General features: G+C 40.2%; 2 protein-coding genes across 2 annotated transcripts; one reads left to right on the top strand and one right to left on the bottom strand.

Moving 5' to 3' along the window:
- Positions 1-32810: 32810 nt before the first annotated feature.
- Positions 32811-36539, bottom strand: SOX21 (SRY-box transcription factor 21). Its single transcript, XM_089680482.1, has one exon. It carries the CDS (start codon positions 34870-34872, stop codon positions 34054-34056), a length of 819 nt encoding a protein of 272 aa, XP_089536608.1. The 5' UTR covers positions 34873-36539; the 3' UTR covers positions 32811-34053.
- A 95-nt stretch (positions 36540-36634) lies between these two features.
- Positions 36635-93402, top strand: LOC149459939 (uncharacterized). Its single transcript, XM_089680481.1, has 2 exons — positions 36635-36754; positions 84685-93402. The coding sequence occupies exon 2, from the start codon at positions 91355-91357 to the stop codon at positions 92375-92377; it is 1023 nt and encodes a 340-aa protein (XP_089536607.1). The 5' UTR covers positions 36635-36754; positions 84685-91354; the 3' UTR covers positions 92378-93402.
- Positions 93403-144179: the final 50777 nt, after the last annotated feature.

The raw sequence follows: 144179 nt of genomic DNA on the forward strand, positions 1-144179 counted from the left end.
AATTGTAAACTGAAAGCAGCCAGAGGAAGAGCTTATTTTTTTTACTTATTAGTTCCCTAGATTTCTCTGGTTTAGACACAACGATGTGTGTTACAGTGATAGAATATTACAAATATCATTAAACCCACACCATTAAAAACTGTCATTACATGCTATATTACATGCTGTTCACATGCCTGACACTATGTAGACCTACCATTGCCATATCTACTGAGCATGCTCCAGTTTCAGTTCCCTTCTAAGCTATTCATTTCCTCCTTTTTCTTACCTATGCAACCCATGTAAAGTCGCACATGTGGGTGTGTGCACTCTATATAAATGATAGTCCACTTCCTCCCTCCTCCTTCATGCCCACTAAACAGCTAAACACATTGAAGGCAAGATATTACATGTTGATAATGGAGGAGTCATCTCCCTATATTTCTAATCACATACAAACAATAGATACAGGCTACAGGCTAGCTTGTACAGGCTAGAGGGGCATGCAACAGGCTGTGATTGGCAGAAACAAAAGGGCTCAAAGGTCTAGGACATTATCAACAGCACTTTATTAAAGGATAAAAGAGTATATACTCACAAGAGCAACAAGTAAAACAGCGCCGTACATGTATCAAGGAACCGAGAAGATCTTTCACACGATGGAACTCATAAGGTCTTAACAAACATTATATTACCAGCTAAGCTGAGTGTGACCTGCAGCAGTCGGTTTGGTTTCTCTAGAATCCTTTAGCTCTATGGTGTCTAGAGCTACTTTTATGTGTGATTAGCAGAACCTTCCCCTAGATAGCCCACACCAAGTTTTTGCACAAAAATAATAAAAATTTTACTTCAAATACATATTGGTATCATGATTTTAAACATTTATTTGATATTAATTATGCATTTATCCTTTGTAATTCGAAGGCTTTTTTTTTTTTGTTTAACATGTGACCTGCAGCAGAGGACTAGAAGCTTCTCTGGCCAATTTTTCCCTGCAGCTAGGCTGGGAGTGAGCTGTGTCACAGGACAGCTGTAAATTAATTATGAAAAAAAGTAATAGTTACATAGTTAGTCTGGCTGAAAAAGACAAAAGACCATCCAGTTCAATCATTAAAAAAAAAAGGTATAATCCTATACCCACAGTTGATCCAGAGGAAGGCAAAAAAACCCAGCACAGCATGATCCAACTTTCTCCTGCCCCGAGAGGCAATTGGATGTTCCTTGGATCAACTTTACCTATAAATGTTAGTGAAAAAAGGTACTTAGATTTTTTTTAAATTATAGTAAATACAGTGCCATCATCCATATACAGTACATACAGTGAAGTGATAATGTAAATTAAAGTGTGTGCACTTTAAAAATATGTTGAATTAATATAAAAGCTTACATTGCTGACCTCTCCATCAGAAAATACTTTTCGCTTGGCTGCGATAATGGTGCAATGGCCTTATATGTTGTTAAAAACAGTCTTATTATACAATGGAACAAAAATACTTGGAATGAAATGTTTTCATACAGTAATATGTGAGTTTTGGGAGACACCGCCTGTGACAAATGAGGATGTCAGACCCCTGCCCATTGTAAAAATTCATGACAAAGGACTGGCGAATCTCACACCGCACTGTCACTAGAGATTGTCACTGAATTAACTAAGCAATTAACTCTTTAAGCTACCACCACCCCCTTTTTACTCTTAGCAATAACAACTATGATTTTAGAATAAACGTCTGTACCACACACTGTTACCACAGACAGGTATATTCAGAGGAGTATACTAGAGTAGCATTCTTCAAGAGACAGGAATTCTTTTAGCTTGCATTAGTACATTTAGAGACAATTTCAACACTTTTCAAAATAGAGTTTATTATTGACAAGGTCAAAATGGTGCAAATAAAATATTTTCAAGAACAAAGATATTACAAAGTAACAAAGAGAACAGGCCACAGCAAGACAAAGGTATATACTTGCAAAGTCTTTAGTTTTTGCAGCGTTCAGTCAAGGGTGAGCAAGGTGTTATTGGCTCTCATAACCTGACAGATATTCCTTGGTTGATGGTACACGAGAGCTGTGAAAGTGTCCTGGTATTCCCCTTTTCTGTGGTATCAAAGGGATGTTGACAGAGACCATCTGACCAGTCATGTGAATTAAGGGGTGGTTACTGGGAGGTCACTTCCTTTATGTCCAGGTCCCAAATGCAGTTTTTTATGAGTATTCAAATTTCTGGATAACTACCAATTACAGTCTGCTAAAATGCATATTATTGTCCAGCATAAAATTAGCTTCAAATTGGATATAGATATGACAGGTCTCGGATAACTGTTTCTCTTAGGATGGGTGTGGAGGCCCAATCCACTCTGGTACCTCCTAGCATAGGGATGTTTGGGTTCAAAAAGCTGAGGGAGGTAAATATGTCTATATTCTCCTAGATTGTAAGCTCCAAGGAGCAGGGCCCTCAAACCCCTCATGTATCGCATTGTATTGTTATTGTACTGTCTCATGTATTGTCTCCCTTTGTAATGTACAGCGCTGAGCAAACTGTTGGCGCTTTATAAATACTGTATAATAATAATATTGTGGCTGCGCTGTCACTATTTTATGAGTCATGAAATATGCTGAAGTTTTACAGTCTTAGCTGATAACAAGTCTATCAGGGAGGTCTATTGGCCCTTCCCTTCAGCTGAGCTATTTACAACCGAATATCTGTTAGTTCTCTGGATTGCTCAAGCTTGCAAGGGTGACAGTTTTATTAGGGTTTCCCAGACTGGAACATGAATTGGGCTAATAGGCATGAGAGGACCTTTATCTGTCCTGGTCTGATAAGAAGACTCTGGCATCAGTTAACAGCTGTGTATTGTATAAACTGAAGGACTGGGGGGAGGGAAGGTCACTGCTATGCCTTCTTATGAGGAAATGGCATAGGAAACTTGTTACATGAACAAAATGGTTGTTACACATGTATTTTGGCAGATGTAGGGAGATGGGCAGACATTTATAACAACCTCTGTTCATTTTTTAGGTGAATGGGGATTGTTCTGCACGTGCTGAAGAGTATCACAGCCTGTGGTGTCAAGCCACATCTTCAAAGATCGCCTTATATCTTGTGTTATATTATTTACTAAGCCAAAGACAGACATAGATAGCTCAAATTTTCAGCCTTTCACCACACAAGGGAGGAAGAAAGAGAAATCCATAAATTCCCTCTCTACCTTCAACAGCCTGGATGGAGGATTCTCCACTGTATTCAGGCCACTGAAGCATCCACTGCATGTGAAGGGCACATCATCCCATACCCGCAAGTTCGGAGAAGAAGCTCTGTGGAACCTGGAGTAGGAAGCCATGAACAGGGTAGGGACTGTATGGAAGTGTTTGGACACAACTGTGGCATGTTTACTGAGAATGCATTAAAGTAAAAATAATGCTAAGCATTTAGGTGTCCGTTTATGACACAGAGAATAGCTGCGATTCAACAGATCTCAGCTATTCTCTGGTCATTCACAGTTTATGACACTCAGGAGATCATGTCAGCCCTTCTCTGGAGATCTGTGTTTTCCCTCCAGATTCTCCAGCCCAGAGCTGGAGAATCAGAGGGACCTCAAACTAATCAGAGATAATTTACCTCTGCTTAGTAAACTGATCTTTTACTGTAATCTCGCGAGATTATAGTAAAATCAGCCGTTTTCCAAAGTTTGTAGACCGTTCTCCAGCGTTTGGAGATCGTTCTCCCTTCGTTCGGAGAGCTGCTTCATAAACTGCATTCACAGGAGAACTGTGTTCTCCAAGAATGCTGGAGAACTGAGCAGCGATCTATTACCGCTGGTTCATAAATGGACACCAGCGTCCTACTTTAAGTTAACATACACTTTGCCGAGTGAACGTTTACTGAAAACCTTAAAAAAGTACATTTTTCATGGAAAACAGTCCTTGTCAGACTGTTGTTAGCCTTGATTTATTGCAGTAATAAAAAAAAACTGTGAGTGCCCTAGACTCTTTGAACTCTTTTGAAAAGAAGTGGTTTGTAAAGTGAACAGCTACTTCTTCTTACTAAGTTAACTGGAGTATATGAGTATGTACACAGCTAGTTGTTCACAGAGTTTCATTCTGTACTTTACATGCATCAAGCCTTCAGTAGACTGTGTATTCACAATAGAGAACCTGTGAAAGAAATATTGGTTTAAAATGTTTCACAAAAGGTGGAAACTTTCCATTGTCTGTTTCCAGGTAAGCTTATGCTGTTGTTCACATACTATGGAGGGATCACCTAACATGCAATTAGCTGTGAATGAACATTCCTAGAAGATGTGTCTGGTCTTCTTAAAAAATGACCCATGGGAATACCTCCTGTATACATGGTTTCCAGGTCAAATAGCAGGGTGTTCACTGTTCTTAGCTTCATATGGCATTTTTAGAAAAGTCGTTGCCTTACATAAACCATCTGTGAGAAGATTAACTCAAGGTAGCACTTTAAGGATGAAGCCACTCACAAAAATCTTCTGTTCATGTATTTTCTTGCAATAAAGTTCCAAAACACTCAAGGGTTATCCCTGTAGGGGTTTTCTGCATCTCTCATCCACACATTAATGCATCAACTTTGTGGCTTTCACTTAGAGTGTTGCAGCTTCAGGTCCTTGTATAATCCTCCATAGTTTACTCATGCTCACACGGTCCTGTATACATATGCACAAACTCTAGCTTCTCCCTGCTGTACTGACTCACACCTTGACTCCTGAACAGAGCCTCCTGCCTCTCAGTTGGATCCTTGAGCTACAGTCACTCCCAAGCTCACAGGGATTGTGAACAGCTGCACAATCACTGAGGGCTGGTTGCTCACAAAATGTGGACCTAGGACTGGAGACCTTATCCCTCCCAAGTCTCTGTGAAGCCTCTAAGCTCCAGGCCGAAACCAGGATTTACCAAGCTGCTTGTTTTTTCCTGTGATCCAGTCTTGCCTGCAAAAACCTTGATATAGCATCATACTGTCACACATCCTTTTACAATAGTTTCATTACATGAATAATATTTAGCAGTATAAAACTGCTAGATCACCATGGCAACATCTGTATTCATTCCCATACATTTTTATAACAGATCATTGTATTCGGTCGGTCCCGTTATCATGTGATTGCTGTGACCAATCACAACGATCACTTGACAGTTGTACACAAAGAATGACTTTCATTCATAGCTATTCATTGTGTATTTTTGTAATGATCTTTGTGATTGGTTACAGTGGTCAGATCGTACAATCAGGACCAATCACAGTGCATATGTACCATGTGATAGCTGAGGTCGATGGCAGATAATCACAATAATACTCAATGAATGGTTGTGAATGAATGGATGTCATTCATAAAAATGATTGCTTATAAAAGTGATTATCACTGTATAAGCAATTGTAGTGTAAGAAAAAAAAATCCTGATCACTTCCCCAGAGTAGTACAGTGTCACTATTGTTACACAGTTACAGTACTATATATACAAAAAAATAAAAACAAAATGTGAAAAAATGTAAAAAGAATTGAAAAAATGATTAACATTTTTTTTTTTTCTTTACACACTGTCACCAGTCAGTATCCCTGATCATTGCCACATCAGTCATATCACGCTGTAATATATTAATATTTTACAATTTTAATATATTAGAATATTAAAATTAAATACTTTCTTAATCTTTCCAAATATAGTAACTAAAAAACTTTAACACTCACCTCTAGCACAGGCCCATGGGCCACTCTGCGGTGCGATCTGACACAGCCGATGACAGATCACTGTGCCTCTGCTGGTACCATGTGATTGCTGTCACCAATTGTACACAATGCATGGCTTCCATTCATGCCATCCATTGTGTACTATTGTGTTGCTCGCTGTGATTGGTGACAGTAATCACATGGTACAGACAGGGCCAATTACAGCCCATCTGTGTCATGTGATTAGTTGGGGCCAATCAAAGCTAATCACAACAATACACACTGAATGAATCAATTTTGTTCAGTAAAAATGTTTGTTTATAACAGTGATGTTCACTGTTATAAGCAATTATAATGTGTAAGAAAAAATCCTGATCATCTCCCCAGAATAGTATAGTGTTACTATGGCAAAACTGTATTGCTCTGGTCACAGTAAGTAAAAAAAACCCAAAACATTTAATTAAAAAATATTTTATAAATTGCAAAATAATTATTAAAAATGTTTTTGGGTTTTTTTTTGCATACTGTCATCAGTAACTGATAACTGCCACACCAGTTATATGATGACGCTGTACTGCACTGGTGACAGTATGTAAAAAAAAAATAGTGGAAAAAAATGATTTCTTCATTTTCCAAAAAATTGTGACAAAAAATTACAAAAATTACAACTTCAAAAAAATATATATCAAAAGGAAACTCTATAACTGCGCTTTGAAAACCATTGGTGTTTTGTTAGCAAAACCTTAGCTATGAAAAAGTAGTAGATATATTTTATCTGTGTCAACATCCTAAATCTTTCCCTATTGATTATAATTTCATGATCCAGGAGATTTTACCATATGTGTGTTAACATTTAAGGGAAAACATAACCGGATGAGACATTTATTTTATATGCTTTAATTAAGCAATATAAAAATATGGAGCATCCATGTCTCCTGCTTTGTGTAGCTCGTATTGGGTAATTCCTTGAACGTTCAATTATTCATGCATGGCCAGGTATTATGGCTCAGCTTGATTACCCACTTTCTGCTAATCTGTATTGGATTTTCTGTTAATTTTCACAGTCTGCTTTCTTTGTTTTTAATAAAAAGATTCATTAGAAATGATAAATCTACCTTTTATGTACAAAAGATCAAGCAGTGTAAAAGTTTAAAGAAGGCTTCTGTTGATGTATTGTTTAATCCCATTCATGATCAGAGGCCACTAAAGCCAAGATACCCAGAACAAATTTAGAAGCATTAGCTATAGAGACAATAACTCTATAACTAATTGGTCCGCCTAAATGATTTTTGCATTTTTAAGTACAATGTATGGCTTTTATTTTGTACACTGTTTTAATAAATAATCTGAACATGTGTTTTTGTTAGAAGCTAAAACATGGACACAAATGTTTTTAAAAATGCATATTTTTATGACTTTGCTCATCATAATTTTAATTACATTTTAAACCTTTGAAATTAATTAAAGATGAATTCCAGGAATTTAGCTCTTTTGTAAAATGTGAAGATACGTTATTGGGGTTATTTACTAAAACCTGAGAGGGCAAAATCTGGAGCAGCTCTGCATAGAAACCAATCAGCTTCCAGGTTTTATTTTCAAAGCTTAATTGAACAAGCTGAAGTTAGAAGCTGATTGGCTATCATGCACAGCCGCACCAGATTTTGCACTCCAAAGTTTTAGCAAATAATCCCTTATGAGTTAAGTCCAAGGAGGTGCATGACACTTCCAGGACTTATCTCTATTATTTATATCTGAGAGGTTTATAGTATTCCTGGAAGACCGCTATAACTGTATTTCCGAGAGCCCAATGCTGATGCTTCTGATCCCTGCACTCCCAACAGTAGAGTTGCTGCCGCTGCTAAGCCCGCTCCTCCCCTCCTGTCTCTCCAGGAGAGCAATACACCCGTCAAATGTAAATAATAGAGATAAATCCAGGATATGTCATGCTCCTAGTTGTACTTAACTCATAGTGTGCCCTCACTTTTTACAAAGTGGCTGAATTCTTGGAATTCAACTTTTAATTCATTTTTATTTACACACTGTACTGTACTGTACTGTGATAGCTGCAGCCTGCCAGCTTCAGTTGTCACTGTGTCTCTATCTGTGCAAGGCACAAAAACAGCCAAAGCTGGGAGATCTGTTTGTAAACAACCTTATGTGGCTATCATAATTAGCTGTCATGATGATAAGTAGGAGTGAGCAAAAGTAGCTAATTCTGCGTCAGCAAAATTTGCCTATTTTTCTGTGAAATTTTGCCCACAGGTGTAATGCATTGGAGTCAATATGGAAGGCAAAATTATCATGGACCAAGTTGGTTTTAGCATTTTAAAAGTTGTTTAAGGGCTTTAAAAAACTTTAGAGCATTTTTTTCATTATGTGTTTTTGCTTTTTTGTTGTTCTTTTAGACAATGGGGGAAATAATCAACCCAAAACAGCAGCTTATTAAACAACTTGGCATTACATTGATGAAAAAATCTTTTTATGAATGGATTTCAAAAGTCATTGAAAACTTGAAAAGTCATTGGGAGGGTAAAATGGTACCAATTCACCATGTTATTTCTAGATGGCTTCTTCCAGGTTCACCATCATTGACAGTCTTGATGGCATATCTTGTATTTCTTTATTGTCCAGCCCATGATGATGTAACTCTTGGGTACGCGCATGAGAATTCATTAATCCCAGCACCCGGCACACAAATTAGTGTACACACAAAAAAGGATGTGAGCAAGAGGGTAAGAAGCCTTTATTTACATTAAAAATTACTTTTTGTACTAATTCAAATTTGGCAATCTTTTGTTAAACTCACAACTTCAAATAGCACACACAAACTACTACTAATTTCAAAACACCAATCAAACTAGACAAAATTTTGCGGTCATCCTGATCATTAGTGTAGACCAGCAGCAATTAGGAACAGTGCACTAAGAACATATAGCTGTTCACTCAAAAGTTCTAAAACAGTATGAAAATTTAAGTGGAAGGAAAGGTTTGTGCTTAAACAAGTAATGAAAGTCCATCGGTAAGTCTAAAATTTTAAAACTCCTTGTTTTTGTACCTTTTTTTACTTTATTGTGCACTGCTGTCATGTGACTGCAATCCCTCTTCTTTCACAGTGGAAGCTTGGCCGGTGGACGTGTCTCTTTCTGATTAGGAGCATCACTCTTGGTAGTGACCATTGAAGGGTGGGGCAGGAGGTGGGACTTGGCAGGGTGGAGGTGTGGCCAGGTTGGATGGGTGGAGTCAGGTGAGACATGGGTGGGGCTGGGAAGAATGTGGGCAGAGTCAGAAGGGGTTGTGCTGTGCTGCTAGCACAGACACCAACAATGCTTTCAAGAAACGCCTGTGTGCAGCAATATTCGGCTGCACAGGCACACTGCTGTTGGTGAAGCACATGAGAATTGCTGAATGCCTGGATTAGACTGTTGTTTGTAATCAGAAATTTAACAATTCCAACAATACAAACTATAAACGTTTTTAATATTATCCATAGAAATAAAGTTTTTTTTTTTATTATATTACATGGAGTTCCACCTTAATGTTAATCTAGAATGTGGGCATCTAAATGTTAAAGTAGGTCTGTCATGAGAGAAAAATGTGGGCTGACATTATTGACCTCCTAGTGATACAAATAAAAACCACATAGCATGATACAAAATTTTCTTTTGAGTCATCATTTTTATGAAAATGTTAATTCTTACATAATCTGGTGATTTTAGGTATACTGGACCATAGATAGCTAATTAACTTGGTGAGCTCAAACTGGATAATAGAAAAAGTATCTGATTTAAACCATAACAACCTAGTTAAAAGAAAATGTAATAAAACAGTAATATATATATAATCTATTTATTTTTAAACTAGATTTCTCTTTGCTCACATGACCTATGCCATTACATAGGACATAAGGAACAGTTTCTGTAAGTGATTACATGTGATCTCTGGCCAGCTGGAGAGTTGCTTAGTCTCTTGAGATTCGCTATCAGCTGATGTCAAGCCAAGGACTATCCTATAAAAATATGCTAACATCACCTTACCACAGCGGCAGATAAACAATGGCAGGCATCCTTCATCTCTATGAACCTTTTGTTGCCGTTTATTGTTAAACCATGGCTATGACAGGATTGAATTACAAGGACTGTTGAGTTTCAAGAACTGTGGCAGCTGATAAGAGATATGCCTTATTTGTTGTTATCAGTGGGTCACAATCTAGCACCAGAGAGTATATGCAAGCCCATTGACCATCAATATGTAAGTGGGATGCCACCAATTATAAACTGGGGGCAGTGACGGAGACAATAGAGTAAGATAGTAAATTGAGAAGCACTTTTATTTCTAAAGCACATCACTGGCAGTCTTGCTCTAAAGTTATATTGCAGTTTCTAACAGCCACAATTAAAAGTATATATATGAGTGCCTAGTGGCTATAGTGTACAGTATCTTTGCAGAATACCTTTTTACGTTATTTTTCCTTGTTGCAGTTGATGAGTTACCACTTTTGAATTCAACACAAGAGTGGAAGTTGAATTAATCATCTTCTTGTGCTTCACTAACCTCCTTCAAAGAAGTTTGGTTGCAGTGGTAATGCTGACTGGCAGCATCACTGTGACTATAAGGAAAGCAGTACTTGAGTGCAGAAGCATCATTAATAGGGCTTTGTAGATATAGAGCATCTAAACCTGAGCTCAACCACTATTCTATTCATGAGAAAAGCCCTCTATGACCCTGAACAGACAACCCTTAGTTGCAAGGTCCCAGTTCAAGTATACCATGTGCGTTCTATGTAGTTCCACTTTCTGAACCATTGTGCAATTTTTTTTCAGCTGGTTACCATATTACAAAATCCCCATGAAAACCAGATAACCTCTTTGATAGTGTTGCTATGTTTAAAGACTGGCAGTTGCTTACTGGATACCAAGGTCTTATGCAGTAATGAGTTCAAGGGCTGCAAGATAACCATTTTGCTGTGTTTAAAGCCTGGCAGTAGCTGACTCATACCCTTGGCTCACAATGTTACCTTTCAGTTATCTTTTAAGAATTTCATCTTCAGATTACTATCATTTTTATGCTGATAGCCATTTATTACCAAATTACATTACTGTATGTGTATTGGGTTTATCTGTACTTGAGTACAGAAGCATCATTAATAGGGCTTTGAAGATATGGAGCATCTGAACCTGAGCCCAACCACTCCTCCTCTATTCATGAGAATAGGCCTCTATGACCCTGAACAGACAACCCTTAGCTGCAAGGCCCCAATTCAAGTATACCATGTGCGTTCTATGTAGTTCCACTTATTGAACCATTGTGTCATTTGTTTTCAACTGGTTACCATATTACAAATGCCCCATGAAAACCAGATAACCACTTTGATGGTGTTGCTATGTTTAAAGACTGGCAGTTGCTTACTGGATACCAAGGTCTTATGCAGTAATGAGTTTAGGGACTGCCAGATAACCACTTTGATAGTGTTGCTATGTTTAAAGACTGGAAGTTGCTTACTGGATAACAAGGTCTTATGCAGTAAGGAGTCCAGGGACTGCCAGATAACCACTTTAATAGTGTTGCTTAGTTTAAAGCCTGGCAGTAGCTGACTCGTACCCTTGGCTCACAATGTTACCTTACAGTTATCTTTTAAGATTTCCATCTTCAGATTACTATTATTTTTATCTTGGTAGTCATTTATTACCAAATTACATTACTGTACGTTTGTTGGTTTTATCTGTACTTGAGTACAGGAACAATCTTTAATAGGGCTTTGTAGATATGGAGCATCTGAACCTGAGCCCAACCACTCCTCTATCCATGAGAATAGGCCATATGACCCTGACCAGACAACACTTAGTTGTAAGACCCCAATTCAAGTATACCATGTGTGTTCTACATAGCTATACTTTCTGGACTATTGTACAATGTTTTTCAGCTGGTTACAATATTGCAAATGCCCCATAAAAACCAGATAACCTCTTTGATAGTGTTGCTATGTTTAAAGGCTGGCAGTTGCTTAGTGGATACCAAGGTCTTATGCAATAAGGCGTTCAGAGACTGCCATCAGTATCTAATTTACAGCAAATATAGGCAATGAAACCTGTGTCTAGCTAATGGCCCATAGAAAATAGAATGTTTTTGTCATGGAGTGACTGCTCCTCTTCTGCCCCCCGTGCCTGTGTCTCCCCTGTGTCCCCTCACCCTCTTCTCATCCTGTCGCAGCCTTTGAAGTTAGGCTGCACAGGATGAGAAGTGGCACCTCTCCCCCCCCCCCCGCCTCTTGTCACCTCCTCACATCCTGACGCAGCCTTTGAAGAAAGGCTGTGCAGGATGGGGGGAAAGTGACCCCCCGCCGGTGGTTCCGGCGTGGTACCTCCGACCTGTCTCAGCGCCCCCCCGGTGGGCACAGCGCGGGCACGAGGCTTCCCATGCTCTGCGCCCACCATAGACAAAGGATGCTCTCCCAAAAGCGTGGCCAAAGTCAGGGGGCGTGCCTTGTTGCCCCAGCAACCTGACACTGGGCCGGCCGTTGCCGGGGCAACCAGGAAGCGTCCTGCTCTGGTAATAAGCTGAGGCCAGACCCCACATCCAGGACTCCCGCTGAGTTCCTGTAGGCCTGCTGGAAAGCTGATCATTGTTGGTCCCCTGCTCGAGAAGAGAATGGTTTTGTGGGGTCTGAGCTGAGGCCAGCCCCCACAGCCCAGATCAGGGGCGGACTGACCATTTGGAAACTCAGGCACTGCCTGAGGGCCCGGGGTCAGTAGGGGGCCCCATGAAATGCCCCTGGTACCTTTTTCATAGGCTTTTTTGAGTTTGGGCAAGGACACAGGGCCCCATGATCCCCTATTGCCCGGGGGCCCCATGAGTTGTCAGTCCGCCCCTGGCCCAGACCCCGCTGAGGGTCCCTATCTGCTGATCGCTGTGCCCCTGGGAGGCTGCCCTCTGCCTGCTGACTGCTGTGTCCCTAGAAGGGTGAGCACCATGAGGGTCCCTGTCTGCTGTTCGCTGTGTCCCTGGGAAGCTGCCCCCTGCCTGCTGACCGCTGTGTCCCTAGAAGGATGAGCACCTTGAGGGTCCCTGTCTGCTGATTGCTGCTGTCCCTGGAAAGCTGACCGCTGTGAGGGTCCATGTCCGCTGATTGCTGCTGTACCTGGAAAGCCGACTGCTGTGAGGGTCCCTGTCCACTGACCGCTGCTGTCCCTGGAAAGCTGACCACTGTGAGGGTCCCTGTCTACTGACTGCTGCTGTCCCAGAAACCGTGAGTGTTCCTGCACATTGTCTGCTGGTTGCTCCTGGAAACTACCTTCCGTGAGTGCCCCTACAAGCCGCATGCAGCAGAGTGTGGAACTGTCCCTATTGTGCACCCTATTGCCCTTGCCCGGACAGCCTTAGTGTGTGCCCATATAACCGCTGCCTGGACTGTCCGTGGACTTCCTCCCCCTTACTTTTCCCTGCCTGGACTGTCTGTGAGCCTGCTGTTGTCCCTAGAGAGCTGTGTGAGGGCTGTGCTGAGGTCAGATCCCACAGCCAAGATCCCGCTGAGTCCCCGTGAGTCTGCTGTTGCCCTAGAGAGCTGTGGGGGGGCTGTGCTGAGGTCAGACCCCACAGCTAAGACCCAGCTGAGTCCCCGTGAGCCTGCTGTTGTCCCTAGAGAGCTGTGTGAGGGTTGTGCTGAGGTCAGACCCCACAGCCAAGATCCCGCCAAGTCCCCGTGAGCCTGCTGTTGTCCCTAGAGATCTGTGTGGGGGCTGTGCTGAGGTCAGACCCCACAGCAAAGACCCCGCTGAGTCCCCGTGAGCCTGCTGTTGTCCCTAGAGAGCTGTGTGAGGGCTGTGCTGAGGTCAGAACCCACAGCCAAGATCCTGCTGAGTCCCCGTGAGCCTGCTGTTGTCCCTAGAGAGCTGTGTGAGGGCTGTGCTGAGGTCAGACCCCACAGCCAAGACCCCGCTGAGTCCCCGTGAGCCTGCTGTTGTCCCTAGAGAGCTGTGGAGGGGCTGTGCTGAGGTCAGACCCCACAGCCAAGACCCCGCTGACTCCCCGTGAGCCTGCTGTTGTCCCTGGAGAGCTGTGTGAGGGCTGTGCTGAGGTCAGACCCAACAGCCAAGACCCCGCTGAGTCCCTGTGAGCCTGCTGTTGTCCCTAGAGAGCTGTGTGAGGACTGTGCTGAGGTCAGACCCCACAGCCACAATCCCACTGAGCCCCCGTGAGCCTGCTGTTGTCCCTAGAGAGCTGTGTGAGGGCTGTGCTGAGATCAGACTCCACAGCCAGGGCCCCGCTGAGTCCCCGTGAGCTTGCTACCGTGAGTGTCCCTAGAAGCCATCTGCTGCTAAGTGTCTGCAAGCCGCTTACCATGAGTGCCCCTAGAAGCCGCCTGCTGCTGAGTGTCTTCAAGCCGCTTACCGTGAGTGTCCCTAGAAGCTGCCTGCTGCTGAGTGTCCGCAAGCCGCTTACCGTGAGTGTCCCTAGAAGTCGCATATTGTGGAGAGCCCTGGACTGCCCCTATTGTATGCCCAGATTACCCTTGCCTGAACTGTCCTTATTGTGTGCTCGGATTACCCTTGCCTGAACTGCCCCATTGCGTGCCCGGATTATAGCTACCTGGACTGCCCCCCTGAGTGCTTGGGCCATCGCTACCCAAAGCGCCCTATCGTGGGCCAGATTACAATTATTTGGGCTCCTCCCCTCTCTTCCCCTTTTTGGGTACCTGGACGCTACCTTCCTGTCCTGATTGAGTGCCTTTCATAGTTCAATAAAGCTTTGTGTGTTTACCATCTTCTTTGTGTGTTCTGTCCTGCCTACATTCCGTCACAGTTTTCAAAGGTAGCACCATGTGAATTAGATGTCAACCTGCACAATCTTAAAGCAGTATTAAACCCAAAAGCAAACATTTATTATACTGCAGCATACCAGTTCCTAGATGGGATGGCTGTATTAGTTTCCTTTTTGATGCTTTCTTTCTTCTATTTTCATTGTGATCAAGCCAGCAAATCTGCTGTTTTTCAGAAGCTCAAGCTCTGCACCAGAATGTATCAGTTTACACAAATGAGACATTTGCCACTGGCAGGGATGGTGAAAATGTGCTGCTTTTACCTATTTATGTAAAACCTTATCTTAAAAGGAAAAACATGTTGCTGTAACTGATTAAAAAGTGTGAGCTGGAGTTTGAGTTAAATTTGTTATTGCATTCAAATCTGCTCATATACTTACCATTACCCCCAAGACTGACAATGGTGCTGTCTGCTATGCCTCCTATGCTTATTCCTCCAGAATTGTGTCTCACTAATATATGAGGTGCGTTACTGGCCAGCTCACTATGGGAAACAGAGGGAAAATAGTCAAAGAAATTAAAACTGATGCAGCTAACACATCTAATGATTGATAAGCTGCAATATAATAAATTTGTGGTTTGGGGTTTAATACTGCTTTAACCCTTTGAGGACCAAGGGACGTATTTGTCCCATGTTTTTAATTGCCTGTATCATCTGATTAAGAACTTAAAATACTTTTTTTTTTTTTGTTTGAGTCAAAATATTAGTTCTTATCAACAAATGGATCTAGCTTTTTGCCAATTATTTCATGAAATGGCTTAGTTACAGCAACTGAAGTGTACGAACTTTAAAAACAAAAAATTGATTCTTTTGGCGTTCCGTAATCTTATGGTCCTCAAAGGGTTAAGTCTGCTAAAAATCATTAAGAGATTCCATGGAAGGGCAAAGCTGTAAAAGCATCACCTACTTGTATGTTCTTTCCCACAAATATTTGGAACTACTTGTAGAGAGCCACACTGTGCTGATTAACTACTGCCAAATAAAAAGTTTAACGGGAAGCTTTATGTGTTTTGGTCATTTTATTCACTTTTTTACAGTATACGTTTTTATATTTCTTTGTATCGTTTATTACTGTGTTCATAAAATTTGTTATTTTACAAATAAATGTGTTAATTGACACAGGATTGGCAGAGCATTATGGGTTTTATAAGGAGAGAGCATAACAGAACCTGATTGTTTTCAGATTGTCTCTCTCCAATAGAGTAATTCCCCAGATTCATACAGCCTCATTCTCCATCTAGTGGCTGCAAATGTAAAATGAAAGAATTTCTATGCACAATTTCATACTTACCTGCTTAAAAATGAACTTGAATATTGAATCGCCTGATATTTAGATTAGTCACTTCAAACTCTTAGTTCCTTGTCTGTGGGGTTTCATCATTGCATCCTCCCGCTGAAAGAACACCATTACCCTCATAGACATTGGAGTGTGCAGCCTATTGCATGAGGGTGTGCACCTCAAAGCTCAAACACACACACATATATATATATATATATATATATATATATATATATATTCTCTCTGACTTCTGCTCAGCTCACACATGACACACCAGAAAAATGTGGGCTGGGCACAATCTCAGAGACTGGGTGCATCCCCATCCTGCCTAGTCAAACTCAACTGCAGTACTAGTAGAAATCAAGGAGGAGTCAGGATCTCCCTTGGGGAGATTCCTGCAGTTTTCCATGAGAAGTAAGCAGGAGCACCCGAAACTGCTGCGGGAGATGGTAGGGGGAAGAGAGTCATTTCTATAATGTGCATGTCATCTAGGAATGTTGGCAACTATGGGTGATTAGGGTGTACCTAGGCACATCTGGCACACCCTGTGCGCACACCTATGCTCATAGTGCAGGTCACTATGAATCTAGTAGAGAATTCAGGAACCAAGGATACAACAAACAAGGTAGTAGACATATCTACTTCAGCTACTTTTAGATTTACCTACAATTATGCAGTGCAAGGGCCTGCCTTATTATAGAAAGACTCAGATGTCCTTTTATGAAACAGAGATCAGCCGCGATCCTAAGGATCGTTGCTGATCTCAGATCATTAGTGGTTTAGGAAACAGAGATGATCAGCGGAGAACATGTTCTCCACTGATCATCTCAGCACACAGATGGCCAGTATATGAAGGAATGATCTCAGCCCTTCACTTGCGATCTGTGTTCTCCCTCCAGATTCTCCAGCCCAGAGCTGGAGAATCGGGGAAACCGCAAACTAAGCAGAGATAATTTACCGCTGCTTAGTAAACAGTGTTTGACTGATCTCGCAAGATTATAGTAACAGCAGCCATTTTCCAGCATTCAAAGCATTTGTAGATCGCGTCTTTCTTCATTCAGAGAAGCGATCTACACCACTTCATAAAAAGGCATTCAGAGGAGAACTCTCTCCTCTGAGAATGCTGGAGAACTGAGCAGCAGTCATTTACCGCTGCATGATAAAAGGACACCTTAATGGATTGCTTAGGTCGGTTATCATATAACTGTGTTTTGGTAAAGCTAAAGGCTATTGCATAGAGGCAGTACAATCAGGCTGTAATGATTATGGGAGGTTCAGCAGAAAACTTTCAGTATTAGCTGAAACCACAGTTCAAACGTATTCATTTCTGTCATTCTACAACCAGAAAGTTGTGTTTACCGTATGGTTTTGCTGCTGTCCACACTCTGGCCAGTGTGTCAGAAAAATCCATATAGACGTCTATGGAAAAATATCCTGTGTCACAGCCAATGGACTTTCAACTACCAGATGAAAAGACCATGCTCATACCCTTGGCTCACTCATCTTACCATACAGTTATCCTTTAATAATTTCATTCTCAAATTACTATCATTTCTATGCTGGTAGCCATTTATTACCAAATTACACTACTGTGTGTTTTTTGGTTTTGATGGCTGGTCTTTATATTTGTCAAATATGTCTTTATCACAATAAAATGTATCACAATGTATTTAGCACTAAACACTGAATGCCAATTAATTCATTGTGAGCACTAACAAGAGATCTCATATTGATTTAACCTGAAAATCCACAAATAAAGAGTAAAAGACAAAAGAAAAATATTCAACAACAAATTTCTGTGAAGTATTCTGCTTCTGTCAATAAACACAAAAGAGTCAGGGACATCCTAGGGAAGAGTAAAGGTGTATTCACCCTAACATGAGTTTCATTGATGCGATTTTTTACACTTATTGCACTGCAATCATTTTTAAAAGAATTGTATTGACTTGACAGATAAAATGCAGGTCAGTGTACTCAAAATACAACATGTGGGTTGTGTGAAGGGGCCCTTTTGATAACAATGGGTTTTCTCTTGTCAATACATATGACCTGTGCTGGAAAATGTAGCAAAATGTATGTCAGTGCATCCAAACTGAACAAGCCATCACTTGTGTGCTCTAATTGATTCCAGTTTCATTATTTTGTTTTGTATAATTGTTTTTTTTTCAATCTACATATGTGATAATCTGGTATGATAACCTATAATTATTAAACCAGCATTTTCATTATACAGTTTATGAATCTTGTATCAATGTCAATTTCCAAGCACACAGCAAAATGCCTTGACATAAAGTGCCATGACACAGCTCTATACTAAACAATGAGATTTTAGCCTTTTTTGTGTGGGGTGAGCATATGGAAATATAATGTTAGGGTTGGTTGCATTTTATTAAACATTGCTCGTAAACTTTATTAGGCATGCCCAAACAAGCAATCATTTTTAATTTCAGGGGTAATACATCACATGTGGGGCAAGCTCATAGAACTAAAGAGCAACCAAAAAGGATGCAAAAATTAACATTTACTTCTAAGCTGCAGTTACCTAGTAATCAGCAGTGGAAAAAAACAGCATTTTTGTGCTATATAAAAAGCTTATGGGCCCTTCATATAATCATATCATATTGCTGTGTTCACGGTGAGAATTCCATTGTAATATTTTATTAATCTGGACACTAGCAGACTCAGTAAAAAAGCAGGCCACTTTACCTGCTGCTTGTCCAAGTGATGACAGATTCCTCTGCAAAGAAATTATCAACACTGGAATATGTTTTAGTACAATATTCAGAAAATATATTGAATGGTTTATGGAGTCTGCCATGTTTATCCCTAGCATGTTTAAGATCACTATTTATCATTAATATTCATTTTAAAATGTGTTATTATTTTACTAATCATATAAGTTGTAATATCAGTTAAGTTATACTGGTATTGCAATATAGCAATATACAGTATGTGCATGTCAGAAGATGTTTTCTACAAATTATATATATATATATATTTATGTGTGTGTGTGTATACATATATATATATATATGTGTGTGTGTGTATACATATGTATATATATATATATATATATATATATATATATATGTGTGTGTGTGTGTGTATACATATATATATATGTGTGTGCATGTGTATATATATATATATATATATATATATATATATATATATGTGTGTGTGTGTGTATACATATATATACATGTGTGTGCGTGTGTATATATATATATGTGTGTGTGTGTGCATATATATATATAGATATATATAGTATATATGCCAAGAGCAAACTTATTTGTTTTATATATATATATATATATATCTATCTATATCTATATATATATAACTATTTTTATATATATACATTTTATATATACATATATATATATCAAGATCTGACGTATTAGTCAATATTCCAAAAAAAAAAAAAATAGACTGTATTTTGTTACTCATATTTGCTGATAAAACGTAAGGCAAAGTGCAGTCTCAAAGAACAGGCCCTGGGAGCCTTTGATTGGTAGGATTACTATTCTACAAGCATCAATGTGTAAAAGCGGAGTGAATGTGACAAAGTGACAGGTCGGGCAGCAGTGACAGGCACCGGTGTGCGGGGTCACTGGGAGCCAAAAGTGACAAATCACCTGCTCTCCCTCCATTCATGTTGTCCATGTCACTGTAGTTAACAGCATTGCTGTCAGCAGATCACTGCGGAGAACGATTATCTGTGAGAGCTGCACAAATCCAATTGTAATCACTGCTTTCTTGACTGTCATTTTTCAGCACAAATATTGTTTCCAACACTGTACACGCTGAGACAAATACATTTTCTCAAGAAATGGCAGTTACTGAGATTAATGCAGAAGCTATGTAATAGACACCATCATCTATTATTATGAAGACATTTTATTCAGTGCCATTTTCACTTTTGTGTGTGTTTTATATACATAATTATTTGATTAATAAGATCTACAGACTTCTTCTGGACATAAAAGCAAGGATTTCTTTTTGCCAGAGATGCTGAGTTTAAATGCCTGTAAATTCCATATGCAGTGCCTCCTGTATGGATCACTAATCTCCACCACTATACAATTGAGTGATATATATATGTATATATATATAGGGTACTTACATAGCGCCATATATGTTTTACTTTCACATCAGTCCCTGCCCTAAGTACCTGTAATAATAAATAAATGTAATGCATATGTATTTTCTCTATCTGGACGGCTAATGTATGTAACAATGTACAGTTCTAAATATATATATATATATATATATATATATATATACATATATATATGTATACATACACACATATATATTATTTTTCTATCCGGACAGCTAACGTATATAAAAACGTACAGTATATATATATATAGATATATCTATATATATATATACACACACATTATTTTTCTATTTGGACAGCTAATGTATATAACAACGTACAGTATTATATATATATATATATATATATATATATATATATATATATAAAACACACATACACACACATGTATATTATTTTTCTCTCTCTATAGCTAATGTTTATAAGAAGGCATGTGCAGTATATATATATGTATATTATATGACAAGGGATATAGGTCTATACTGAAGCTACGACAGACCTTGCTTGTTGATAGCTGTTTCACTGCCAAGAAGGGGTTAAATATGTATTGTAAGTGCGATGTGTGCTTTGAAACCCCGTGCTTACATTACTGTGCATTTCCTGCTGCCACGGCAGGGGTCGCTGCAGCACGCTTACACCTGATGCCAGGTAGCAGGTCCAGCCTGTCTTCCCACATTAGCCTGTCCTGTCATTGATGTCTCCGGGGTGACTGCTAAATAAACAGCGACAAATTGAATTGATCCTTTCAAATTGGTAGATCGTTAAGTACTGCTGAGTTTCTTGTATCCTGCTGTAGCTGCTTTCCAACAGAAACACACAGGCTGTAGATGATAGATAGATAGATAGATAGATAGATAGATAGATAGATAGATAGATAGATAGATAGATAGATAGATAGATAGATAGATAGATAGATAGATAGATAGATAGATAGATAGATAGATAGATAGATAGATAGATAGATAGATAGATAGATAGATAGATAGATAGATATCGCAATGCAACAGTTGTCTTTTCTGGCAGAGCAGAGCGATGCCTTTAGTGTCCCTGTACTGAGGTGACAAGGGATCATCTTAGTGACATGTAACTGGAAGCTAGCCCATTACTTCTTGCAATTATATTCAGCATTGGATAACACCACCTAACTTTCCTCAAATATTAGACATCTGAAAAAATACAGTTGGTTGCAGGCAGTGTAAATTGGATTGATTTCACCTAAATGTTCTGAATGAAAAATCCAATAAGCACTGCTATAGAATACAGCCGTGTACTTTATAGTCTGCTCCCATTTATGTAAATGTACCCTATGCTTACCCTACACAAGAAAGGTTTGGAGTTGAAGTCATACCTTTTATTTGCTTGCTTAAAATTGTTAAAGATTTTTAAACTCTAAACATTCTGCATTAATCAATAGATAACACTTACAATTTCTCTAGCATTACCATAAACTGGAATACATTGGACTATATATGTACATTTATATTCAGTTTTTTTTTCAGTGAACCCCCATATTATATAGGATCAGAAAATGTTTTAATGTTGCCTTTGGTAAACAGTTTGATTTCAAGGTATATTGAAATTGTTTTTGTTGTTGTTGTTGTTATTATTATTATTATCATTATTAATTATTTTTTCTTCCTGTTAGATTGATAATAGCAAGAGGAGAGGATAACCCAAGAAGAAGCTGTTGGGGCGTCCACTTATTATTATTAATATTATTTGTAATATTATTATTGTTTGCTATTATTACTACTACTTTTTAATAGGATAAAAATCAGGACAGCCCCTTCCCTCTATAAAGAGAAGGCTGTTGGGGATAAGGACCATAGTTGTCCACATGTAAATTATTATTATTACTTTAATACGATTCTAAAAAATGTTTTTGTTATTATCGTTTTATTGTTATGAAGATATGCTCCCTTCTAGACAGAGGACGATGTTGAGGTGTAGGTCTATAGCTGTCCATGCGTTGAGTATAATTATTATTAATAATAATAATAATAATAATCATCATCATCAAATTAATAATTTTAAAGAAGGATAGCCTCTTCCTTCCCTATTGGGGTGTATAACTGTCCACGTGTGCTTAATAATATTATTAAAACCTGTTAATATGATGATAAGCAGTACAAGGGTTTTCCTGCCCTGTTGTGGTGTAGCTCCATAGCTGACCATGTGTAAACTACTGTTATGTTCATTTTTGTTATTACTTTTATCTGCTAGTATGAGGATAAGCAGGATAGCCCCTTTCTGTTGGGGTGTATAGCTGTCCAAGAGTAACTTACAAGTACTATTATTTTATTATTAATATTATTATTATTAGTAGTAGTATTATTATTATCAGAACACCCCCTTTACCTCTTTTAGGGTGTGTAGCTGTCCAACTATGAATTATTATTATTATTATTATTAGCTGTTAGGTTTTTATTCGCACTTGGCATTTCCGGAACGCGCAACAGAGCATACAGAAAAATTGGAGTTTTGCTGCGTATTTTGGTAAATATGGGTTGCCCTTATGGTGCATTATTGTTAATGGTATCCCAAGCATAGGTAGCAGGCGTATGTTTGCCAATCATTTTGTCATGTGGCAAATGCACCACTAACGTGTCAAAATGCGTGGTGAAAAAAATGCGCCATGCTCCAATCTTAAAAAGGTTTTGGAGCTTCTTTGGGGTGTTTTCCATGCGTATGGCAGTCCATTTAAGTGAATGGGCTACCCTATGCGTGATGAGTGGAAATGATCCGAAACGCGTGGAAAAAAACCACAAATGGGAATGCTAGTTCCCAATATGCTCAGGTGTGAACCCAGCCTGAATATGATGAGAAGCAGGATAGCCTTCCCTGTTGGGATGTATACCTACCCACCTGTAAATTATTATTATTATTGTTATATTATTGATGTTAGTATTAGCTGTTAACATGATGGGAAGCAGGATAGCCCTTCCTACCCTGTTGGGGTGTATAGCTGCCCACCTGAGTATTCCTATTATTATTATTATTTGTTAATATGATGAGAAGCAGGATAGCCCCTTCATTCCCTGTTGGGGTGTATATCTGCCCACCTGAGAATTGTTATTAATAGTTGCTAATATAATGATAAGCAGCATAGCCCCTTCCTTCCCTGTTGGGGTGTGTATCTGCCTACCTGATAATTATTATTATTAGTTGCTAATAAGATGATAAGCAGCATAGCCCCTTCCTTCCCTGTTGGGGTGTATATCTGCCCACCTGATAATTATTATTATTATTATTAGTTGTTAATATGATGATAAGCAGCATAGCCCCTTCCTTCCCTGTTGGGGTGTATAGCTGCCCACCTGAGAATTATTATTATTAGTTGTTAATATGATGAGAAGCAGGCTAGCCCCTTTCTTCCATGTTGGGGTGTATAGCTGCCCACCTATGTATTATTATTATTATTTGTTAATATGATTGGCAGCAGGATAGTCCCTTCATTCCCTGTTGGGGTGTATAGCTGCCCACCTGAGAATTGTTATTAATAGTTGCTAATATGATGATAAGCAGCATAGCCCCTTCCTTCCCTGTTGGGGTGTGTATCTGCCTACCTGATTATTATTATTATTATTATTATTAGTTGCTAATATGATAATAAGCAGCATAGCCCCTTCCTTCCCTGTTGGGGTGTATATCTGCCCACCTGATAATTATTATTATTATTTGTTAATATAATGATAAGCAGCATAGCCCCTTCCTTCCCTGTTGGGGTGTATAGCTGCCCACCTGAGAATTATTATTATTAGTTGTTAATATGATGAGAAGCAGGCTAGCCCTTTTCTTCCATGTTGGGGTGTATAGCTGCCCACCTATGTATTATTATTATTTGTTAATATGATTGGCAGCAGGATAGCCCCTTCATTCCCTGTTGGAGTGTATATCTGCCTACCTGATTATTATTATTATTATTAGTTGCTAATATGATAATAAGCAGCATAGCCCCTTCCTTTCCTGTTGGGGTGTATATCTGCCCACCTGATAATTATTATTATTATTATTTGTTAATATAATGATAAGCAGCATAGCCCCTTCCTTCCCTGTTGGGGTGTATAGCTGCCCACCTGAGAATTATTATTATTAGTTGTTAATATGATGAGAAGCAGGCTAGCCCCTTTCTTCCATGTTGGGGTGTGTATCTGCCTACCTGATTATTATTATTATTATTAGTTGCTAATATGATAATAAGCAGCATAGCCCCTTCCTTCCCTGTTGGGGTGTATATCTGCCCACCTGATAATTATTATTATTATTTGTTAATATAATGATAAGCAGCATAGCCCCTTCCTTCCCTGTTGGGGTGTATAGCTGCCCACCTGAGAATTATTATTATTAGTTGTTAATATGATGAGAAGCAGGCTAGCCCCTTTCTTCCATGTTGGGGTGTATAGCTGCCCACCTATGTATTATTATTATTTGTTAATATGATTGGCAGCAGGATAGTCCCTTCCTTCCCTGTTAGGGTGTAGAGCTGCCCACCTATCAATTATTATTATTATTATTATTATTAGTTGTTGTTGTTATAATGAGAAGCAGGTTAACCCCTTCCTTCCTCGTTGGAGTGTATAGCTTGTCACCTATAAATAATAATAATTATTATTAATATGATGAGAAGCAGGACATTCCCCTCCTTCCCTGTTGGGGTGTAGAACTGCCCACCTGTGAATTATTATTATTATTACTAGTTGTTGTTAATATGATGATCTTAATAAGAAGCAAGAAAACCCCTTCCTTCCTTATTGGAGTGTATAGCTGGCCACCTGAGAATAATAATAATACTTATTATTATTAATAATAATAATAATTGTTAATATGATGAGTAGCAGGATAGCCCCGTCCTTCCCTGTTCGGGTGTAGAACTGCCCACCTATGAATTATTATTATTATTAGTTGTTGTTAATATTAGAGGCAGGATAACCCCCTCCTTCCCTGTTCGGGTGTAGAACTGCCCACCTATGAATTATTATTATTATTAGTTGTTGTTAATATTAGAGGCAGGATAACCCCTTCCTTCCCTGTTAATAATAATACTTATGATTATTAATATTATTATAAATTGTTAGTATGGTGAGAAGCAGGATAGCACCCTCCTTCTCTGTTGGGGTGTATAGCTGTCCACAGGTGAATTATTATGATTATTGTAGTTGTTGTTGTTATTATTATTATATTTTGCAATGATGAGACGCAAGATAACCCCTTCCTTCCCTGTTGGGGTATATAGCTGCCCACGTGTGAATTATTATGATTATTGTTGTTATTATTATCTGTTGTTATGATGAGACGCAGAAGAACCCTTTCCCTCCCTGCTGCCCACGTGTGAACTGCGTCCCCCGTGACATTCCCACACATCTCCTGAGTGGGTGATTATTGTGCAGTAAAATTCTCAGGCTTAATTCCCTCCTTGTTTTCCCCCACATATACAGAAAAAGTCCTCCATGCCTCATTTGCATAACTTCATCTTTACCTTTTTCCCTTTTCAGTGCAAAAAAAAAAAAAAAAAAAGCCTATCCATTCAAAGGGCATTTAGTCCATTTCTTTTTTGGCCGGTAAAGCTATTCATCAATTGTTCTGCCTTGTAGATTGCATTCTAATGCTAATCTAGCGTGTTAAATATCTTTTTGTTCCCCTTTCAGCGTTTTGTCATTCAGTTTATCCAGTTTTGGTCACCCATTTTATTTATTTATGCGCCTGCTCCTATTCAGGGGCTCATGTATTTTTTATTATGTTGTTTCACTGTCATGCAGTGTCAACTTAGTCTATTCAATGGGGGCTACTTGAAGGCTGGAGGGACAAAGCGTGTACACATTGCACTGCTATTCAGTCTGGCCAGCTGGATCGGCTGAAAAAAAAGCTGCTGAAAAGAATCGTCTGACAATGGACACAGAAGAAGTGCACAATGCTAACAGTTTTCCAAATACCACTGATTGCTTTCCTTACAATGAGCAGAAAGCAGCCGCTTTTTCTTAGCTGCACTTCAACAAACAACACTCTCACAAAACCTCCCAAGCCCACTTTTTGTTCCTTGACAAAACCTCCTCGACAGTCTAAACGCTCCCACTGAATGACAAAAAAAAAGAAGCCCCTTTCAGCATCCCCCCCTTTTTTCCTGCCAGAAAGAGGAGAAAAGCCTAGGGGGGCACCCAGGGAAATTGTCAGGGAATTCATAATATCAGTCCTTTAAGAAAAGTGCCTAACCTTTGAGCTGTGCTGGGCTACAGGAGAAAGGCCAAGGGGGAGATTAGCAAAGTTTCTAAAGAGCCAGACACTCCTGGGAAATGTATGGGATTGTGAAAATGACACAGCGACAAATACATCCTTCTGTGTTTGGAAATTATATCTACATCGCACTAGTGCCCTGTTCAGTATTTGTATGGGGGGGGTAAAAATAAACTTTTTACATTGACACAATCTAAAAGTCACCAGCTGTGGTTGGTTCAGCAGCTTTTAGTGATCAATCAGCAATCATACTAAGGAGACTGACTATTCTCATGGTCAATCAGTAACCATAAAATGATTAATAACTAAAAAGCCTGAAGATTCTAGTGATAAGTCAGTAATCATGTTACCAATAAAAATGGAAGATGCTATCTTGTTGCTATGGGACACGAAACTTTGTACAGCATTCTTGGTCTTTATGTAGAAAGCTTATTGTCAGATAATCATTGATAAAAAAAATATACAAAACACCATCTATCACCAGCTGTGGTTGGTTCAGCAACTTTTAGTGATAAATCAGTAAGCATAGTAAGGAGACTGAATATTCTCATGATCAATCAGTAATCATAAAATGATTAATAATTAAAGAGATTGAAAATTCTAGTGATCAGTCAGTAATCATGTTACTATTAAAAATGGAAGATGCTATCTGGTTGCTATGGGACATTAAACTTTGTACAGCATCCCTGGTCCTCACACATAAGGCTTATTGTCAGATAATCATTGATTTAAAAAAAAAAATACAAAACACCATCTATCACCAGCTCCGATCAGTTCAGCAACATTTATTGATCAATCAGCAATAAGGGTACTGAAGATTCTAATGATCAATCAGTACCTAAAAAGTCACCAGCTCTGATCAGTTCAGCAGCTTTTAGTGATCAGTCAGCAATCATACTAAGGATACTGAGCATTCTAGTGATCAATCAGTAATCATAATTTGATTAATGACTAAGGAGATTGAAGATTCTAGTGATCAACCAGAAATCATGTTACCATGAAGATTCTAGTGATCAGTCAGTAATCATGTCACCAGTAATAATGGAGGATGCTATCCTATAGAGATTGAAGATTCTAGTGATCAATCAGCAATCATACTAAAGCGATTGAAGATTCTAGTGATCAGTCAGTAATCATGTTACTATTAAAAATGAAAGATGCTCTCTGGTTGCTATGGGACACTAAACTTTGTACAGCATCCCTGGTCCTCACACATAAGGCTGATTGTCAAATAATCATTGATTAAAAAAAATACAAAACACCATCTATCACCAGCTCTGATCAGTTCAGCAGCTTTTAGTGATCAATCAGCAGTCATACTGAGGAAGAGATTGAAGATTCTAATGGTCAAATAGAAATCATGTTACCATGAAGATTCTAGGGATCAGTCAGTAATCATGTCACCAGTAATAATGGAGGATGCTATCTGGTTGCCATGGGACATTAAACTTTGTACAGCATCCCTGGTCCTCATACAGAAGTCTGATTGCCAAATAATCATTCATAAAAAATATGACATCTAAAAGCACCAGTGCTGATAGGTTCTGCAGCTTTTAGTGATCATTCAGCTATCAGATTATGATTAATAACTAAGAAGATTGAAGATTCTACTGATCAGTCAGAAATCATGTTACCATTAATAATTGAAGATGCGATCTGGTTGCTATGGGAAACTAAACCTTGTACAGCATATGTGGTCCTCACACAGAAGGCTGTTAGGCAAATATTCATTGATACAAAAAAATACAGGACACCATCTACAAATAACCAGCTCTGATACGTTCAGCAGCTTTTAGTGATCAATCAGTTATCAAAATCTGATTAATAACTAAGGCGTTTGAAGACTCTAGTGATCAATCAGAAATAATGTTACCATTAGTAATGGAAGATGCTATCTGGTTGACATGGGACACCAAACTTTGTACAGCACCCCTGGTCCTCACATATACATCTGACTGCCAAATAATCATTCATAAAAAAAAATACAAAACACCATCTAACATTTACCAGCTCTGACAGGTTTAGCAACCTGATAATCAGCATTCATACTTTTGTCTCTGATGCTAGTGATCAATCAGAAATTATGTTATGAATAATAACTAAGGTGATCTGGTTGCTGTGTGATACTGAACTTTATGATCATCACCCATCCTTCCGACATAGGTATGACTGCCTGATAGTCAGTCATTTCTAAAGAAAATACACAAAGACACCATAAAAGTCACTGGCTGGACATTACAGGTTACTTATTTAACACAGAACTTTGTGATAGGTTGAGCAATTTTTAGTGATCGATCAGTGATCAACTGTACTATATCTCCGCTAAGCTGATAGGGGATGCTATCTGGTTGTTGTGGGATACTGAACTATGTACATCATCCGTGATCCTCACCCATCCTGACATAAGTCTGATATCCAAATAATTATTCATTGAAAGAAAAAAAACACGACACCATTTAAAAGTTATCAACTCTGATAACTCCAGCAGCTTATAGTGATCAATCAGCAATTATTTTATGAATAATATGGTTGCTGTGGGATACTGAAGCTTGTACATCATTTGTGGTCCTCACTCATCCTTTCGACATAAATCGGACTGCCTAATATTAATTTCTAAAGAAAAAAATATACATTAGAACCATCTAAAAGTGACCAGTTGTGAAACTTCAGCAGCCTTAAGTGATCGATCAGCAATTCTGTTATGGAAGTTGCTATTTAATTGCTGGGGGATACTAAACTTTGTACAATATCCGTGGTCCTCACTCTGACATAAATCTGATTGCCAACCCGTAAAATAATACACAATGACACCATAAATCACTGGCTGGACATAACAGGTTACTTAGTTAACAGAGAACTTTGTGATAAGCTCAGCACTTTATAGTGATCGATTAGCAAGGTTCTGATTGCTCTAAAGCTGATGGAAGATGCTATCCGGTTGCTATGGGGAACTAAACTGTTGTGGTCCTCACACATTCTTATTAAATACATCGAATTACCAGATAATCATTCATGTCTAACAATGAAATGGAATAAAATACAATGAGCTTTACACAATGGCACCACCTAAAAGTCACCAGCCTGATATAACAGGTTACTTTCTGATAAGTTCAGCTACCAGAAAGGATCATTTACCAAAAAAGTTCTCATGGACCTAAGCTGATGGAAGATACTATCTGGTTGCTATGGAATATTAGACTGTTGTGGTCCTCATACATCTTTATTAAATAAACCAAATTGCCAGATAATCATTCATTTCTAATAATACAATAAGCTTTACACAACGGCACAATCTAAAAGTCACCAGCCTGACATAATAGATTACTTGCTGATTCAGGTTCAGATGCCTGTAGAGATCATTCACCAAACTTGAAGGAAGTTCTGATGGATCTAAGCTCATGGGAGATGCTATTTGGTTGCTATGGGATACTGAACTTTGTACATCATCCATGGTCCTCACACATCCTTATTATACACCTCAGATTGCCAAATAATCATTTATTTCTTAAAAACAAAACAAAAGAAAACGAACTGACCAGATGGACACAGTAGGTTTGTGATAAGATCAGCAGTCTAAGATTAATTAGCAATCAAATCTAATGATCGATTTAAGGTGATGGAGGTTCTGATGGATCTAAGCTCATGGGAGATGCTATGGGATACTAAACTTTGTACAGCATCTGTGGTCCTCACTCATCCTGATTGACAAGTATTCATTTCCAACCTAGTATCCTCCACAGAATTCCTGCTTACAAACGTTGTGATCGCTGACAGCCAGAATTGCTGTAAGAGGATCGTGCAGCCTGGCCATCCCTATGGATGTCATAGCATCGATCAAGGGCTGTACATGGGAATGTCACTGGATGCTTTCACATCCATCCAATGCCCTCTGATGACAGGTTTCCCCCAAATGACTGAATGCCTCGCTTTAAGTATCATTGTGCAATGAGTATTAAACTCGTGGATTACTATAGGTCCACATTCAATACAGGGCTGGGAGGAAAGATTTAAAAGCACTGTATTGTCCAGACAGCAGCAGGAAGTTTCTTGTTGAGAAATGAGGGGCTGGGACAAAAGGGAAAGGAAAGTCTTGAAAGGATTTAATTAACCGTGTCAGGGATAATTACCCCTGGACAGCCAAATTAGTTTTGCATAATCGCTCCCAAGCAGATGAATATTGCAAGCTCCAAGCACGATAGATTTAGGGGATCGTTTTAATTATTACAAGATCTGTGCATGCCATGATATCACAATCTACAATCCAGCTTTTTTTCACAGCAGCATGGTGTTATACTGTCCTTTATGCAGTTTAATATACTATTTTTTTTATAAAATACTTTAGATTAATGACTTACTGATCACCCCAAAGTGTATGAAGAATTCTGTATCTGCACCTAAAATTAACTAAGATTTCCCTAACATTACTCTATGGTTTTCACTGTCACAGATATATAATTTATTTTAATATAAATAGTTTATGAAAGACTTATAATTATTGTTAAACTCTTCTCACCTGCCCCTGCACCGAAACAGCACCTAAAAGCTACTCTGTGACGTTTTACTGTCCTTTTTTTAGTTTTATATTATTTTTAATAAAATAGTGTAGGTTTATTGATCACCCCAAAATGTGTGTACAACTTCTGCCACCTGCACCCAACATTAACTAAGATTTCCCTGAAATGACTGTGTTTTACCTTTTTACTTTTTGATGTAGATATAATTTTTAATAAAATACTAATAACTTAGATAAAATAATTATTAAGTACCCCAAAGTTATGGTAAACATTATCTCACCTGCATTCAAAACCAACTAGGATCACCCTAAAATTATGTTATTGTACTGTCTTTTTTTATATAGATATAATGTTTAATAAATACTTTAGATAACAGAATTATTAATCACCCTAAGAGTATGGTAAATGTTGTCTCACCTGCATCTAAAACCAACTAGGATCTCTCTAAAATTATGCTATTTTACTGTCCTTTGTTATATAGCTATCATTTTTAATAAATACTTTAGATAAAAGAATTATTAATCACCCTAAGAGTATGGTAAAAGTTTTCTCACCTGTATCCAGAATCAACTATCATCTCCCTAAAATTATATTTTACTGTCCTTTTTTTATATAGATGTTATATTTAATAAATACTTTAGATAACAGAATTATTAATCACCTCGAGTATGGTAAAAGCTGTCTCACCTGCATCCAAAATCAACTAGGATCTCCCTATAATGATGCTGTTTTTCTGTCCTTTTTTATATAGATATAATTTTTAATAAATACTTCAGATAAAATAATTATTAATCACCCTAAGAGTATGGTAAACGTTTTCTCACCTGCATCCAAAATCAACTAGGATCTCCCTAAAATTATGTTATTTTACTGCCCTTTTTTTATATAGATATCATTTTTATTAAATAGATACTTTAGATAAAATAATCACCCAAAAATTATGGCAAAAGTTTTCTCACATGCTTCCAAATTCAACTAAGATTTCCTATAAAATGACCGACCCCATGGTATTTTACTGTCATTTTTTAAAATTCTGGTATTTATTAGGAAAATACTTTAGAAGACTTATTGAGCACTCCAAAATGTATGTTAAACTCTTCTCACCTGCACCTGCAGCCAAAATGAACTAAGATTTCCCTGAAATTACTTTATGGTGTTTCACTGTCCTTTTTTTATATACTGTATATATTGTTTATAATTTAATACTTTAGAAGACATAGTGATCACCCCAAAATGTATGTAAATGATGGTGTTTTACTATCCTAATTTGTTTAATGAAATACCTTAGCTGAAATGCTTATTAATTATTCCACAATTCTAAAACTCTTTAACTACACACAAAATGACCCCCCCCCCCATTTAATGATTTGCAATCTTTGATCAATCAGAAACTGTTATTCAGTCTGGAAAGTATTTCAAGGGATTATTAGAGCAAAATGACATCCCAGATATTTTACTGTAATCAGATCTTGACACATTTATGAAGAAATGTTGCAGCAAGGATCTGTTTGTGTTTTTTCTTTGGGGGGGGCTCTGTAGAGGAATGCACATTATCAATGTACAATTGCTCTATCAGCTGCTTTTCTTTTTGCATGTCGATCGTGTATTGAAGGGCACGATCCATCTGCATTGTGCCAGATTGAGGTTCCTTTGAAGAAATGACAAGGGTTTTATTGGGAAGCTCTTCTAACAAGATAAAGTACCCAAGCAACTTTCCCCTCTTAATGTTACTGGACACCTTCACAATAGTCTGCGAGGCTCAGTCTTCTCAATGGGCTCTGTTCTGCTCAATCATGAATGCCCTTTTTTTTTTCAGGAAAAGATAATACAACGACTTGTTTTTTTATCTTCTTTCCTATTCACGATTAAAAATGTGATAAATCAGGTTTTTGGCCCTGGATAACAATGACTTGATTTAGATTTCCTGGTAAATCCATTCAACAAGGAAACAAAGGCAGCCTTTGGGGGATAAGTTACACTTCACCTGGACCAAGCACGTAAGGGCAATTCAGATAAAAATCTTGTTAGTATACTCAACAAGAAATAGAAGATTTTTTTTCTCCTTTTTAGCTATAATGGGCTTTATTTCAGGTCTTTGTTCGGGGCTGAACAGAGGACTAAGGATCTCTTAGTCATTCAATATTATTAAAGCAGTGCCTGATACAGACAAAACGACACATCAAAAAATTGAATTGTTAAAACCATTTTGTTTCTTTATCTTTACGTTGTAGTACAGAAAGCCAAAAAAATAAAAACTAAAAATTACATGTTAGCCAGCTTCATTCACAAATATTAGTCCAAATGTACACATTACAAAAAAGAACCCAAGAACTCAACAATGATTGGATGGGACGCAGTTTGATGCGTTAAATGTAGACCATTAAAGGAAACATAAATTGGGACTTTAGAGGTACCCCCATGAACAGCACGTGTGATTTATGGGGTGCCTTTAAAGTTCTAATAGAAATGAGAAAGTCTTTTTTTAATTCTTTGTTTAAGGGATGTTGGTACCACTAGGATAATTTATTATTTGAGATCCATACTTGTTACCATTTAAAGGAAAAAAAAAGTTCTGATGACAATTGCAAGTTTGGATCATTTTAGGAAGGGGTGGGGCAAATTTTTCCTTGCAAACAGTTTATATTTTCCTAAACAATAAATATACATTTAACAGCTGCAATAGCTTGAAAGGAATTCTTTTTTTTTTAATCATTGTCAATTTTTTTTCTTGCTATCGATAGACTTGGGGTAAGTGAGCAGCAAGTTTTCACTGTCTTCTTCAATGTACATAGTTACAATCAGACAGACCCTGTACCCTGCTTTGCCTTCCATTGGGACAGGTTGCAGTATGCATGGTGGTCATCAGACCAAAGTAACCACATTTCCTGGATGCTATGGAAAGATCAGGTCGTGATTAGTAGCAGGCTATAGTTCTTGAGTGTGGTCACCCCTGGACATCTTCCATCACCATGGAGAAGAGTGTTGGAAGGACCACTAAGTACACCAGTGTCCATCATTAGTGCATGCAGGATACAGGTAGATCAGTCCATCCATGTCCTATATAATGTATCCACCTTACAAGTGCAGAAAGAGACACATCTCTGAAATGTTCCTTGTTTGACCTTCTCCTGGCCACCAGTTCAGTAGAAGAGGGACTTGCACAGCCTTTGTGGGTTCCTACAAGTTCCTCCACACTGAGGGACCTTGATATAATCAGTGTTCTCAACACAACATGACCTGTGCAATGGACAGCAGTGGCATGACAACTAAATATCACATACTTCCATACTTTAAATGTATTTCACAGCATCAAATGACAAAATGTGACAACAAGTAGGGGCATCCTGCCCTAGGGATATGTCCCTGTGTCCAATATGAAGTTACAGCCTGCTTCTGCGGTGACAGAGCCCTTGTAAGGGCTGCCATGGTGTCATAAGGCGGCAGCATAAGCTGTGGCGGGGTAAGGGTCCAACTGGGGTTTGCCCATGCCAGGGAACAGGATGTATGCTAGGGGTGGCTGCAGTCCAGGACTGGGCCAGCCTGTGCAGTTACATGGGATCATATAGCCAGGATTCCCGGGGGATGGGTGGGAATGAGTGTGCCCCCCGCTGGCAGCTGCTGCCGCTGCTGCAGCCGCTGCCACACCGGAGAAAGCTCCTCCGCTGGACTGGGGGTATCCCAGAGAAGAGGCGTAGGGGAGGGTGGAAGTGCTGGATGTGATCTCTGCCATCTTGGAGCTCAGATCAAACAGGGAATATGGACTGGAGGCGCTACCGGCTGCAGCAGCTGCCGCTGCCGCTGCTGCAGCAGCCGCGGAGGGGGGGAAGAAGACCCTGGCTGCTGCTGCGGCTGCCGCGGCTGCTGCTTTCTCCGGATTGGCCAGCAGAGAGTCAGTCAGCACCCCGGCCCCGTGTAGGGTGGCGGCCTTCAGCCCCTCGTGTTCCGCGGCCAGGCTATAAGGCATGGGGAAGGCGAACTTGTCCTTCTTTAGCAGGGTCTTGGGCTTCCTCCGGGGCCGGTATTTGTAGTCCGGATGCTCCTTCATGTGCATAGCCCGTAGTCTCTTGGCTTCATCTATGAACGGTCTCTTTTCCGACTCGGTCAGCAACTTCCACTCGGCACCCAGGCGCTTGCTGATCTCCGAGTTGTGCATTTTGGGGTTCTCCTGGGCCATCTTTCTCCTCTGGGCTCTGGACCACACCATAAAGGCGTTCATGGGTCTCTTCACATGGTCCACCGGCTTAGACATCTCCAACTGACTGGTCTCCAGCAAGTCCGACAAGGGCGCTCTCCAAACTGGGCTCTGTGTAGGCTCAGCGTGGCATTCCTTGGGGGGTTCCAGGAAGATCTCAGCAGGTCCTTCCAGGGAGATCTCAGTGGGAACTGGTAGGCTGGTTGCAATCACTGACTGGGTCGGGATGTTCCAAGGAGCTCTCAGCAGGTTCTTTTCAAAAGGATATCAGCAGGAGTTTGGAAGTTCCAGGGAGATCTCAGTAGGGGTTGGAAAGTTTCAGGGAGCTGTCAATAAGATAGTCCAAGGAAATCACAACGAGAAATGGTAGACTGGTTGCAATCACCTGCTGGGTCGGGATGTTCCAGGAAGATCTTAGCAGGTGTTTCCAGGGAGATCTTAGTGGGAATACGTAGACTGGTTGCAATCACCTGCTAGGTCAGGATGTTTGAGGGAGTTCTCAGAAGGTTGTTCCAGGGAGATCCTAGTGGGAATAATTAGGCTGGTTGCAATCACCTGCTAGGTCAAGATGTTCCAGGGAGCTCTCAGCAGATTGTTTCAGGGAGATCTCAGAAGGTTGTTCCAGGGAAATCTCAGCAGGTTGTTTCAGGGAGATCTCAGAAGGTTGTTCCAGAGAGATCTCAAAATATTGTTTCAGGGAGATCTCAAAATATTGTTCCAGGGAGATCTCAGCAGGTTGTTTCAGGGAGATCTCAGAAGGTTGATCCAGGGAGATCTTAGTGGGAATAAGTAGGCTGGTTGCAGTCACCTGCTAAGTCAGGATGTTCCAGGGAGCTCTCAGTAGGTTGCTCCCAGGAGATCGCAGTAGGGGGGTCGGGATGATCCAGGGAGATCTCAGTGAGAACAGTTAGACTGGTTGCAATCACCTGCTGGTTCCAGGGGAAATTTAGCTGAATGCACTAGGGATATGTCAGTGAGAATAGGTGGTCTGGTTGGAATGTTCCAAGGAGGTATCAGCTGGGTGGTCCAGGAAGATCTCAGAGAGAACAGATAGTCTGGATACAATCACCGATTAGGAGATCTTAGTGGGAATGGGTAGTCTGGTTGGTTGCAATCACTGGTTGTGTCCGGGTGATCCAGGGAGATCTCATATAAAGTTGATAGTCAGGATGCAATCACTGGTTGGGTCGAGGTGATCCAGGAGATCTCAGAAGGGCGATCCAGGAGATCTCAGTAAGAACAGGTAGTCTGGATGCAATCACTAGCTGGGTGGAGGTGATCCAGGGAGATTTCGGCGAGAACAGGTAGTCTGTGTACAATCAGTGGCTGTGCACTGGGAAAGTTAGCAGTGTCCCACATGAGCAGCACTGACAGTGTGTAGAAGAGGTCTCAGTGAGTGAGTGACACTGGCTGCTGGGCTGTCCTCTGCTCCCTCCTGCACACTCAGCAGTCAATCACACACAGGCGGAACAACAAGTGAAATCAATCCCCGGAGTCCTCCCGGTCTATGGAGTCGGCGATGTCACCATCCAGTGGTCCGGGACACCAGGCAGCCTGTCCCCTGTCCTCCACACACAGGACATGCTCCACACCGAGGAGATGGGGTGGGAATGGGTTCGGATGTCAGCGCCAGGTGCACAGCCTACGACTTAGCCAAGTTTCTGGCTCCTGTCCTCCTCTCAGTGACTGAGGAAAGCGAGGAAGGAATAGTTTTTTTTTTTTTGGTAAGTGAAGCTGGGCGGGAGAGCAGGCGGGTGTGAGCGGAGATGCAGGTGGGAGGGGCAGCAGGGAAAGCTTCTTCTCTCCGTGTAGTCTCAGCGAGACTTCCAGACCCCGCACCTGGGACGGCTCACCTGCCACTCACGGGGTCAGAGCCAGCCGGAGGTCACGTGTCCTGCGGACAGGCGCTGATCGCCTCATCTTGTAGCAGCTTTCAGAGGTGACTACTCCTGGGTTCCACTTAGATCAGAGCGCACTACAGCACCGGAACCTGTCAACTGCTAGTGACATATGAAGAAATATATGGATATATAGCGCAAACCTAGGCACCTGCTGGGGGCATCTTTCTTTGTTGTAAAGTCTTCCATTATGTATACAGTATTTGTCCATACACATAGAGATCTGTGATCCATCTAGGTTAATGGTGGCCGTACACCTAGAGATCTGTGATCGATCTAGGTTAATGGTGGCCGTACACATAGAGATCTGTGATCCATCTAGGTCAGGCATGTCCAAAGTCCGGCCCGCGGGCCATTTACGGCCCGAGGGTCGGTTTAATACGGCCCTCCATGTCAGTGTGTCAGTGTGTCTTATGGAGCGAATATGGAGCGGCCGGTCCGGTATTTCCACCGCGGCCGTGTCAGAATACCGGGCCGGCCGCTCAGCTCTGCAGCGGGACCTTACCTGTTCCTCTATCCAGCGGCGTGCTGTCTTCCCGGCTTCTGTAGTGTGGGCGCTGGGCATGACAGCCGGGTGCCAAGTGCGCATGCGCAAGAAGCGGTGCTTTTTGTGAATGGTAAGGCGGTACCTGGGACACATGACAGATCCCAGAAGCCGCCGGACTAATAACAAAGCGCAAGTGCTTCTCGCTCATGTGCACTGGGCACCCGGCTGTCATGCCGAGCGCCATTACAGAAGCCGGGAAGACAGCGCGCGGCTGGATCGAGGAACAGGTAAGATCAAAGAACAACTGCGGAAGTAAGAGCGGGTACCTGTCAAATTCAGGTACCCGCTCCCCACCTCCCCAAAGGTCAGCAGTCATCTGTACTGTCCGCAGTCTCTGGTCATCCCTGTGCTGTCCGCAGTCTCTGGTCATCCCTGTGCTGTCCGCAGTCTCTGGTCATCCCTGTGCTGTCCGCAGTCTCTGGTCATCCCTGTGCTGTCCGCAGTCTCTGGTCATCCCTGTGCTGTCCGCAGTCTCTGGTCATCCCTGTGCTGTCCGCAGTCTCTGGTCATCCCTGTGCTGTCCTCAGTCTCTGGTCATCCCTGTGCTGTCCTCAGTCTCTGGTCATCCCTGTGCTGTCCGCAGGCTCTGGTCATCCCTGTGCTGTCCGCAGTCTCTGGTCATCCCTGTGCTGTCCGCAGTCTCTGGTCATCCCTGTGCTGTCCGCAGTCTCTGGTCATCTCCTGTACTGTGTCTGCAGTCCATTAGTTCAGAATTTTTTTTTCCTGTTTTCTGCCTCTAAAACCTAGGTGCGTCTTATGGTCAGGTGCGTCTTATACGGTGAAAAATACGGTAACTTGGCATAAAATAATTTATTTGCATTTAATTGTAATGGTTCAAAGAATGTTTGGAAAAATGTTCGGCCCTCCACCATGTTCACTTCATCCAATCTGGCCCTCTTTGAAAAAAGTTTGGACACCCCTGATCTAGGTTAATGGTGGCCGTACACATAGAGATCTGTGATCCATCCAAGTTAATGGTGGTCGTACACATAGAGATCTGTGATCCATCTAGGTTAATAGTGGCCGTACACATAGAGATCTGTGATCCATCTAAGTTAATGGTGGTCGTACACATAGAGATCTGTGATCCATCCAAGTTAATGGTGGTCGTACACATAGAGATCTGTGATCTATCCAAGTTAATGGTGGTCGTACACATAGAGATCTGTGATCCATCTAAGTTAATGGTGGTCGTACACATAGAGATCTGTGATCTATCTAAGTTAATGGTGGTCGTACACATAGAGATCTGTGATCCATCTAAGTTAATGGTGGTCGTACACATAGAGATCTGTGATCCATCCAAGTTAATGGTGGCCGTACACATAGAGATCTGTGATCCATCCAAGTTAATGGTGGTCGTACACGTAGAGATCTGTGATCCATCCAAGTAAATGGTGGTCGGACACATATAGATCTGTGATCCATCCAAGTTAATGGTGGTCGGACACATATAGATCTGTGATCCATCCAAGTTAATGGTGGTCATACACATAGAGATCTGTGATCCATCCAAATTATGGTGGCTGTACACATATAGAACTGTGGTTCATTTACTCTAGGTCACTGGTGGCCATACACATAGAGATCTGTGTGATCCATCCAAGTAAATGGTGGCCGTACACATATAGATCTGTGATCCATCTAAGTTAATGGTAGCCATACACATATAGATCTGTGATCCATCCAAGTTAATGGTGGTCGGACACATATAGATCTGTGATCCATCCAAGTTAATGGTGGTCATACACATAGAGATCTGTGATCCATCCAAATTATGGTGGCTGTACACATATAGATCTGTGATCCATCTAAGTTAATAGTAGCCATACACATAGAGATCTGTGATCCATCTAAGTTAATGGTGGTCGTACACATAGAGATCTGTGATCTATCCAAGTTAATGGTGGTCATACACATAGAGATCTGTGATCCATCTAAGTTAATGGTGGCCGTACACATAGAGATCTGTGATCCATCCAAGTTAATGGTGGTCGGACACATATAGATCTGTGATCCATCCAAGTTAATGGTGGTCATACACATAGAGATCTGTGATCCATCCAAATTATGGTGGCTGTACACATATAGATCTGTGATTCATTTACTCTAGGTCACTGGTGGCCATACACATAGAGATCTGTGTGATCCATCCAAGTAAATGGTGGCCGTACACATATAGATCTGTGATCCATCCAAGTTAATGGTGGCCATATACATATAGATCTGTGATCCATCTAAGTTAATGGTAGCCATACACATATAGATCTGTGATCCATCTACTCTAGGTCATTGGTAGCCGTACAAATAGAGATCTGTGATCTATCTAAGTTAAGGGTGGCCATATACATAGAGATGATGGGACACTATTTCTCCCACTAATACCAATGATGGGGTACTATTCTCCCACTGACACCAATGATGAGGCTCTATTCCCCCATTGACACCAATGATGGAGAACTATTTGTTCCACTGGTGCCAAGATGGGGCACTGTTCCTCCCTCTGATACCAATGATGGCGTACTATTCTCCCACTGACACCAATGATGAGGCTCTATTCCCCCATTGACACCAATGATGGAGAACTATTTGTTCCACTGGTGCCAAGATGGGGCACTGTTCCTCCCTCTGATACCAATGATGGCGTACTATTCTCCCACTGACACCAATGATGAGGCTCTATTCCCCCATTGACACCAATGATGGAATACTATTCCCCCTACTGACGCTAATGAAGAGGCACTATCCCCACTGACACAGATGTTGGGGCACTATTCCACCCCCCCGACACCAATAATAGGGCACTGTTCCCCCCATTGACACCAACAATGGTGCACTATTCCCCCACTGACATTAATGATGAAGCATTATTCTCTCCACTGACACCAATGATGGGTCACTATTCCCCTATTGACATCAATGATGGGGCACTATCCCACCCACTGACAACAATGAAGAGGTACGTTTACTCCCACTGACACCAATGATGGGGCACTATTCCCCCACTGACATTGATGATGAGACACTATTCCTCCCACTGATACCAATGATAGGACGTTGATTACTTCTACTGACTCTGGGTCATTTTCTACTCCCACTGGTCACAGCCTGGCCTGAAGAACAGTAAATTGTCTGTTTGTTTAGAAAGATTGGTGACTCCTAATCTAGGTTACTGGTGGCTATACACATACATGATTGATCTAGGTACAAGCAATAGCAAGCAAGCGATCAGTCATCAATGAATATATTGAATGATGTAACACATTCACGGGACTGGGATTTAGCTCTGCAGTCCCTTCTGCAGCAGTTTTTTTCTTATTCCGGGTCACGATCCCATGCAATGTCCCTTTGTCTCCTTCAGTCAGCTGACCATGTTGTCCATGCGTATGCTCATCAGACTATGTTTTCCGGGAAAATTGTATATGCCATCATAACCTTTGATATTGTACTTCGTGGAATGCCAAATTGGCAACTTCAGTCACAGAGGCACCAGCTAAGCGGCACCAACAATTTGCCCTCTTTGAAGCTCAGTAAGCTCTGACATGACTCTGTATTACTAGCAGCACATGCAGTGAATGATAAAAGTGAGGCTTCCCACCCTTTAGCTAGGTGTCTCATCACACAGTGCAAGCAAAATAATGTTACATCACTTCTGCTATCAAATGTCATCACTTTCACACCTGCAAATCATGTAGTGTTTCCTTTTTTTTTTGTCTAACCCCTGTAATTTTTGCAATCAGTTGTCTACATCATACAAAATTGGCCATACACATAATGATCTGATCCAATGATTCTTCACACAATCAGATAATAAACACAATCAAATAATAAATGAATTATTTTGAAAAAAACATACTGGGGTTGATTTACTAAAACTGGAGAGTGCAAAATTTGGTGCAGCTCTTCACGGTAGCCAATCAGCTTCTAACTTCATCTTGTTTAAAAAATAAACCTGGAAGCTGATTGGTTTCTGTGCAGATTTGCACCAGATCTTGCACTCTCTAATTAAAATTGTACATCAACCCCCAAGTGACATCGATTAATTTCAAACAAAATTGATGGATTTAATCCAAATTATTCTGATTAGTTTGGACAGGGAAAAAATCAGATCATGGGAAAGCAAATAATTTAGTAGGATAGATAAATTGTTACTAAACCCACAACAGTAAAATCAGTCTGTATATGCAGTAAAGCATGCTTGTTATACTCACTGTAGAACCTAAGGGGCATTGTATAAAAAGGCCATTTGATCCTAACTTCTCTGCTCCTTCTCTTGTTGTAATGTCCACGTATTATCTGTTGATAAGACAGGCTGAAAACCATAGCCATTCTACACATGCTCAGTTTAGTGTGTATTGCTAGAGAGGTTTTTTTCCTTTCAATAAATTTTTATTGAAAATTTTTTCAAGTATACATTGTAACCACTGACATGTTTGCACACAGCTGCATGAGTTCAATAGCTTACCTTCTAAAGCAGTTGTACACGATATACAAAAACTGCAACCAAAACATAGCTTATGGTGTATTCTAGAGAGGTTTTTTTTCTTGGGAGAGTGCATGTGATCAGCACAGGGCCAATCAGCACTGTCTAGACAGAGGTCAGGGGTTCTGCATCGTCCTAGAGCAGAATTAAATCACCTCCTACAAGCTTTAGCTAGTGCTGGACTGGACACTGATAGAAGTCACAAAACTGCTTTAACTGCTGCTGAGAAAAGGTATTTAGCAGTTTATATTTACTAAAATAATTACATTTCCATGTTGTGTGTACTGTGGGAGACCAGATATAGTGAATGCAGGGGCCTGGGTTTAGTAAAACTTTAAATGTATGCTGTAATAAATGTTTTTTCTGTCTTCCATTGGCATTTTCAGTCAGATAGTAAATTTATTACTCCCGATTGTATATAAAATAGTTCCGCATATGGCCGCTATTTGAGCAATCAGAAACAATCAATAAAATTCTGCTACGGCCAATCTCCTAGAAATCAATCGAAAGGTCAATAAATTGATCGAGAGTCTCTGGGCCACAATTCTAATACAATTCAGTCATTTTTTGGTGGCCATACACCCTTCAATTTCTTGCAATCAATATCTTCCAATAGTCATAACCAATCTATAGTCCATGACTCATTTGATTGATATGCCTCATACAGGGAAGTGGATTTTTAATAATTGTTAAGGTATGATTGTAGCTTATAACCAGAAGTTATTGATCACATTTCTGTTTCCATCATGTAATCTCATAATTTGATTGATCAAAATAAGGTCATATGCATGAACAAAGTATCACAGTGCTGGCAATCAATGCAAATCAATTGATAATTTTGCTTTGCCAGATCAACTCAGTTTGATCGAATGTGATCTAAAGTGAGTCTAATGGCGGCCACACACATTTCAATTTTATTATCTGATCAATGTGAGATCTGATTAAAGCAATAGAAAACACAAACAATCGAATAGTCCTAACTTCCTCTCCGGATGATTTAGACTCAATTTAAATCTGATTCAGTTAAACTGCGTTAATCAACCAAGGTGGAAATTTATGGATCGTTTTGCATCAATCAGCAGCTCTGAGATACATTGTTCATGAATACGATTGTATTTCAATCGATCAGACTATGAGATGACATGGTAGAAACAGAGAAGCGATCACTAATTTATGATCATATCTTAGCTATTCATCAAAAGCCACTTCTCCGTGTGGTATGTTGATTGAAAGAGTTGTCAACTATAGATTGATTATTCCTATCGTCTGATCATTTTCAAAGCATGTATAGCCACTATAAATTGATTGGAAATGAAATCATGGCTCTTCAATTTGTTTAGTCATTTTGATCAAATTGCACATCAACCAGAGAAAAAAAGAGAAGCGTATATGGCTACTGTTGGTTGCATCGGATGATCGATTGAATGATCATATTGCTAAATATGTAGACTTTAGGCCCCATTCACACCTGAGCATTTTGTAGCGCGAAGCTCAAAGCTCCAAAATGCTCAGGGAGAAAAAAAATCTGCAAGGGCAGAAAACGCAGGTGGACCTTCTTCTATGAGGAATAGCTCACCACAGGAGCCAAAAGTAGTATATAGTGTAGTATTTTATTAAATTATGAATAAAAGACAATCCATGTGGAAACAAGTAAGAATGAAGGTAAAATGGAGTACCAAGATGGCTGCCGTTCCAACCTTTAGTAACAGCGGCGTGACGTCAGCAAGTGCGGCTCCACCCGACGTGTTTCGTGCGCATGCACGTCTTCAGGGGTACGCTCACTGAGCAGAGGCTTCATTGCTGTTACATGTACCCAGATGAGATGTGCTTACATGCTGTTTACCAGTAGATGTCTGGTGAGTGTACATCTGAAAGAAGTGGTGGACTCCCTATTAGATCACTTCACAATATTCCACCGTGATTGCCGCACTTATATCCTTACGGACAATTTATAGCTCTGATATTTTATGGATTTTATATATAATCACTTTTATGCTGCACTTTACTGTTTCACATTTATTAAATGATTTATTGAACATTTTTTATATTTGATTTTTATATGCTGCACTTGACTGTTCCGCTGATCAATTTTTTTTTTTTTTCCTTTGCTATATGTCAGATTGACTTTGCACTTTATTTTCACTATAATATTCACTTATTTTAGTACTGCACTTTCTATATATTTATCCATAAGGAGTTATTACCTATACCTTGGTGTTAGCTGCTTTATAGTTCCAGCGCTTGCCTTTGCTTGATATTTATAGAAAAAAAAATCTATATTACTCTATGGAGATGGTTCACATCTCCACTCCAAGTCGCCTGAAGCAGAACGCCTGAAGCTCAAAAACGTTTTGGAGCTACTTCTGCAGCTCCATTCGAGCAGATTGATGCATTTTTTACATGCTTTCATTCCCATAGACATACATGGAAATGCGCAAATCGCACATTTTTATATGCTTTAGCGCGGTTTGTCACTCAACCAAGGGCCTTTTTCTGTCATGGCAAAACATGGCAACAATTGATGACACAGATGAAATTTTTTTCTATTGGCTAATACAAAAATGCCAGAACTCAAAAAGTCCAAAAATGCCTGAACAAATCGTGCACAAAAAAAGCACAAAAACGCTACGCACAAATGTGAATGAGGCCTAAAAGGGGGTAAGAATTTGTAGAAGTGCATTTGAGTGGTGCTCCAGCTCTGATCTGACAGTATGGAGCTCTATTAACTTGCAGAGTTACCTTTATAAACTTGTCTAGGCAACACTTTGTATGCGATGCCCCAGAGGGACTCATCAGTCATGATAGGAATAGATCAAATATGAACGCGCTATTGGCAAGACCTGGCTGATGTTGAGCGGCGCTGATCACTTCATGAACCTGTGTATTGCTACTTGTCTTTTTATTATTCAGGAACACCAGGCCGCCTGCATGCTGGGTGGAGCTGAATGGAATGTTGCAGTGAAAATGTCTTTGTAAAGGTTTAATACACAACTTAAACACCTTTTTCTTCTCTACGTGAGAATGTTTTTTGTCTTTAGTGTATGTTTACATTTCCCTGCGATGCTTATCTTGCCCAGTTATTAGTACCTACACATTGTTCTCCTGCTGTATTTTCAAGCCATGAAAGCACAAACTATGTCACAAGTGTTTAAGTAACAAATTGACTTGACAGTCAGGACAGACTAGCTTGCCCTGTTTGTCGCTTGTCACTTTGAAGGTGGCGTGCTAGTGTGGTATGTGGAGGTGCGCTAACCCCTTCACTGCCAAGATGCTAGCTTTCCTGTGCGTAGATCAAATGGGAAATCTTTTGACAGTAGTTATCGAAAAAAAGGCAGATTATTTAACCACTTGCCCTCCTGAGGATTTACCCCTCCCTTCCTGACCAGACCATTTTTTGCGTTATGGCGCTGCGTTACTTTAACTGACAATTGCGCGGTCATGCATCACTGCACCCAAATGAAATGTATGTCCTTTTTTCCCACAAATAGAGCTTTCTATTTGATCGCCTATGCGTTTTTTATTTTTTGTGCTATAAACAAAAAAAGACCAACAATTTTGAAACACCCCCCCCCACACATTTTTGACTTTTTGCTATTAAACATGTCCAATAAAAAAATGGTGAAAATCAGATTTTGTCATAAATTTAGGCCAAAATGTATTCTGCTACATGTCTTTGCGAAAAATGTTTCCAATACATGTAAATTAATTGGTTTACATGAAAGTTTTAGCATTTACAAATGGCAGTATAGATACTGGATTTTTTTATTTTTATAAAATTTTACTAGTAATGTCGGCAATCAGCGACTTATAGTGGGACTGCGGCGGGCATTCTGAAACTAGTGGGAGCTTACTTGGTGTCACTGAGATCCCCAGTGACACCTCACGCACGCCCCCTACCCAGAAATGCAAAATCACGTATATATACATGATTTTGCGCACCCATGCCACCCTGTAGCAGGGTGTCTGCTATAGGGCAGTCGGGAAGCGGTTAACAGCACTTGTGTTAGTACAGCGATCAGTCACTCTTTGTTCAGCCCACTGATAGTGTGTACAGGGCATTACTCGTCATGCTTCATTGCAAATGGCTCTTCCTAAAGCCTTGAACACACAGGCCAAAAAATCAGCCCCTGTGTACAGCTGTCTGTTTTACAGAAATTGGTCTCAAATATATTTAAATTAAAGGAGATTTTTTTTCTTTGCCCAGATTTCTGCTTCGCCTCTCACACCTGTTACCTCCTATGGACCAGAGCAATTTTTACATTATTGCTATTGGTCTGTTTATTCAGTAATAACTTGTCATTACTTAAAGGGGAAGTTCTGCTTTAAGCCTTTGTCCCCCGCTCCCCATTAAGGATTGGCACCTTTGGGGAGCTGGTACTCAAATTTGATAGGTACCCACTCCCACTTTCGCTGCAATCACCTAGGCGATTGGAAGTGGAAGTTGTCCTCCCCCCTCCCTCCCCGTAGTCTTCTGGGACACGTGACAGGTCCCAGAAGACTACGGGGTCATTCACAAGCGCAGCGCTTCATGCGCATGCGTAGTGGGCACCCGGCTGTGAAGCCGCAAGCTGTCACAGCTGGGTACCCACATTGAAGATGCCAACGCCAGGGAGAGAAGACGGCCGGTGAAACCAGAGGTGATGAGGACACTGCTGGACCGAAGGACAGGTAAGTGGCTGTATTTTAAAAGTCAGCAGCTACAGTTTTTGTAGCTGCTGACTTTTATTGATTTATTTTTTTTCAGGTGGAACTTCGCTTTAAGATAATGCATGTATTGTTTAAGGATAAACAATGCTTTCTTTTCATGATATTACCTTGGAAAAATTATTTTTTAAATCAATCCTTAGACAATAAAACACAGCTAAATTAAACAAAGCACACTTTTCCTTTTTTTAATCAGTGTTAGTTTAAAAAAAAAATAGTGTTACTACACATTTTATTCTGTAATTTGTTCTGTTTAAAATGACACTAAAATTATGATTCAGGCACAAAGCACTGCAAATATATTTACAAATTAAATAAAGTGGTTTTTTTTCAATTTTGCACTTTTTTTCATTGGCAAAAATGTTAACAAACAGTAATATAAATGTTTAAATATTAATAGTATATTGCATAAAAACAAACAAACAAACAAAAAAAAAACAGCAGGAATGTAATAGCTGAAGGGAGAAGGAGAATAGAGAGTTAATTAGGGCTGATTAGAGTAAATTAGGGTTAATATGAACTTAAACAGAGGAACATTAAAAAAAAACAACACTTTTTTTTAAACACTTGCTTTAATTCACATAATTTGCAGATCTAAGTTCACACCTTTGTTTTGCAGATGAATGAACAGAAAGATATAAAAGTAACATTATGTAACATTGTATCTTTCTATGTTCACCCCTGAGCAAGTGTTATTTATAAACACTGATTTAGGCTGCTTTTTTGACAGCTGAACCTGCTCACACTTTCTCTGAGTATAAAGTAAATCTGTACTCCTGTCCTACATCCTGCTAATTCCTGTACACTACCCTGTCCTCTGCCCTGCTGCCCACTGTACACTGCCTTGCTGCCCCATCCTCTGCCCTGCTTCCCCATGTCCTCTGCCCTGCTGCCTCCTGTACACTGCCCTGCTGCCCCTGTCCTCTGCCCTGCTGCCCCCTGTACACTGCTTTGTTGTCTTTTGTCCTCTGTGCTGCTGACCCCTGTCTTCTGCCCTTCTGCCCCCTGTCCTCTGCCTTGCTGACCTTTGTACACTGCCCTGCTGAAACCCTGTACACTGCCCTGCTGCCCCCTGTCTTCTGCCTTACTAACCCTTGTACTCTGCCCTGCTGACTCCATTCCTTTGTCCTACTAACCCCATGTACACTGCTCTACAAACGAATAACCTGCACAATGCCCAACAAACTACTGACCCTATCACCTGCCCCACTGACCCCCTGTATACTGCACTGCTGACTTCCAATCTGCCCCCCTGAAAAGTTTAACTGCACCCCCACATCAGACAGGATAGATCCGGCCTTGATGATCACATACATTTTTTCACACTAATAAAGCTTTAATTTAGGGCTATGGGTATTTTTATTGTCTGCAATATAACAGAAATTAAGAGAAGTTTGAAATAACCCCTTTTTGTAAAATAAACACCCCAAGGAGATCTCATGTTTTCCACAACTTTTTGGAAGCGAAGAAATATATTGTTCATGAAGTGGTTAAATCATGGAGCTTGGTAAAGAAGCACCAGAGAGTTGGTGAAGGGGTTAGTATGTAGGTCATATACTGTGGGAAGATGGAAATTAGGGAGTTAAAGTTTTTAAGTCAGCAGCTACAAGTACTGTAGTTGCTGAGTTTTAAAAAATAGGTTCTTACCAGTGCTTGGGTGCCTAGCGCTGTCTTTCCACAGCCAGTTTTTCTTACAGTTGTGGGTTGCATGTTGAATACAAGAGCCAGCTCCTAAAGAACCATAGCCAGCTCCGCACTGCACATGTGAGAGCTTGCAGAGCACTTTGTAAAGGGTCTGCAGCCTCCTGGGATATGTGACGTGTCCCAGGAGGCAGTGGGAGGGGAGGTGGCAGGGCAATGCGAAAGTGGGAGTGGGTACTCACTCCCCCCACAAAAATCCATAACTCATCTACAGACTGGGGGGACGGAGCAATCCAACGCAACTTCACTTTTTGAGTGAAGTTTTAATTTAATGTGCAGATGTACAGGATAATGGACGGGAAGTACAGTAGTTAATATACAGGTCACATACAGAGACAGGATGGAACTGAGTTGTACAGGAGAGGAGGGCGATGAATGGGTGGACAGATCCCCCGCTGAGCAAAGTGGATAAAAATGGATTCAGCTCCATGTAAAAGGGGCCTTAACCACTTGCCATCCAGAGGATTTACCCTCCTTCCTGACCAGGCCATTTTTTGCAATAGGGCGCTGCGTTACATTAACTTACAATTGCGCAGTCATTCAATGCTGCACCCAAATGAAATTTATGTCCTTTTTTTCCTCATAAATGAAGCTTTTGGTGGTATTTGGTCGCCTGTGCGGTTTTTATTTTTTGTGCTATAAACAAAAAAAGATCATTTTAAGAAAAAACAATATTTTTGCTATTAAACATGTCCAGTAAAAAAATAAAAAAAAATCTAATTTCATCATAAATTTAGGCCAATATGTATTCTGTAAAATGTATTTTGGTTTACATGAAAGTTATGGCGGTACATATAGTGGAATTTCTTTTTTTTCTCTTTTAATACTAGTAATGGCAGCGAACAGTGCTAATAAAATGCACTGACACTGTACTAATGACACTGGGCAAGAAAGGGGTTAACATCTGGGGCGATCAAAGGGTTAACTGTGCTGTCTGTGTGTGTGTGTGTGCTATGCAGAGCAATATAAAGCAGTGTTCTGGAGCTGACAGGGTAGAGATCTGTATGGTTTACATACAGACCTATCCCCCGTCAGTAAAACTCGGCAGTCGCCAGGTGCCTGCTGGGAATCACCGGCTGGGACCCAGTGATTGACAGCTGAAGCCCTGTAGCAGTATTTAAGCAGTTAAAGAGACTCTTTCATAACAAGTGACACCTGGGGGAGAGGGGGGCTAATAACGTGCTGATAGTAGATATTAGTTGTAAGGCATACAGCCCAGTGGTTGGCAAAAGTTTGCATCCAGCTAAAAATATTAGTTTAATTTCTTTCAGGTATAAATTATGATGACAGAATCCCTTTAAATAAATTCTGCCTATGCCATGTAATCAATAGTGGAAAATAAGGGTTTTCAATGTCTTTTATTTAAATCTCTGAAACCTTTGCAAAAAATCCATAAAGACTCAGTAGAGTTGGAGCTGTGGACAACTGTTCTGGGCCTGGCCACTGCTGGCAGTATTGTGCCTTTGCCCAAAGTGAATTTAATATTAGATTGGAACGTTATTCTGCACACTGACAAACTTGGCAAAAACATATTACTTTATCTATTATCTACCTTTCGTGTGTCTGATGCTCCTTTATGAGTGATATACCACCCTTAAAAAATACTCTAGGCATTGTTTCTTTTAATGAATTTCCCTTCATTTACTTTGTAATTTAATATGGAAAAAATAAAATATATTTTACATAGGTTATATGAATAATAGATGCTTACTTTTTCAAGGCTGCACATAGACCTTCTATTATCAACAGGTAAGCAATCCACTTTAAGTAAGCAATCTTTGCTGCTTCATTATATGCTGTTTCTTTTCTTATGTGTTGCAGTATTGTTAGATATCTATCAAGGCCAGTGTTCTTTTTCTCTTCCCATCAATGAAATAGCAGGAGCATTCAAATCTTTACACGTTCTTAATAAGCAACCCTTGGGCTTTAAAATAAGCCTTTATTGACCTCTATAGCTAAGGGCACTGTGAAGCAATTAATCTTTAAAATGTTAGCTCACCTTTACAGAAAACATGTAAAAGTGAAATAAAACTGGCCACCCCTCGCCACTCTGGTCCCCCCTATACATACTTTCGAGGTTGGCAAGTTGTCAGCACTTATAGATAGTAAAAAATAAGTATAAAATACTATACCACGTGCTTCTAGGAGGATTAATGAATCAAATGTGCTGTCAGCCAGCTACTATATATCATAAAAAACTATAAATCAAACAAGGAGTAAATGCAAGTCACTCAAGCAACGCTATACAGCATAAAACCATGACCAAACAACAGAAAAAAAGGAAAAAAGCAAAAGTCCTCCACCCCTGGGTGATAAAATAACGCAAATGATGAATAAAGTGTCCTCATCCAAATGTGACTGTCCAACTTTCCATTTCTTACAATAAACCTGAAGGGTGGGGTGAGCCGCATTCCCTTGAGACTCCTCACAAGAATTCAGAAAGAGGAAATGTCAGGGATGTGACTATACGGCGATACGAAGTGATATCAGAGCTATGGCTGGAAGTGACGTTGGTCCTGGTGGATGGTTAAAGCACTGCTGGGGACATACAAGCCTTAAGCGTACCTGCACTGATTTATGGGTTTGTGATATGCATTTTATTTATGCATTTTTAAACAGGAATGAAGAAATAAAGGATTATGCTGTGTGGACTGTTTTGTTTTCTTTCTTGAGTTTGTAGCAATTAAAGCTGTCCAGTGCAAGATTATTGTCCATGGATGGAAGCATCGATTGGGATTGAGTTGCTTAAAATGATTTTGCCATTCATTTATATGAAAGGCTATTCCTTGTGGCGAGTGAGGTGTCTAAAGGAAATGCAGCTCACCAAGGGATGTTGTTCGTCCCTTGTAATAGCAATAAAGTTGATTTAAATATAAATAACATTTAAAAAATGTTAAAGCTCCCCCGCCCCCCCAATGCTTGATGGCAAACAAACTTGTCTGTCCCACTTGCATAGGTAAACAGCGATTGCACCACTATGCTATGAACATCAGATCGAGAGCAATAATTTTAGCACCAGACCTGTGTAAATCTAAAGTGATAATCTGTAAAGGCTTTCAAAACATCTCCTATGGATAATTTAATGTACCATAGTTTGTTGCCGTTCCTCCGGATTGCACAATTTTAAAGCTTGACATGTTTGGTATCTATTTACTCAGTGCAACATCATCTTTTATATTTTACCAAGAAATTGGTATTATATTGTGTTTCTGTGCACTAAAATTCATTAAAGTGTATTAAAAAAAAAAGTGACGAACATCTGCACAAATACTGCGTGGCATAAAAAGAAAAAAATGCTCGACCCACCATTTTGTTCTCTAGGACAGGGGTCTCCAAACTTTTTGAACAAAGTGCCAGTTTACTGGCCATCAGACTTTAGAGGGGCTGGACTGCGGCCATTTGGAGCTGAAATTTTCCTGGCATCAGTGGGAGTAAACAGTGCATCTGGGGTATTAGAAGGAGGAATAGTGCCCCATTGTTGGGGTCAATGGGAGAAATAATGCCCCATGGTTGATGTCTGTAGGAGAAAAAGTGCTCCATCTTGTTGTCAGTGGGAGAATTATTTCCCCATAGTTTGTGTCAGTAGAAGGAATAGTGCCCCTTTGTTGGTGTCAGTGGAAGGACTAGTGCCCCATAGTTGGTATCAGTGGGAGGTATAGTGCCCCATTGCTGGTGTCAGTAAGAGGAATAATACCCCATAGTTGGTGTCAGTGGAAGAAATAGTTCCCCATTGTTGGTATCAATGAGATGAATAGTGCCCCGTCATTGGTGTCAGTGGAAGGAATAGTGCCCCTTGCTGATGTCAGTAGCAGGAATTATGCCCCATTGTTGGTGTTAGTGGGAGGAATAGTTTCTTGTGTCAGGAAGTAAAAGGACCCAAGGGCCAGATAAAGACAAGCAAGGGGCCACATCCATCCTCTGGGCCACAGTTTGAAAACCACTGCTCTAGCGCCTCTGCTAAACAAAAAATATTATGTTTGGTGAGTCTAACTAATTTTCTAGCAAACAAATGTTTTTAAATGTGAGAAATGTCAGAATAGGCCTGGTCTTAAAGTGCTTAAAGATGATTTGTGTTACAGCACCTTTGGCTATAGAGGTAATTGAGGGGCTATTTTAAAGCCCATGTGCAGCTTAATAAGAATGTGTAAATATGTGAATGTCCACAAGTTTACTTTAAATGTCTGTCAATACATCAGTGCATGCTATTCCATTGATAAATTAGAGGTTGTTGGGAGGAGAAGAAGTATCCTGGCCTTGATAAACATCTGACAATACTGAAAGAAAAGAAATGGCATATAATAAAGCAGCAAAGATTGCTTACCTGTCATTAATAGAAGGTCTATGTGCAGCCTTGAAAACATAGGAATCTGTTATTCATTTAACCTATGTGACATGTTTGATTGTTTCCATATCAAATTCCAAAGTAAATGAATAGAAATTAATTAAAAGAAACAATGCCAAAGAATTTTTGTAAGGTGGATAAATCACTGATAAAGGAGCATCAGACATACAAAAGGTCAACAATAGATACATTTCACAATTAAGAAGCACTGAAATGGCTATCTTTCTCCACTTCATATGGCAGCAGAGACTTGACAGCCTTCCAAGCTTCTAATGTAATAAAGCCCAGGAGTGATAAGCTATTAGAAAGGACTTAAAGTCTCTGTTGTGATCTTTTAGGATGAATTATTCCACAGTAGCTATAGCTATAGAGATTAGAGATAGTTTTTTTTTTAAAGCACATTTACTCTTTGTCAAGAATATGGAAATTCTGAGTGTGTACATAGCCTGGCTGCAGGTCACCTTAACATTGATTGCATTTAGCAGGAAAAAAAGCTTTTCCATTTGAAATAGGGGACTAGCATTTCTCTAAAGAAATCACTTGTCATCTAGGTAAAGCAGACATTTAAACTGTCATCTACTGATATAGGAGTAGAAATCCAGCCAAAATAAAAGTAAAAAACCAATAGCCCATTTTAACATAATAGTAGTTTGTACTGCAATTCTCATTTTCAGTCCACCACTTGATGTCCTTAGTCTTCTGGGTTACATGACAGCTAGCATCATTAGTTTCCTCTAAACCCAGGTGGTCCTGGACACACCCCCAGCCTGTGACTTGGCAGTGAAGCAAAATATTGATGAGCTCATCTTTCTGTCACTCTTCTTTCTCCTATAAGCATGCTTCTTGTAGCACATGACGTACAATATAATTGGCTCCTTGTTCTGCTTCTTCACCTCCCACTCTGAACTCTGCTGTATAGAGCCTGCTGGAGGCGGATACCAAGTCAAATTCAGATGGTGCTAGGACAAGGGGTGGGTGGAAGGGGTGGCTGCCCTGGGCGAAATGGTTTGCTGTAGGGATGGGGGCTCCTTCTTTCTGTTACAAAGCTGACAGGAGCAGTGGCAGTGATTTTGACAAGCGAGTGACTGCTGGACATAGGATCCTCTAAGCTTGCACATCGTGAACCAGGGGAGGAACGGGGTGCAGTTTGGCTTCTTTGCTCTGGGCACTGGATGATCTTGTCCCGGCACTGAATTCAGACACTTACACTGCTCACCAGGGCTGCCGATAAGGGGGTAGCTCCGGGCTTCCTGTAGGGGGCCTGGGCCCCTCTCTTTGCTAGGGGGGCCCAGCCAGCCCACAGCTTATAATGTACTAGTAACAGGACTTTTTTTTAGCTGGAAACTTCTGCACTGGCCCCTTGCATTGCCACTCAGTACAGTCACTTATAAACACAGAAGTGACAGCGATCCCAGCGGCACACTCCAAGCTCTCCCTGCATATAGTTCAGAGGAGGGGGCTGGGTGGAATGAGGAGGGGGCAGGACAGGACTGTATTGAGTTGGGCACACAGCTCTAGGCTTATGCCCACAGCATCATCAGAAGCCTGTTCATGATCTCCTACTGTAAGTTGCAGTATATTATTTTCTGTGGAGGAGAGGAGCACTGTGTACTGAGATGGAGGAGAGGAGAGGTCTAGAAGAGGAGATAAGAGCCGTGGGGTGGGGCCAGGGGGTCGAGGGTGAGGTTAAAGGGGGCCCTGTCAGGTAGGCTGTACAGGGCCCCATGATTTCAAACAGCAGCCCTGCAGCTCACATTAAAAAATAAATGATTACAGAACTGCATTCATTTGTGTTTTTTTGTATATGCCTAGTGTTCAGCTTTAGCTCTGTTGGTAATAAAACAGATATACTGTACATTCATCAATAATATGTAATAAACGCAATCATACTTTCATGTATTAAGTTAGGTAATAGTGTTAGATGCTATTTAAAATAGTGTGATGGTTATAATATAGGTTAGATGGATTTAGCAGAATGATTTAGGTAATGCAAACTGCTAAATGATTTTAAAAGAGGAAATTACTATAAGCTCAATTCACAAATCTTAAATACCAGCTTAAAAATTCTGATTTACAAATTATGGTTACGTGGCTGAAAAGAAAGATCTTTGTTTGTGTAAAGCTTTATGAATTGAGGCTCATTTATCAAAATCTATCACATATGAATGACCATCTAAGCATTGTGCAGCAAATGGCATTGAAATCCATTTTAAGCAATCAGAGGTTTAGTCATGTTTGCTTTAAATGTATGGCTATATGCAGTAAGATGCAAGTAAGCAACTTTTAGTGACACTAGACATTTGGGTTTGGGGTTTTTCTGTACCCACAGAAAATCAAATTTTTTCTTTTATAACTTATGGCCACATCAACCATCACTAACTATTGACATTGTCATTGTAACACTAATCCTTTTCCTCACCCTAATGTTTACACTGAACTGAAATTAATTTTTTTATTCTCTAAAACTGAGAATTAAAGTATACATATACCCTCACCTTATAAAACAACTTATTCAGTTTTAAATAGAAATGAAACGCAAAACATTTATGTATGTATGTATATATATATATATATATATATATATATATATATATATATATATAGATAGATATCAATCACTACTAAGACCCTTAACTTTCCTCTGTTCTCAGCTGCATAAGGAGCTTAGAGAGCTGGGGAGGGGGGGAACAGTAACACATTGATCTTCCCAGTGGATGGCTGTCCAGGGAAGGGGGTGGATCAGGACAATCCTGATCATTGGATGAAAATTGACCACACTGTGCTCTCATGCCCAGTGTGTTCAGTTTTTCATACGAAAGCAGAGGATTTTACACAAACACAAAGAGAACAGAATACTTTTTCAAGTGCATGGTACAGTAGGCACATATCAGGAATATGAAATGTTGGGTTTACGTATTCTTTAAGCCTTTCTTCTAAATAAAATCCCCCAACAGCCAACTTACTCAAACTCTTTGGGCCAGTTCACACTACAAAAATGCATTCCGGATAAATTTTTGCTTACAGTTCACACCACACTCAGTTCAGCTGCAGTTTTGATGCAGTTTGCCATGTTCCGGTATGGTTTTGTGCAGAAAAAATGCAGCATGTTCTACTTTTCTTTCTGCACTGGGAACTGACTGCACTAGTGTGAACCAGGGTCATTGGAATACATGGAAAACACTGTGCATGCATTTTTGTTGCAGAAAAAAAGCACACTTAACTGCATCTAGTGTGACTAGCCCTTTGTGTTCCTCATTTTGTATAAATTGTATATAGCTACAGTGGATATAAAAAGTCTACACGCCCCTGTTAAAATGTCAGGTTTCTGTGATGTAAAAAAATTAGACAAAGATAAATCATTTCAGAACTTTTTCCACCTTTGTGACCTATAAACTGTACATCTCAATTGAAAAACAAACTGAAATCTTTTAGGAGGGGGGAAGCAAACTAAAAAAACTAAAATAATGTTGTTGCATATGTGTTCACACTCTCTTATAACTGGGAATGTAGGAATCACATTCAAAATCATGTTAAATAGGAGTCAGTACACAACTGCCATAATTTAAAGTGCCTCTGATTAACCCCAAAAAGTTCAGCTGTTCTAGTAGGTCTTTCCTGACATTTTCTTAGTTGCATCCTACAGCAAAAGCCATGGTCTGCAGAGATCTTCCAAAGCATCAGAGGGAGCTCATTGTTAAAAGGTATCAGTCAGGAGAAGGGTACAAAAGAATTTCCAAGGCATTAGATATACCATGGAACACAGTGAAGACAGTCATCATCAAGGGCAGAAAATATGGTGCAACAGTAACATTACCAAAAACTGGACATCCCTCTAAAATTGATGAAAAGATGAGAAAAAAACTGGCCTGGGAGGCAGCCAAGAGGCCTACAGCAACATTAAGGAGCTGCAGGAATATCTGACAAGTACTGGCTGTGTGGTACGTGACAACAATCTCCCATATTCTTTAGATGTCCGGGCTATGGGGTAGAGTGGCAAGACAGAAGCTTTTTCTGACGAAGAAAAACATCCAAGCCCGGCTAAATTTTGCAAAAAGTCTCATAAAAGCATGTGGGAAAATGTGTTCTGGTCTGATGAAACCAAGGTCGAACTTTTTGGCCATAATTCCAAAAGATGTATGGCGCAAAAACAACACTGCACATCACCAAAAGAACACCATACCCACAGTGAAGCATGGTGGTGGCAGCATCATGTTTTGGCGCTGTTTTTCTTCAGCTGGAACTGGGGACTTAGCCAAGGAAGAGGGAATTATGAACAGTTCCAAATACCAGTCAATATTGGCACAAAACCTTCAGGCTTCTGCTAAAAAGCTGAACATGAAAAGGAACTTCATCTTTCAGCATGACAACGACCCAAACCATCCATTCCAAATCAACAAAGGAATGGCTTCACCAGAAGAAGATTAAAGTTTTGGAATGGCCCAGGCAGAGCCCAGACGTGAATCTGATCAAAAATCTGTGGGGTGATCTGAAGAGGGCTGTGCACAGGACATGCCCTCGCAATCTGACAGATTTGGAGTGTTTTTGCAAGGAAGAGAGAGCAAATATTGCCAAGTCAAGATGTGCCATGCTGATAGACTCATACCAAAAAAGACTGAGTGCTGTAATCAAATAAAAAGGTTCTTCAACAAAATATTAGTTTAAGGGTGTGCACACTTATGCAACCATATTATTTTGTTTTTTTATTTTTACTTCCCTCCACCTAAAAGATTTCAGTTTGTTGTTCTACTGAGTTGTACAGTTTATAGGTTACATTAAGCCTATGTTCACACTGCTGTGGTGTGGCACATCGCATGTGATTCTCATAGGAACTGCAGGACCCTTTTTTGTCCGCACCAGAATCGTATCACATGGGTGTTCACACCCATGTGATCTGTTTCTGAACAACGCACCATGTTTTGCAAACTGATTTTGGGATGTCATTAACTTAAAATACACCCCCGCAGCAGTTGGTATGAATGGGGTGTAATTATGATGCGGTGCGGAAATCACACAGAAACCAGTGCGAATTCCACAGCACATCAGTGTGAACCCGGGCTCAAGGTGGAAAAAGTTCTGAAATGATTTATCTTTGTTTCATTTTTTTATATCACAGAAACCTGACATTTAACAGGGGTGTGTAGACGTTTTAGATCCACTGTAGCTGTTAGTTAGGCTTTCTGTTTGTTAGGTTTATTAGTCAGGCATTCTGTCACTGGGGGTTTGCCCCATTGGGGTCCCTGCAGGACTGAAAATTCTGCTGAGAAGTTGCAGTCAAGGAAAATTAGAGAGACAGAAGAATCAAGGTGTAATTTAGTTTACCTAATAAAGAGCTGCATTGGTCTTTTTGTGGACCTGTATTGAGCACTCTTTCCTTAATCCCCTGGTTTAAATGTTATGTACCAATACATCAACCTGACATGATGTCAGGTGATGAAACCCACAAGACTACCTGAAACCCTATGTTACCTCAGTGACTGTGTGATGAGAAAGCCTCTGTATTCCAAACTGCTGGAATCTATTGGCATGTTACAAAAAACTATTAGAGACCATTATCAAAGCACGAAATAATGGTAGCAAGTGCTGGCACATTACCATAGACTCTTGTGAACTGCTTGGTTACAATGGATGGCTAAGAGCTGCTGGCACATTACAAGAGATTTCTGAGAATGGCTGACATGCTACAAGAGACTTCTCAGGGTGACTTACATGCAACAAAAGACTTCTGAGAGTTGTGGGTATGGTAAATGAGACTTTGGAGGACTGTTGACATACTAAGGAGACCACTGTAGACATCTGATCCATTAGAAGAAGCCTCAGGGGATTAATGACATGCAATAAGAGACTACTTAAGGTTGCTATTTTGCTAAAAGGACTTGTTGAGAACTGCTGGCATGTCACCAGGAACTTCAGCTGATATGTACAATGGACATCTGCCACATTACAAGAAAATGCTTAGGACTACTGTCATCTTACTTACAATATTGTATATGAAAAAGTCCATCAAAGCTGTGATTCATCAGTGTGCAAATGAATAAGGAGTATTCCTGTGTATCCCCCATGGGGTTATTTGACCCAAGATGGCACTTCCTGCCAGGTATGCATAGGGATATATTACTCCACTCAGTGTCACTTACCAAAACACAACTACCTTAATTCTCATCATATATCATACAAAAAATAAGCCCTCCAAACTTGAACCACTTAGCAGCAATATTGAATCAAAACATGACTCAAATCATTTTGTTTCACTTGCTTGACACTTGCCCTACCTGGCACATGCCTCCACTGAAACAGTTTTGGGTTGGTTTGCCTTTTAATTCTCTATCAAGCAAAACATACCATTTTGTGGTCACTGGTTCAGACCACTTGTGGGTAATTAACTATCATAAGATAACTTTCCATAATAGTTGTATGCATTCTGCCAGCTGTGTAGGATGCTTTTATAAATTAGTGAATGAGAATAATGAGACACAATAGTAATGTTTTCCACTGGCATTTGTAGACACAAATACATACAAATCATTAGGGCCATTAAATAAGATCTTAAACTCTAATCAGGCAGCAATTTACGAGGAATCACAGCCTGAGTAGCGGTTACAGTTTGATAGCAATCTCCAGCTAATCATTGTATCTGGCTGAAAAGCTGACTCACTGGCTCAATAGACTTATCAACAAGCTGTATTTATAGATCCACACTGTGTTTTTATTGCTTTGTTTGTGCTGTAGAAGTGTTTCCATACTCTAACTTGGTAGCTGACATTTTCCTTTGTGCAGCCATCAGCCACCAATTCTCCATCACATTCAGCTGTCAAAAGTTGCCAGGCACCTATTACAGAGCGCCTTCCTATATTGTATGCATGGCTAGTATGTGTTTTGAGTGTTTATTATGCTTAACAGCACAATCTTTGTGTAAACTGTTAGTAAACAAGAAGAGCTTGTCTAAACTGACACTGATTATATAACTCATCACGTGGAATTCTAATGGCTTGGGTGCTTATTATATTCATGTGTTGAAATACAACAGCACTAAAATATGCATTGTTAACAAACTCAAACAATAAATAACTCTAGATTACATTAAAATAAAATCTTATTGTATGCATGGTGGAAATGGAAACTAAAGTATCTACAGGAGCAAAGATTATAATCACCAAGAATAATATCTAGGTATTTTTGTGCCCTCTCAACAGGCACCAGCTAGTTATAGTGGTACATTATTTGATAATATTTGGAGATGTTTGGCATAGTATAGATCATTACAATAGTATTGTTGTAACTGGATGATTGTATACTGTAGGTTCAGTGACTATTAGCCATTTTGGCCATACAGTGCTTGCACCAAGATTGCAGGTACGTGCTCTGATTCTTTTCAATTACATTGTACACTCACTGGCCACTTTATTAGGTTCAATTGCTTGGTAACACAAATTTCTAATCAGTCAATCACATGGCAACACAAATTGCTAATCAGCCAATCACATGGGAGCGACTCAATACATTTAAGGTCTTAAACTCTAATCAGGCAGCAATTTACGAGGAATCACATGGTAACACAAATTTCTAATCAGTCAATCACATGGCAACACAAATTGCTAATCAGCCAATCACATGGGAGCGACTCAATACATTTAAGGTCTTAAACTCTAATCAGGCAGCAATTTACGAGGAATCATATGGTAACACAAATTTCTAATCAGCCAATCACATGGCAGCAACTCAATACATTTAGGCATCTAGACGTGGTGAAGATGACTTGCTGAAGTTCAAACTGAGCATCAGAATGGGGAAGAAAGGGGATTTAAGTGACTTTGAACATGGCATGGTTGTTGGTGCCAGACAGACTAAGCTGAGTATTAAAAAAAACTGCTGATCTACTGGGATTTTCACGCACAGCCATCTCTAAGGCTTACAGAGAATGGTCATAAAAAGAGAAAATATCCAGTGAACGACAGTTGTGGGAACGAAAATGCTTTCTTGATGTCAGAGGTCAGAAGAGAATGGGCAGACTGGTTCAAGATGATGGAAAGGCAACAGTAACTCATGTCAATATGGACAAAAATCTCTAAAGAAATGTTTCCAACACCTTGTTGAATCTATGCCATGAAGAATTAAGGCAGTTCTAAATACAAAAGGGGGTCCAACCCAGTATTAGCAAGGTGTACACATGTAACAATGCAACATGAAAAAATGCACACCAGACTGAACCTTGCAAAAGGGTAGAGGCTGATATTCATCAATGCCCATTATCTCTTATACTACAAAAATAAATAAACCACCATCATTAATGCCGTTGTAGCATTCTCCCAGTTAGGTTTAGGATGCTAGATAAATTTAGCCAGTGGAGCAATGGTTGATTACTCCAGTCTGCTCAATATTTCACAGGCTGCTGGTCTCATTATTCTCCCCTGCATTCTAGAGGGTTCTAGAATCACAGTGGGAGGAAGGATAGGGAGGCAGCTTGAATATTTTTTGGGATCCAACTAATCCCTAGGGAGGTGTGTCCAGTAGGTGGCTGGAGAGCCTATGAATAGTTTGAGGCCTGGAGCAGTTTGTCTGAGGCCTGGGTGCAGGCCTAAAAGAAGAGTCCTCTGCCTAGAGACTGTGATGATCAATGTAGCCCCATGAGTGCCACCTGTCAGTGCCCATCAATGCCACCTGTCAGTGCACATCAATGCCACATATCAGTGCCTACCAGTGACCATCAATGCCACATATCAGTGTCCATCAGAGCTGCCTTTTAATGACAACTATCAGTGCCAGTCAGTGCTGCCTATCTGCCAGTCAGTGACGCCTATCAATGCCAGTTAGTGCCTTCTATCAGTGCCCATCAGTGCTGCCTATCAGTGCCATCAGTGCTGCCTAAGAGTTCCATTCAGTGCCACCTATCAGTGCAGCCTATCAGTGCCATATATGAGTGCTGCCTTTCAGTGCCCATCAGTGATGCCTGTCAATGCCTACCAGTGATGCCTGTCAATGCCCATCAGTGTCACCTACCAATGCTTCCTCATCAGTGCTACCTATCAGTGCCCATCAGTGCAACCTATCAGTGCCCATCACTGCAGCCCCATTAGCTCACATCAGTGAAGGAGAAAAATTACTTATTTACAAAATGTTATAACAGAAACTAAGAAAAAACTTTTATTTTCAGTCTTTTTTAGTTTGTTTAGCAAAAAAAAAACCCCAGTGGTAATTAAATACCACCAAAAGAAAGCTCTACATGTCTAAAAAAGGATAAAAATTTCATATGGGTACAGTGTTGCATGACTGCACAATTGTCATTCAAAGTGCGACAGCGCTGAAAGCTGAAAATTGGCCTGGGCAGAAAGGGGGTAGGCAAGTGGTTAAGTAAATAAACATGCAGTGATGACCCCAACCAATGATGCATTATCATTTTTTTGTGAAATCTCCAGATTTTATTCAAACATTAGGTTTTGACATATTTTGAACAAGTTTTTCCTGCTGTAAAATCTGTATTATTTTGGCAATATTAATACTTGCAATAATTAGCACGGAATTTTCAGGGAATTTGAACTTGAACTATATCTGGGCCAAATTAAAGAGGACTCTCATTCCTTCTCATGGATGACTCTTATTTTTTTAAAGAAAACAAAAGAGAGAGCCAAGCAAAATATAGCTCTTCCCTACATTGTTCATCCATTACTACATGTCTGCACTGTAAATGTATGTAAGCTCCACCTATTTCAGGTTTGTAAAAATGTAAAGATTCCATGTGTGTGTGTATGTGCATAAAACCCATAAAGGGCAATCTTCATGATTACCATTGCAATACTTGAGAAATATTCCAAGTCATTACTGTTAATTTGTTAAAGATTTGTGACAACTGACTTCATTAATCTTTAGGAATACTACCTATGTAAAACATAATATCTGAATTTTAGTGGGCCTTTTAAGTTTTAATAGATTTTAAACAGTTAAACCACAAGCTCTAAAATGATTAATAAAACTTTTCTAACATCAATAAGCTTGACTCCAGCCTTGCCCTTAGGAATGTTAATATATATTAGATTTTAAAGCGACAATTATTTATTTGATCATGAGCAGTGCTGTAAAATATTATTATGATGGATCATTTTTAAATTCAGAATTCAGTAAAAATTTACACTGCTTTTTCATTTACCTTCTGCTAATGTACATTGTTAAATTAATAGACTAAATTACCATACTGAATTATGGAAATGAGACTAGATGAATTTGGTTTCTTTGCTTTGAGTGTGGAGAGCCGGACACACTACCATAGTATTTTCACATTTAAAAATGCAGACCCCTTTGCTTCCATGTGAGTCTACATTAGCTCTTCAGATTAATTTGTACCACAGAAGCCCTAAAAAGGCACTAAAGTGATATTTATATATAATTTAAAGCTGAACTCCAAGATAGGAGCTTTGTTTGAAGACAAGAGTCATGTGTACTATTACTTGAATCTTGATGTCTTTGTGTATTTCTTCCAGATCTGTGCAGTAATACAGTGTGAAACTTTGCCTCTGTGCAGGAGCTTCCTGTAATAAAGGCCGGTCACCACTGCTCTCTCTCCTTTTGCAGGATGACTGATCTTGTCTCCCCCACTCCTCTACTTTTCTTCAGGAAGCTTGTAGTGGGTGGAGCCTGATTGGTCCCACCTACAGCTCTGCTTTCTGCACAGGCTATGTATATAGTTACATAGTCTGGCTGAAAAAAGACAAAAGTCAATGCAGTTCAACCATAAAAAAAGTTATAATCCTAAACCCACAGTTGATCCAGAGGAAGGCAAAAAAAATAGCAAAGCATGATCTAATTTGCTCTTGCACGGGAAAATATTCCTCCCTGATCCCACAAAAGGCAATCAGATATTCCCTGGATCAACTTTACCTATAAAATGGTTGGTAACCAGTTATATTCTGTGTATTCAAGAAATAATCCAGGCCTTTTTTAAAGCAATCCACTGAGCTGGCCAGAATCAACTCTTGAGGGAGTCTATTCCACATTTTCACAGCTCTTACTGTGAAGACACCTTTCTGTATTTGGAGATTTAATTTCTTTTCCTCCAGACGTGTAGAGTTCCCCCTTGTCCTCTGTGATGACCTCAAGGTGAATAACTCTACACTGAGTTCACTATATGAACCACTGATGTATTTATACACGTTGATCATATCCCCCTTAATCTTCTGAAGAGAGAATAAATTCAGTTCATATGTGCACACAGGAATGCGCGCATGCTCATTTCAATTAGCCATGCACCTATGCACATTTCTATTAGCGATGTGCGCATGCACAGATCTATGCACCAGTCACCTTGTAGGAATTCCTTTACAATGGGGCTATGCTGGAGTAGCCACCCAACACTTACCTACCACAGCGAATGTGAATAGCCCCTAACTGCTGTTGAAATTTGCTCACCCCACCCAATAAATAGACAGTATTCACAATTATACGTAAATGAGATCTTGTGCTTTCCCTGTAGTGTCTCCTAAACTTTGCATCAGTCTCCAGTATTTAGGCTCCATGGGATCATTGTACAAAAAATGCCAGTTTCCTTGGCAGGAAAAAAATGCTCATATAGAGCATTTTTGTACAATGTTCAGCCGTATTTAGGAGTGTTTAGCGTTTTTCTGCCAGAAAATTCCAATCAAAAATGCAAATCAGAAGGGTTTTTTTTTCCTGCCTCTAAACATTGAGCTTAAAATATGCCTCTGAAATGTCCTAAGGTGCATGGACACATAGGATAACATTGAGCTGCTTCTACAGGGAAAGCACAAAACCTCTGCAGAAGCAGAGTTTTTAGGCCAGTGTGCAGGGCTTCAATGATCTCATCTGCTTGAATGTAGCATATTGCGTAGTGCTTTCAATAATGCTCTTTCACAACTTCTCTGAAGCTTACATAAAATCTGTATAAGCAGTGTCCATCATGGTCTCATGGTATTTATTAGTGCAGCACATACAGATAATATTTTGACACAGAGAGTGATATTTCTTTCACATTTTTGACGTGCAGATAACATTTCATTAATCCTCTTGAAGCACATAACCTTTTAATATACAGCCCCCTGGGTATTTGGTCTAAACTGTTGGTTTCTGGTTACTTCCTGATTCGTTGTGTTTTTTTTTTTTGCTTCTTGTTCATATTTGCCCTCTGGCTTTAAAAGAAATGTAATGTAATTAAAGTGATTCTAAAGGCTTATTTTTTTTAAAGAAAAAATAACAAACATGTTACACTTACCTGCGGTGTGCAGTGGATTTGCACTGTTCTCAGGTCCCCCGCAGGCTCGCCTGGCTCCTCATTCCTGTCGGGTGCCCCCACAGCAAGCAGCTTGCTATGGGGGCACACGCCGCTCCATGTGTCCATTCACACATAGAGCTGCAGCTCGGCCCCGCCCCCTTTCTCTTCTCATTGTCTCACTGGCTGTGATTGACAGCAGTGGGAGCTAATGGCTCCCGCTTCTGTCTCAGCTAATGGGAGGAGGGAGACCCGGGATAGTCAAGACTCCAGTGCACATTGTTGGATCGAGAGGGGGTTTAGGTGAGTATTAGGGGGAGCTAGGGGAGCCTATGCACACAGAAGGTTTTTTACCTTCATGCATAGAATGGTTTTGCCAAAGCTTTTCATTCTGTCCAGTGCTTAATTGTAGTTCTGGGTGCTTCAAAAATCTCAATATAAGGTACATAGTCTTTGTTTAAAATGTTTTATAGTCACTTTGTACAAAATCACCTATATTGGGACCCTGCACCTCTGTGGGTCCCAATATGAACATCTCACCACAGGGTGTGGGACATAAAATGCGAATGTCCTCCCACCCAGCAGGGTCACTGTCTCCCACCACAGACTCTTCAGACTGGCCACCATCACTCAAGATTGTATCCTAATCTTAAGGGTTAAAGTGTGTGTTCTCTAAATGTACTCAACCACAGGGGATACCTGGTACAAATGTTCTCACAGCAGCCCAAGGCTGCATAACCAGGAGTGTTAAATGGCTTTAACTCCCAATGTAAGGTTCTTCAGATACAACAAGGTTACACTGGTTCTTTGTTTAAGCACTTCTCTCAGTGACAAGGACAACTGATTCACGTGAATAAAGAACAAGTTCACAAATACTGTTCCTAGCAGTTATTTTAGAGTAGGTGCATAACAACATAATGTGGCTCATACCTGAGTTGAATAAGTTCTTAGCAACAAAGGTCCATGAAACTTGGATTTCCCTGAGAATGGGCTCATTGGAGGGAGGAATTATGCAGACAATACGTCACAGCGGCAGGTCCTCAGAGCTCTATTTCCATCGGACCCTCTCTTTGGGACCAGCCTCTGCAGATAAATAAATCCCAGAAAGACAGAATATGACCCCTGTAATAATCAGAACACCACAATAATTAACATACGCAAAATGCGACATGCAGTAGACACCTGCTTAAAAATCCTTAGATGTGGTGGCTGCATTTGGGTGTTTTTTAGGCTTTTTTCTACCTGTTGATTTTGCTAGTTCTGTATTTTCAGTTCTACGGTATCTGTGAACAAGCAGCTTTATCACCTCAGGCTGCTCTCCTGATTTGGACTACAAACATCTCACTTTCTCCTCATCTTCATAATATGGGGGAGGTGTTCTGAACTTCCCAGAAAGAAGGTTGATTACATTGTTAGTGGTTGCAGTTCAATGCACCGAGAGTTACAAAAACACAGCATTTCTGGTATCAACAGGTACAGTATTTTCTGTACTTGCAAAACATGTACTTGCCAGCACCTCCAAGGACTGGTACTCTGCAATATATTACATTTTTGTTCTTCAGTTTAGATATGCCATATATTATTACCTATATGGGTTAAACTTGATGGACTTGTGTCGTTTTTCAACCTGACTGTAAATACGAATGTAGCACAAAATGATTACATCTGATTTTTAATAATGTATTGTTAAAATGTAATTTTCACTATAATCCCATGCTTTTTAGAGTATGGTTTTCTGATTTTTTAAAAACTTTTTTCCTGACAATTTTTCCTCTCCTGTCTGTTTACCATATTTTGACATTCGTTTGTTTTGTTACTTGGGCTAAAAAAGACTGATGCAGAAGTAATTCTAGTATCTTCTGTATTGTTTTGTTCTTATTCACAATTGTCAGACATTTTATTCTATCTCCAGCTTCTTTATTTCATTCTCCTTTGTCAAAATCTAAACTCATTTTTTTCAAACATCAAGCAATGATTCAAGGTCTTCAAGACTATAGCAGGGATGTGGCTATGCCTGAGTGTTTTTGTGTTCGTGAGCCACTTGAGCTGTACTTAAGTTATAAGAGGGATTCATTGTAGGCTTGCAGTACTCTGGAGTTCCATGTATTATTTTATCAGGTTGTCTTATTATACATTATTGTTATATCTTAGAAACTGATTGAGAAAGATCACCCTTTTATCCCATACAGATGTGCCCAGTGTAGAGTAGGCTTTAAGGAGAAAAAAAACACGGCATATTGTATATTAACATTCATCTCCTAATTGAAAAGCAATTATTATTCCACTATAATAGCAGTAACTGAATACAAAAGGAGAAAACAACTGGAAAAAATGTCATTGATGATGTGAGAAATGTCTGTGTTAGTGACTATTCTCATAGAATAGATGTGAATAAAGGGTATTGAAGAAATTATATTTCTGCCTAATAGTTTCCTCGTGTAAGAATCTTTCAAATCCATTAAGAGACATGTAATATGGCTTCCAACCTGTGATACAAAGGAGCATTATTAAAGCCTCTTTCTCCAATAAATGGAAGTAAAATGGTCTTTTGTAGTTCTTGGAAGTTCGTATTTAAACTTTTTTTAGAAAGTTTGTTTTTAACAAGAATGACACATTGGTGCTCATTTATGAATGGTATAGTTCCTGTGACTTGTTCATACAGAAGTCATTTGCTCTGATTCAGACTAACATAAATGATAAACATGTACAGCTCAGAATTCAAATATTGCTGCTATTATTAAGCTGCTCTGCTCAGATCATCTGAAAGGTCTTTGGTTTCCCTGTCCCTGTGAAACCTGTGTGTTGCAGCTGTGTAAGCTAAACTTAAGATCAAGCATTTAGGTGTCCATTTATGACACAGAGAGTAGCTGCGATTCAGAGGATCGCAGCTATTCTCTGGTGATTCACAGTTTATGACACTCAGGAGATCAGCGGAGAACATGTTCAGCCCTTCACTGGCGATCTGTGTTCTCCCTCCAGATTCTCCAGCCCAGAGTTGGAGAATCGGAGGAACTGCAAACTAAGCAGCGATAATTTACCTCTGCTTAGTAAACTAATCTTTTACTGTAATCTTGGGAGATTATAGTAAAAGCAGCTGTTTTCCAGCGTTTGTAGATCGTTCTCCCTTTGTTCAGAGAACTGATCTACACCGCTTCATAAAAGGCATTTGCAGGAGAACTGTGTTCTCCGATAATTCCGGAGAACTGAGCAGCGTTCATAAACGGACACCTTAGTTCATAATTTGCCCCATAGTTAGGCAATGATGCAAAAGGTAAACAGTTGCAACATATTATAGAATATTAGATGCGACAGCCACAGAAGATAATCTTGGAGAACTCAACACTCAAAGAAGAGATTTGTGGCTGGAGTTTTCTGTGTGATTTCTGGTTGTTCTTTACAATGCAGATATACAGTACACCAGCACTTTGGTTCAAAATTTATTAAAAGCAATCAGACATGTCAGATAAGAAAAAGATCTTCCTAGAATCTTACTGTTTGTAAATAGCATCAGTACTGCCCTTAATAAAAATCAATCTTTTAGCATCCTGCACTGGTAGTCCTCAATGAACACTACAGGCTAGAGCATGACAACTGGCTTTTCTATGGAAAAATTGGAAAACCTGCAACCAAAATAACCAAACAGAAGAAAGTGAACTGACGCATTGAGGCTTATTTACTGTAGAGTGTAAAATCGCTCTAACTTCTGCATAGAAACCAATCAGCTTCCATGTTTTTTTGCCAAAGCTTAACTGAGCAAGCTGACGTTAGAAGCTGATTGGTTTCTATGCAGAAGTGTGCCTGATTTTGCACTTTAGTAAATAAATCCCATTACTGTAATTGACTCATTTAAAGTTGCAAAATAGAAATAAAGTGGATAAACACATCTAAACTCTGGGAGTTGCAGAATACTGTCCACCTACTTAGGCAGAGCTGTCTTGAGTCTAATATGGTAGAAACAGTCAGTTCTATTTTGCTCAGTAGCATCTCTGCATGTGGTATTGAGCCCAGGGCATAGTATTCCCATTATACCACTCAGCATCTTAAAGATAGTGAAAAATCACTCTTCAATGTCTCAGGGAACTAGAATGAATGACTAGGTCTATTTATCTGACAGGCAAATAATGGCTTCATAATTACTATACTAACAAGAGATAAACAAGAACAATACCCCCACTTGTTTTGAGAACTGACAAACATTTTTATCACACAAATACAATAGATGGAAATCATTAACCACCAGTAAGGAGATGTTCTGACCACACCTGAGCAGACATTTGTTGATAGTGATGAAAGGCTTCATAATTGTCCATTTCCATATGGTTACTGAGCAGTATAGAGTGGCCACTATTTCTGCTTTACATCATGAATGTTTTCTTCAGTACAGTGCTTGAGTAGTCCCAAATTGTATCTTTTCCCCACTTATGTACAATATTCTTGAAACTTTTAACATGCCAAAGATTTCATAGTAACATATAAGGATTTGGGAATACTCCAATACCTAACATACACAAAGTAGCCACCTATGTTCTGAATATAGACTTATAAATAGTGGGATTGTCAAGCACTCCACGAGTGCCATGCAGATCCCAAAACCTCATAAAAAAGGGAATGAACTTAACTAAGCTTCAAATTAAAAACCTAACCAAAACACATGAAAAAAGAAAAGGGAATGGGGAAAAGAGGGAAAAAAGGGGGAGCAAAAGAAAAGTTTTTTTTCTTTTCCCCTTCCCTCCAATCTTCCCCCCATTCTCCACCGTGACCTAAAACCACCTTAAGACAAAAAGATGAAACTTTTTAGTATTACAAAATGTATTCATAGTAGCCCAGGTCACAACATGTTTATCCAGGCTATCATGCTCCACTGCTGATAAATATTCCAAATCCATAAGCGAATACATTTCCAGTATCCATTCATCCAAAGTATGATGATTTCCAATGTCTAGTGATTATTATTCTTGCTGCTGTCAAAAAATGTCAAAGTATGTCACATTTTGCAGTTCTAATTGGACTTGGCAATATGGACAATAAGGTAATCAGAGAAGTATTAAAGTTTAAAGTCCCTGTCACTACAATAGAATTGCAAAGGAGAGGCCCAAAACCTCTTAATCAGGGCGCATGCGGCCCATATATGAAGCAAAGTACCCTTTTGGCTCTCACACCACCAACATAAACTAGAGGGATATTGACAATGTAGAGTATCTGGACACCTGTACCATCATGACAGAATTTTATATTTCAATATTTCTAGTGAAAAATGTCATCAATACAGAATATTTGTTCCATATATAATGAAGGTACAGAGTAAACAAGAAACATATATGGCAAAAAATTTAAATGAACACATCCCATTTGTAGGGATAATGGAGCATCATACTGATATTGACAACAACTTTGTGGATAGAAAGTGTATCATGCCAGAATGTTAAAGTGTTTCTCTTGTGTTGTGCTGTTGTAATGCCTATGAAATGTGTTGGCCTTGGACCCTTTGTTTCTTGGGTAATTTTTACATTAATGCATTGCTTCCCAAATGCCAGGAGCATGAGAAATGATTGATGCCATTTCTCTAAGCTAAAGCAACAGAGTGACAAGATATTAGACTGCTTATAACAAGATAAAAACTTGTTTGTGGGATTGAACATGTTTATGACATCTAGTAATGTCACATTAAAGGATAAGAACCTGTTTAAATATGTCTACTTGCTTGAAAAGTTAGCAATCTTTAGGTTTAGGGTAGATGAGAAGATGTTCAGTGTAGATAAGAAGCTGATCTGAAGCAAAAGTGTGACTTTTAGATAAGGATGTTGATTCAATATGGTGGCTGGGCGTGACTGTTATCCTCCAGGAACATTTCTGCTAGCTCCTCCTAGAGTGGGTGTGGTGCCCGCCGACTTCAGGAAAGCTTCCAGGAAAATGGTTTAAAAGCCGGGAGTTTAAACAGGATTGATTGGGAGTCTCCTAGTGACAGGGGACACTCTGACGCTGGGACTCTTGCCAAGGCTATATGATCATTGCTTGGTTGCATTTATGGCTTCCCCGTGACCCTGAATCCCGCCTTCACATAACTTTGGTAATATATTAATGCTATGCTGTGACTGTCAAATAATGTGGCTATTTCATGCTGTAATGCTCACATTATTATTGGTGTGTGTTATTATGCAGATTGTGATGACTATAAGATATATCCTTCTGTGTGTCTTGTGATAATAAAAGTGGAGGTTTTGACAGAGCAAGAATATTGCAGTTAGATTCTGTTATTTCTTTGAGTGCTGGGTGAATGCTATGATATGCCAGGGCAGGTGTTCATTTGGTAGAGGGTCTTTCACATGCGTAGAATAATTAATGGTGTAAATGCTGGTTAAAAGTACCTGTGTGTGACTACCTGTCGATTGTGTGTGTGTGTACATGACTTGCTTTTAGTTATTGCACCCAGCATTACCATTACAGCTGCCTATAGAGCTTGTGAGACAGAATAAATGCTTTCTCCCAATCTTTCTCGCTAATTTGAGTTTTTTATTCTCTCACTTCCCACTTGACAGTATAGGCCAGAAGGTTTGGATGAGAAAGAAGGGACAAAATATTGCTTGCCTTGGGTCAAATCAATGAGTAATAAATCTTCAAATGAAGCAGGATGGGAAATAGGTTTTTGTTTGCAATTGAAGCAAGAAATGAATTCACTATTGCAAAAAAAAACTTACAGTTCCATGTACATCCAAGATAGAAACCATAGGATTGGGAAGGGAACTGTCAACTGACAGGATTAAAAGCAAGCAGCAGTCAATTTAGTCCAAGGACCTAGAGTATGATGATGTACCCCTATGGTAATAATGGATTATCAAACAGAGGCATCATAGAGCCAGTATAGGTGGAAATATGGAGACGCTCTACCAAGGTATCCCATAGGCCCAGTGTCTGTTTAGTAAGTACTGGGAGGGTACCTTTCTCTGAAAGGGGGGAATCCAGGGAAGAGCTTGTAGATCCAACGAGGATAACAATTGTTCGAGCTGAACCCACAGTTTTCCCTGGTGATAGTGGAACCAATCTAGAATCCTTTTTAGGACCGATACTTGATAGTACAAAACAGCATCTGAGGAATTCACGTCTCCTCCATTTTTAGGCAAAGAAAGCACTTTATGATTTAACCAGGGATATTTTGACCCCCATATGAAAGCTGTAAAGGCCCTCTGCATTTTACAGAAAAAATAGCCTGGGTTGTATACTGGAACCATTTGGAAAAGATATATAAATCTTCAAAATCTTTCATTTTCAATGTATTAATTCTCCCGAACCAGGAAAGAGCTTTCCTGTCATAAGATTTCTTACATGCCAAAAGATTGCGAAACACTAAATGATAATGCATCACCAATACCTAACCCATGTCTTTACTTGAACTAACATGGTGAATGGGTATGTTTACTTACCACTTGCAGGGAAAATGGTTAACCAACCAAGAAAGCAACAGGATACAGAAAAACATTAGATATATTATATATAGATATAACATTTGTTATATTTATGATAAAGAGTAACTCTAGTAAATAATTGTTAGTGAACATGTGGCACTTCCTATGTATATCAATCTCACTTATGCAACATAGAACTCAAATACATATATACATATATCATAGACATAAACAACAAAACGCCAACAATCTGTGAAACAAATATAGCTACATAGTTAGTCTGGCAGAAAAAAGACACAAGTCCATCTAGTTCAACCATAAAAAAAAAACAAAAAAAAAAACCTATACCCACAGTTGATCCAGAGGAAGGCAAAAAAAACTAGCAAAGCATAACAAACAATATTATCTAATAGAAAGTGTGAACAAAAAAACAAAATTATAGTTCCATTGCAATGTGTATAGTTCCACAAACGTATTTTCTATCTCCAACCAATATTTTCCTCCTCTCTGTGCACAATAGGGACAAAACTCCCCACCAGCATGCAAGTGGGTCCCACCACTGTTTCTCCAATGCTTTCACCTCAAGATATGGACCTTGTTGTTGTTACATCTAGATGGGTGTTTTATCCCCAGGAGGTATGGATATAATGCCGGCTACCTTCCTGTTTGTCCTTAGGGATGATCTTCTCCTTTTTTATTATATCAGATACACACCAGATATAATAAAAAAGGAGACGAACATCCTTAAAGCGGAGTTCCACCCAAAAGGGGAAGTTCCGCTTTAAAGATTGGTCCCCCGCTCCCCATTAAAGATTGAAACCTCTGGGGAGTGGGGAGGGGGGAATACGTACCCGAATTTGACAGGTACCCACTCCCACTTCCGCTGCAATCGCCTAGGTGATCGGAAACGGAAGTTGTCCTCCTACCCTCCCCGAAGTCTTCTGAGACATGTGATAGGTCCCAGAAGACGACGGGGCCATTCAGGACGTGTTGAGGCACTCGCGCATGCGCAGTGGGCGCTCAGCTGTGAAGCTGCAAGCTGTTACAGTCGGGTGCCCACACTGAAGATGCCGATGCCTGGAATGCAGGACGGCCAGTGAAACGGGCTGCCATGGGGGCAATACAGGATCGTGGGACAGGTGAGTGGCTGTTTTTTAAGAGTCAGCAGCTACAGTTTTTGTAGCTGATGACTTTTATTTTTTTTTACAGAGTGAGTGGATCTCTGCTTTAAGAACAAACAGGAAGGTAGCTAGCATTATATCTACACCCCCTGGGGGCTAAAACGCCCATCTAGACCTAACATGAATTCTACAGAACAGCATACTGTCATAAGTGTTAATAATTTCCTTGTGTAATGCAGCTACATAGTACAGCAGAAAGAAGTTGATGGATCACAAAAATATATGCATTAGTTATCGAGCTGAATTTGTCATTAAAACAAACAGTGCTGTAGAGTTAATGTCTAAATCTCCAAATTAACCCTTTTCCTTTAAAAGGAATGAAATACATTGATTTTCTAGGTATAATAGTCATTTTTATTTTTTAAACGTTAACATATTTTAAATATATCTTAGCTTTAGCCCTAGAACAGAAGATTGCCCAAGGGTGTTTTCTGCACAGCACCATAATGGATAGAAAGAGGAAACAATTAATTTATCTATTCGTCAGCTCACCCTAAAGTCTCACAGCCTTCACAAATGGAAATTTTTTTCATCTTTAAAACCAAACACTTCATTTTTGTAAAGACCTGGTGCGATTGGAAGATACATTTCAATTAATTCTTCTACCAATGCCCTATCTCTCCCTCATCAGAACCTTTTATAGTGTTAAAATTAACAATTGTGCAGTTGATGGCTGGATGAATCCACAAGGGAACTTGCAAAAGGCCTCAGATAACACAACATGTATAAATCATTCAGGAGAACAATTCATGAAAGAAAAGTTATCTGTGTTTTGGATGACATTGGAAGAACTAAATAGGAGTCAATTTGAAGAAGGGACATTCAACTTCATTGTCCATTCCTGCTTTTCTGTCTTTTTATTGTGTTGTAATATACATTTTCAAAATTAATTAACCATTAACTGCTAGATAAATGCTGTGCTGGCCATGATGATGAAAGATTACTTTGCAAGAACATTACTTTTTAAAAGGAGCTATTGCTAGATAAGGTGGCAACTGCACTTTAATAGGAAACAAAAGGAAGTGACAGACAAGCAAGTGTTTACCAAACTGAATAGAGGGCTTGAAGGTTTCCACTCTCTGATCGTTTACATGAGCACACTAATTCAAGACTAGAGTTCTGTTTCACCTTACCATATCTATAACGCCCTTAGAGATAGCTTTGGTGTAATTGCACAGCAGGAAACCTAACTCTATGCAAATCCAACCACTTCTCTGCATGAATTCTAATCATATGTGGTTATTGGTTACCTTTTTAGTGTTTGATACAAAGTATGGTTGATTGATAAAAAAAAAATTAAAAGGGTTGGCAGTTTCTTTTAACAGAAAAAAATTACCATGTATGCAGTTACACAAATACAATGCAAACACCAGCGCATGGTATATTTATCAAGGGTTACCTAACTGTAACCTGCTTTTAATATCGCAGTTAAAGAAGAACCTGGTAAAGGTCTGTTTAGATTCTCAGCTGCCTCCCTTCAAAATTCAAAGAGGACCTGCATGCCATCTGGCATGATAAGCTTCAAATTAAAAATTGAAAAAGCAAGATAAAAATATTCAGATGAACAGTGACTGTATGCAATCAGATGCAGCCACTGTTCAGGTATACAGACAGCCATGGGAACAGCGACTCAGGAGCTGACAGGGAAGCTGCCTCCATACAAGCTCTTTAGCACAGATGGAGATATCATACAGCTTACAAAGTCATGGAGCTATGGATGCCAGGGGGATGATATCACTGCTCTAACACAGGGGTCTCTGAATTATGGGACGTGGGTAACATTTGACAGACAAGATTTTTTACTAGCCTGCAGCAATTCTGATATGATAGGGGCTTTGGATGTGAAAAGGGGGCTCTGATGTGATGGGAAAGTTTCTGATGTGCAATGGGGCTCTTAGTGATGAGGGGCTTCTAATGTGTGGGGGGCTCTGATGTGATGAGAAGGCTTCTGATGTGAAAGGGGGACACTGATATGAAGGCAGCTTATGATGTGATTGAGGGGCTCAGATATGAATGGAGCACCCTGATGGAAGGGGAGAAAGGGTACTCTAATCTAATAGGGGAGGCTCTTGATGTGAAAGGGGAGCTCTGATGTCAGTATATTTCTTGGAGTGTGTTTATTCATACATTTAAATTTTAATCATTCATTTATAAAATTGATTTTTTCAAATATTTGTAAAATATACAATGTGCCCCTGGGACTCTAAAGATTGGAGATTCCTGCTCTAACATTATATTGGTAAATATATCAAAATGTGTGTCCCTCTCCAGCATTGAGGATCTTTTTTAGAGTGTGATATCTACTATAATTAATAGATTATATAGGTCCTTTTCTTACATTAGTGGGTAATGTTTCACAAATACTACCTAAAGGGGTAAAAAAATGGTTCGGCATGCAGCTTATCAGTCTATAAGCAGCAACATAGCAGTTCACCACAGGTGCTCAAAGCAATTTCCACAGCACTTAGTTAGCAAATGTAGTCCATTTAAAAAAAATAGGGATCTTAGTTGACTACTAATGACATACCACCACTTTTGCAAGTGTGATCCCTGTGACAATTGCGGCGTCAGACCCCAGCCCTTCTCACCAAATTCGTGACCGAAGGACTAGCCAATCTAAAACCGCACGTGCGTAACAACACCACGCCCAGCTGCACCCTGCACAAAGATTTTCCAGCTAATGGAACACAACCTGTGTGCCGGCAGCCTGGGAGCGATTGTTACTGGGTCAGGTTAATTACACAATTAACCCTTCACACTGCCACCACCTCCTTTTTGTACAGAGAAAGAGCAAACTCGGCAATATCAGCAATAACACTATGATGTTTGAATAATCGTTGGTATACCACTGTCACCGCAGGCAGAGATATACCGAAGTTTAAAACACACACACAGTAGCGCTCTTCAGAGACAGGGATTCTTAGTTTGCATTAAAGAGCTTTAGAAACAGTTCAACACTTTCAGAAAGTAAGATTTATTACTAAAAGGTCAAAAGGGTGCAATAAAAATATTTACAGAAAAAGATGTAGCCAATATATATATATAAATATACAGAAAACAATAGCACAGCAAAGAGATAACAGAAAGAAGTTTAGAGGGATAAAGTACTTGCCATTCACCTTGGGTTAAGCAGATCAGGTTTCAGAGCCAAAAGGGTCTTATCTCCCAAAGTTAGTTCCGATGTAAAAAGGGAGATTCTTCAACTTTACTCAACTCAGCTTAGCTTTACTTCAAGTACCACAGCCTTTATCTAGGAACTCAGCAGGGCGTCTCCCTGAAGCAGAGAACCAATGGCCTAATTTGGGGAGGGGGTTGTGTAGGCAGGGGGCTCAGGCTATGACCAAAGCCTTCACAAATTATACTATGGCTAATAACTTTTCCTAGGTACATATAATATTCTATCCACGAGTAGATTAATACCTAGAATCTTCTGCGGAACGTCTCCATATGAAATATGAGATACCTGCTTGGATGGTTAAAGAGATATAATTTTCTGCTCTCCTGTATATGCCAGCTAGGGGGTGTAATATACCAGGCCACTTGTCTTAAAGTGAGCCATCCGAATATGTGCTCCATGTTTGTGTAATTATTTCCTATTTGGAGATATAAAATTATATGGAAAACTGGGTTTTAAAATGTAAGTCTGTTTTACGACTCCCTGCCATGTCTTTTGAAGCTCCGTGAGGGCTAGGTTTATGGTCTTACAATATCCAAGATTGCGAGCTAACAGGCATCTAGGCACCAGCTCGGCTGGAGGTTTTATAGCCATGACGCCCTCCCAATGAGTTTGCTGCCTGTGATCTCTGCAACAAACAGACCACATGTCACTCAACAGAGAGGGAGGGGGATGTCAGAGAAATCTGATTTGGGAGAGAGAGATACAATATGGAGGGGTTTGGAGCAAAATGGATGACCGCGTCCATCTCTGTGTGCATGATTGCTACAATCCCTACTCCTATTAATAAGCAACATGGCACATACAGAAAATAACAAATTGAAACACTCATTTAGAGTAGGGCTAGAGGCAAATTCCATAGCTATTAGTGCTTAGTGTTATCAGCTTTTCTCCTTAAAACTGTGTAGTTTTATTTTAATTTTAACCACTTCCTGTTCAGCTAAAGTATATAAACAGCTGGACGGGAGCAGTGCCGATTAGGGTGGATGTACGCAGGGAGTGCCAAACACTGATCGCTGTACCCAGCACAGTCACAGGAATCACACAGTACAGGGCCATTCACAGCAACCTGTGCCATGTGATAGCTGAGGCCAATCACAGCTATCACAGTATTTCTCAATGACTGCAGGAATGCAGCTGGAGAGAGTGAAAAATGACTGCTTTTGCAGCCATCATGGCTGCAAAAGCAAGCACAGCATAAAAACAAATCCTAATCACCCCCCTCAGAGTAGTAGTGTCATTATGGAGACGCTGTACTGCTAGGGTGACAGCATGTAAAAATAAAACAAAAATGAGAAATGTTAAAAAAAAAATGTTCTTTTTAACTCACTATCACCAGTCATTGTCCAAACTCACTGCCATCCACTCAAATTTTCCCTTATCGCCGCCACACCAGTTACAGTGTCCATGATCACCATCACATCAGTTCCGGTGTTCGTGACCACTGCTACACCAGTCATGGTGTCCCTGATAACCGTCACACCAGTTACGGTGTCTGTGACCACCTTTACACCAGTTAACCTCACTTAAATATTTTACACCAATTTATCTCACTTAAATATTTCTGCCTAATTCTTTTTTTTCCATCTCCATGTCCCTTTAATTTCTACATCTCAAATCATAAAGTTCACTATAATATTTTTGAAACCTATTAGCAATATCAGAAGTAGCGTACACTATTTCAACTTTCCCATCTCTAACATTTTCTATGAAATTTTTAGATTTCTTACACTTTAACCTTCTCATTAAGTAATTTTCAGGTCTATTCCCTCACTGGTGTCTTTCCTTTGAGACCCCATTAAGTATCCTCCTTGATTCTTGTTCCATAAGATCTTTTAACTCATCTCTCTTAAAAATTCTCTTCTGATATACTTCCATTCCTGTCTTTTTTTTATGTAGCTGTTCCAGCTTATAAAGCTCTTCTGTCACCATCTTTATTTTTTTTTTGTTCCTTCTTTTTTTCTGTTCCTATGGATATCAATATTACCCTAATGTACAGTTGCAAGAAAAAGTATGTGAACCCCTTCGGGTTACGTGGAGTTTTGCATGAATTGGGCATAAAATGTGCTCTGAACGTCATCTAAGTCACAATAGAAGAACACAGTCTGCTGAACATAATAGTACACAAACATTCGATGTTGCCATGGTTTAATTGCACATAACATGTAAACATTCATAGTGCAGGGAGGAAAAAGTATGTGAGGCCCTAGCTTAATGACTTCTCCCAGAGCTAACCGGTTCTTTCCTCTGAGGATGTGCTTGGCACGTAACGCGTAAGGAGGAACCTGCGCACGCCTTGACGCCACGCCGTCGGAGCATTGGGGAGCTCCGGCGGCCACTACATCTGACAGGACGGTTAGTCTTGTTCCGCCTTCACTGCTAGCTTTCATGTTTATTTGCTAGCGGTGTGCATTTTCATATACTTACTCTGGATGCATCCTGTTTTATTTCATTAAATGCTTTTTATTATATCTTACCATGGGCTTTTCTTTTCATGAGGAGTATCTCCTCCTAGATGCCGCTGATATGAAGTGAAGGAGTGGTGGTATTCTTTGGTGGAGCTGTGACTGCTTCCTTGCTGTCTTGTGGAACGTGTGCTTCCTTGATCTGGGGATCTTCACTGATCCAGGGGATTACATCTACCTCTGTTCCCTGACTACATCTTCAACTCCATCTCTACCACAGTGCATACACCTCTGATCAGTGTGTATGGGCATTTGAAGTCGTCCTTCTTTTTTGAGACTTTTTTTGGCCTAGGGCCTTTCCCCTCCCTCCCCCCCCCCCCTCCCCCCTTTTTTGTGGACTTATTTTTATTGACTTTATGTGCGTTGATTTTTGATTTTTTGTTATTTTTCTAGCGCTGCACTTTTATTTACATGATAAGACAGACTGTCTACAAATGGAGAAAGTTTAGCACTGTTGCTACTCTCCCTAGGCGTGGTCGTCCTGTAAAAATGACTGCAAGAGCACAGCGCAGAATGCTGCATGAGGTAAAGAAGAATCCCAGAGTGTCAGCTACAGACCTATAGAAATCTCTGGCACATGCTAACATTTTTGTTGACACATCTACAATAAGGAAAACATTAAACAAGAATGGAGTACATGGGAGAACACCACGGAAGAAGCCATTGCTGTCCAAAAAGAATATTGCAGCACGTTTGAAGTTTGCAAAAGAGCACCTGGATGTTCCACAGCACTACTGACAAAATATACTGTGGACAGATGAAACCAAGATTGAGTTGTTTGGGAAGAACACACAACACTATGTGTGTAGAAAAAAAGGCACAGCACACCAACATCAAAACCTCATCCCCACTGTAAAACATGGCGGAGGGAGCATCATGGTTTGGGGCTGCTTTGCTGCCTCAGGGCCTGGACGGATTGTTGTCATTGATGGGAAAATGAATTCCAGAGTTTATCAAGACATTTCGCAGGAAAATGTACGACCATCTGTCCGCCAATTGAAGCTCCGCAGAGGATGGGTGATGCAACAGGACAATGACCCAAAGCATACAAGTAATCCAACAAAACAATGGCTGCAACAGCACAGAATACGCCTTCTGGAGTGGCCCAGTCAAAGTCCTGACCTCAACTTGATTGAAATGCTGTGGCATGACCTTAAGAGAGCGATTCACACCAGACATCCCAAGAATATTGCTACACTGAGTTTTGTGAAGAGGAGTGGTCCAAAATTACTCCAGATCATTGTGCAGGTCTGATCTGCAACTACAGGAAACGTTTGGTTGAGGTTATTGCTGCCAAAGGAAGGTCATCAGTTATTAAGTCCAAAGGTTCACATACTTTTTCCTCCCTGCACTGTGAATGTTTACATGTTATGTGCAATTAAACCATGGCAACATCTAATGTTTGTGTAGTATTATGTTCAGCAGACTATGTTCTTCTATTGTTGTGACGTTCAGAGCACATTTTATGCCCAATTCATGCAAAACTCCACGTAATCCCAAGGGGTTCACATACTTTTTCTTGCAACTGTATGCTTTATGTGCCTCCCAGACTGTTGCCACTGAAACCTCATTAGTCTCATTGAGCTTGAAAAATGGTTCAATTTCCAGCTTTAACCTTTTCTTTACTTTGGGGTCCTGTATGATCGTTTCATTTAATCTCCATATAGTTGTTTTATCCTGGCCTTCTGCTACTTGTAGTCTTATCATGACAGGAGCATTATCAGAAATGTTGGAACTAACCAATGACTCCAACTGTCTATGCTCTATCATTATATAGTCCAGTATTGAATACGAACCATGCACATGAGAGAAGAAGGTATAATCTCTTTCTCTTGGATGTTTCACTCTCCAAGCATCCACCAATTGATATTTATGTAATAACCTCTTCAATAATTTCAATTTCCTACCTGTGTACATGATGATGCATCCAACTGAGGATCCAAACACAGATTGAAATCTCCAGCCACGACCAGACTTCCCTTTTTAAATTCAGAGTTTCCTTAACACCCCATCTAAGAATATCACTGGCTTTTTGTTTGGGCAATAAATGTTAGATAGTGTATATTCCAATCCTTGTAATTTTCCCCTCAAAATTAGAAACCAACCTTCTGGATCTTCCAATCTACCTTCTAGGAAAAAATTGATGTTTTTTGAGAACCCAACTAATACTCCTTTTGGCCCCTTTAGCTGGTGAGTCAGCAGAATACCACACTGATAATACTTTGAATATAATTTAACATTTGTATCGTGGATTAAATGTGTTTCTTGCAGAAACACCACTTCGATAGAGTATTGATGGATTTCCCTGAGTATCTTATATCTTTTTATCAGGGAGTTCAGCCCTGTCACATTGTAGATCATAAACTTAATCACACAAATTTCTGCTATAGTTACATTAACCTACTGGCTTTCCTTCAGGAGAAAACAGATACAGACAGTTTAGGATATGGACGTTCTCCCTTCTCCAACTATAACATCCCCTTACCCACCCTCCCCTCCCCCTAATTATCTTACCCCTAAAACCCCCCCTATCCTACATATTGCCCTGGAATCTGTCGTGGGTTTTCCCCACTCGCTATTCCTATTTTAGGGTGAGACTCGAAACACACACGCCAACTCTGATCTTTAGTTCATACCATAAGTTATTTTGGAGTTTGGCCATGAGTTTGGCTTCCGGGCAACCTACCACATCAAAATTCCCCCCACCCCTCCCCCCCAGATCATACATTGGGGAGGAAAAGGGTTGAGGGCGGAGGAGACAAAAACAGATGGGGGAGAGCTGACTGGGAGGAATGAGGGGTGGGGCCAAGGTGGGGAGAGAGGAGGAAAAAAAAAAAAGGAACTCTTCCCGTCTCCCCTGTCTCCATCCCCGCCCCCTCGCCAATCAACCCCACCCTACTATCTCATCCCAGACACCCACTGCCACCCTTCCATCCTCTGCCCTCCACTCTTTGGAGATCTCTCTGACCACCCTTCAAGGTCTATTTTCTGCAAATCTAATTTTTCACAAAAGTCACTCAGATCTTCTGGGAAACTCAGCCTTGCAGATCTTCCATCTTTCCATCCAATCAGGCATGCTGGAAAGCCCCAGTTATATTGAACTTTTCTTTCTCTCATTCGATCTAACAACGGTTTCAACATCCTTCTTCTGGCTAAGATCTCTGGTGCAATATCAGCAAATACTGTATATCCAACTTTGTCTCCTCATATTTTATTTATGAAAGTATTACGTAGACTTTTCCAGATTTTTTCTCTGTCTATCACATCTCTGGGACTTTCCACCGACACTCCTTGTGGACGCCTGACCCTGTGCACTCTTTCAACTTTCAGGTGCTCAGTCACTGGTCTAATAATGGAATAAACACTCTCTTTATTTTATCACATAAGTCCTCTCCTTGTTCTTCTTCTGGCAGTCTCCAGATCCTTAAATTACTTCTTCTGTCATGGTTCTCTTGATCCTCTAATTTATATGAGAGCATTCTCTGATCTGTTCCCTTACGCAACTCCTCCACATGCTTCTCTAACTTATCAATTAATTGGGCTTGTGCTTCCATATTCTCTTCTGCCTCTTCCACTCACCATAGTATTTGACCTAAGTCGTTGTGTAGCCCCCCCATCTAATTTTTCATGGATAGCTCCAGTTTTGCAAACATTTCCGCTATCTCGTTCTTTGTGGGTAATTGTAACGAAATTCCTTGATGTTCCTTGGTACTTACTGCCAGTTCGCTGTTTGCAGTTATCGATTCATTAGTCTGTTTCTCCGGCTGAGCCCCAAATGACAGTTTAGGTTGATCTCCAACTAAGTTTCTACTTCCTTCTTTCTTTTTATCCCATATTCGTTTATCTGGGCTATTTTCCTGTGGATGAATGTATTTTTTAATTGTGCTAACATTTGCACTCTGTTGGGGTGTCTTCGATCCCCCCCCCCCTTTCGCTGATTTGCTCTTCATACCTCTTTCGTTCTTATTTATACTATTTTTTGTTTTTATACAATCTATGGCTCCAGCCAGGCGATTTTAGAAATAACGAGACATAGAACAGTTCTGCCTCTCACCGAGAACTCCCGATATGTATAATTTCCCTGCCCCCCCACTGTTCCAGGTTCACAGTTTTCACTGCCAGACCTTCCATATTAATAACTGTTTAAATATCTTGTGAGGCAGAGTAACTCACCATCCCCAACCATGCTCCAGGTATATAGGCAGCCTCTTATAACACTTTTATAACGCCTTATATTGCTCTCCTGGGTTCGAAAGGTCTCCAATCCTTATTCCTGTGGGGGGGACATTCCAATAGGTCTCAGTGAGAGGTTTCAGGGTCTCCAGTCCCCCGGTGATGATTACCTGGGAGTAGGGGGGAGACTCATCTCCTGTGCTCGACCCTCTGCTCATCCGCCGGGTCTTACTTTTTGGGACTCACCCAGGTGTCTAAGCGCAATCTCCCAGACCGCCTCCACCTTCCGAACTCTCCTGCTCACTGGTCCCGGTGTCTTTAGGGATAGAAATTCCCCTCTTACAGTTGCTGCAGCTACCTTTACACAGTCTGTTATACTCCAGATCCATCCAGACGGGCACCTCTCTCCTCAGTCCCGGTTCTGCAACTCAGCAGCTTTGCAGCTGTCACCTCCTCATCTCCAGCACTCGATCCCATCTGGGACCAGCTGGGATCATAAAGGGATCCAGGACAGCCTTCCCACTTCAGAGGGAACACGATAGTGGCAGCATACAGTCTGGGATCCGAGCTGCAATCTACTCCAGCGGCGCCATGTTCTGGCCCCTCACCCCATTCTGGCTTGTTTATTGACCACATTTCTGCTTGTTGCCCGGACCACTCCTTTGCCTGTTTGCTGATCATGTCTCTGCCTGTACCTTAAATGACCCATCTGCACATCCTACTATGTTCCTGTGAGACTCCAATCCCAGCAATCCAACTGCACTCCTGGGACCACAGGAACTATGTTTTTCAGCCTCCTGTACTTCCTGGCTAGTGAACATGGCATTCCTGGGGGGCAGCCAGTAGGTTTGCTTGGCTTATAGGAACTGGGGCTGCTATGAAAGATGCTATACTAAGATATATTTCCTAAAAACTTGTACAGAGGTGACCATTGCTGACCATTTGACACAATTGGTTGATTTATGTGATACACAAGATACAATGTTTGGTACATAATCAGTCCAGATGTTGAAAAAGTCTCACATATGTGGTAACATACTCAGGAGGACGCGGTAGTAGAGGAGTAGTGTTTGTTTGTGTTTTAGGGTATAATTCTAAGTATGCCTTTGCTGTGTGTGAGAAATATCTTATTAAATTGACACCTTTGTGTAAAAAAAAAAAACCTGTCCTGTCCCCAGAATACATTCCCTTCTGAGGACTTCAAGGTCAAGATTGACCTATGTAGTAGTTATGTTGTTTTGCATTTGATTGAGGTCATGTTTGTTCGCAGATTGGTTGTCCATTCTCTTGTGCAACCTACTGGCTAAACTTCAGAGCTATGTTGTTTAGTTAGGCCAGGATGTGATGTAGAGGTCATGGCTCCTCCCACAAGACAGGAAGTAAACCACCTCATAGGAGCCATGATTCTCTACATGAGAGAAGCACCAAACTGTATCTCTTTCCATCTGATGGCATCGGAGGTAATTGATGTCCATTTTTCCCTTCTGTAGGTAGCTAAGTTTGTACAGTAGAGGATCTTAGCTATATTGAGTGTCATTTGTTTGTGATGTTTATTGTATAGTGATTGTATGTTATCTTCTTTTTTATAGTTTTACCATTTATCTGCAACGTGCCAATAAAGTACAGACAAGTAAAACTCCGGCTAGTGCAAAGAAGGTTATCTGCTTGAATAGCTTCCCATAGACTCGGGAGTACGGGGAGCAAGTTCAGGACAGTAAAACTCCGGTTGGGCAGAGTGAGAAAAGGATTGGCTATACAGAAGAGCTACAGTCTGCAGAGAGCTGCAATCAACTTTACAGCCACTTCCATACAGCCAAGCAACACAGTGAGACTGCAGCCACATGCATACAGCTCCTACAAGTTGCTACACAGTTAAGCAGCCATGTCACGCAGCCACTCATCCTCACGCAAAATGAGATCACAAGTTTTCGGTTCCGGCAAGTCGTGTCAGCCAGTGACGCGGCCACCATCACCCGCGCAAAAGCCGAAGCAGCAAAAACACGGGCTGCCTTCATCACACAAGAATTGCAGTTGAAGTTAGAAAAGGCACACCTAGAAGTGAAGCTGGAGAAGCTCACTGCAGCTGCCACGGTTGAAGCAGAAACCCTAGAAGCAGCCATAAAACTCAGTAGTGAACGCAGCGAACGCAGCAATGTTCTTTGTCCCGATCAAGGAGAGCCAGATCCCTCGCAAGGCACTTCAGAGTACTTGGACCAACACTTCAGACCTGTGACATTCCCTTCCCACAGGAAACACAAACTGTCCTCAGGGAAACAAGCCAGACAATGCAAGTAACAACATAAAAACAACCAAATTCCTCAGTGCTGCAAGCGAGAGAACTCTCATCAGAAGGTAACAGATCAAGCCTACTTCTCTGCACACCATGACTCTCAACCTCCATACCAGTGTCAGAACAACCCTTCTACCCCAAACCGGTATGAGACAGGTCAACCCAATGTTGAACCTCTCAACAGGTACGATCGCACACCACACTCTCATTGCAGCAGTGAATTGCCATCATGCTCTAATGCCAACCAAGCTGTAATGTGCTCTAATGCCAACCAAGCTAGATGTGTCCCACACCGAGGAGATAGACCTCCTAGTCCAATGGCGTGGGAAAGACTCTGCTGAACACGCTAGTAGGATCAGGAACATTAACATAAAAAATCCAAAGACTGGGCTCAAAAAGACCTGGAGCAGATTAGAAGAGTGCTATGGCTCAACAGAGGCGATAGAGAACGTACTGTTTAAGAGGATTGATGACTTTCCCAGAATACCAAGCAAGAGCTATCATAAACTCAGAGAGCTAGCTGACTTGCTAGAGGAACTTCTATTTACCAAAGCTGAAGGAGACCTGCCAGGGCTCGCCGCCTTGGATGCAGCTAGAGGGATTAAACCCTTAGTTTTGAAGCTTCCTTATGACTTACAACAGAAGTGGGTAACATATGGTTCCAAGCATAAGAAAAGGTTCCAGCTACCATTCCCACCATTTGAAGTGTTTAAAGACTTTGTTTCAGAGCAAGCAAAGATCTTGAACGACCCCAGCTTTGACTTTACACTGCCACAAGCCACGCCTCATAGCCTCAAACAACACAGGATGCCGGTGACAGTACACAAGACTAACGTTTCTCCTACAGATCTTTCCAACAAGTCATCCAACTTCGCTCGCCCAGAGGACAAAGTCAGAGATCCTAGCAAGCAGTGTCCTCTACACAGGAAGCCACATCCTCTCCTGAAATACAGATCCTTCAGTGAGATGTCTCTAGAAGATCGCAAAGCTTTCCTAAGAGAGAACCACATCTGCTTCAAGTGCTGCTCATCCACATCACCCTTTTTCTGGAGACTGCAAGGTTAGTGTATCATGCACTGAGTGTGACAGCAAAAACCACAACTCAGCACTTCATCCTAGCCCTGCTCCTTGGTCCGTCCAGCCAGCTAGCGATACCAACGAGCACGGGGGGAGCAAAAAGTAATTGGTTCAAGCACCTCAGCAGTTTCCGAGGTATGCAAAGATCCTGCACTAGGCACCCTCCTACTTCCACAAACTGCTGCAACCCCCTCAACCTAATACCTGTCCCCCTGCTCCCCACAACCACCCCTCCATTCTCGTGTGCACTCCTAAACGCCCGATTGGTTTGCAACAAGCTCACCGCCATCCATGACCTCTTTATCTCCCCCTCCCTCAACCTCCTAGCGGTCACTGAAACCTGGATCCAAGCCACTGACTCTACCTCCCCTGTGGCACTCTCCTATGGAGGCCTCATCTGGACCCATTCACCCAGACCGAGTGGTCGTAGAGGTGGTGGGGTCGCCATGCTCTTGTCACCGCTGAGCACCTTCCAAGTCCTCCCAAACCCCCCCTCTATCCTTCTCCTTCTTTTAGGCCCACTGCATATGGCTATTCTCTCCTACCCCTCTGAGGATTGCAGTAATCTATTGGCCTCCTGGACCCGTATCCCGCTTCCTCGACGATTTCTCCGCCTGGCTACCCTTCTTTCTCTCCTCAGAGCTACCCACCACCATCCTTGGAGACTTCAACATCCCTATCAACGTCAATAACCCGGCTACATCCCAACTCCTCCACCTAATCTCTTCTTTTGCGCTCACACAGTGTACACAGTCCTCCACCCACGCCGACGGGAACACCCTGGACCTTGTTTTCTCTCATCTCTCCCACAACTTCACAAACACCCCTTTCCCTCTCTCTGACCACAACCTCATTACGTTCTCCATCTCCCCATCCTCAAACACCTCCCCCCCAAACATCAAACCATCACCAGCTGTAACCTCCGCAACCTGAACCCTGCCCCTCTCCACTTTGCAGCTGCCCGACTTTACGACCGTATCCTTCCACTGTCCTGCCCTGACCTGGCCACTACTGCTTATAACAACTCGCTGCCAGCCGCCCTAGACTCCTTAGCACCCCTAACCACACGTAGCATTAGACCCTGACTGCTTCAACCCTGGCAGAATGACCACACCAAAAATCTTAAACGACGCAGTCGTGCGCTGGAGCGATTATGGCACAAAGCCAGATCCCAACAAGCGTTCACCCTATGCAAATCTGCCTTCCTCACCTACACCTCCTCCCTCCATGCTGCCAAACAAGCCTACTTCATAACCCTCATCAATACCCTCTCCTCCAGTCCTCACCGGCTCTTCTCCACTTTTAACTCCCTACTCTCTCCCCCCCACCTCCACCCAGTACCTCACTCACTGCCCACGAGATTGCTAACCACTTCCAAAACAAGATCGACGCAATTCGTAGGGACATCGCCAATGCTCAGTCATCCATCCCACCTAGCCTCCCTCCCATGATAACCCCCACAACACTCCCCTCCTCTGACCTCACAACTGCCCAGACCCCCACCCCACCTAACATCCCGCACACTAAACACCCCCAACACTCCACTCCTTCGACCTTGCTACCACTGAAGAGGTCACTAAGGTCTTCGCCGAAGCCTGCCTCGCCACCTGCCCCCTTGATTCTGTCCCCACACAACCCCTACGGTCACCCTCCTCCTCCATTCTACGCTCCCTCACCCACATCTTCAATCTCTCCCTCTCTGCTGGCGCATTCCCCTCCCCCCTAAAGCACGCGCACATCACTCCCATACTCAAAAAACCCACGACCTTAATAACTTTAGACCCATCTCCCTGCTGCTATTTACATCCAAACTCCTTGAGCGCTTAGTCTATAATCGCCTAAGCTCCCACCTCAAAGACAACAACCTCCTTGATCCCCTACAGTCTGGCTTCTGTCCCCTACACTCCATGGAATCCGCCCTACTCAAACTCACCAACAACCTGCTAACTGCCAAAGCTAATGGCCACTACTCAGTCCTCCTACTCCTTGACCCCTCCACGGCTTTCGACACAGTTGACCATCCCCTCCTCCTTAAAAAACTATACTCCCTTGGCATCAGAGACTCCGCTCTCTCCTGGCTCTCCTCCTATCTATCCCAGCGCTCCTTCAGTGTTACCTATAACACTGCCACCTCCCCCTCTCTCCCCCTCTCTGTTGGGGTCCCCCAAGGCTCTGTACTCGGGCCCCTTCTCTTCTTCATTTACACCTCCTCCTTTGGTCAACTGATACACTTCCACGCCTTCAACTACCACCTCTATGCCGATGACACGCAAATCTACCTCTAGACCCCTCACCTCACCCCTTCAGTCTCCGCCCAAATCACCTGCCTACTGAACGACATATCAGACTGGATGTCACTCCACTTCCTCAAATTAAATCTTTCCAAAACCGAGCTCCTAGTTTTCCCCCCAGACTGTGCTTCCCCCCCATACTCTCCATCACGACCAATAACGCCACCATCAGTCTCACCCCGCAAGCCAAAGCCAAAGTTCTAGGCGTCACTCTAGACTCCAATCTGTCCTTCCAGCCCCATGTCCAATCGCTGGCAAATTCATGCAGGCTCCACCTCTACAACATCTCCAAAATACGTTCGTTCTTAACCCCAGACACTAATAAACAACTCATTCACTCCCTCATTATATCACGACTCGACTACCGTAACTCCCTCCTCTTTGGCTTACCTCATCACAGACTATCCCCGCTTCAGTCTATCCTGAACTCTGCGTCCAGACTCATCCATCTTACCAACCGCCACCCCCCTCTGTCATTCCCTCCACTGGCCCAACGCATAAAATTCAAACTACTAACATTGACGTACAAAGCTATTCATAATACTGTCCCAAACTACCTCATCGACCTGATATCCAAATACCACCCAACACGTACTCTTCGCTCCTCACAAGACCTCCTACTCTCTAGCTCCCTGGTCTCCTCCTCCCATGCCCGACTCCAGGACTTCTCCAGGTCTTCCACCATCCTCTGGAACTCACTACCCCAATCCATCAGACTGTCACCTACCCTCCTCACCTTTAGGCGCACCCTGAAAACCCATCTCTTCAGGGAAGCCTACACCACCCTCACCTAACGGCCGATCTCCTCCACTCCTCCAACCACTCCATCCCCCACAGCCATTTCCTCCTGTACCACTATACCTTCCCTCCTAGATTGTAAGCTCCAAGGAGCAGGGCCCTCGAACCCCTCGTGTATTGTATTGTTACTGTATTGTCTAATGTACTGTCTCCCACTATAATGTACAGCGCTGAGCAAACCTTTTGGTGCTATATAAATACTGTATAATAATAATAATCCTGCAGGTGGAAGGTCCTGTTCAAAAGTCTGTTTTGTTCAAGTGTATCCGAAGGGCCACAAAAACAAAGCTGTTAAGATGTATGCACTCCTAGACGATCAAAGTAACTCATCTCTAGCCAGATCTACATTCTTTGACACCTTTGGCATTACCGGTTCTAGCTTCCCCTACTCCCTAAAGACTTGTGCAGGTACTGTTGAGACGGCAGGGAGGAGAGCCACAGCTTTCTATATAGAATCCTTAGATGGTCAGACTTGCCTACCTTTACCCACTCTAATTGAGTGCAACCAGATTCCAGACAACAGAACAGAGATTCCTACATCAGATGCAGCAATTCACCAACCTCATCTGAAGCGCATAGCCCATTTCTTGCCAAAATATGATGAACAAGCTCAGGTGATACTGCTTCTAGGGAGAGACATCTTGCAGGTCCACAAAGTAAGAGAACAAATTGAGGGTCCCGACAACGCTTCTTTCGCACAGAGACTTGACCTTGGGTGGGTCATCGTAGGGAACGTTTGCCTGGGAAGTATGCGCAAGCCCCCCACGGTCAATAGCATGTTCACTAACATACTTGATAAAGGACGTCCTTCCCTTTTTCAACCGTGTCACAACAGCTTTGACATAAAGGAACTGCCAGGTAGTACTCACGTGCCCTGCTCCTCCGTAGACCCAGACAGAGATGACCATGCCTGTGATAATGACCCAGACCACCTAGGATGTACAGTCTTCCACAGGACAAAGGAAGACCAACAAGTAGCAATGTCTCTCGAAGATGGGCTCTTCCTGCAAATGATGGAGAAGGAGATAGCCAAGGGAGAGTCAAATAATTGGGTCGCACCGCTCCCGTTTAGACCCCATAGACAACGTCTGCCTAACAACAGGGAACAAGTCCTTGAGCATTTTGTTCTCCCTCAAAAGCAATTTTCTGAAAAAAAAAACAGAAATGAAGGACCACTTCGTTACTTTCATGGGCAATGTATTTGAAAACACCACACAGAGTTAGCTCCTGCTCTTAAAGACAACGAGGAGTGTTGTTCTTACCCATATTCGGGGTGTACCACCCCAAGAAACCAGGACAGATTAGAGTCGTGTTCAACTCTAGCTCTAAAGAAAAAGGAGTGTCATTAAATGATGTCCTTCTCTCAGGCCCAGACCTGAACAACAGACTCATAGGAGTACTCCTCCGTTTCTGCAAAGACTATGTTGCATTCATGGCGGACATCCAGCAGATGTTCCACTGTTTTCTGGTAAAAAAGGAACATAGGAATTTTTTTAGATTTTTCTGGTTCAGAGACAACGACCCTTCCAACGAGATTGTGGAATACCGCATGAAAATCCACATATTTGGGAATAGCCCTTCCCCTGCAGTGGCCATCTACGGACTCAGTCGTTCGGCTCATGAAGGTGAGTCAACTTACGGGTCGGATGTGAAACACTTAGTAGAACAGGACTTCTATGTAGATGACTGCCTAAGATCTCTACCTAGCAATGAAGCAGCTATCAGCCTCCTCAAGAGAACACAGGAGATCTAGCCTGTTCTAACTTGAGGCTCCACAAGATCGTTTGTAACAGCACAAACTTGATGGAGGCCTTCCCCTCTCAAGATCGCTCCAGTGAGCTCAAAGACTTAGACTTAGGTTCTGATTCTCTCCCAATGCAACGTAGCCTTGGACTGCTCTGGAATTTAAAATCAGACTCCTTCACCTTCCATGTTAGTCAAGAAAAGAAACCTGTTACTCGAAGAGGTGTTCTGTCAGCCGTAAGCGGTTTGTATGATCCTCTGGGATTTGCAGCTCCAGTTACCATTGAAGGTAAGGCACTTCTAAGAGACTTGACTCAAGAGACAGTGAAGTGGGATGACCCACTTTCCCCTGAAAAAAGAGATCAGTGGTCAGAGTGGAGAAATTCCTTAACAGCCTTGTCTAACCTCCAGGTTCCTCGCTCATATGCTCCTGTACCGAGTACAGAAGTCCAAAGCCAAAGACTATGTGTTTTTTGTGATGCTTCCGTCAAGGCAATTGCCGCGGTAGCTTACCTTAAGACAGGACAATACCATATAGGTTTTGTTATGGGAAAAGCGAAACTTGCCCCACTCCCAGAACACACAATACCTAGGCTAGAACTTTGTGCTGCAGTGTTAGCCATAGAGCTAGCTGACATGATAACTAGAGAGATGGGCCTAGAAATCAAAGACACTGAGTTCTACACAGATAGCAAAGTAGTCCTGGGGTACATCTACAACGAAACCAGATGCTTCTATGTCTATGTCAGCAACAGGGTGTCGAAGATTAGGAGATCCACACATCCAAAACAGTGGCACTTTGTATCAACCATCCACAATCCTGCAGACTTAGCAACCAGAGCCGTTCTAGCCAACCGTCTAAAGGATACAATGTGGTTCAAAGGCCCTGCATTTCTGTACAACTCAGAACACAGCACTTCTGTTTCTGAGGCCTTCTGCTTGATAGATGCAAACGAGAATGCAGAGGTCCGTCCACAAGTGTCTACATTAGTCACAGTGACTTCACTCCAGCAGCTCAGATCTCATTGTTTTAGGAGGTTTTCTACATGGAGATTAGAGCCATCGCTTGCTTATCACATATAGCTCATTCCTTTGAAAAAGAAACTGACTGCAAAGGCTGGCACCACTGTAAAAGTGCTTACACAGTGGCCAATCTAGAGCAAGCAAAACATCTGATCATCCGTACTGTTCAGCAAGAGACCTTTGTTAAGGAAATTGACTGTATTAATAGCAAAAAGTCAACCTCTAAAGTCAGTGCCCCACATGGAGTTTATTACAAAAGATCTCTTCAAACGTCAATGGAGACGGGTGCAATGCCTAGCTAACACCTTCTGGGACAGGTGGAAGAAACAGTACCTTCAAATTCTACAACCCAAAAAAAAAGTGGCAAGTTGCCAAACCTGACTTGAAACAAGGCAATGTGGTACGTGTTAAAGACTGCCAAACACCCAGGAATGACTCGCCCTTGGGACTTATCACCCAGACGTTCTTAAGCAAAGATGGATATGTTAGGAAGGTCGAAGTTAAGACTTCCAAACAAGGTGAAGTTAGACTGTTCCTCAGACCAATATCAGACCTGATTTTACTGGTGCCCAACGATGATGTCAGTGGCATTGGATAACGCCAGACGGGGAGTGTCCTGTCCCCAGAATACATTCCCTTCTGAGGACTTCAAGGTCAAGATTGACCTATGTAGTAGTGATGTTGTTTTGCATTTGATTGTGGTCATGTTTGTTCACAGATTTGTTGTCTGTTCTCTTGTGCCACCTACTGGCTAAACTTCAGAGCTATGTTGTTTAGTTAGGACAGGATGTGATGTAGAGGTCATCGCTCCTCCCACAAGACAGGAAGTAAACCACCTCATAGGAGCCATGATTCTCTACATGAGAGAAGCACCAAACTGTATCTCTTTCCATCTGATGGCATCGGAGGTAATTGATGTCCATTTTTCCCTTCTGTAGGTAGCTAAGATTGTACAGTAGAGGATCTTAGCTATACTGAGTGTCATTTGTTTGTGATGTTTATTGTATAGTGATTGTATGTTATCTTCTTGTTTATAGTTTTACCATTTATCTGCAATGTGCCAATAAAGTACAGACAAGTTAAAATCGTCTTTTTATTGTGTGCGCAGAGTAGGTTATCTGCTTGAATAGCTTCCCATAGACTCAGGGAGTACGGGGAGCGAGTTCAGGACAAAACCTATTTTCATTTTCTTTTTGCATTTTCCGAAACTTTAGTCTTCAAAGTCTTCAAAAGTCTCACCATGCAACTTAACCTCCCTGGAGATATTCCCGAGCATAGCTCGGGGTAAAGTTTCAGCACCAAAAGTGGTAACCCCGAGCTACACTCGGGATTACCCTGCAGCGTTGCTTCGGGATCCCTTCTGCACTTACCTTGTCCTTCGCTCCCGCGATCTCCCCCCTGCAGCGTCCCCGGTCATCTCCTCCGGCCGATGCCGGCATCTGTCGTCCGGGTTCCGTTCCCTGCGACGTCAGGACGTACAGGGACAGAACTGGCGGGAAATTTAAAAATATCAAAATGTGACATTCACTAAATACACTAAAATCACACAGTAAAACATTACTGTATCAAACCATTTCACATACATTTTGTCCCTAGTGCTTTGTCCTGTACCCTGCCTGCATTTATACTGTTCTTTCTGCCTGGAAACTGAGAAATGTCCATGGCGTCCAAAAAGCGTCCCTTTAGGTCAAAAGCGGTTTTAGACCAGCTAGAGAACAGCAATAGTAAATTAGAACTACTTGCAGAATTGAGTGATAATGATTCGTGGGGAAATTCATCATCAGACACTGAAAACAATTTTGTGACTTTGCTCACTGATGTTCGAACTTGGCGCTCTATTTAAAAGTTCAGTGTTTTTGGTTTGATTATATTATTGAATTAAATTTATTATTATTATATTATTTTTTATGATTATTAAATTATAATTTATGATATCGTGTTTCAAATTTTAACATACCCGGGATGTTTACTAGACTCTTGTTCGGACAGATTTCAGTGAGTTATTCCTAAAAATTACAGGCCTACAAGAAAAAAACGACATATTTCCATGAAAAAAAAGTACCGCTTGGAGCACAGAAATACTGACATAATCAGACCGCTAGGGAGGCTACAAATACCTTGGGATGTTTGCTTCCCAAAATGTGGTCATTTTATGGGTGTTTCCACTGTCCTGGGCTTCCAAAAAAGTGATAAATAGTCAGGAAAGTAGTAATTTATGCCCATAGAAAACCTGAAAGTTCTCCTTGGATTTTGGGACCCTCTTGGTGGCTAGGCTGTAAAAAAGTCTCATGCATATTGTATTGCTACACTCAGGAGGAGTAGCAGAATGTGTTTTGAGGTGTATTTCTAAGTACGCCTATGATGTATGTTAGAAATATCTTATTAATTGACAACATCTGTGTTTTAAAAGAATTTCATTTTCGTTCCTGCATTTTCCAGAAACGTGTGGTAAAAAATTGCATTTTCAAAAGATTCACTATGCCTTTCAAAAAATACCTTGGAGTGTTTATATTCCAAAATGGAGTAATTTTGTTAGTGTTTCCACTGCCATTGTGCTTCAGGCCTTAAAAAATTCAATAGGTATTCAGGAAATTAGATGCATAAATTATGCCCCTAGAATGCCTGAAGGTGCTTCTTGGATTTTGGACCTCTCTATGCATCTAGTTTGTACAAAAAAATCTTACATGTGTGGCATCCCCATACCCAGGAGGTATAACAGAATGTGTTTCAGGGTCTACACCCTGTTCCAGATTATTATGCAAATTCTATTTAAGTGTCACCAAGATTAAATATTTTGTTTTTCAGTTTAACTCATGGATGGCATTGTGTCTCAGGGCTCTTTTGATCACTGAAAACAATCTCGGACACCTGTGATAATTAGATTGGCAGGTGAGCCCAATTTAAGGAAAAACTACTAAAGGAGGGTGTTCCATTATTAGGCAGAGCACCATTTTCAAGCAATATGGGGGAGATAAAGGATCTCTCTGCTGCCAAAAAGAGTGAAATAGTTCAATGCCTTGGACGAGGTATGAAAACATTACATATTTCACGAACACTTAACCGTGATCATCGCACTATTAAGAGATTTGTGGCTGATTCAGAGCACAGACGGGTTCATGCAGATAAAGGCACATTGAGGAAGATTTCTGCCAGATCCATGCATCGGATCAAGAGAGCAGCTGCTAAAATACCATTACATAGCAGCAAACAGATATTTGAAGCTGCTGGTGCCTCTGGAGTCCCACGGACATCAAGGTGTAGAGTCCTCCAGAGTCTTGCAACTGTGCATAAACCTTCTATTCGGCCACCACTAACCAATGCTCACAAGCAGAAACGGCTGCATTGGGCAGATAAATACATGAAGACTAATTTTCAAACACTCCTGTTCACTGATGAGTGCCGTGCAACCCTGGATGGTCCAGATGGATGGAGTAGTGGATGGTTGGTGGATGGCCACCCTGTTCCAACAAGGCTGCAACGTCAGCAAGGCAGTGGTGGAGTCATGTTTTGGGCCAGAATCATGGGAACAGAGCTGGTCGGCCCCTTTAGGGTCCCCGAAGGTGTAAAGATGACCTCTGCAAAGTATGTGGAGTTTATGACTGACCACTTTCGTCCCTGGTACAGAAGAAAGAACTTTGCTTTCCGTAATAAAATCATCTTCATGCATGACAATGCACCATTTTTAATGCTGCAAAGAATACCTCTGCATCAATGGCTGCTATGGGGATAAAAAGGAGAGAAAGTCATGGTGTGACTTCCATCCTCCCCTGACCTCAATCCTATTGAGAACCTTTGGAGCATCCTCAAGCAAAAGATCTATGAGGGTGGGAGGCAGTTTACATCCAAACAGCAGCTCTGGGAGGCTATTCTGACATCTTGCAAACAAATTCAAGCAGAAACTGTCCAAAAACTCACAAGTTCAATGGATGCAAGACTTGTGAAGCTGCTATCAAATAAGGGGTCCTATGTTAAAATGTAACGTGACCTGTTAAAATGTTTAAAAAGTTAAAATATTGTTAAAAGTTTGATTGAAATAGCTTTTGATTTCAGTAAATTTGCTGCAAACACAACAAATGACAATTTTCAGTTCTTTACAACCTATAAAGTGTTTTGAAACTTACTGTGCGTAATAATTTGGAACAGTGCATTGGAAGTTTTTTATGTTTAAAAAAAATACTGTTATTAGGAGGTTTGTTCAATAAAATGTGAATTGTACTCTTAATAGTTGATACCATGAGAATTATGCTGACTGTTATTTACATCAGTTATTTAGGTAAATTAGAAAAATATCATTTGCATATTAATTTGGAACAGGGTGTATTTGTAAGTATGCTCATGCTTTGTGTAAGAAACAACTTTGTGAAAAAAAAACAAATTTGATTTAATTTCTTAATTTTCCAAATCAAGTGACTAAAAAATTACAGCTTCAAAAAACTCACCATGTCTAAATACCTTGGACTGTCTACTCTCTAAATAGGGGTAATTTGGGGGATATTTGTGTTGTCTTGGCATTTTAGGGCTTCAAACAAAGAAATAGGTAGTCAGTACATCAGGAGATTTATATACAGGTATACCATAGCTTGTGTACCATAGTTTGACTTTATAACTTTTACACAGACTAAATAATATACACTGATTTGGCTTATTTAATCAAAGAAATATATTATGGCGTAGACTTATGTAGAAAGATTATTTGCAAACTTTTAGAAGAGAAACTAAGAAAAATGTGGTTTTATTTCAAAACCTTTGTTATTTTTTTGCTTATATAGCAAAAAAAAAAACCCATTGGTAATTAAATACCACCAAAAGAAAGCTTTACCTGTCTTAAAAAAATAATAAAACATTAATTGGGTTACAGTGTTACATGCACAAGTAATTGTCATTCAATGTATGACAGTGCTGCAAGCTGAAAAATGGTCCAGACTGGCAGATGGGGAAAGCGTCTGGACTGGAGGTGGTTAAATTAGCGAAAATAGATGAATGTAGTGCCAAGGACAGTGAAATACTCTGAAGGTCCAAACAGTTGCAAAATCATAAATCGTGCGACTACAGAAAGAACAAACTAATCTAAAATATTTTGCACAAATTACGTGCAAACTGCTCCAGCATGGCAAATAGATTGAAACCAGTTGGGTTATCCACATGTTCTCATGCAAGGCATGCATTAGCTAAATTTTGTAATTGTTATTGTCCTTTTATTCTCATTACACAGTATATCTACCATTATTTATACTGTAGTTTCCACATTAAAAATGCTAATATGGTTGTCATAAATACTTAATCTTTCTCTCTGCAGTAGTTTTTCCTGCTTTATGCCAATGAACCAGGTTCAAACCTGCAATAGAAAATGAAAGAACAGAAAAATATTTCTGGCTATTGTGTGAGAAAATATAAACTATATTCCACTCACAGCTATTGTTGCTTTCGCTATGTACCCCCACCTCTACATTTTTTTCTTCCCACTTCATGCTTTCTCGTCCTGAATCACTTTTTGTTTTTTATGCAAACATCCTGTACCTTTATCCCTGGATAAATATATATTTTGACTCATTATTATGATTGTTCCAGAGTAATACTGCCTGTTTTGTGCTGCAGGTTCCTATTAAAGCCAGACACATAGAAGATGTTCCTGTGTGGGGGATTCTTCAACTACATTTTTGTTTGCTTTGGGTCCAGTCATTCTTGTCCATCCATTCTCTGCCTCCTTGGCTTCTCTTCAGGTCTGCCCACTGAAATAAATTCTGAATTTCTGAAACACCTTTTTTTGTTTCGCATGTTTGGATCTTCATCATCAGAAATAAGGGGATACTTCTTTGATGCTAATGAAACATTGTAGCTTGTGTAGTTAAAGAACATGATCGGTGAAGAAGGTATCTGTTATGAAAAGCCTGGCTTGGCCATGGTCACTAGGGCAAGCTGGTGTTGCTACAGTCATTAGCTTACCACTTTTGATCAAAAAATGGACATGAGTAATTTCATACCTCACTCTTTTATTGTCTTGATGGAGATTTGTTTTAAGTGTACTTTCAATCTGTCAAAATGTACTTGTAGTTGAGGTGCAGATGTTTCTCACTCTCCTCTTCTATAAGGATCCCTTGATAATGACAAGAGTGCAGGCAGTATTTGTCTTTCTTGTACATGATTTGGCAAATATTCCTGACTTCAGTAATTGTAATAAATAACATACTGCATCCTGAACGTATTCTACTAGGGAACCAACATTTGTCATTTTTAATGGGCACCTGAAAAACTAATTTCTGTGTACAGCATTTACAACTTAGGCTAGGTTCACGCCTATGTGTGTTGCAATTGCTGTGTTTTTCCACTGTGCTTTACAGTGCATTTTGCATTTTTGAAAGCACATTTTTTATGCATTTTTGATGTGTTTTGTGTTTATAGGAAAGTATTGAGTGAGACTTTGATGTGAATTTGGATGGGTACGGTTTTGATGTCACCCAGGAAAGGGGGGAATCAGCGACCCAGGAAAGAGGGGATGAATGAGCCCCCCTCCTGAACCATACCAGGCCACATGCCCTCAACATGCTGGGGGGGTACTTTGGGGTAGGGGGGCTCCTCCCCAAAACACCTTGTCCCCACAGGGGACCCCAAACATTTTTTAATGCCAGCATTCTTTTGTTTACATTCAGCTGTCAGCAGGGAATCCCACTTGACAGCTGATGAGTAATCAGTTGTTAAGGACACGGTGTCTGCCCACTCCTTAACAACTATGTTGTGCTTCTGCAAAGTCCAACAAAACTGTTGCATTGAAAACATTCAGATGCATCCATAGTCGCACGTTAGAGTTGGGGGTTAAGGACTAGGGTTAGAGTTAAGGGTTAGGGTTAAGGGCTAGGGTTGGGGTTAAATGTCAGGGTCAGAGTTAAGGGCTAGTGTTGGGGTTAAGGCCCAGGGTTAGAGTTAAGGGCTAGGGTCAGGGTTAGAGTTAAGGGCTAGGGTTGGGGTTAAGGGTTAGCGTTAAATGTTATGGTTAGGGTTAAGGGCTATGATTAGGGTTGAATGTTAGGTTTAGGGTTAGGTTTAAGATCTAGGGTTAGGGTTAATTTAGGGGATAGCCTTAACCTTAACCTTTAACACTTAATGCTAACTCTAACCCTAACTCCTAACCCTATCCCTGTCCCTAATCCTAACCCTAACATGGGACTTTGGACACAAAGTTGCATGACAAATCGCCTTCAAATCACCTCCTTCTTCACCCCTTCAAATCTATGCGACTTAAAGTTGCAGCAACTTTGAAAATATTCCTGCACTACTTTGAGTGCCAGAAAGTGTAAAGTTGCAACAAAGTTGCACCCACTCAAATTTCCATTAAAGTCACACCCATCCAAAGTTGCATCAAAGTCCCATCAAAGAGACACCCATCCAAAGTCACATCAGAGTCTCACCCATCCAAAGTCGCACTCAATACTTTCCTATTGGCCAAAAAATGCAACACTTGCATTTTTGGTGCTGTTCTATTGAAGCCTATTGAACCAAAAACACAATTTGTTGCAGGAACAAATTCCCTGACCCTTTTCAAAAAACCCAACAGCTGAAAATGCATAGATGTGAACATGTTCCATAGGAAACCATGTTAAATGGACTGTAGTGCATTTCTGCAAACCTAGAAACAAACTGAAAATCACAAGTGTGAACCTAGGCAAAAGGTTACCTGAAAACAAGATTAAATGTTTAGCACTGCCATCACTGTTCTTCAATTAATTTTTAATGGTCGCTGTGAGTTTAGATATGTCCTCCTTCTGCACAAATCACTATACAATAGTAGGTGGGTTGATAAAATAATTTCATAAAGCCTGAAAAAATACAGCTATCATGATCCATGTATTTTTTGCTTGCTAAAGGGGCGCTTTCATGGAAACATTGTGTGGGGCAATAAGCATGTTGGAAAATAAAGGAACTGGTGGGGCCTAAGTTTTGATACGTATGCTAGGGCTTGCTGAGGAAATTGTGCCCCATTCATGCCCCTGTGATGTCACTGAACAATGGTGTGATGCAAAGGATGTCACTGCTGCAATTTCAATATAAAGGAAGATATGTCATCACCCATTTAAAGGAAGTGGACCTTTAAGCTCTCAGCTGTGGGGAGGCCAGGTACATTTCTCACAATGCTTGACATGTACTGAATAACAAACAGAGTTGTTTTAGGTATGACAGCGCTTTCCTGAATACTGGATTTTAGTTTTTGACCATATGTCTACTTTATAAGACATTTACTTATGATGATGAAAGACATCATGGAAAAGAGAATATGGTGGAAAGCTGGTAAAGCAGAGAGAGCTGCATACTTGCTTGCTTTCACAGTGGCAAACATATCAGATATTAAACTGAGAAATGTTTACTGGTTAACCATGCTTTTGGATCCTCATCATAAAGGTAAATATGCAAAGCCGTACTAAAGGGAAACTAAAGAGACATTAACAAGATTTTCTATTGCTCTATACCATTTCCTGTTGCCATCTCTTCAGTGCAACTATCCTTCAATTCTGCCTGGGCAGATGTTTCCAAAAATTTATATCTGGCAGCTCTCAAGTACAAAGTAGCAGCAGACTGTCATCGCTGTGTGAAACCCAAATTTTTACCTGGTGGCAAGGTTTGGCTCTCTACTAAGAGTATCTGTCTCCAAGTACCTTTTCTGAAATGTGTTCCCCGTTTCATTCATTCCCTTTATAATCTTCTGCCAGGTTAATCCTGTCACTTTCAAGTTCCATCTACCTTCACATTTAAGGATCCCTGATGTGTTTCTCTCCTGAGACCATACAATATCAATAGGTTTTTGCGTTCTTTCTTCTCCAATGGAAATACTATGGATCAGTATAAAATCAAACAAATCTTGGATTCCAAATACTCCAGAGGGAGGCTTTTATATATAATTGACTGGAAAGAATACAGTCCTGAGGAAAGGTGTTGGATTACTTCTACTGATGTCTCTGCCCCCCGTTTGGTGAAAATTTTTCATCAGATGTTTCCTCTCAAAACTGGCCCTAAATGATTGGGGAGATTTCTTGGGGGGGGGGGGGCAGGCGGTACTCTCACAATTTAGGCTTGGACTGGAACTATGTGAAGATACTTTTTTGTCCAAGGTTCAGCCTAGGTCCCTATTTACTGTTTTCACTTTGGGGCAGGTTGCAGTGTCTTCTTCCATGGATTCAATTGCGCTGTTTCAAAGTGTTTTGTTTTGGATACATTGTTAAAGTCGAAATTTTGTTTATTTGTTTTTGTTGTGTTGGTCCATTTTATTTTCGGAATTTGTTTTGTTTCTTCTGGACTTGTTTTATAAATTCTTTATACCGGGTGGATTTTAAAAATTTCAATAGATGTCGGTAAGTATTTACTCTATTTTTGGATGGATTCTAATTCATTGTAAATAATAGCTGGTTGTCAAGGAGCAGGCGGCCGTCGCGTCCTTAATAACCATGACTCATCTACTGTTAGCTGGATTCCTGCAGAGAGCAGAATGTAAACAAAGTGCCAGCATTAAAAAAAATGACACATAAAAACAGCATGCCCCCCCCCAATCCATACCAGGCCCTGGGTCTGGAATAGATTTTGAAGGGAACTCCATGCCAAAATAAAAGATAAAAGGCATGGAGTTCATAATCCAAAATCCATACCAGACCCTTATTTGAGCATGCAGATCAGCAGATTAGGAAAGTAGGGGGATGAGAGGATAAATCTATACTAATGTGAACGCTGGTATAGTGCTGATCTGATCAAAGATATTGATCCGTTCAGACACTATACTAGCAATGGAGGTTTATTGTGTATGTGAGCACATTCCTGGAAAACAAAAGGGTTAAATGTGATTACTGGTGTACTGACGGGCAATCTGATGCTATCTGGGAGGGGTGCAAAAACAGTGGGGCATAAATCACGTATATATACGTGATTTTGCGCACCTGTGCTGCCCTGTACCAGTATTTCTGCTATAGGGCAGCACGGAAGCGGTTAAACATGTCCAGTAAAAAAAAATGTAAAAATCAAATTTCGTCAAAAATTTAGGCCAAAATATATTCTGCTACATGTCTTTGCTAAAAAAAAACCTAATATGTGTAAATTAATTGGTTTACGTGAAAGTTATAGCGTTTACGAATGGCGGTTTGGATACTGGAATTTTTTTTTTACTAATAATGGCAGTGATCAGTGACTTATAGCGAGACTGTAGGACTGCGGCGGGCATTCTGACACTGGGGAGAACTGACTTGGTGTCACTGATATCCCCAGTGACACCAACATCCCCAGTGACACCAATACAGTGATCAGTGCTAAAAAAAAGCACTGACACTGTACTAATGGCACTGGGCAGGAAGGGGTTAACATGAGGGGTAATCGAAAGGTTAACTGTGTGCTGGGAGTGTTTTACTAGGGGGCGGGGGGGGGCGTGTGTTTCACTGTAAGCACACTGCTCTGGATGGCTGTGCACAGCCATCCAGAGCAGTGTGCCCAAGCCGACAGGAAGGAGGACTGTTAATAAACAAAGCAGCCCTCCTCCCTGTCGGTGATCATTGGTAATCACTGGGTACCGACGGGTAATCACCAGGCGGGACCAGGTGACTGACAGCCGCAGCCACGAATGGTGGCGTGGGTATGGCGCATGCCCCCTACCCGGAAATGCAGAATCACGTATACATATGTGATTTTGCGCTCCCTGCCGCCCTGTAGCAGTGTTGTTGCTATAGCGCGGTCGGGAAGCAGTTAATTAAAATCTGATTTCATGGATTCTGGATACAATACACCTTCTCTAAAATGACCAATGTGGTACTTCCGGTTTGTGTCTGACGTCACTTCCTCCCATTAGAAAGAGATCTAATGGGGAGTTTTAAAGAGGCGTAAGGTGCATGACCTGGAGGGGAGTTGAGGAGCACTAGTGGTGATGTGAATATCTGAGGTGGATGGTGCAGTTGATACATTGAGAAGATTCTGTTGGAGAAGATACACATATAGATTAAATGCATGGAATTGTTTCTGGAGGGTTAGAGTAAATTTTGAGAATGGTTGTCAGTGATGAATGCACGGTGATTAATAATATTTTTGGAGCACACTATATCATTTTAAAAAGTGAGCACATTACATATTATATTTATTTAATTAGTTAGAACACACTACACTATATTTGTTTTTTTTATTTTTGGGAGCACGGGCAGTGGAGTGGATGGAAGAAAAGAGGAAAAAAAAGGAGGATTTATTTGTATGCAACACTTATTATTGGATGAATCTGGTGAGAGCATAAGGAGATCTTTTATTTTACACGGATTTTTGGATGACTATTGCGCTGGTTTAATACAGACTAATTGGTCTGCCCAGGAGGGCAGTAATATTCTCAGCTGCAGGACTTTTTTTTGGACCTTTGGCACTAGTGGTCAATAAAAATATCCTTCAATATAAACAACCTATTTAAAACAGCTTGCATATAAAACAATTATCATCTTTTACAGTATTTGCAAAATGCATTCCACTTTAAAATGGATCTTTTAATTTCCATTTATTAAGTTAGTTTTCTAAAATATTTGCAGAAGACATCTACAGGACAAAGAAAACATAGGTAATGGGGATGTAGGCTTATGTCTCATTTATCATTGGCAGTATTGCACAGCATGACCTTACAAACATTCCATTCATCTTTACGCTTGGCATTATATGTTATATTTTTCATCACTACTAGTGTACAAATCTTATTTTGTTTGCAAAAAATGAATTTTAAAAATATCTACCTTGTCCAAGTCTTTCACATACTTGGATTTGGCATTTATTTAACAAATATCTACTTAGTATTTTGCTTGCTACACAAAAATTGTTTTCAATATGTTTCTCAAGCTGTTTTTTCTGATCTTGTCATGTCCTGTTAGAATCAATGGATTTACCATTAAAATATTCACATGCACAAAGCAATAGTGGTCCTAAACAGACAAAATTATCCACATCAAGCAATAATTAGTGCATATATGTAAGTGCATTTACATTATGCAAGGAATCCTATTTTATGCTTGCCCCAGGGCAAGGTTAGATCTTGGTCTGGTGGAGACAACAAGATTAGTCTAGTTTTCTATGGGAAGGTGTCCTCCGGGAACATGTCCTCCATGAAGGTCTGGGAAACTTCTATCAGCTGACTTTAACACCAGAAACCACCACTATGTTTCTCAGGTTATTTGACTAACTGACTCTTTTGGTATCAACTATCCACACTATCTCAGTAAAAAGAGGGAAGATCTTGGCCCATTGCTCCCTTGTGCACACTAAACAGTATGATGTTCAGTGAGAATCCTATTAACATTAGATAAAAGGTGTGGCATTGAGCTGCTTAAGGCCACATCGTCTGGCACAGTGATTCATGGGGAATATGGGGGGAGGGGGGATTTTACAAGATGGTGTCTTTATTATCAGATTGTCCAAAGGTTCACCAAATCTGATGATAGCACTGCTAACAGCATAGTAATTTGGTGTGATAGAATGTGATTCGAAACGTTTCCAATGGGCACAGAGAGAGCAACAAAAACCAAAATGTATTAATAATCACCGTGCAATCATCACCACCGTTCTCAATGTTTACTCTTATCCTCCAAAAAAAATTCCATGCATCTAGTCTATATCTGTATCTTCTCCACCAATCCTCCTCAGAATCTTCTCAGTGTATCAAGTGCACCATTCACCTCAAATATTCACACCACCATTAGTGCTCCTCACCTCCCCTTCAGGTCATGGAAATAGAGAAAAGGAGGCATGTCGTATTAGTATAAGAGAATTTATTGACATGACATTTAAAAACACACACAAGATAATAATGTATAAAGGCTCATCTATGTGTAAGTCCTGGGCTACTCGTCTTCTTCCCGTATGGACTGCTGGAAGGGACCCGAATGTCTCTGATGTAGGAGAGGCAGAAGCGGCTTGCGCTATCCAGGAAGTCTATGCTAAACCAGCGTGGACCGCAAGTGGACGTGACATCACCGGAAGAAGGGCCAGGAGGTGCACAGACACTGTCAAGGCTATGTGCTCAGAGCCTCTAGCTCCTTCTATTGGCCTACTGATGTATTGGAACACGGTGATAATTATACTAAGCCCGAGTGATGACATGGGTAATAAAAGCTGTTAAAACAATATATTCCTATCTCACAGGAGAAAAAGGGGGATATACTTAAATTCAAACCTATAGTAAAAAATAAATAAAATTAAGGTGAAAGGAAAGATAAAAAAAATTATAATAGCAATAAATTCAATTAAATCACATCCACCAGTCATATAAACCCAATAAAATAACAGAAAGGAGAAAACCATATTAATTTTACCACGTGTGGCATTAAGATATGTACATATGGTACTTACTATAAGTGTAGAGAGAGCATTTATCTGGAATGGTTGACTAGGGGTTCTCTAGGATCCAAATTCCATGGGGGAGGGTGACCGTAAGGATCCACTAAAATAAGAAGAAATTACATGTATAATTATGAATAATACTGACTGTAATATAATATATATATATAAAAAAAATATTTAAAACAGAACAATAGAGGGGGTAGTAATTAAGATGTAAGCAAGTTATATAAATGAAGGGGAATGTTATAATATGCTGTGTATCTCAATCTCTTCGTTCAGTCCTCCAGGGCAGGGGCAGAACGACAATTTGGAAACTCGGGCATTGCCCGAGGGCCCGGGGTCAGTAGGGGGCCCCATGAGATGCCCCTGGGACCTTTTTCATAGGCTTTTTTGAGTTTGGACAAGGACACGGGGGCCCCATGATCCCCTATTGCCCGGGGGCCCCATGAGTTGTCAGTCCGCCCCTGCTCCAGGGGTAAGAGTATTAGGGGAATAAATCCATTGGATCCAAGGGAATAGATCCATTGGATCTACCTGTCCATGTGGGCTCCTTTACATGGGCAGAACATTTGGAACCCTACGGAAACACTTTGGGGAGCATAGGCGCCTGATAGAGGATGGAAGTGACAAACATAGCATTCTTCGAATGCCACCAAAAATCCACTGGTGGTTTGAAGGTATGGGTCATTGACGGTATTCCCAAATTTCTACCAACAGCTGAAAGATTTAAAAGCCTATGCCAGCGAGAAACCTAATGGATTTATTCCCCTAATACTCTCACCCCTGGAGGACTGAATGAAGAGATTGAGATACACACCATATTATAACAATCCCCTTCATTTATATAACTTGCTTACATCCCGACTTTCTCAGAGGCTGCAGAAATGTAAGGAACTGGTTGCATATATATATAAATATATATATATATATTGCTCAACACAAATGAGTATACCCCAACAGATATGTCAGAAAATCTTAACTTTCCTTACAGAATCAACATTTTCTATAAGACACTATACTACAAAATACTCCCACAAATGCGGGCCATTGATTGCACATACATACGATTTGTTAATTTGCACACACAAAAAAGCATTTTTCATAACAAATGAATTCAAGACCATATTGCAAAAATGAATACACCCCAATGAAAGTCTTAGGAGCAAAGCTAAATTTTAAACATCAAAATCAGAATTAACAAGAATTCATTTACAGGTGAGTCTAATTATTCATTAAACAGGTGTCCGGCAGACAGTTGATTATAAAAGGGTGTTATTATTATTATTATACAGCTTTTATATAGCGCCAATGATTTGCGCAGCGCTTTACAATATAAGGGAGACAGTACAATTACAATACATTTCAGTACAGAAGGAATAGGAGGGCCCTGCTCGTGGAGCTTACAATCTAAAGGAGTGTTACCTAACAAAGAAAACCCCTTCCCATTTCATATTGTCAGCAATGTCACAAGACCTGAGAAAGAATATAATTTCTTTATACAAGAAAGGTAAAAGGTGAAGTAAAGCAAAGCTTTACTTATCAGTCAGAATACTGTAGAAAAAGTGATACAAAAATTTAACAAAGATGGAACTGCAACCATCTCACATAGAGGCTGTTCATAGAAGTTAACATTTCGACAGGAGTGCCTTCTGATGAGAAGAGTTGAAAAAAATTGCCATGCAAGTTCACTGCAGTTAGCTAAAGAAGTAGAAAACCAAACTGGGGTGATTGTTTCCCATGACACAATATGGCGTACACTGCAGAGGAATGGCATGCATGGGTGTCGTCCTATGCTGAAAAAGAAGTTGACTACTGGGACTCTGTACTCTGGAGTGATGAAACCAATATAAATGCTTTTGGAACTGATGGCCTCAAAACTATATGGTGTCGCAAAGGTGAGGAGTACAAGTAAAAATGCATGGTGCCAACAGTGAAACATGCTGGTGGCAATGTCCTTCTGTGGTGCTGCATGAGTGCTGCTGGTGTTGCGGAACTGCATATCATTGATTGCATCGTGAATTCACAGATGTACTGCTCTATATTGAAAGAGAAGATGCTACCATCACTATATGCCCTTGGTCATCATGCACTTTTCCAACATGACAATGATCCAAACACACATCTAAGGCCACTGTTGTATTTCTGAAGAGGAACAGGGTGAAAGTGATTCAGTGACCATGTATTTCTCCTGATCTGAACCCAATCGAACACCTATGGGGAATTTTGAAGAGACAAGTTGAGCATCACTCTCCATCCAGCATCCAGGCTCTAAAAGAGGTTATTCTTGAAGAATGGAAAAAGAAAGATGTTGCAATATGTCGCCAACTTGTTCATTTCAATCCTAGAAGACTTGGTGCTGTCCTTACAATCATGGAGGTCATACAAAATACTAGATGTAGTCAGGGGCGGACTGACAACTCATGGGGCCCCCGGGCAATAGGGGATCATGGGACCCCTGTGTCCTTGCCCAAACTCAAAAAAGCCTATGAAAAAGGTACCAGGGGCATCTCATGGGGCCCCCTACTGACCCCGGGCCCTCGGGAAGTGCCCGAGTTTCCAAATGGTCAGTCCGCCCCTGGACGTAGTAGTTTTTGTTGTGGTGTGTATTCATTTCTGCATCAACTAATTTGAGAAAAACTGAAGATTTTGTACTCTAAGTTATATTATTAACCCTACTCATATGTAATGAGCTAAACAAATGTTCTATAAAACTCAGTTTTGTCAAAATTTTGGAAATTGTTATTGTGTTCATTGAGATATTGATTAAAATCTTACTTTTCCAAAGGCGTGTACTCATTTATGCTGAGCACTGTATATATATCATGTTTTTGTCTGCCTTTTTTCTTTAGCAACCACACGAGCCACATGATGGTTGTTATACTATGGTAGAATTGGGGAAACCACAAGTGACAGCAGTTGCTAATGAACAACACCAGCTACAAAAGAAGGTAGGTCTTTATTTCTTCTGCATACATAAATAGGTCAGTGTGAATGTTTGCAAACTCTTTAAAGAATATTGTCTCAGTGGAAGCTGCCTATGCAACCCCAGCTGACTAAATATGTGGAGAAAACTTGTGGTGCCATTGCAAGCCAGAAACAAAAGAGGGATTACCCTGCCGGTATACAGAAGGAGGGAGCCAGCCTCCCAGTATACTTCCAGAAGCTCAGGTCATGCAGGGAGACAAACACTGCTCTACCAGCCAAAAAGACCGGATGAATGTGTAGGATGGCCTCAGCCACCACTCCGGCCATGCCCACTGATGCGTTTCACCACACCCACAGAGGTGCAGCTGACTAAATAGTTACAATGGCAATATTTTGTTACTGGATGACATTTTCAGGCAGAAGATGCAGTGTACTAGCTATCTTCTACCACACATCAGAAGTAGAGTGTAGAGTAACTGCCTTATCTACTCTAAAGTTGGTTTCCCCAACTATCATCCTTTTGTCTATTACATTAAACAGCTTAAAAAAGCCACCCAGAGCTCCCAAAATTTCCCCATTACTGACTTGTCATGCCTTGCTCTGTATTGTGTTTCTGTGTAGAGACATTCATCTTTGTAGAGGCAGGGCATTGGTTCCTTTTGTCAAAACCTCTAGTAAGGAAGAACAGCGATCACAGTAGTGACATTGCCAAATCTTACTTCATATCTCTAAAGACTAGCAGCCATTGGCAGCCGTGCCTTAGATTTCATACTGCAAATATATACCTAGACTGTAGGTGCAGAAATCCCTAGGCACCTTCACATATCAGAAAGCTCACTGCTATTCTTCAGATGGAATTCCAGACAAAAATTAAAGATTTTTCAAGGTGTTTAGGCTCAATGAATATTTCTACATTTTTAGATGTTCCCTATAGCAAAGTAAATCTTCAATTTTGAGTTCAGGACAGGTCCACTCCAAAAGGAACTGTGTCAGGGAATGCCTGTCAGACGTTTGTCTCACAGAAATGTGCATGTGCGTGGTGTTCTCAGCAGAATAGTGACCAGGCATGCTCATACGTGTAGGAATGCACATAGTCCCTCACAGGCATGCATACGGTGTTGGCACCAGATGGACTATTTAAGATTGCTTCCATCCATGCTTAACTGCTGATTGGTCTTTCATCTGTTCCCAGTGTCTTGCTACTACTCTGCTTGTACCCTTGTTGCTGACTAGGCTTGTCTCTGATCTGAACTTGGATCCTGCTTCTGCCTTGTTGCCAGTTCCTGACCCTGGCTCTATTCCTGGCCACATCTTTGCCTTATGCTTCTGTACCTCTCTGCCTGCCTGCTGCTGACCTCAGCTGTTCCTGTGACCACGCTTCTGTTCCCACGTCCGGTTCAAGTGCCTAGGTGGCTCTCATCTGTACTAGCTTTGCTCACTACAATGCGTTCCTATCTCAAGTCTGCTGGGAGTTCTGACAAGCCTCTCATCTGAAACCTGTAGTCCAGGTGGAGTGCCCCTTTATCTGTTACTTTTCCTGAACTGGTGTTATGCCAGCCTGCCTGGGACAGCATTACCTGCTGGAAGAGCTCCTATCAACACCTGCCGGCACTCATGTTACTCCTGTCCCTTTGTACCCTCTGTTCCACCTTCAGCAGGATCTGGGCTGGAGATATAAGAGAGGCCTCATCATTTCAGTCTCTGATCAGGTACATGACAAACAGGCTGTTGCAATAATAGCAATATTACCACCCTTCTTACATATGCAGCCTCAAAAAGTGTAGCTCTGAAGCACCATCTCCAAAAGGAAAAATTGACAATTCTGTTTTTTTCAAAGTCATTGTGGTGGTAACCTCGATATCCAGGGAAGGACAATCTTCACTAGACATAATATGGAGAAGTGCAACAGGTCAATTCTGAATAAAGAATATGGTTAACATTACAGAAAGGTTTCACTAAATTCAACCGGAATCAAAATGCCCTTTAAAATACAGAATGGGCAAAAGCGTGCAGTGCTCAATGTTCCCATGCTTTCTTTTTATGTGCATAATTGTGCTATTGGTACTAGTTTGAGAATTTATTGAAAAGCTAGGAATTAAAGAAAAATACTTTGAAACTGTTAGTTTGTAGGGAAGTTCCATTGTTAAACACAAACAATTTTCTACTGTTAGAAATCTAGGGTCTTTATGGTATTTTACCATACAATAAAGTTAGAAACATGAGCCACTTGATTGACACATAATAAAATAAATCAATACACAATGCATCTACGCAGTTTATTTGTCTGGAGTTCTCTATATTATGAGGTAATGCAAAACATGACACATCTTGCTATGCTTATGAGAATAAAAGGGGCTATTATATACATTACAGAAGAAAAATACAAAAGACTGCCTAAGTTTTTATGATTCAATCGGGAAGATGTCATCATAAGACAGTTATCACAATTAGTTTAAAGTAAGTTTGCTAAAACCCCATTGATATCTATATTTCTTCAAAGAAAACACTCCCAACATAATAATCACTAAAATACTTGTTATTATATATGACCTAATGACAGTAATAATAATGATTATTATATTGACAAGAGTAATAATAATATTAATAATTATGTTGACGTACAGGTACAAAAATTTAAGGGATGTTATTTAGATCTGTATGTAGCACTTATAGGCTTTTTTTTAGGAAACAACTAGGGCCATTTTACATGTTTTGTCCTGGAATTAAAATTGGCAAACAAACGGCTGAAAATCTATGTAGCTTTTTTAATAATTTTTAAGGACTTCAAACATATTGGGCAAATCTGCAGGCCACGGCAGTAACAAAAGTTTAATAAAAATTACACAGCGACTTTCAAAGCTATTTTAAAGGTCATATTCTCTTCACATACCCTAGATTTCATTCTAGTTTCTTCTTTTGTCCCTCTAGAAACACATTTAGAAAGTAAAGAATAAAGGGCGAGAGAGTATTTTTTTATTTCTTTTTTTTTGTGGTTGAAAACTGAATAAGAGAGTTGAAAGTCCCTTTAGGCTCTCGAGGCTTGTGGGCAATGCTAGGCTATTTTCGGCCATTTAGCTTCTACATTATCACTGTTCCCTTTTCTTCATTATTCTCCACTTATCCAAGGCAGCATCACTGCACAGCCCAAATAGAAAGTTGTAATTACCCAGTCTGCCACCTGATAGTACCCCTTCTATCATCTTTATCTCACAAGGCCTTCGTGTTTCTTCACTGGATAAAACGTGCCCGTGGCAATGTCTATGATAGCACATCTCAAAGATACATTTAAAGTTTTCTCATTTATCTCCGTAAAATGCTGAACCCAAGCAATTATTAGACACACTTGATGGTGTGTTTGCCAAGATTCAGTACTTTGTCTCATCGTTTCTTGTTGGAAAAAAATATATTGTAAAATATAACATACAGAGAAGTAATATGAATAATACATAAAGGACAATGATTGCCATGAGCTCAAAGACTGATAGGTTGTACTCTAAGATACGATTCTTGTTTTTTTAGTTAATCAGTCACCAGCATTTACCATCTGCTCTGTGTAGTCCATCTAGAATTGTTAAAAGCTATTTTCATTGGTAGTGAATCTTGGAGATCTGGGAAGCAATTCAGGAACATATGTACACTTGTGGGTCAGTATTTTTATAACTAACATACAAAGATTTAGGCAACAACAAACAAAGAATAGGTTGATAATGTGTGTGAATGATCAGGGCAATGCAGAGCAGATCATGGAAACCATTTCAATCATTTCTAGTCAAAAGCCAGTATTTCAAAATGATATAATGAATAAACAGACGCATAAATCGTTTTTTTATTTTTATATTTACAGCCCAGCAATAATGATACATCTACCTGTTGACATGTAAAGTGAACATCATTTAAAGTGTGTGTAAAAGCATGAAGGTAAAAACCTTCCGCATGCAGCTACTCCTCAGCACCCATTATACTTACCTGTGCCTGATCTTGATCCAGCAATGTGCACAAGAGCAGCTCTCTCAGCTCTGTCTCAATGGCCCTGCTGCTGTCAATCACAGCCAATGAGGAGGGAGTGGGGGTGGAGCTGAGCCATGCTCTGTGTATCTTATAGACACACACAGCCAGCTTGGAAGAGAGTTCGCACGAGTGCCCACAGAACAAGCAACTTGCTATAGTGAACACTCGGCGGTGAGGAGGAGCCAGGAGTGCCGAAAGGGGACCTGAGAAGAGAAGGATCAGGGCTGTTCTGTGAAAAACCATGTAAGTATGACATGCTTGTTATTTGTAAAAATAAAAAATGTACCTTTACAATCACTTTAAGTGCAGGATTAAACTGAATGTTGGGTTTATTGACGTTGTACAGTATCTCATAAATGTGGTCCCTTAATTGGGAGTCCAATAGGAGTAAAATGCATACATTGAGTTATGCTTTCTTCATGCTGTATATTTTGCACTTACATGGAGCGAGAGCTGCTGTTCCTCATTCAGTATGTATTTGTAAGCAGCTCTGACCATAAAGACACATAATTTGCACTACCAGTTTCAAATTAGAATAGAGAAAGACCGGAGACAGTGCTTTATGGGAACAAGCGGACAAAATATTAGTATTGTGTTCCTCAGATAGCAATAGCAATTGATAATTCCAGGTCCTGCTGTGTTATAAGGTTTGTTCCTAACTAGATTCAAACATGCTTGGGACAAACTTGGATATATATGCTCAGACAAAAAAAAAATGAAAAAATAAATAAATAATGGAGTTTCCAGTGCAAAGGTTATCATTTTATCACTTTCATTTTGTAACTTAATGACTAGTGACTTTGAACAATGAAGATGGTATCATTTTATATTTTTGATAAAGTAGGAGAGGGTTAAAATTTATATTTTTTTGCCATCTGTGTTTCATTAGGGAGATTTCCCTTCACTTCCTGTTCTGTACACGTAACAGGAAGTGAAAAGATATCTTGTTAAATGTGAGAGAAATCCTGTCCAAAACCAGGGCTTTTTCTTCTTAGAGAACAGGCATTAGAACCCATTCCCCAACCCTGGGTAACCCTGGCACAGCCTAACAGGGGGGAAATGCCAGCATTGTCTCTGAGTGGTGTGGTGCCCTACAGAGAAGGACCCATGCCAACCTGTACACACTGAATAAAGTCCTGTCTAAAACATTTGTCATGAGAATAGGCGTCCCCACATTCCTGGTGACATTGGTGATCAAGATATATTGAGAGAGCAAATCTCCCTAATGGTGATACAAACAGCAAAAGAAAAATTACAGCGGTTCTATTCCCTCATGGCTCAATGCAAATCTAAAATAAAATTTTGGCTTTAATTATTGATTAAAGGATCCCAGTGCAATTTTTGAATGAGTATCTGATTACTATATTATGGATGTTGAATTTGTAACATAACAATATACATTATATTGCCAAAAGCATTGGGACCCCCTCCAAATCATTCGATTCAGGTGTTTCAATCACCTCCGTGGCCACAGGTGTATAAAATCAAGCACCTAGGCATGCAGACTGCTTCTACAAACATTTATGAAAGAATGGGTCGCTCTCAGGAGCTCAGTGAATTCAAGTGTAGTACCGTGATAGGTTGCCACCTGTGCAGTAAGTCCATTCGTGAAATTTCCTTGCTACTAAGTATTCCACGGTCAACGGTTATAACAAAGTGTAAGCAACTGGGAACAACAGCAACTCAGCCACAAAGTGGTAGGCCACGTAAAATGACAGAGCGGGGTCAGTGCATGCTGAAGTGCACAGAAGTCACCAACTGTCTGCAGAGTCAATAACTAAAGACCTCCAAACTTCGTGTGGCCTTCAGATTAGCAGAACAACAGTGTGTAGACAGCTTCATGGAATGGATTTCCATGGCCGAGCAGCTGCATACAAGCTTTACATCATCAAGTGCAATGCAAAGCGTCAGATGCAGTGGTGTAAAGCACGCCTTCACTGGCCTCTAGAGCAGTGGAGACGTGTTCTCTGAAGTGATGAATCATGCTTCTCTGTCTTTCAACCCAATGAACGTGTCTGGGTTTGGAGGTTGCCAGGAGAACAGAGTTTGCCTCACTGCATTGTGCCAAGTATAAAGTTTGGTGGAGGGAGGAATTATGGTTTGGGGTTGTTTTTCAGGGGTTGGGCTTGCCCCTTAGTTCCAGTGAAGAGAACTCTTCCGGTGTCAGCATACCAAGACATTTTGGACAATTTTATGCTCCCAGCTTTGTCGGAACAGTTTGGGGATGACCCCTTCCTGTTCCACCATTACTGCACACCAGTGCACAAAGAAAGGTCCATAAAGACATGGATGATCGAGTTTGAGGTGGAGTCCTGACCTCAACCTAACAGAACACCTTTGGGATGAATTAGAGCAGAGACTGCGACCCAGGCCTTCTTGACCAACATTAGTGCCTGACCTCATAAATGCACTTCTGAAAGAATGGTCAAACATTCCCATAGACACACATAGCCTTCCCAGAAGAGTTGAAGCTGTTCTATCTGCAAAGGGTGGGCCAACTCAATATTGAACCCTATGGACTAAGACTGGGATGTCAGTAAAGTTCATGTGTGTAAAGGCAGGCGTCCCAATACTTTTGTCAATATAGTGTATATACAGGTGAAACTCGAAAAATTAGAATATCGTGCAAAAGTTCATTTATTTCAGTAAAGCAACTTAAAAGGTGAAACTAATATATGAGATATACTCATTACATGCAAAGCAAGATAGTTCAAACTGTGATTTGTCATAATTGTGATGATTATGGCTTACAGCTTATGAAAACTCCAAATCCACAATCTCAGAAAATTAGAATATTACATGCAATCAATAAAACAAGGATTGTACATAGAACAATATCGGACCTCTGAAAAGTATAAGCATGCATATGTACTCAGTACTTGGTTTGGGCCCCTTTTGCAGCAATTACTGCCTGAATGAGGCGTGGCATGGAAGCTATCAGCCTGTGGCACTGTTGAGGTGTTATGGAAGACCAGGATGCTTCAATAGCGGCCTTCAGCTCTTCTGCATTGTTCGGTCTCATGTCTCTCATCTTTCTCTTGACACTGCCCCATAGATTCTCTATGGGGTTCATGTCAGGCGAGTTTGCTGGCCAATCAAGCACAGTAATCCCACGGTCATTGAACCAGGTTTTGGTGCTTTTGGCAGTGTGGGCAGGTGCCAAGTCCTGCTGGAAAATGAAGTCAGCATCCCCATAAAGCTCGTCTGCGGAAGGAAGCATGAAGTGCTCCAAAATCTCCTGGTAGACGGCTGCGTTGACCCTGGACTTAATGAAGCACAGTGGACCAACACCAGCAGATGACACGGCTTCCCAAATCAACACAGACTGTGGAAACTTCACACTGGACTTCATACATCTTGCAGTGTGTGCCTCTCCATTCTTCCTCCATACTCTGGGTCCTTGGATTCCAAATGAGATGCAAAAGTTGCTCTCATCAGAAAAGAGGACTTTGGACCACTGAGCAACAGACCAGGTCTGTTTTTCTTTAGCCCAGGTAAGACGCTTCTGACGTTGTTTGTTGTTCAGGAGTGGCTTGACAAGAGCAATACGACATTTGAAGACCATGTCCAGGATCCGTGATCGCTTGCGTGAACATGTATCCAATATAAAAAAGGGCTTTAGAGAGCATTCATTATCCAACCATTACCGGATTCATCATAACAAAGACCCATCATCTTTGAAATTTGTTGGCATAGATGTGATTGGCCATCACTGGAGAGGTATAAATAAAACACGAGCGGTCTCCCAAGCGGAAACAAAGTGGGTGTTTGAGCTTAACACATTACATCCCGCAGGCCATAATATAGAAGTAGATGTTAACTGCTTCATTGCCAATAGCTGAATGATACACTATGCCTTTTATGCTTTCTCTTAACCTGTGCCCAAAATTCATATTTTATACTGTGTTTAATTTTGTAGAGTATTTACGTTTTTATTGGATATGTGAATATAGAGTGCTATATCACACTTTTATGTACAATGGTTTTTTCATTTTTATTCGCTCATACTCTATATAACAGAGTGAGTGAGGCACCAACTTTTACATAATTTTTATTCTTATATTATTTATGCATTATATTCTATATTTTATTATTTACTGTGTATTTGTTATTTGTCATATTATGTATATCCAGTGCACCCACCTTGCCGTGGTCCATCAATATAGTCATTTGCCAATCACCGTGGGGCCACTTTAGGGCCATAGACACCACTGTTATATCATACAAATACTTGAGCACTGTCACTTTATGATCTTTTGTAATATAAGGAAGATGTGTGTATACCAGCCACATATTTGTTCCCTGGGGTCTAGGGCTGGCTAGCTTTTAGCTAGACCTGAATGGTTAATGGGATTAATCTCCCTGTCCCTTCCTTTCTGTCAGCAGTATCGCGGATCCACGGCAAAATGGCGCCGCCATCAACGCGCATGCGCACTGTCTACAACTTCGGGAAGATGGCCGTGGCTAACTGCGCACGCGCCGTCTTCCCCTGCATAAATTCCCGACGTCAGTCATGCTCCTGTACAGCCTCCCCTCTGATGATGTGCTTTTGGCACGAAAGGCCTAAGGAGGAGCTGTACAGAGCGTGATGTCATTCGCACCGCCGGAGCCACGAGGAGGCTCGGCGGACATCTTTACTAGGGTCAGTCACTGCTACCTTATCCTTATTTAACCTGTATGGGTCTGGATTTGCATGCTACCCTATATTTTATGCTAAGGCAAATAAATTTTCTTAAACCTACTACACTATCTCTGGCACCTGTGTTTTTTCTGGGGCTCCCTTGTGGAGCTGTTACCCCCACAGAGAAGGTGCCATTACCACTCAGTGGAGAGAGTCCCACCACCATTGTGAAGTGCCTGATATACCTTAAGGAGGACCTCAGGATCTGGCTTTGAGTCTTCGGCGACCCACCGTGACAGGGATGCTTGCCATCTGAATGTTGGAGGATCTGACATCTGGAATGATTATTCCTACATGCGCATAACCCATGCGTTTCTGGTGAGTGCGCATTGCTATTATTTAAGGCCGCAAGAGCTTTGGAAGTTTGCACCCTATATAAGAAACCACGGATACTATTACATTGACTTCTGACTGTCTTCAGTTTTCATTCTTGTAGCGCTGCACCATATTACCTTCGTTTACATGTCCAGGATCCGTTTGTGTGGTGGCTCTTGATGCACTGTCTCCAGCCTCAGTCCACTCCTTGTGAAAGTCCCCAACACTTTTGAATGGCCTTTTCCTGACAGTCTTCTCCAGGCTGCGGTCATCCCTGCTGCTTGTGTACCTTTTTCTTCTACACTTTTCCCTTCCACATAACTTTCTATTAATGTGCTTTGATACAGCACTTTGGGAACATCCAACTTCTTTTGCAATTACCTTTTGAGGCTTTCCCTCCTTATGGAGGGTGTCAATGATGGTTTTCTGCACAACTGTCAGGTCAGCAGTCTTTCCCATGATTGTGATTCCTACTGAACCAGACTGAGAGACCATTTAAAGGCTCAGGAACCCTTTGCAGGTGTTATGGCTTAATTAGCTGATTAGAGTGGGACACTTTGAGCCTAGAATATTGCACCTTTTCACAATATTCTAATTTTCTGAGATTGTGGATTTGTGGTTTTTATTAGCTGTAAGCCCTAATCATCACAATTATGACAAATCACGGCTTGAACTATCTTGCTTTGCATGTAATGAGTCTATCTTATATATTAGTTTCACCTTTTAAGTTGCATTACTGAAATAAATGAACTTTTGCACGATATTCAAATTTTTTGAGTTTCACCTGTACACTCACGGTCCACTTTTTTAGGTACACATGTTCAATTTCTTGGTAACAAAAATTGCTATTTAGCCAATCACATGGCAACGACTCAATGTATTTAGGCATGTAGACAACTTGCTGAAGTTCAAACTGAGCATCAGAATGGGGAAGAAAGGGGATTTAAGGGACTTTGAACGTGGCATGCTTGTTGGTGCGAGATAGGCTGGACTGAGTATTTCAAAAACTGCTGATCTACTGGGATTTTTACATACAGCCATCTCTAGAGTTTACAGAGAATGGTCTGAAAAAGAGAAAATATCCAGTGAGCGGCAGTTGTGTGGACGAAAATGCCTTGTTGATGTCAGAGGTGAATGGGCATTCAATTTCAGCTGTGACATTCCGATGGTAGAGTCAGAATTTGGCATAAACAACATGAAAGCATGTATCCTGCCTTATATCAATGGTTCAAGCTGCTGGTGGTGGTGTAATGGTGTGGGGGATATTTTCTTGGCACTAGCAAGGTGTACCTAATATAGTGGCTGATGAGGGTAAATAAAGAATTTTACAAATATATTCATTAAGGGTATGTAGATTTTCAAAAGTAATGCAAAAGTTTTGCAACAGGTTATAATGAAGTTTTGATGAACACACATAGGCAATGACCATGCACTGACTGGTTAGTGAGCTAGTATAGCAATTTACAAGGTAATGTAGATTACAGAATTTTAATTAAAATCTATAGGGATTGCAGAACAACACAATGAAAAGTCTTAAATTGCAATTTAAACAAAATGTATATGTCATTTATGTCATGTTAGAACTGATGGGCTGACTCTCCAAATGGCTTCCTGTATGTCTCAATTTCCAATAACCAAATCTCCCTACTAATGGTCCTGACCACACTGAAAACTTACCCACCTACCTTACTCATGTCTAATGTTGATTATATTTGTCTGTCCATAACAGAAGAAACATCAATGCAACAAAATGAGCTTGTTTTGGATGTAAACAGTTTAAAGCAGTGGTCTCCAAACTGTGGCCTGGGGGCCAAATGCAACCCTTTGCTTGTTTTTTTTCCGTCCTTTGGGTCACTTTTCTTCCCACTAACGCCAGCAATGGGGCATTATTCCTGCTGCTGACATCAGCAATGGGGCACTATTCCTCCCAATGACACCAAAATTGGGCACATTATTTATTTTACTGATACCAGAGATGGGGCACTATTCCTTTCCTCCCACTGACACCAACAATGGGGTACTGTTCTCTCTAATACCAAATATGCATTGTTTACTCCCACTGAACTGACACCAGGACAGTTTCTACTCCCACTGACCACAGTCTAGTCCCCTTAAAATCTGAAGGACAGTAAACTGGCCCTTTGTTTTTTAAAATGCGGAGACCCCTGCTTTAAAGCAAGCTTCTCTACCTCCACTACAGGAACAAATTTAATAAATAAATGCTGGGACATGCTTTAGGAGGTTACATTTGGACAATGTCTGAACATACACTTTGAGGGTGATATCCAAGTGACTGAAGCAAGCTTGAGTAGCTTAACTGTACACTGTTGCAATGTCCTACTTAAAGAATATGTAAACCAAACATTTCCAATTCCTGATATGTGCCTGCTGTGCCATTTACTTGTATAAAACAGTATCTTGTTCTCTGTATTGCTTCCTTTTGTGTGAAATCCCTGGTCTTCCTGTCAGTCCTTCTGCTTTCTTATAAAAACTAATCACACTAATCAGGAAAACACAGCATGGTCAGTTCTCTAGCTATGCTGAGAATTTAGCCTGCTCTCCTTTTATGAACAGACTTGTCCTGACACACCTTCCCCCAGCCATTCACTGGGAAGTTCAGTGTGCTGTTGTTTCTTCTCCTCTAGCTCTTATGCAGCTGAGAACAGAGAGAATGTGATCACTAAAAAAAGGGGGGAAAAAAGAATTTATGATTTTTTTTTATAACGAGACAAAAAATGTTTTGTCTTTCATTTCTATTTTAAACTGAATGGGTTGTTTAACAGGGTGAGAGTTTGCAATCACTTTAACATCAAGAAGAATTGTTTATCTCATAAAAGAAGATTTAGAAAAAACAATACCATAGTTTAACATTTCATTCAAATTCGTTGAGTCAATATGTAGGAGCTCAAAAGTAGCTTGTACAGTAAGAATAAAGAACTTTTTCTTCTTCAGCCATCAGCTGACAGGTCTTTGGAACAAAAGTAATCTTGATTCAGTGTCGCTGATCACTTCGAAAAAAGGAAAAGATTCATGTTGGAAAAGCAAAAAAAAAAGTGACATTTCCCATAGAATGTTCTGTAGCACTTTATTGTAGCAACAGGTTGCAGCTGGCCTGCCTCTTACTGTGTGCTTAGACTGGCACTTTATTATTGGGAAGGAACACATCTAGACTAATGTGAACAGTATAAAGAGGCCCAGGGAGTCATAGCTCTTCATTTGCCCTCCATTCTTTCCACTTTTTCTGCTGTTGCTCTCTGGATAATTGCAGTTTAATTGGGTGACAAGAAATGAAAACTGTGTCCACATTATCCAGGATTATCTATTTTCTCAAAGCTTGCCACTAACTGAAAGAAGCCCATTTATCAGTCTAAAGGGATGAGATCAGTTGCTTCTGCCAGAAAGCGAAAAGTGTGAGAAAGGGGGTTGGAATAAGAGAAAGAAGCTTGACAGCTAAGAAAAATTATTTCAGTTGTTTATCATGAAGAAAGTTTATCTGATTCTTCACAAAATACTACGGAGCCTCCAAGTGTCTTGCCTTGAGTAATGAACATTGACCAAGTTCCCTTCCTCTCTACTCGATTTGCTCCAGCACTGCCTTGCTTTTGTGTGGGCACAGTTCGACTTTAAAAGCCTCTTTCAGACAGCATGAATACACTTCATTTTACCAAAAAGAACTTTGTATTGATAGCTAGAAAAAAGGGAGGTTGTTTAGAAAGGATACGGTAGACAATGAGTACAAAATGAAGAGCTTTCACTCCCTATTATGAGCATGTCGCTCTATTCTTCTCAGCTGTTTATACATTCTCGGCACAATAATGACTCTTTGCAATAATATGTTTCCCCTTTTACACTATTCAGGTTGAAAAAAAAGGGCCTCACATCATGACCATGGCAATAAATACTATAGAAATGTGGGCATAATGTTGATTTGCATTCGGTGAGAAGATCAAGGTGAAACTAAAGGCCAAAAAAAAAAAGATATATATGTATTGCGCTTGTGTTCTTTCTATGTAGAAAAAGATCCAGGTAAAAAAGACCTTGCTTCTGCATCACAACCCTTTTCAATTGCTGTTGCATTTGTGTGACTATTTTAGCCTAATGCACTGACTGTTAAATAGAAAGAGCAGTCTTTGAAATTGTCTACTGCTCTCAAATCCCTAGCTGCAGTGTCTAAACAGGAGTGGCTCTTATTCTGCGTGGAAAAGAAGGCTTTAGTTCAGTAAGCACAGTGTTCATGAAGGTTAAGAAGCAGATTGTATTCTTTCAAATGAATGTTTTTCAAGAAACATAACTCATTATCCATAAATGGCTACTGTAAATACAAAGTAAATAACTCTTACTATTCAGTACAAACAGTCCTTTCTGATTTGCATGAATATAAAATGATTGTATTGTATATATCAGAATATATGTAAATATTGCATTTTTAAATGGCCCAGTATATTTGATAAGTGCACTGTTTATGTTCCATTGGCTGTATATACTTTTAATAAGCTTTGAACATTGGGTCTAATTGTTTTTATGTTAATTGTGTTTTTAAAGTGGTATAATTGGCAATTCACTGCACCGGTGGTACTGTAGTAGATTTGGATATTATATAAATGAGGTTTATTGCTTGTTGATTGGTAGAGAAAAACTTACTATGCAGCTTATAGGTGAGCCTGTGAACCTCAGAAATACAACACAATATTCTCAGTATCTTGATAATATGCAATCTGCCACAATATAATTTACCGGAACATTTAGCCTGGTGAAGCAATTTCAGATAAGAGTAGAAATAGAGCTAAAATGTTTTTTTTTTAATTTTTTTTTCCATAATATATTTTTATTTGGTTTTACAAATATAGTTACCACAATGAAAAAAACGAAAACAAAAATAGGACAATGAAAAGCTACACAATATCGCAGTATAGGTGCTGTGGTAAAGTTTAACAAAGAGAAAAAAGGAAATATTGAATAATTTCCAACAATCGCACTAGTTCCACAAAATATTTATTTTAGAGTATCCAAGAAAAGGTTAAACATAACAATATCTTAGGTTACAGTTCTGGACCAGTCGGACCAGGGTTTCCAAGCTTTGTTAAATTTGGTAATTCTATCATTTAGGTAAGCTGAAGATTTCTCATAGGTGATGTGGGTCTGGACTAGCTCAATGACTTATTTTAGAGAAGGGGCCAAGTCTTTTTTCCAGTGTCTAGTAATGGTAAGTCTTGATGCTAGAAGAATATGTGTCACTAAAAGTCAATAATGGATTGGATATGTGTCTATATTTATATTCAGAATGGCTAGAGTAGGATCAGGTTGTTTTAATATCCCAGTAATTTCCGATATCATGTGGAAAACTTTATATCAATAGCGTCTAATATTTTTACATGTCCATAATATATGTAATAGAGTACCAATCTGACTGCAGTGTCTCCAGCATTAAGGACTATGTTGTTCTGAGAATTTGGCCATTTGGTAAGCAGTTAGATACCATCTTGTGGAAATTTTGTGCATTAGCTCCCAAAGGTTAACACATCTAGTAGCTGAAAACACATTTCTGAATGCACATTCTCACTGCTCATTAGAGATTTCAGTCTCTAAGTCTTTTTCCCACTTGATTAAGGGAGTAGTCTTGTTAGATTCTGATTTACATTGTAGAAGGTTATAAGATACCACCTGATTTAGGAGTAGCGGAGCTATAGAACTGTAAAGATACTTTGGGTATATATATTATTTTTACTGGATGTTTCGATAGGCAACGACTGATGCGTGTATAGGTTGATTTTTCAGAAGGAAGGAGGGTAAATTCTTTCATAAGGAATTCAACATTTTTTATGTCGTTTTTAACACAAACATCTTGTATTGTGTGTATGCCATTATGTTTCCAATTCAAGATACCTATGCTAGGCATTATGACTTCTAAGGCTGTTATAAGTATAGGAAGAGGACTTATTCGGAGAGGATCTATAGGCATGGAGCTTAAGGATTTCCAGGCTTCAATTGAGGCTCGTATAGTTGGTGTTTTACTAGTGGGAATCATTTGCTACGAGCTCGCTAGTAGTATTGCACTTAAATCTGTAGTAGAGGCTAGAGTGTTTTCAATGTCATCCCATTCTGTGTCATCTTCTGCCTTTAAACCAATGTTTGAGTTGGTCTAATAATGATGCTTTGTGATAATCCCTAATGTCAACAAATCCCATTCCTCCTATTTTTTAGCATTTGATTAATATATTATGTGAGCATCTAGGTCTCATATTTATTCAGACTTATTTTTTAAGCATAGATTGTAGTTTTGTTAGATATGAAGATTTAATTGGGATCGGAATTGATCTAAATAGATATAAAATCTGTGGCAATATGAACATTTTAAATGTGGCCAGTCAGCCAGACCAGGATAGTTTATGTTTAGCCATTTGATTAAGGTGGGTTTACATTTTTGGAATGAATTTAGGATAATTGAGAGTTCCTAGGTCAGAGGTTTTGTTTGTCAACAATATTCCAAGATAAGGAATGGCTTCATTCTCCCAGATGTAGGGAAATTTGTTTTGGAGGTGCATTTTTAGAATGTGATCTACAACCAGATTTAGAATATTAGATTTGGATGCATTTATTTTATAAAATGAAATATTACTGAAGGTATAAGAGTTTGTTGAATTGCTGCTATAGAAGTAGAAGGATTAGTTAGCATTAAAATTATGTCATCCGCAAAGAGTGTTATTTTGTGGTGGTTTTCACCTATATAGAAGCCATGTATATCTGGATTGTTTCTTATAGTTTCAGCAAGAGGTTCAGTTGATAGATTAAAACTTAGTGGTGACAATGGGCATCCTTGTCTGGTACCATTCATAATTAAGAATGGTTTGGATAGCATGTTAGATACATAGACTTTGGCAGAAGGATTTGATTAAAGTGCTGAAATAGCATTAATAATTGTTCCTGAAAATCCAAATTCATACAGTACTTGGAACATGTATGTCCAGTGTATCCTATCAAAAGTCTTTTCGGCGTCCAGAGCAAGTAATAAGGAGGAAATTTTTTCTGAGTCTGCATAATGAATTATGTTGATTAGTCTCCGGGTTGCGTCAGATGTATGTCTACCTTTAGTAAAGCCTAACTGATCAAGCTTGATCAAATCTAGGAGTATACTGGCCAGTCTGCATGCTATAATTTTAGTGTAAATCTTAATATCAGTATTTAATAAAAAAATAGGCCTGAAATTTTGTGGGTTGTGTGGATTTTTACCTGATTTGGGGATTGTTACGATTAATGCTTGTAGCATTTCGGAAAGTAATGAAATGGAAGAAAACGTGTCAGTATATAGTTAGCTTAGATAAGAACTAAGTGTATTTTTGAAAATTTTATAGTATTAACTGGAAAATCCATCTGGTCCCGGACTTTTGCCATTGGGTAGTTTTTCTATTGTTCTGTTTATTTTGTTTATTGTGATAGAGGAGTTAAAGATACTTAATTCTGATTTTTAAAGAGTGGTTATGCGAATTTGTGATAAAAATGCTTGTATGTTTTCTATAGAATGTTGGAGAGTGGATTTGTCTTGATTTAGGTTATAAAGTGAATCGTAGTAACTAGCAAATTAATTTTCTGTTTCTTGAGGATTAGTGATTTTAGTTTTATCTTTTGGGTTGATAAGATACAGTATTTTAGTCCTGGTATGCAGGGATTTCATTTTATTCACTAGGTATTTCCCTACTTTGCTTCCATTAGAGTAGTAGTTGAGTTTTAATCTTTGCATGCTTCTATCAAATTGGTACATTAGTAAGCAGCGTAAGTCGTTCCTTAGTCTGGAGAGTGTATTCGAGGTGGTGTGATCGACTTGAGCTTTGTTTTGCGTTTCTAGTTTGTGAATATCCTGTGGTAAGTCATTAAGCTGTTTATTTCTTTGCTTCTTTTAGCTTTAGCACACATTTGTAAAATTATACCACATATATATGCTTTATCTATTAATATAAGGTCAATTCACAAATAAGATTGGTGTCTAGCCGAAAAAAAGCTGTAATCTCTTTCACCTGCATGTTGACACCTCCAAATGTCATAGACATCTTCATTGATTAGAAAGGGGTAAAGGGTTGGGGTAGTCTTTTTTTGAGATTTTGTTGAGTCTAGGTTTCTATCAACTATGAGGTTGAAGTCAACGCATAGTATAAGGGTTTTGATTTGATTTTTGGAGATTAGTTTGAAGAGCTTGGTAAAGTATCTTTTTTGATGAGTATTAGGTCCATATGAATTTACAATAATGTAATGTATTATCTATAGTACATATAAGAATCAGGTACCGGCCTTTGGGGTCTGAGATATTTTTATGAAGAATAAAGTTTAGTGTATCTCTAATAGCAGTGAGTACTCCTCTCTTTTTTTCAGAGGCATTGGCAGTATATACATGTGGAAAGTTTTTGTTGGAACATTTAGGAGGGGCCGAATCTATGAAATGAGTCTCTTGAACACAGAGTATATCACTAGAGATGAGCGAATTATTCAAAAATTCAATTCGGCTGATTCGCCGAATTTGCGGAATAAATTCGATTCGATGCGAATTTATTCGCTGCGAATTTAACTTATTAAAAGGGTTTCTAGGCTTCAGAGAGCCTTTATATTAGTGCAGAACACTGTACCTTTAATTTAAATGCCATTGGAGTCTGCTGGGGAAGAGAAATAATACTGTCAGTCAGTATGACATGCAGATGAGTGCCGTCGATCTTAGAATCACCGCACACTTCACTCATTTGGGCAGTCACGGGGCACGACGAAGAAGAAGATGATGAAGAAGAAGAAGATGAAGAAGAAGAAGAAGACGATGAAGAAGAAGATGAAGAAGAAGAAGATGAAGAAGAAGAAGAAGATGAAGAAGATGAAGAAGAAGATGAAGAAGAAGATGAAGAAGAAGAAGATGAAGAAGAAGATGATGAAGAAGATGATGATGAAGAAGATGATGAAGAAGAAGAAGATGAAGAAGAAGAAGATGAAGAAGAAGAAGGTGAAGAAGAAGAAGATGAAGAAGAAGAAGAAGAAGATGAAGAAGAAGATGAAGAAGATGAAGAAGAAGAAGATGAAGAAGAAGAAGAAGATGAGGATGAGGAAGAAGAAGAAGAAGAGGATGAGGATGAAGAAGAAGAAGATGAGGATGAAGAAGAAGGAGAAGAAGAAGAAGATGAGGATGAGGAAGAAGAAGAAGAGGATGAGGATGAAGAAGAAGAAGAAGAAGAAGAAGAGGATGATGAAGAAGAAGAAGTAGAAGAAGAAGAGGATGAGGATGAAGAAGAAGAAGAAGAAGAAGAGGATGAGGATGAAGAAGAGGATGAGGATGATGAAGAAGAAGAGGATGATGGTGAGGAAGAAGAAGAAGAAGAGGATGAGGATGAAGAAGAAGAAGAAGAAGAGGAGGATGAGGATGAAGAAAAAGAAGAAGAAGAAGAGGATGAGGATGATGAAGAAGAAGAGGATGAGGATGAAGAAGAAGAGAATGAGGATGAAGAAGAGGATGAGGATGAAGAAGAAGAAGAAGAGGAAGAGGATGAGGATGAAGAAGAAGAAGAAGAAGAAGAGGATGAGGATGAAGAAGAAGAAGAAGAGGATGAGGATGAGGATGAAGAAGAAGAAGAAGAAGTAGGATGAAAATAAGAAGAATTCCAGTACAGCAAAAAGTGTATCTGCAGAGAGCTCCGCTATTTCTGACAGTTCTCTGACAGTTCCTTCACATTTACAGCGGTTGAAACATTGTATCTATTTGTTTCCGAATAAAAACATCTGTATCCTAAATGGAAACAAATAGATACAATGTTTCAACCGCTGTAAATGTGAAGGAACTGTCAGAGAACTGTCAGAAACAGCGGAGCTCTCTGCAGGGACACTTTTTGCCGGCTGTAGAAGGGATGAAAATCGGCCGATCGGGAAAAATTCGATTCGTGCATCCGAAGTTTGCTAATTTTTGGATTCGGCGCGAATCGAATTTTTCCTAATATTCGAAACGAATTCCACTTCGCCAAGTTCGATTCGCTCATCTCTATATATCACATTTATCTTTAAATGCCTGTTTCCACATGTTTGTATGTTTGGCCGGATGATTCAAACCATTGACATTAATAGAGATAATTTTTATACCCATTGAATAGATATATTAATAGGGGCTTAACCAAGGATCCCCTAAAGTGGTAATACATTTTTATGCACATGTTAGTTAAACCATTTAGACTATCAGGAATTACATGATAGTGGAAACAAAAAGGAAAAAAAATAAACAAATACAGATAACCGAACAGACAACAAATCAGTAAAAAATAGAATCTTAGCCAAGATCCGAATGCAATAAAAATTGCATAGTACTTTTGGGGCAAAAACAAAACAAGTGACCTTGCCATTGGCATACTTACAGGTAGTGTGTTCGGTAAGGTTAGTACCCTCAGTGCCTTGCTTAAACATGTGAAATTACATCTAAGCGGGGACCATGAGATAAGATTGCAAGTATACAGTCATTGTTTAGTTTGGCATTTGTGAGTGACCAGGTTCTACTCTTGAGATGCTCTGGTGGCGGTTGAATGTTGTGGGTTGCTTTCTGGGAGAATGTTCCACGCTCCAAGACATTTCAGACCTTCCTCTAGGCTTTTGATTGTGATAATTGAGTAATTTCTGGTGATGATCAATTTAGTGGGGTGACCCCAATGATAAATAATTTTGTGCATGGTGTGCTTAGATAAATCTGTGAAAAGCTGTAAAGAGAATTGCGCAGGCAAATTTTGGGGTTTGTGCATAATTTCCACGACTTTTTCTTTGATATGAAAAACATGAATTCTCATCAAGACATCTCAAGGTATTTTAACTGACAGAAAGGAAGGTTTTGGAAGGCGATGTATTCTATTGATGGTCAGATCTGTGTTTATAGCATCAGGTAGGAGGGCTCAAAAGAGCTCTTGGGTATATGCTCTCAATTGGTCAGGTTGATTCTGGAATGCCTCTTATTTTAATGTTGTTACGCCGTGATCTATCCTCCAGATCTGTGACTTTATTTTTGAGCCATTCAATTTCTTCATCCCTTTCGTTGTGGGCGTCTAGGGTGTAAAAGGAAGTGGCGTATTCTCCCATTTTTGTTTCAACATGGTCAACTCTGTCGCCAAGATCATTCATTTCTGATTTGATTTGTTGCATAGAGTTAATGATATCTGACTGTATGGATGATCTTAATGAAAGAAACATCTCCTTCATTAATGTATCAGAAATAGGCTGACTAGTAGAAGGAAAGATAGCCATTGGATCTGAGAAATTACTTGCAGAATGTGAAGTATTAGTGTGAGAATCTGTTACAGCATGCTGTGGGATATTATCTCTCCTTCTAGGTTTAGATTTTGCTGGGCTTTCAATAGAGAAAGTAGAGAAAGCAAGGGAGACAGGCTGCAGTAGGATAGAGCTGTTTTTCTGCTTAACAGGTGTCACAGGAGAAGCTACAGAGACTTGCCTGTGTGCTGAGTGAGAGGAGGAGGATCCTGAGCTGCTGCTGCCATGTTGGGGATTGCTGTGATCCAGCCAAGCGGGAAACTCTGTTAGTTTCAGAAGTTTCCTCTCAGCTTTGTTCTTCTTTGTCATCTCCCTGAGGGTCACTAGGCTGTTGCCTCTCCTCCGGTCGCTTTTGGAGTGTCAGGTCCGCCACTGCTGTGTGCTGGCACTGTGAGTACAGCAGAGCTCTGGCCATGCTCCCCCTTTTTTTATTATTGATTTGTATAGACAGGAGTAGAAAGAACTTTTCCTGGGTTTTATTGTCTAAGATCCTTTTTGTGATTTTTTTTCCTCACTTTTCCTATTGTCATCTGTTTGATTTTCTCTCACTTTTTCTGCCAACAAGTGATACTATTTATCTCAATTGAGCATACAAGTATACAGTTTGAACATAGCAATTGATCAAAATCTGGATTATGTGCAGTGCCTGGATAACTGCACATCATTATACTTTTTTAATGGGTTATGAAACAATGGACTTGAAGGCTCCAGATCTTCTTTTTCACTGGGCCATTTGAAACTAAATGGTTTACTTTCTATTGTCCAATACATTTTGAATTTAATTCATAGAACTTATTTATTTTAATGGGCTACCAGAAACTAGGAAATATACATCTAAAAATTACTTTTTATATCCTGGGCAATATGCTTTCTGCTGACTCGGTAGGGACTGGACTATACAGCCTATATCAACTTGATGACTGCTCACCTGCATTTTACTGCTAGCAGGCAGCTCGTACAAGCACAATCATGTACCTGTACATTGGCAGTGGCTTCCAAGTTCAGGACACGCATGATGATTGGACACAGCAGGATTTTGTAAGCAGGTTTTAGATAATGATTAATGGCTGAGACCTGCTGATGGGCTCTGCCTAATCACAGCCCAGAGTCCTGTGTTGACAAACAACACAGGACTCTATACAGAAGGAGAGATCTGTTTATTTAGTAAAACAGCACACAATACACACATTGCACATTGTTATGCACACAGTTAACCCTTTGATCACCCGTAGATGTTAACCCCTTCCCAGACAGTGTCCTTACTACAGTGACATTGTATAGTATTATCACTGATTGCTGTGTTAATGTCACTGGTGAGGTCATTATCAGTGAGTCTGTTAGTGTCCCTCCCAGTCAGCATCAGTTAGTGTTAGATTGCCTTCCACACTACCACAGTCCAACTATAGGTCGCTGATCACCGCCATTACAAATATAAAAACAATTACAATATATACTGTATACCTTAGTTTGTAGATGCTATAACTTTCACATAAACCAATCAATATACATTTACTTGGATGTTTTTTTTACCAAAGACGTAGCAAAATACATTTTGGCCTAAATTTGTGAAGAAATTTGATTTGTTAGGACATGTTTTATAGCAGAAAGTAAAAAATATTGTCTTTTTTTAAAATTCTAAGTAGTTTTTCATTCATATAATAACAATTAAAAAACCCAGTGGTGATAAAATACTACCAAAAGAAAGTTTTATATATTTGGAAAAAATTATGTATATTTCATTTGGGTACATCATTGCATGACAGTGCAATTACCAGTTAAAGTAGTGCAGTGCTAAAGAGCAAAAAATGTCCTGGTCATGAAAGGGGTTTTACCCTCTGGAGCTCAAGTGGTTATACTTTCTATTTTGTTATCAGAAACTGACAGACTCATTAGACAGGGTTTCGAGAGCATGTGGAAAGATACTGAAGTACTAAAAACAAATAGTATGATTCATATATTGTGAAAAACTAGTATCTGCATTCTGTGACATTTCAGAGTTGCTCATGTCACCTGCTAAGAGTGGCATATCAAGCAGTGTTGTTTCAATAAACAGTGCTTGATATATTACATTTTTCCTTGTCATTTGATATCTGGTTTATAAAACTTTTCACTCCTAATTTGAAGAGTTAAGATCACCTGCAAGCTTAAAGAAAAAACAAAAATGTCTCAAGTGTCATCAGCACCATGGACAGCACATAGGATACTTAAATAATATGTGTACCCAAAGTTTCATATTCCTGATTTGCGCCTGCTGTATCATATACTTGTATGAAAATATATTCTGTTCTCTTTGCATTGTTTCCTTTTATGAAATTCCTGGTGTTCCTGCCAGTCGCTCTGCTTTCCTATTAAAAACTGACCACGCTAAGGCCCCATTCACACCTGAGCGTTTGTAGCATGAAGCTTGAAGCTCCAATACGCTCAGGGAGAAATAAAAAAAATCAGCATTACTCTATGGAGATGGTTTACATCTCCCCTCCAAGTTACCTGAAGCAGCATGCCTGAAGCTCAAAAAAGTTTTTAAGGTACTTTTGTAGCTCCATTTGGGCAGATTGATGCATTTTTGGAGCGTTTTTATTCCCATAGCAATACAAGCAAACGTGCAGATTGCGCATTTTCATGTGCTTTTAGCGTGTTTTGTCGCGTGACCAAGAGTGTTTTTCTGCCAGATGAAATTATTCTCTATTGGCTATTACAAAAACACCAGAACTTGCCTGAAAAAAATGCCTGAACAGATTGCATAAAAAACGTTCGCAAATGCACATAAAACGTGACAAAACACGTGAAAAAATGCACAAAAACACTATGCTCAGGTGTGAATGGGGCCTAAGCAGGACAGCACAGCATGGTCAGTTTTCTAGCTGTGCTGATAACTCTCCTCCAATGATCAGATTTGTGCTAATATGACCCCCACAAAGCCATGCACTGGGAAGAACTATGTACTGATGTTTCTCCTCCCCCAGCTCTCTAAGATCCTTATGCAGCTGAGAACAGAGGATATGTGATCACTTATAACAAAGGGGAGAAAAGGTATTTATAATGATTTTATACAGTGTGTATGCACAAATGTTTTCACTTGCATTTCTATTTGAAACTGAGAGAGTTGTTTTACAAGGTGAGGGTTCACATACTGTATACGTTATTATTTTTTAGTTTAGTCACTACTTGCTTAAAATGAAAAGTATGCTTATGTTAGTCTTACATAATTTGGCATATGTTTGCATATGAAACGTTGCATTGAACTAAGCAGAACCTGACATAATTTTAAAAATAATCCCAAGCATTTGCAACGCTTAATTTATTATTATTATTATACAGGATTTATATAGCGCCAACAGTTTGTGCAGTGCTTTACAAAATGAAGGTAGACATTACAGTTACAATATAATTTGGTACAAGAGGAAACAAAATGTAATAGCTGTGGGGGATGAGCTGATGGAGGAAATAAAAAACAGTTTACTAGTTAGAAGCAGGATAGGCTTCTTTCAAGAGAAAGGTTTTCAGAGATCGTCTAAAGGTGGATAGATTAGGAGATAGCCGGACAGATTGGGGTAGGGAATTCCATAGGATGGGAGAAGCTTTGGAGAAGTCCTGGAGGCGAGCATGGGAGGAGGTGACATGTGAAATAAAGACCAGAAGGTCTTGGGAGGACCAAGGAGAGCGGTTTGGTTGATATTTTGAGACCAGGTTGGTGATTTAGCTGCAGGCAGAGTTGTGGATGGCTTTGCAAGTTGTTGTTAGTATTTTGAATTCTATTCATTGGGTGAGTGGAAGCCAGTGGAGGGATTGGCAGATAGGGGTAGCAGACACTGAATGGTTGGTAAGGTGGATGAGCCTGGCAGCAGCATTCTTGATAGATTTATCAGACTTTAGGGAATCAAAACTTCTATGCTTAAATTATCATGTCTGTTAGTCAGTGGCATCCCTAGGGGGGTGTGGGCTGCACCGGATGACACTATCACAGTGGGTGCAGGAGCAGGATGCCAGTAGAGCTTCTGGCACCTGTGAAGGTCCTGGCCAGTTGTTGGGGTGATCTCAGATTTCCAGCAGTGACAGCTGCCCCCAGTGTAGTGGTAAAATGAGTATCCCGTGAAGATATATATCCCCTGAAGCAACTGTACATGTTCTGATTTCAGGCCGAAGAAGCCGATTGCTGATCTCTGACTTTAGCACACAGCTGCCACAGTTAACCCCTTACAGGCTGCAAACCTATACAGGGTTAACTGATCTTGCAACTTACAGTGATCCGCGGGATCAGCTTCAGCAGTTTGCAGCCTGTAAGGGGTTAACTGTGGCAGCTCTGTGCTAAAGTTGGCGATCAGCTTCTTTAGCCTGAAACCGGCACATGCACAGTTGCTTCAGGGGATACATATCTTCACAGGATACTCATTTTACTGCTAGACCGACACCACTCCTTCCTCTCTGGAGGGGTGACACCACGTGTTACCGCACTGGGTGACACCAACCCTAGGAACGCCTCTGCTATTAGTGAATACTATTTCTTCACCAGTTTCTAGTATAGTAGCTAAATCTTCATATACAATATCCATATACAGTGTACTACCCATATAAGATGAAATAGTGTGCAAAACGTTGCATCCTCACCACGCTCTACCCCAAACCGAAAATGCTTCAGTAAAGCCAAACTCCAAGCAGACATAACATTACAAATTGGTGCAGCTATGAAATAATTAATACATCATTAACTGTGTTTTTTAATCCAAGCAGTGTAAGTACCCAAACGTTACCTGGTATCAGCCTCTTGCAGTCCCAGCACAGTAGAGCCAAAAGAAGAGGAGGCAGTTGCAACTCAAGGGGCCAATCAAGTGTACAATAATGGAAGGCACATACTGATAGGAGGATAATGCAGGTTAATGGAGATATGGACTCATCAGTGTGCTGTTTCTCCCTTCACTGTCCAGTCACAGGGAAGTGTTGGGAAGAAGACATCTGAATGAAAGTGAAATTGCAACAAAGAAAATTCAGGTCCTTTCTCCTGCTAGGCAGGATGGTGTGGCAAAGCTGTGTAAATCCCAAGACTAAATGGACAGAAATACAAATCCTTTAGTATGAAAAAGGCATATACAGTGGGGATGGAAAGTTTGGGCACCCCAGCTAAAAATTTGTATTAATGTGCATAAAGAAGCCAAGGAAAGATGGAAAAATCTCCAAAAGGCATCAAATTACAGATTAGACATTCTTATAATATGTCAACAAAAGTTAGATTTTATTTCCATCATTTACACTTTCAAAATAACAGAAAACAAAAAAATGGCGTCTGCAAAAGTTTGGGCACCCTGCAGAATTTATAGCATGCACTGCCCCCTTTGCCAAGCTGAGACCTGCCAGTGTCATGGATTGTTCTCAATCATCGTCTGGGAAGACCAGGTGATGTCAATCTCAAAGGTTTTAAATGCCCAGACTCATCTGACCTTGCCCAAACAATCAGCACCATGGGTTCTTCTAAGCAGTTGTCTAGAAAACAGAAACTGAAAATAGTTGATGCTCACAAAGCTGGAGAAGGCTATAAGAAGATAGCAAAGCGTTTTCAGATGTCAATATCCTCTGTTCGGAATGTAATTAAGAAATGGCAGTCATCAGGAACAGTGGAAGTTAAAGCAAGATCTGGAAGACCAAGAAAAATATCAGACAGAACAGCTCGCAGGATTGTGAGAAAAACAATTCAAAACCCACGTTTGACTGCACGATCCCTCTAGAAAGATCTGGCAGACACTGGAGTTGTGCTACACTATTCCACTATAAAGAGATACTTGTACAAATATGGTCTTCATGGAAGAGTCATCAGAAGAAAACCTCTTCTATGTCCTCACCACAAAAATCATCGTTTGGACTTTGCAAATGAACATATAGACAAGCCTGATGCATTTTGGAAACAAGTGGACCGATGAGGTTAAAATTTAACTTTTTGGCCGGAATGAACAAAGGTATCTTTGGAGAAGAACGGGCACAGAATTTAATGAAAAGAACCTCTGTCCAACTGTTAAGCATGGGGTTGGATCAATCATGCTTTGGGGTTGTGTTGCAGCCAGTGGCACAGGGAACATCTCACGAGTAGAAGGAAAAATGGATTCAATAAAATTTCAGCAAATTTTGGATGGTAACTTGATGCCATCTGTGAAAAAGCTGAAGTTAAAGAGAGGATGGCTTCCACAAATGGATAATGATAATAAACACACCTCGAAATCCACGGGGGATTACATCAAGAGGTGTAAACTGAAGGTTTTGCCATGGCCTTCACAATCTCCTGACCTCAACATAATTGAAAATCTATGGATAGACCTTAAAAGAGCAGTGCGTGACAGACAGCCCAGAAATCTCAAAGAACTGGAAGACTTTTGTAAGGAAGAATGGGCAAAGATACCTCAAACAAGAATTGAAAGACTCTTGGCTGGCTACAAAAAGCGTTTACAAGCTGTGATACTTGCCAAAGGGGGCAGTACAAGATATTAACTCTGCAGGGTGCCCACACTTTTGCAGACGCCATTTTTTTGTTTTCTGTTATTTTGAAAGTGTAAATGATGGAAATAAAATCTAACTTTTGTTGACATATTATAAGAATGTCTAATCTGTAATTTGATGCCTTTTGGAGATTTTTCCATCTTTCCTTGGCTTCTTTATGCACATTAATACAAATTTGTAGCTGGGGTGCCCAAACGTTCGATCCCCACTGTACAGTGTCACAGGTATTTGATCTCTGTATTTAACTGTTTGCTTGGAGTTTGGCTTTAAAGCCCATTCGGGCAAAAATGAACAGTAATAATGAATCATATTAAGGAAAATATTCCTATATAAAAAGCTGCAATTCTCACAAATTGGTACTGATTCTCCTTAAAATATTACATAGGATTTTCCCTCCACTCCCAACACGTGTCCACAGTTCATGACATCTGGCCCCGCATTTTTCATGTCTATCACATGGTGGTGTCTGCTTCTATTGCCTTACCCTCCATACTTCCTGGCTAGAAATTGACACCCAAAGGCTTATTTTGCTTCTTCCAACTTGCTGGCAGGAACATAATTCCTAGACATTAGAAATTGATATCTACTCCTACAATTGCTGAGTGATACACTGAGTTAACCTGCCTCTAGCACATAGAAGAATTGGTAGCCCAACACCACAACAGATATCCTACTTATGTCTCCACATGGACTATATGAATCATTTTTGCATTCCCATTATTCCAAAACATTTTCCCATAAAAGCCTAATGCAAACCAAAACATTCGTGGGCTTTCCTCCAATCCTTGCCACGCAATGCCCTTCTTCATCCCTCACCTTTTTCTTTCCTGTAACCACATCTGTCTACTTTCTCCTTCTACCTTTCTCTTGTTTAATGTTCCTCTAATACATCTTTATCCTATCCTCCTTTGTTTCTATACATCAGAACAGCACAATCATGATAAGATCCTCTCGCAAAGCCGTTTAAAGTGGTTCTAAAGACTAAGGTTTTCTTTCCCTTCATGCATTGTATGCATGCAGGTAAAAAACCTTCTGTGTGTAGCAAACAGATCACCCCAATCCAGTGACACTCACTGGATTTTATGGCTTATCTAACATTGATAAGCAGTAATGCTTGTGGTGACTATCAATCACAGTTATGGTTCTTCCTCCATTATGGCTGTGCCCTTCAGTAAATAAACGCTCATATAATGGTAGGAAATCTCTATCAAAATCACTCTGCCACAGGAAAGGAAATGAGAAAGAGCCAATAGCATAATACCACTAAAATTCAATTTACTATAAAACCCGTAACATACTTACAAAAATATAGTTATTGAATGCCCAACATCAATAATTCAGCAATGGTGTAGTGTATCGCTTCTGCAGTGTCTCACCCAACCATCCTCATAGGCCGCGAGCGGAACGTCACTTCCAGCAGGGAGTATGAGGTGTGAACAATAGTTGTACAGCTTGACTCTGACAAAGCTTCGTCACCTGACTTTATCAAAGCAACCCTTAATCATTAATAACTGACCCAGTTATTAATAACTGACACTCTTCTTTGCAGATTTATAAAAATGTTGTTTAATTTTATTTTAAATTTTTGTTAATTCAGCCACATTGGAGGGTTTTCAGGCATAAACTGCCTGTTTAAGACCATTCCCCCTGCATCTCATTTGGATTTAAGTCCGGACCCTGACTAGGCCACTTCAGAACCTTCATTTTGTTTTTTTTTTAGCCATTCAGAGGCGGACTTGTGTTTTGCTTGTGTCTTTTAAAGTTCTTTGCAGTATAAACAAAGGAAGCTTAGACCTCTGTAGTGTATTAATGCTTTTACTAAACATAAAAGCTGCAAATACAACTGCAGAAAACAATTCATAGCACGCCAAGTATAACAAGATATGCCTACAACATCCACAAGCTGACTATCTTCATAGCAAACAGGCATGTACAATATGTAAGCAATACGAATACTAAACAGCTACTCAACTTGGGCTTTCTATTGATGGTATCTTCTTCATGGTTCTTTTCTCAGAGTCCAACTGCTTTCTCCTCTGTCTTCAGGACAAGTGTGTTCCTCGTTTGTCTCCCAGAACAACTCTTTCCTGTGTCTCTCACCACTTGGTTGACCAAAATCCCATTATTTTCTGCTACATCATATCCTGTAGCCTGACTCCCTGTGCTATGCTTATAAACTAGTCCAGTAAGTTTATTTGCCTATCATTAGGGGGATCCTTATCTTCCAAACACAAAACATATAGCTAAAATCTAACCATTCATATTTATCTATGCTATAAAAAAGCAACGCATATCCATAACAACACATTCCACCTCTTGATTTTTTAAAACATGATATGCAAAAAACTGGAAACTTAGAAATTCTGAGCAGTCTTTACAACCTTTGTCCAGGAAAGGGCAAAATAAACCCCCGTATTGTAAATGGGAGGAAAAAAAATCCCTTTCGACCCTCATATGTTCTGGGCGATCAGGCTTTTGTCCCTGGGCAAGCTGCAACATTCCTTTCAGCAGGGTTAGCAATGTCCTTGGCAGACTGTGTAACATAGATGGAAAAAAAGCCCCAGATGAAAGTCCCTTGTCCTCCTGGTCATAAGGAAATGCTTAGATGAAAGTCTACTCCAATTCAGCCGCCATCAGTAAATAAGCTGAATCTGCCTCTTCTAGTCTGGCTCATACCATCTGACCTGGTCATCTGCTCTGCCTGCTCCACCTCCTGAATGTTCATTACCTTAAAAGATAAAAAGACAAATCAGATTGTATGTTCCTTCCAACTGTGCCAAAAACATAGCTCACTGCTCACATTTCTCTATCTGCAAAACTACTGTAGGGTGCCAACTGCTGCCTTTCGCACTGCAGCCTTTAAGACTTTCACAGAAAGGCATAGATTTGCAGTGAAAAAAATAAACCTGAGTATCACTCTGTGCTGTCCTGGGAACACTGACCTGCTGTTGTCCAGTCTTCACAGCATGGCACTCTATAGAAATATGCCCCAGTCTATGACAAGAAAAATTCCTAATGGGTCTGAATCTACCATTCCCTGCCACTTGCTTACACCTCTTAAGCAAAGCTGATGTAAGAATCCCATATATTTCCTTCCTAAGGACCCCCACCTTAGGTAAACCAGTTGACATATGTCTCCTAGGGACCATAAGCCTTGCCTTCCTTTCATCTGACTCAACTCGGCCATCTCTATTTGAGTTGATCAGAATTCAAGCTTCCAGCTCATGGGAAGTAACAGTGGCACATGTCCTACTCCTACTTACAGGCTTAGGGCCTTTGTTACAGCATCATTAGACTTGTTCAAGAGGGCTGCACACCGCTCATTAAAATCTTCAGCTCTGCTTACAGTGGTTTGAACACACTTCAAAGCCACTACGGTTATGACTTTGAGTTCCCTACTTTCTAAATCCCTTGCCTTGCTTGCAGTGTCTTCCAAACACTCAGTCACCACTACAAGCTGATCTTTCAATAAGTCTCTTTCCATGTCTGCATTTTTCCTCTTTTCAGATTCACTATGTAGAGCTTGCAGGTAGTTCAAAGCAAACACAGCTACTGCCCGCATCTCTTCCTTACTGAACCTTACACTTATAGGGCTAAAATCTGAGGAAAAAATCAGAGACTCCATCACCCAAAGCTCTGTTCAAAGGAGAAGCATACCTAGCAAGCTTCTTTGCAACAGACATCCACTGTCTCTGGCCCAGGTAGGCAGGGTGCACATCTTCTCTTCCTGGCCACCAGAAACTTCTGCAGCTTTACTTTTCCTAAACAGTCTGTGAAGCATTTTTCCTAGCACAAGCAACAGAAAACATTACAGAGAACAAATCTGCTTCAGTTGAGCTTTAGCACAAATCTTGGACAAGCCCCCAATTGTCTTTTAAAGTCCTTTGTGGTATAAGCTAAGTAAGTTTAGACCTCTGTAGTGTATTAATGCTTTTACATTAGAAAAGCTGCACATACTGTAGAAAACACTATTCATAGCATGCAAAGTATAACAAGATATGCCTACTACATGTACAAGCTTACTATCTGTATGCAATAAAAATAGTAAACATCTACTCAACGTGGACTTTCTATTAATGGAATATTATTCATGGTTTCATGGTCAAGTGTTTTCCTCCTTTGTCTCCCAGAACAGCTCTTTCCTTTGCCTCTCACCACATGGTTGTCCAAAATCCTATTCCCTGCTACTTCATATCCTGTAGCCTGACTTCCTGTGCTGAGCTCATAAACTAGTCCAATGGTTTCATTTGCATATCAATAGGGGAAGCTGTATCTTCCAACCACAATACCTGTAACTAAAATATAACCATTCACATTTATCTATGCTATAAAAAAATCACCAAATATCCATAGCAACACAACTTTATGGTGCATTTGAGCAAAGCAGCCCCAGACCATTACACTATCACCACCATGTTTGACTGTTGGTATGATGTTCTTTTTATGAAATGTTGTGTTAGGTTTATGGCAGATGTACAGAGACACACACCTCCCAAAAAGTTAAACATTTGTCTCATCAGTCCACAGGATATTTGCTCACAAGTCTTGGGGATAATCAAGATGTTTTTGACAAATGTGAGACAAGCCTTTGTGTTCTTTTTTTCAGCAGCGGCTTTTGCCTTGGAACTCTTCCATGGATGCCATTTTTGTCCAGTCTGTTTCTTATTGTTGAATCATAAACAGTGACCTTAACTGAGGCAAGTGAGGCCTGCAGTTCTTTAGATTTTGTTCTGGGCTTTTTTATGACATCCTGGATGAGTCGTTGTTGTGCTCTTAGAGTAAATTTGGTAGGCTGGCCACACCTGGGAAGGTTAACCACTGTTCCAAACTTTCTCTATTTGTGGATAATGGTTCTCACCATGGTTCACTGGAGTCCCAAAGCCTTAGAAATGGCTTTGTAACCCTGTCCAGACTGATATATGTCAATGACTGTTTCTCATCTGTTCTTGATTATCTTTAGATTGCGGCATGATGTGTTGCTTTCTGAGATCTTTTAACATGCTTCACTTTGTCAGACAGCTTCTATTTAGGTGATTTTTTTGATCCAACAGGTCTGACAGTAATCAGGCCTGGGTGTGGCTCATCTTTCCAAAAAATGTGGCTAATCGCAGTTCATTCATAATTTGGCAAGGGAAGGGGAGCAATTATTTTTTCACATAGGGCCAGGTAAATTTGGAAAGCTTTTTTCGCTTAATAAATGAAACCATCATTTAAAAACTGCATTCAGTATGTAGTATCTGTATCTTTGTGTAGTATTAAAATTTGTTTGATTATCTGAATTATTTAAGTGTGACAAATATGCAAAAAATAAAAATCAGGAAGGGGGCTAATACTTTTTCACTTTTGTGTATTTTTTTAAATCTCACACATCAAAAAGAAAAAAGCAACATAATTCAGGGTTAGATTTGTACTGAAGGCTAATTGAAACAGACCTGTTGTATTTTCTGTTGATTTTGCTAGGTAAAATGCTGCATTAACTGATCAGGATACGCAAAATAGACATACATAAACATAAAAAAGGGTTGACTAAACTGATAGCTTTAGGTTCCTACTATATACACAATACCAATCAATAGAATTCTCACAATCGCATTGCCACCAAAGTTACTTTGCTAAATTACACTGCTGTGTCATCCTGCTGAAATGAATGTATGGTTTAAATGGCCTAAGTAGTAGTTATGATCTCTGTGCTTAAAAAAATACTGTAACAATTATTTGCACTCAAATGAATAAAGAAAATCACACTACTATATTTAAAAAAAATATATTGAAAAAAATTGTTGCATTCTGACATCATGCTGTTTTTGGGAATAAACAATTATCTCAGCATGCATGATTCCTGCTATTTTTTTTCCAGAAAAAAAGGATAAAACAGGAAATTGGTCCATGATAAAGATTTATTAATTCACTAAATTTAACAAAATTGCATTTTTTGTTACATTTTTTTGATAGGCAAATCTATTCCCCAACAAACCATATCATTAAACTTATTTGTTAGTCATCTCTTGCAGATCAAGGCAAATTATGAATACCCACAGTATTCTAAAATGTATTAAAGAAAAATTAAAGCTTATTATCAATTTTGCTTTATCTAGCAGTGTTGTGTTATTATGTATAATATTGTGTTATTCTTTGTAATGTATGGCATTGGATTTACAATGTTATGGACACACTGACCACATAACATAAGAGTTCCCCCTTCTCCTTCCTTCCTAACATTTATTTATTTATTACAGATACTTATATAGCGATGTCAATTTACACAGCTCTTTACATATATATTGTACATTCACATCAGTCCCTAACCCTCAAGGGACATACAATCTAGGTCCCTAACTTACATTCATACATACACATACTAGGGTCAATTTAGACAGGATCCAATTAACATACTAGCATGTCTTTGGAGTGTTGGCGGAAACCAGAGTACTCGGAGGAAACCCACGCAGGCACAGGGAGAACATGCAAACTCCAGGCAGGAGGTGCCGTGGCTGGGATTCAAACCAACAACCCTAGTACTTCCAGGCAGAAGTGCTAACCATTTAGCCACTGTGCTGCCCATGAGGTCTAGTTTCTTTGTAGAACACCAGCAATTCTACCAATTCAGTTTCTGTTATTTTTTTTAGGTGATTTCTTAGGTTATTCTTGGTAAATGCTTGTAAGGGTTTTATAACCTTTCTCTCCTTTCCTCCTACTGTTGTGTGGGACTAAAGACCTGTATTGTGATTGGAAGAATGTTTTTCCAATATGAAGAAATGGCAGTGCTTGCTATTCAGAGAAGAACCATTCCCTATGTTTAATGGGGAATTGACATGCCATGGCATGGCATGGCAGGGTGACTACCAAGAAGTACATAGGAGAACAGCCTCTCGTGCCTTGCAAATTACTGAGTTATAGTTCCATACATATTGGTGATCTAACATTTTTCCTTCACACTAATGCCCATTGAGTTGACCTTCTGAGTGGAGGTATCCCCCAGGATCCTTTCTAAGGTTACCCCACACAGTCTGCATTGATAGGCAAGTTTTGTTAGTGGTATGGTTTATGATGAAGCTGCACTAGATACAGTATATTGCTCCTCTCTTGTGAAAAAGATCATTAGAAACCAGAAAGGAGGTTTGTGGCTATAAATAACTGAAACATTATCACTTATAACATATGTGTAGTAACCTTTGCCTAATTTGTAGCCAGGACAGTATTTTATTATTCATTTACAAAGATGAGCAGTTTTCTTTAAATTGTACACTGATCAGCCATAGCATTATGACCACTGAGAGGTAAAGTAACAAGATAACATTGATTATCTTGTTACAATTGCACCTGGAAGTGGGTGGGATGTATTAGGGAAGCAAGTGAACATGTTGTTCCTGAAGTTGATGTGTTGAAAGCAGAAAAATGGGCAAGTGAAATAATTTGAGTGACTTTAATGAGCACCAAATTATAAAGGCTAGAAGACTGAGTCTGAGCAACTCCAAAAAGTCAACTCATGTGGTATGTTCCTGATCTGCAGTGGTCAGGACCCACCAAAAGTGGTCCAAGGACGGAAAAACTGGCTTATTGGTGGCCAAGGCTGTTTGATGCACGTGTTGAACAAAGGCTGGTCCGTGTAGTCTGATTCAGTAGAAGAGCTACTGTAGCTCAAATCGATGAAAAAGGTATTGCTAATTCCAATAGAAAGGTGTAAGAACACACAGTGCATTACAAATTGTTGCGTATAGGGATACATAGCCACAAACTGGTCAGGGTGCCCATGCTAACACGGGTCCACAGCCAAAAGTACATGCAATGGACATGCAAGCATTGGAACTGGACCAAGGAGCAATGGAAGAAGTTTCCTGGTTTGATGGATCACATTTTCTTTTACATTATATGGATGGCCAGGTGCATGTGTGTTACTTAGGGAATAGATGGCACCAGGATGCAATGTGATGCTTTGGGCAATGTTCTGCTGGGAAACCTTGGGTCTACCATTTATGTGGATGTTACCTCGTCGGGTCAGGGCTGTTTTGGCAGCAAGCAGGGGACCTACTCAATATTTAGGTGGGTGGTCATAATGTTATGGTAGGTGGTCTTAATGTTATGAATAATCTGTGTATTTTGTCTGTAGTATCTGTAGATTTATCATGAAAAAAAATTGGGTTACCAAACCAACACTCCTACTCCTATTCCTCCACAGCTTAGGATCACTAGCAGAAGAAACTACTCTACTTCCATCTGCAAGACTGGGGTTCCAGTGGACAACACAGTTTTCATTTGGTAGAGCATTGATGTACACTACAAGGCTTCCTTTAGGTGAGTGGTCATAATGTTATGGTAGGTGGTCTTAATGTTATGAATTATCTGTATATTTTGTCTATAGTATCTGTAGATCTATCACGCAATAAATTGGGTTACCAAACCAACACTCCTACTCCTATTCCTCCACAGCTTAGGATCACTAGCAAAAGAAATTACTTTACTTCCATCTGCAAGACTGGGGATCCAATGGACAATATTGTTTTAACTTTGTAGAGCATTGATGCACACTACAAGGCTTCTATAGACAGTGTCAGTTGTGAGCACAGGCTAAAAAATTGAGATTGAGGACTTCAATACAGTGCTGAGTAACTGCTACATTCTGTAGCCCCAGAATGTAAACCTCTCATATGTTGTCACAGTGCATAACACCAGCACTGCTATATGTCCTTATATCACACCAAAATAACTGATGTTGGCCCATGTCACAGTCTAGAATGAGCAGTAACACCACCCCCTTTGTCATGTGACATTGCTTGTGCCTGGCAATTGTCTATTAGACCTGTGCCTTGTTTAGAAGTTAAGGTTTAAAGTAGAACTGAAAGCAACATTTTTTTTTATTCTAGA

The sequence above is a fragment of the Staurois parvus genome, unplaced genomic scaffold (assembly GCF_062004578.1).
Source record: "Staurois parvus isolate SC_StPar_1 unplaced genomic scaffold, SC_StPar_1.0 ptg000243l, whole genome shotgun sequence".
Taxonomy (NCBI): domain Eukaryota; kingdom Metazoa; phylum Chordata; class Amphibia; order Anura; family Ranidae; genus Staurois; species Staurois parvus.

Coding starts and splice junctions, on each gene's coding strand:
- SOX21 (XM_089680482.1), bottom strand. CDS start 34,872: ATGTCTAAGCCGGTGGACCATGTGAAGAGACCCATGAACGCCTTTATG.
- LOC149459939 (XM_089680481.1), top strand. CDS start 91,355: ATGGAGGCCTTCCCCTCTCAAGATCGCTCCAGTGAGCTCAAAGACTTA.